General features: G+C 40.3%; 2 long non-coding RNA genes across 2 annotated transcripts in view; both read left to right on the top strand.

Annotated features, from left to right (window-relative positions):
- The first annotated feature begins 1,682 nt into the window (after nucleotides 1-1,682).
- On the top strand, nucleotides 1,683-58,655 carry LOC125106026 (uncharacterized). Its single transcript, XR_007129209.1, has 3 exons — nucleotides 1,683-1,822; nucleotides 33,460-33,549; nucleotides 58,601-58,655. It is a non-coding gene; the product is annotated as an uncharacterized LOC125106026 (long non-coding RNA).
- A 61,624-nt stretch (nucleotides 58,656-120,279) lies between these two features.
- Nucleotides 120,280-121,896, top strand: part of LOC125107446 (uncharacterized) — a 5,249-nt gene continuing 3,632 nt past the window's right edge. Inside the window, exon 1 of the long non-coding RNA XR_007129559.1 lies at nucleotides 120,280-120,386. This is a non-coding gene — a long non-coding RNA (uncharacterized LOC125107446). The remainder of the gene's footprint in view (nucleotides 120,387-121,896) is intronic.

The following is a 121,896-nucleotide window of genomic DNA, read 5'->3' as shown; positions in this document are numbered from 1 at the left end:
GGGAGAAGCAGGCCTCCCGCTCAGCTGGGAGCCAGATGCTGGTTCATCAGAGTACCCTGAGATCATGACCTGAGCTGAAGGCAGAGGCTTAATGACCAAGCCACCCAGGCGCCCCAACCATTGCACTTCCTAAAGCCCAAGCCAGGGAAGGTCTGAGACTAGCAGACCTTGCCAGGAGCCAGGAACAACTCTGCAGGCAGGGCTCGTGCAGGAACCGAAGGCACAGGGTTCTGAGGGTGGTCTGCAGCCAGGGGGGGTCTCCGAAAGGGGCCAGATGTCTGGGGGGGTTACCCTGCCCAAGATCCGCCCTTGGCTGCCCCGCAGAGCCCGGTGTTCTCACGCGGAGGCATTGCCTCCGGGATTCTGTGCAAAAGCAGGGAGGTGCAGATGTAAGAGAGGGTCGCCTGGTACCGGCAGGCGCGACATCCAATGGGCTCAGGGCACCACCCTTCCCGACCAATGAGCACGTGGGGGTGGAGCTATGTCCTCTGTGGGCGGACCCAGAGCTAGCTCAGCTTGCAGAGGCGGAGCCCGCACAGGGGAGCTGGGAGAGATCCTGGGCTGGTGTCCTGTTTTGGTAAGTGCGGGCTCTGCGCTGGCGTGAGGATCCCCGGGGTAGAGTCCTCGAAGGGCACATGAAGCGAGTTCATTGTGGGGACTCAGATGGGTTTTCTTTTTCCCTTGAAAGTCTCTTCTGCCCGATGTCCATCAACTGGCCCTCTCCCCCAGACCCCTGGATTCCAGGGCGCCCGCTCACCCACGCTTTTGTGGGATGGTTGTATACATTTCAGGATTTCCCATGTTCCCCAGGAAGACTGCATGTAAAGACAGCCCACAGTCCCCAACTTCAGTGGGGTGCCTCCCATCCCCTGGCACAGTGCAGGTAACGGACCTTGAGCAGCACCCCGAGTTCAGCAGAGTTTTCCCTGTTCCCCACCCCCACACGTGTGGCGCTAACAAGCCCCAGAACAGTTCCCCAGCTTCAACGTTTTGCGACCTTTCTGCGGGGTTGGTGGTAATGGGCTGTCAGAATCGCGCTTTAGGGTCCTCCAGGTTCCTGTCCCTGCCTCAACCCCCAGACACATGTGTGGCGGTAACAGCCCCAGGGCCATCCCCCAATTTTAGCATTGTGCCCCGTGTCCCAGGGGATGTTGGTAATGGGCTGTCAGGATCCTGCAGGAGCGTCCTCCAGGTGGGGGCCTGGAAGCTGGAGGAAATCAGACCCCACTCAAGTTGCATGAGGAACAGGTGAGTTGAAGTGTTCCTTTGGAAGGATAATTTCTCTTTTCCAAAAAAGACAAAGTCTTGGTCTACTTTAGAATGTTGATAATTACTACTTAAGAAACAAGTATGTGTTTCTAAGAAGGAAAAAAAAAGAAAGAAAAGAAGAAAACAAGTCTATGTTTTCCCTTCTTCCAGGAACAGAAGCAGGTGTGCCGGCCTTAGGTCAGAGGGGCCTTCTCATCCCCAGCTGACAACTCTTCTCTGATCGGGCTCCACAAGACCCAATTTTTTTTTTTTTTTAAAGATTTTATTTATTTGACAGAGAGAAATCACAAGTAAGCAGAGAGGCAGGCAGAGAGAGGAGGAAGCAGGCTCCCTGCTGAGCAGAAAGCCCGATGTGGGGCTCGAACCCAGGACCTGGGATCATGACCTGAGCCGAAGGCAGCGGTTTAACCCACTGAGCCACCCAGGCGCCCCAAGACCCAATGTTTTGAACAACAGTGTCTGAGTCAGTCGTGCAGCTTGTCACAGGACGTTAGTGTTCCGAGAAAGCAGCAGGTACATTGGGCGCAATGTCACTTACGTGTCAGGACTGGAGGTAAGACTTCTTTTTAACTAAAACCTCCTAGGCTTTTCTCTTTTCTCTGGTTGAGCCATGAAGTAAAACTGAAGTAGCTGTCAGCATTCTGGCTTTGGTGCAAGAGTTACTTAGTGTCCCTGCAGGTAGAACATTGCAGGGAATGCCATGGTCTCTGTTCATTTACTGCTTACAAAATGTAACCTACACATCTGTTTCCTAGGAAGTCACTTGTATCAGAGAAGGAAGATGAGATTTACTCTTTGTGTGTTTTTAATGTATAATTTGATCCTTACTCTAACGGTGTTTATTCACTTGGGCCTGGGTTATGGTCCTAGGCCAACATCTAGACTTAGGTGGCTTTTTGTGGCCAGATAGAGACATGGATGATGTCTTGTCATTTGTCAGAGGTGATGTTTCATAACTGATTAGTGTTTTCATCACCAGAGTTCCAATTAAGGTAGAGGGAAAATTCAAAATTATTCAAAGTAGGCTTTTACCATTTAAAGCTTGACTTTCTAGTTTGACTAAATGTATCATCTAGATATTTTGACGTGCTGCACTTTCTCTGTAGTTTCTTTGGTGGTGGAGTCAGAGGAGAGTCTTTGGGAGTTCTCCTGGATAGAGGCACACTGGTAGCTTCAAGGGGCTTGGCGGATTTCAGGAGCCCTGGGGTGAATTCTGGAACTGCTTGTCTGATGCTGGGTTATTCAGGTGATCACACAGAGTTTGTTTCTCCTCGTGAAACTGCTGGAAGGTAATATCTATGGAAAGGCTTTTTACACAGAAACTTTCGGGCTATTGAAGAGCAACTAACAATGAGGTGATTTGGGCTGTATTATTCTGTAAATAATAGCTTTATAACCCCTGTAATAGGCTATGGTATTTTATCACACAAGGAGTCCTTAGAAGTCTACAATGAAAGACTCAGATCTCAGAGCACGTTCATGTTCCATTGATATGTGACTTACAGTTTGCCCAGGTAGGAAGGTGACTTGAGAGAAATATGACACATTTATGAAAGCCTTGGGCCAGTGTCATTTTGGCAAGAGGTGGGAATGCTGGAGTGTTGCAGCAGACAGGGGAGCACCAGGTCTGGGGAGAGCTGCCCGGGGTCCCAGAGGAGAGTGGAGTGCATTTTGCAGGAGGGTGTGGGCAGGGCTGGCTCTAGGGGTGGCCATGTGTCTCCTGTGTGACAGTTGTGACAGGTCAGGGCTGTGAGCAGGTTCCTGGCTGAGGACAGGTGAGGCCCAGGTGGTGAGCTGGCAGAACCCCTTCTTCTGTGCCACTGGCCTCAGCCAACACACAGGAGCTCTTTGTCCCTGTCCCTCCAGTTCAGACTTCTCTGTGTTGCCAGCCCAGGACGTTGGTTTGGGCTTCTTTCTCTGGGTGTGTGTGGAGTTTCACAACCTAGATGATGGAAGTGATGGGTCATCAGAACATCTCTTCCACTTGTATTTCCTGCTCTCCTCTAAGTCACAGCATTGAGTCGTACCTGCTGGTGGAAGGGGCTATCTGTGCATTTTTTATTTCCTGTTTTAATTAAACAATGGGAAACAAATCTCCTGAAATATTTAAAGAATTCTTTGTGGGTGTTCATGTTTTTCTCTTCCATGAACCACATTCCAATATTAGAAAATATTTTTTAAAGGAAAGCACAGGCGTGGGGCTCTAACAGGATCCAGTGGTTTTTGTGAGAAGGACAAATGGAGAAGGAGTGTAAGTTGTTGAGTAGCTCAGGGAGGGGCTCATTGTGCTCCCAGAGAACATCTACTCTTCCCGGGGTGGGGGGTGGTGGGGGTGGTGGTGTGCTTACTTTGTGGCCCATCCTGAGCCCTGAAACCTGACCCAGCAAGTCCCTTGTGACTTGAACTGGGGAACTGATGAAGAAAACAGAATGAACCTTGGAGGGGGCCTGCATCCTTTGCACTCGGACACTCCACGGAGCAAACGAGCTCATCATCCGTGAGGCATGTCAGGATCTCTGAGAGTGTGGGCTTTGCTTCCTGGGAAGAGGTTGTGTCTTCATCTTTATCTGAACGAGAGCCATGTTGTCTGGTTTTGGAGACCCAGAACTTTACGTGATCACGTCATTATGACTCTTGTTATTTTACAGACATTGACTTTGAAATCCAAATATCAAAAGGAAAAACAAAAGCTCAACTATATCTATGAGGACTGAACTTTTGGTGCCTCTCATTAATATGGGTGATGTCAGGCTGCCTGTATGAGAAAGAACATGGAATTCTATTTGGATAGAAGTGTGCTGTGCCCACGTAGTGTTTTATTCTATCCGTTTCTTGACTTCTCTGAAGGGAAAACAGGGTGATGACTAGAGCTTGGATTCTGATTTGAAGGAATGGTAGACAAGAGATTTGAAAGAGCAGTGTTCATGCTGATGTGGTGCTCCGTGCCCAGTGAGTGAGGGATTGAAGCGTGGACTTGGAAGCTTTGGTGTTCAGGGAGGATGTTGTCTGACTTTTCCACACACACAGTTGCTCGGCTGATCTGCCTAAATGGACCCGTTCCTGCCTTTTGAATGCTGAACACATTTCTGAGACTGGAGTTTGCTTCTCTGTGAGCAGCATTGCGCTGGGGAGGAAAGCAGTCTCTGTGTCTTAGGAGTCACTGTGTCAGCAGGTGTGAGCCTGGCAGGGGAGTCAGATCAGACAGCTGGGAGACCATGAGGCTGTGGTGGTGGGCCTTCGCTCTTGATGCACAGGCCAGCTTGCTCCAGGGACAGGGCTCTGCTCCCCAACCAGCTCTCCTGCTGCAGATGTGGTGGGAAACTTGCCCTCATCTCAGCAGGAGGCTTGGTGGGAAGCAGCCCACAGGCAGCATTATGGATTCTTGCCCAGTGTGCCCCTTGCTTCCTCCCATGAGGCACTGCAGGTGTCCTCTGCCTTGTGCCTGTGATTTCTGCCAGCAGAAGCACTTCTTCCAGAGCCACACCCCTGAAAAATCCTGTCCTGTGCTGTGTGCAAGAGGCCCGTATTCATTTGGAACTGAAATCTCAGCTCCTGCCATGAGGTTCCAAGACCACATGGCACACCAGTCTCCTTGAAGCTCTAGTTCCACATAGGGCTTGACATGTGAGACAGAGACTGAACCTGGGTGGCCTGCTGCTGCTGCTGCTGGTTTCTTCCTGAAAAGTGTGCAGCAAAACCTGGTTTGTGATGACGTTCCAGGAGAGAGGGACAGGTGCAGCATTCTGCCCCAGCATGGGAGGATGCTGGACATCAGTCTCAGGTGGCTGGTGCAGGGAGGAGAGATGTCTGTTTCCCAGGACCTTGGCCAGAAGGAGATTTGGACCCTGGGATGCTTCTCTGCTCAGCTTTCTCAGATGAGCACACTAGGCAAGGGGAGGATGTGTGTGTGCTCACCTGGAATCGAGGAAGGTGTCTGGTTTCAGGTTTCATGTGTAAGTGGATTCCTCTTTTCCTGATGGTCAGAGTGCCATAGGGGGACCCATTGTTTTGGGCAATCTGGCTGTGCAAGAGCTCTGTTCACCTTTTCCCCCAGGGCTCTGGATTAGGAAATTGGAGGGAGTCTGTGGTGAAACCATCCGAGTAGGGCTCTGTTTCCCCCTTGCCAAGATGGCCTGGTGACTGGGATAACTGCTCTGGAAATAGAAAGCAGGAGACAGGGCTGGGGTGCTGAAGGGGGGATGGCAGTGGTGCTTGATATTCACATAGGGGCCAGGTGGGACTTTGCTAGGAAGGTGGTGCTTGAGTCAAATTCTAAAGAAGGTGAGTGATATCACACCAAGAGCCTTATAAATGGAAGGGAACACATATGCAAAGGCCCTAGGGCAGGAGCATAGCAGATATGTCCAGGAGCAGCAAACCCTGTGGCCGCAGGAGTCAGCTTAGGACATGACCTTAGAGAGGTGACAGTAGGATGACAGAAAGCCATTGCAGGGCTATGACCCCATGGAACCCTGTTTTACTGGGCCATCCTGGCTACAGTGTTGAGAACAGATGACACAGGGTTGAGGATAGCGAATGGAGGTCAATGATGAAGCATTTCCAGGAATTCAGGCAAGAGATGGGCTCCAGTGTGGACAAGGCAGGCAGCCTTGAAAGGAGGGGTTAGTGCTATTCTGGGTACCTATTGAAGCTGGAGCTCACAGGACTTGCTGATGGGTTTGATCTTGGAAATGGGAGAAAAGAGGAATTGAGGTAACTCTGAGCTCTTGTGGGTTGTCCCGAGTGAGGCAAAGGAGGTTTCTGGGGGTAGGAGGTAGTCCATGTTCCACCTGCTGAGGAAGGTGCCTTTCACAGTGGACCTGCTGATGTTTGTGTCCAGGAGAACTCTGAACTTCTACTGCCTCAGCAACTTTCAAGTACAAGTCTTCCCCACTTTTCTCAAAGTTCATGGTAAGACACTTGGCTTTTTTGGAAAGATCTACGTTATTACCGAGCTCCAGTAGCAAGAAGAAACCTGAAGAGCATTTCTCTCTTGTGAAAAAAGTAAAAAAGTGGGCATTGCGTTCAGCATCTGTTTTGTGGGAAACCACTGCAGAGGTGGCGTGCACCCCAACCAGCTCCTTCCTGGGCACTGCTCTCCGTGTCCAGCCACCAGCGCTTTGAATTGTGTCTGTGAGCATCTGCTGTGCTTTGTCTCCATTTATTTGGGGCATCCGTTAGGATGTTGTGTCCTGAGGCCTAAGAAGAGCCAAAGAGAAGGAGCTTTTGGTGTCCAAGCATGCTCACTCATTTTTTCTGTAGCAATGAATGGTCATTCCTTTTTTTTTGTTTACAGCTTTTCTGCTGTGAAAGATTTCCTAGGAAAACTGTCATTTGGAGTAGCAGGGGAGCCTGTACACCCCATCCTGCAGTGTTAGCTTTTGTCTCCATGCTACACAGAACTTTCCAAGACTTGTGGATTTTATCACTCAAACATGGCACCTTTGACTACCTTCACCTGTTGCCCCCCACCATCCCTGAATCTGAAACCACCCATCTATTCTCATTACCTATGTGGTCAGTATATTTTTTTCTCTCATGTGGAATGTCCAGGAGTCTCTGGTGTTTGTCTTTCTGTGTCTGAGTTACTTAGCATAAGTCTCCCAAGGTCAGTGTTTCCATGTATGGTTATTATGAATAATGCTGCCGTGAACATGGCAGTGCATCTCTCTTTTGGAGGGAGTGTTTTTGTGTTTGCCTAAGAAATACTCAGTAGAGCAATTACCAGGTCATGTGGTAGTTCTATTAATTTTTTCTGGAAACTCCACAGCGTTTGTCATAGTGGCTGCACCAATTTCCGTTCCTACCAACAGTGCACAGGTTCCCCTGGTATACACACCCTTGACTACACCTGATGTTTGTCCTGGGGCAATTACTGTTCCCACACTTGTAAGGTGATAGCTGATTTCGGTTTTGACTTCTGTTTCCCTGACTAAAATTAGTAATGTCGAACAGCTCTCTCTGTGTCTGTTGGCCACCTGTATGCCATCTTTGGAAAGTATCTATTCACATATTCTCCCCAGTTTTTATTCAGTTTTTGTTTTGATTCGAAGGAGCATTTTGTGTATTTTGGATATTTGCCTCTTCTCACACATAGGATGTGCAGATAATTTTTCTCATTGGGGAGGTTTCCTTTAAGGGTTTGATGATTTGTCATGCAGAAATTTCAGTTCGATGTTCTTCCACTTGTTTATTTTTGCTTTTGGTGTCTGATGTAAAAGTCTCTTCCCCAAAACTAGTATCCAGAAACTACTACCTGTGTTTTCTTTTTGGAGGTTTATGGATTCAGTTCTTATGTTCAAGTCAAACATCCATTCATAATTTGTATGTGTGGCGTAAGAAAGTGATCCAGTCACATTCTCCCGCCTTTAGTGTCCAGATTTCCCAGTACCATTCACTGAAGAGACAGTCCTTTCCCCATTGTATATTTTCTTCTGCTGTGTCATAAGTTAAGACCATACATGTGTGGGTTAGTTTCTCTCTTCCTTTCTTCTTTCTTTCTTTCATCTACAGTTTATTTGTTGGGAAAATATTTTTCCTATCGGAATGTATGCATCGTGGACTTCACTGATGATGCCTTCAAACTCTTTGGTGGGACTTTTCTCTGACATCTGTGTTTTTGTACATGAGTAGCTGGATCTATAGCTTCAACAGGTTGAACATTTGGTCAGAGCTACTTGTAGTATTCTACTCTTCCATCAGACATCAGATTGTCTGTATTCTTTTGTGATGTTCTCAGTTGTGATGATGGATATCTATATTTCCTTTTCCCTGGTAGGTTTATTAAAGTGAATTTAATTTTTCTTAAAAGTGTGGATTCTAAATCATCCTTATTTTATAATAGTTATGTCTATAAAACAGCACGTTTTAAAATGAATTCATTTATTGGAAGCAACTGTTGGAACAGGACATCATTATTATAAATTCCCATTCAGAGTTAATCATTCTGTCAGAGCTAAGTTTAAATATACCTTTAATATACGAATAAATAAACTTTGCCAAAAGTACTATGATTATCAGTTTCCAAGCTTTCTGTTGTGTTCCATTGACCTGTGTGTCTGTTTTTATACTGGTGCCATACTGTTTTGATGACAACAGCTTTGTAATCTAACCTGAAATTGGAGTGTGGTGACTCCAGGTGGCTTAGTCGCTTGTTTGCTTGTTTGCTTGCTTGCTTTCTATCAGTGAGATTATTTATTTATTTATTTGTAGTTTACGTTTGTATTCTAAATGTTTTTCTTTCACTTCTTTGTCATTATGATCATACAATGTGTTATTTGTTTCAGGGGTACAGGTTTGAGATCCTTCGTTTTAAACACCACACGTTTTATACACCACACCTTCGTTTTACACACCACACTGTGCTCACCACAGCACATACCCTCCCCATCCCCAGCACCCAGCCACCCCATTCCGCCATCTCCCTTCCCTTCAGAAACCCTCAGTTTGTTTCCTGAGATTAAGTGTCTCTTTTCCTTTGACTCCCTCTTGGGTTTCATCTTTCTTCCCTTTTTCCTCATTTTCCCTATGATACTCTGTCTTGTTTCTTAAATTCCATATATCAGTGAGATCATATGATAATTGTCCTTCTCTGATTGCCTTATTTCACTTAGCATAATACCCTCTAGTTCCATCCATGTCGTTGCAAATGGCAAGATTTCATTTTTTTAAAAACAATTTTATTTATTTATTTGACAGAGATCACAAGTAGGCAGAGAGGCAGGCAGAGAGAGGGGGGGAGAAGTAGGCTCCCCGCTGAGCAGAGAGCCCTATGCGGGGCTCGATCCCAGGACCCTGGGATCATGACCCGAGCTGAAGGCAGAGGCTTAACCCACTGAGCCACCCAGGTGCCCCAAGATTTCATTTTTATTTATTATTTATTTATTATTTTTTAAAGATTTTTTTTTTAAAGATTTTTATTTATTTATTTGACAGAGAGAGATCACAAGTAGAGAGGCAGGCAGAGAGAGAGAGAGGAGGAAGCAGGCTCCCTGCTGAGCAGAAAGCCCGATGCGGGGCTCGAACCCAGGACCTGGGATCACGACCTGAGCCGAAGGCAGCGGCTTAACCCACTGAGCCACCCAGGCGCTCCAGATTTTATTTATTTTTTTTTATAGAGATCACAAGTAGGCAGAGAGGAAGGCAGAGAGGGAGGGGGGAAGCCGGCTCCCCGCCATGCAAAGAGCCCGATGCGGGGATCCCAAGGACCCTGGGACCATGACCTGAGCAGAAGGCAGAGGCTTTAATCCACTGAGCCACCCAGGTGCCCCAAGATTTCATTTTTTAATGGCTGCATAATGCTCAATGGTATATATACCCATATATATCCATTCTTCTGTCGATGGGCATCTGGGCTCTTTGCATACTCTGGCTCTTGTGGGCATTGCTGCTATAGACATTGGGGTGCAGGTGACCCTCTAGAGCACTACATTTATATCTTTGGATTAAATACCCAGTTGTGCAGTTGCAGGGTTGTAGGGTAGCTCTATTTTCAACTTCTTGAAGAACCTCCACATTGTTTTCCAGGGTGGCTTCACCAGCTTGCATTCCTACCAACAGTATAAAACACTTCCCCTTTCTTCACCTCCTCACCAACACCTGTCTTATCCTGACTTGTTCATTTTAGCCATTCTGACTGGTGTAAGGTAGTATCTCATTATGGATTTGATTTGTATTTTCCTAATATCAAGGGATATTGAGCACTTTTTTAATTGTCTGTTGGCCATTTGGATGTCTTCTTTGGAGAAGTGTCTGTTCATGTCTTTGCCCCATTTCTTTTTTTTTTTTTTTTTAAAGATTTTATTTATTTGACAGAGATCACAAGTAGGCAGAGAGGTAAGCAGAGAGAGAGAGGAAGGGAAGCAGGCTCCCCGCCGAGCAGAGAGCCTGATGCGGGGCTCGATCCCAGGACCCTGAGATCTTGACCTGAGCCAAAAGCAGAGGCTTAACCCACTGAGCCACCCAGGCGCCCCCTTTGCCCCATTTCTTGATTGGATTATTTGTTCTGTGGGTGTTAGGTTTGGTAAGTTCTTTCTAGATTTTGGATATGAGCCCTTTATCTGATATGTCAGTTGAAAATATCTTCTCTCATTCTTTTTGTTGTCTTTTAGTTTTGTTGACTGTTTCCTTTGCTGTGTAAAAGCTTGCTATCTTGATGAAATCCCAAATATTCATTTTTGCTTTTGTTTCCCTTGCCTTTGGAGACATGTCTAGCAAGAAATTGCTGTGGTTGAGGTCAAAGAGGCTACTGCCTCTGTTCTCCTCAAGGATTTGGATGAATTCCTGTCTCACATTGAGGTCTTTCATCCACTTGGAGTCTATTTTTTGTGTATGGTATAAGGAAATGGTCCAGCTTCGTTATTCTGCGTGTGGCTCTCCCTTGTTCCCAACACCATTTATTGAAGACACTTTTTTTTTTCCCCATTGGATATTCTTTCCTGCTTTGAGGAACATTAGTTGACCCTAGAGTTGAGGGTCCATTTCTGGTTTCTCTATTGTGTTCTATTGATCTGTGTGTCTGTTTTTGTGCCAGGATCATACTGTCTTGATATTACAGCTTTGTAGTAGACCTTGAAGTCTGCAATTGCGTTGCCATCAGTGATGGTTTTCTTTTTCAACATCCCTTTGGCCATTCAGGCTCTTTTCTGCTTCTATACAAATTTGGGGATTATTCATTCCAGTTCTATGAAAAATGTGGATGGTATTTTGATAGGGATTGGATTGAATCTGTGGATTGTTCTGGGTAGCATAGATATTTTCACAATATTAGTTCTTCCAATCCATGACCAAGGAATGTTTTTCCATTTCTTTGTGTCTTCCTCCATTTCGTTAATGACTATGGTATGGTTTTCTGAGTACAGATCTTTTGCCATTTTGGTTAGAGTCCTAATCTTATGGTTTGGGTGTGATTATACATGGGATGGACTCCTTAATTTTTGTTTCTTCTGTTGCATTGTTGCTGCAGACAAATGCAAGTGATTTCTGTGTATTGATTTCATATCCTGCCACTTTATGGAATTCGTGGGTGAGTTCTAGCAATTTTGGGGTGGAGTCTTTGGGTTTTCCACAGAAGGTATCCTATTGTCTGCATAGGGTGAGAGTTTAACTTCTTCTTTGCTGATTCGGACACCTTTTATTTCTTTTTCTTGTCTGATGGCTAAGGCTAAGAATTCTAGTACTATGTTGAACAATAGTGATGAGAATGGTTATCCCTGTTGTGTTCCTGACCTGAAGGGAAAAGCTCTCAGTTTTCCCCCATTGGGAGTGATATTCTCTGTGGTTTTCCCATAGATGGCCTTTATGATGTAGAGGTACCCTCTATCTTTCTACGGTGAAGAGTTTTGATCAAGAAGGGATGCATTAATTTGTTGAATGCTTTTTCTGCATTTATTGAGAGGATTCTATGGTTCTTGTTCTTTCTTCTATTAAGGTAGTGGATTCCATTGATTGATTTGCAGTTGTTGAATCACCCTTGTAGCCCAGGAATAAATTTGATTTGGTCGTGGTCAATCATCCTTTTTTTTTTTTTTTAGTTTTTTTAAAACTTACATATATATAGAGAGAGTGTGTGTGTGTGCGCGCGCGCATGCGTGCACACATACAAGCAGGGGACAGGGCAGAGGGAGAAGGAGAAGCAGGCTCCCCACTGAGCAGGGAGCCTGATGAGGGGCCCGATCCTAGGACCCCAGGATCACGACCTAAGCCAAAGGCAGACGCCCAACCAATTGAGCCACACAGGCACCCTGTGAATCATCCTTTTAATGGATTGTTGGATCCTATTGGCTAGTATGTTGGTGAGAATTTTTTATCCATATTTATCAGGAATAGTGGTAGTAATTCCTCTTTTGGGTGGGGTCTTTGTCTCGTTTTGGGATCAAGGCAACGCTGGCCTTATCAAAAGGGTTTGGAAGAGATTATGTTGAGTGAAATAAGTCAAGGAGAGAGCCAATTATCATATAGTTTTGCTTATTTGTGGAACATAAGGAATAACACGAAGGACATGGGGAGATGGAGAGAAGGGAGTTGGGGGAAATTGGAGGGGGAGATGAACCATGAGAGACTGTGGACTCTGAGGAACTAACTGAGGGTTTTGGAGGGGAGGGGCATGGGAGGTTGGGTGAGCCTGGTGGAGGGTATTGTGGAGGGCACGTATTGCATGGAGCACTGGGTGTGGTGCATAAAAAATGAATTCTGGAACACTGAAAAGAAATTAAAAAAAATAAAAATTACAAAAAAATGGGTTTGGACATTTTCCTTCCAGTTTATTTTTTTTGAGAAGTTTCAGAAGAAGAGGTAGTAAGTCTTCTTTAAATGTTTGGTAGAATTCCCCTGGGAAGTCATCTGGTGCTGGGCTCTTGCTTTCTGGAGGATTTTTTTTTTTTTTTTAAAGCGAGAGAGATCACAAGTAGGCAGAGAGGCAGGCAGAGAGAGGAGGAAGCAGGCTCACCGCTGAGCAGAGAGCCCGATGCGGGGCTCGATCCCAGACCCTGAGATCATGACCTGAGCCGAAGGCAGAGGCTTAACCCACTGAGCCACCTAGGCGCCCCATTCTGGAGGATTTTTGATGACTGCTTTAATTTCATTGCTGATTATGAGTCTCTTCAGGTTTCTTTTTCTTCCTGGTTCAGTTTTGGTTGTTTCTATGTTTCTGAGAACTCATCCATTTTTTCAAGACTGCCTGATTGGTTGAAATAGGGTTGGCATCCTATGTTCTTTTTTTTTTTTTTTTTAAAGATTTATTTATTTGACAGAGATCACAAGTAGGCAGAGAGGCAGGCAGAGAGAGAGGAGGAAGCAGGCTCTGCTGAGCAGAGAGCCCGATGCAGGGCTTGATCCCAGGACCCCAGGATCATGACCTGAGCCGAAGGCAGAGGCTCTAACCCACTGAGCCACCCAGGCGCCCCGGCATCCTATGTTCTTAAACTTGTTTGTATTTCCTTGGTTTTGGGTGTGATCTCTCCTTCTTGATTCATGATTTTATTTATTTGGGTCCTTTCTGTGTTCTTTTTGAGAAATCTGGCCAGGGGTGTATCAATCTTATTAATTCTTTCAAAGAAGCAGCTCCTAATTTTGTTGATTTGTTCTACTATTCTTTTGGTTTCTACTTCATTGATCTCTGCTCTAATATTTATTATTTCTCTTCTCCTTCTGGATTTAGGCTTTCTATGCTCCTCTTTCTCTAGCTCCTTTAGATGTAGGGTTAGGTTGTGTATTTGAGACCTTTCTTGATTCTTGAGAAACATTTGTAGTGATATATACTTCCCTCCTAGGACCGCCTTTGCTACATCCAAAGATATTGAACGGTTGTGTTTTCATTCTCCTGTGTTTCCATGAATTTTTAAAATTCATCTTGAATTGACTGGTTGATCCATACATTCTTTAGTAGGATGCTCTCTAGCCTCCATGTATTTGAGTTCTTTCTACCTTTCCTCTTGTGATTGAGTTTCATTTTCAAAGCATTGTGGTCTGAATATATGCAGGGAATGATCCCAATCTTTTGGGATGAGAATGAACATGGAGGCCTCCCTATCTCTGGCCCCAGAGCTGAGAGCTCAGAGGCCCCCTCCTCAGTGCGCCCTCATGGAAAAGTGGTCAATCCTTCATGTCTCCCTGGTCTCTGTCCGCACTCTGTGCTCACCGGACCTGTGACCAGGCATTTTTGTCTCTGGCACACGACCCTGTTTGGAGTCTCCAAACCCAGCAGACTGCTGCAGCATGCTCATGTACCACTCCTCCTGGGGGAGGAAGGGGGCTCTCCCCAGGTGTGCTGTTCTTGGGCCACTTCTCAAAGAGCAGTGGGCAGACTGTGCTGTGGATCACAGTTTATGGCAACCCCCAACTTTGAGTCCACTCCTGGGAGCACTCTTTGCAGCCAGCTTCCCTCCTCCAATACCTGGGAGCTCTGCTGCCCTCAAGCACTCCTGGTCTCCCTGGGACCCTGAGGATCTGGAGACCACACTGTCCCATCGAGGGTTCCACCCCCTGCCCAGCCTCCAGAGTGACATCCCTCACCAGAGCAGACTTCTTAAAGTTCTAATTTTGTGCTCTGCTGCCCCCAGCACTTGGCAGTAGCTGGCTGACAGAGGCTCCCTACCCCCAGGGTTTATCTTCCTAGACTCACTTTTCTCTACTTCCTACCTTGTAGAAAGTGGTTGCTTTTCTGTTTGTAGCATTGCTGCTATTCTTTTCTTGGATCTCTGCTTGAATTGCAGGTGTTCAGAATGGTTTGATAGCTATCTAGCTAAGTTCCTTGTGCCAGATGAAATGAAGGTGTCCTCCTCCTCTGCCATCTTGGACTCTCTCTCTCTTCTCCTTTCTCCAGATTGCTTTGGGTACAGTGGACATGTTAAGATTATTAACTCTTTCAGTTAATGAGCATGGTGTATGCTTTCATCTATATGTGTCATCTTCCAAATCTTTGGCCCATACATTCACCCACCAACACGCACATATTTTTCCTTCCCTTTCCTCCATGTGTTCAGTATACCAGGTCTTCCTCATTCTTGGTTACTTTTATTCCTAGATTTTTTTTTTTTTCTTTTGCTTGATACAATTGTCAATGGCATTGCTTTCTTAATCTCTTTGTGAAAGTTGGTCATCGGTATATAGAAATACAAGTCGGGGCACTTGGTTGGCTCAGTCGGTTAAGTGTCTGCCTTCAGGTCAGGTCATGATCCTGGGGTTCTGGGAATGAGTCTGGCATTGGGCTTCCTGCTCAGCAAGGAATCTGCTTTTCCCTGACTCTCTGCTGCTCCCCCTGCTTATGCTCTCTCTCTCTCTGTGTCAAATACATACATTCTTTAAAAAAAAGAAATGCAACATGTCTCTGTATAATTGACTTTGTGTCCTGCAGCTTTACTGAATTTATTTATTCTAATTTCTTCAAATTTATTTGTTAATAAAAATTTTAATTTTTTTGGACTCCTTAGGGATTTCTACATGTAGTATCATGTCATCTGCAAATAGTGACCTTTTTTTTTTTCCTATTTAGATTTCATATCTTTTTTTTTTTTTTTTTTTGGTCTAAATGGTTTTGCAAGGGTTTTCAATATGATGATGAATGAAAGTGATAAAAGTGGGCATCTTTATCTTGTTCTTTCTGGTAGTGGGAACGTTTTCAGCATTTCACCCTCAAGTGTAATGTCAGCTGTGGGCTTTTCATACAGGGCCTTTGTTTGGTTGAGGTATGTTCTCTAAGTACCCAGATGGTTTAGAGTCTTTATCATAAATGCATATTGAATCTTGTCAAGGGTTCTTTCTGCATCTATTGTAACAATCCTAGGATTTTTATCTTTTATTTTGGTAAGGTGGTGTGTGCTATTGGTGGATGTGCAGATGTGGAATCATCCTTGCATCCCTGGAATAAATCCCACTGGATCATGTTGTGTGACTCTCCTGTTGGATTGTTGAATTGATGTTGCCGATAATTTGTTGAGGGTTTTTGCATCTCTATTTACAAGGGATATTGGCCTTTCCTTTTCTTGTAGCATCTTTGTCTTGTTTTGGTAGCAGGGTACTGCTGCCTTCATGAAATGAGTTTGGACGTATGCCCTTCTCTTCCTTTTCAAAAACAGTTTGGGAAGGATTGGTATTAATTCTTCTACTGTCTGGTTAGAACTTCTCAGTGAAACTGTCTGGTCTTGGGCATTTGTTTACTGGGAGGATTTGATTATCAAATCAATCTTTTTACTAGTGATCAGTCTGTTCAGATTTTTTTTCCCCCTTCACAGTTGATTCTAGTTTGTTGCTAGGAACTTACCCATTTCTTCTCGGTTGTCAAAGGTGTTGTCCTCTATTCCCTCATGGTACTCTGTAACGATCCTTTGTATTTTTGTGATATTCCTTGTAATAGCTCCAGTTTCTTTCTTTCTTTTTTTTTTTTAAGTTTTTCTCATTTTTAATTTAAATTCAGTTAGCCAAGGTATAATTTTTGATGTGATGGTCAATGATTCATTAGTTGCACATAACACCCAGGGCTCATCACCACATGTCCCCTCCTTAATACCCATCACCCAACTACCCCGCCCCCCCAACCTACCTCTCGTCTAGTTTGTTTCCTGTGATTAAGAATCTCTCATGGTTTGTCTCCCTCTCTGATTTCTTCCCATTCAGTTTTCCCTCCTTTTCCCTGTGGTCCTCCACACTATTCTTTGTGTTCCACATATGAGTGACACCATATGATTATTGTCATTCTCTGCTTGATTGATTTCATTTAGTATAACCCCCTCCAGTTCCATCCATGTCGATGCAAATGGTGGGTATTCATCCCTTCTGATGGCTGAGTCAAATTCTATGGTATGTATGTACCATATCTTCTTTATGCATTCCTCCGTTGAAGGACATCTGGGCTCCTTCCACAGTTTGGCTCTTGTGGACATTGCTGCCATGAACATTGGGGAGCATGTACTCCTTTGTTTCACTGCTTTGTATCTTTGGGGTAAATACCCAGGAGTGCAATTGCTGGGCTGTAGGGCAGCTCTACTTTTAACTTTTTGAGGAACCTCCATGCTGTTTTCCAGAGTGACAGCACCAGCTTACATTCCCACCAACAGTGTAAGATTGGGTTCCCCTTTCTCCACATCCTTGCCAAGAGTTGTTTTTTCCTGTCCTATTAATTTTAGCCATCCTAACTGCTGGTGGGTGGTATCTCATTATGGTTTTGAATTCCCTGATGATAACTGACGTGGAGCATTTTTTCATGGACTGTTGGTCATTTGTGTGTTGTCTTTGGAGAAGTGTCTCTTCGTCTCCTGCCCATTTCTTGAGTGGTTTCATTGGATTTATTTCCACTTTCCTATTTGTTATTTCCTTGTATCTGATTTTGGGCTTTGCTTATTTTTTTTTTTTTTCCAATTCTTTCCCGTGTATATTAGGTTGGTTATTGGAGAGCCTTCAGATGGATTGATGAGGACCTGAATTTTTATGAACTTCCCCCTTAGAGCTACTTTGGCTGCATGCCATAACTTTTCATAGGTTCTCTTTTTCATTTTCTCAAGGTACTTAAAAATTTTCCTTTGATTCCTTATTTGACTATTGGTTGTTTACTAGCATGTTGCTGAATTTTCACATATTTGTGACTGTCCCATTTTCTTCTTGTGACTGATTTCTACTTTCATACTGTTGTGGTTGGACAAGATTTGAACCAGAGCGTGAAGGGAGCATTCAGTTTAAAGGTTAGTTTCCTGCGGTATTTTCTGAGGGCACACCATGACTTCTCTGGGGACAGAGGACAGTTTTATGAGACTGGGGGCGGGGGGAGGTGGTCAACTCTTGTTAGAATTACTGATTACTACCATGCCAGCTGTGTACCACTGTTCACACTGTAGCCCTGATGGACATGTACTTAGAAACATTTTCCAGGAGGTGCAGGGTGGTCCTCTCTAACAGAAATGTGCCATGTGGGTACATAACATGGCCCCAACTCATACACCAGGATGTATGGTAAATTGGGGGATCAGAACCTGACTTTTTGTTGGAAGTGACAGAAATAGGGCATGGTGAGTTTCATGACAATAGCCGAGGTCCCGAGTGATCCACTGGGTGTTGGTGGTGGGTGGGGAAGTGGGGCCTGTGGTCTGTCTCATCAGAACCTGTGGAATTCAGGTATACCCTCCTGTCTGTTGAGTTGTAAGGAGACAGGTAGACAGCAGTCTCTGGCCGGGCACGAGGGTCACACTAGACCACCACCAGAGGGGCAGTGTGTGGTGGGAGCCAGTGCTCATTTCCATGAAAACTGATAGGGATCTGGTGACTGTGATTCCTAGCAGCAGCATGGGGAGAGGAGGGCGGTGGTGGTGCACACTTCCTAGGGTTGTAGTCGGCACTAAACTGGAGTCCAATGAACTGAACCATGCCTGGCACAGAAGGCGCCCAGTCACTATAGCTGTGGGCACTGTGCCCATGGCACTTTCATGCCAGGGGCTCTCTGGCTGCCACCTCCTATTTTTTCATCATCTTCATGGTCATGAGCCTCTGCTCTTGCCCCATGGCCCCCCGGGGTATTGCTCTCCCTCCATCTGGCCCTCGTTCTCTGCCTTGTGCCAACTGATGCCAGGGTAACCTTCTCAAGAGGCAGCTCTGTCAGTCCCCTGATGGAACACTTCCATCGGTCCCCATGAGGTGAGGACGATGCCCTGCCCTGAGAGGAGGCTGCAGGTTCCTCTGAAAAACACGTTCCCAATCAGGAGAACCATGTCTTCCTTTTCAGCCTGGCCTGCTCTCCCCTCAGTTCTCCTCAGGGCAGCTGTCCCCACTTCCTCAGGTGACAGCTATGACCTTAAAAACTAGTATTGTTTTGTGTTTCTCCATGCCTTAGTTCATCCATGGCATGTCTTTCAAACCTCTCATTGGGTTTTCACTAGTCCTGCAGGGCTCTCTGCTCAAAGAGGGGATGACCTTCCCTGCCACCACCCTCTGCATGTCCCTGAGCCCTGGAGCCAGGTGCCCCACTGAGTGCTGAGGGACCTGAGCCAGCCCATCCTGAGCCCAGGCTGTGTCAGCAGTGTAGACTGATGTGTGCCAGGAGCGGTGGGCTGGTGGTATGGGCCAGGGGCATACAGTTTCTCCCTCTCTCTCTCTTTTTAAAAGATTTTATTTACTTATTTGACAGAGATCACAGGTAGGCAGAGAGGCAGGCAGAGAGAGAGGAGGAAGCAGGCTCCCGGCTGAGCAGAGAGCCCGATGCAGGGCTCGATCCCAGGACCATGGGATCATGACCTGAGCGGAAGGCAGAGGCTTTAACCCACTGAGCCACCCAGGCGCCCCGCAGTTTCTCCTTATTCCTTCCTCCCTCTCCCTCCTAGAGGTAGCTCAGAGCAGCCTCCACACTCCACATCACGAGATCCCTTGACCTGTGCCTCCAGCATTCAGCTGGTGAGCTTGGTGGCTTCCCATTGCTTTTGTGTCCTATACCTGCACCCATGGCAGTTCCTGGATCAGGGGAGGGATCTTACCCTTGTCTGTACTTGACCCTCTTCCTATCCCACACTGAGCCCATACACCTCTGTGTCTTCCATGGATGTGCTTGGAAGCAAGCTCGTCCACAGGAAATCTAGTAACCAAATGGATCCAAGCCATGACCACTGAATTAGTGATCCAGGACAGAGAACAAACCAGCTCTGAAACCTGTCCCACACTCTGTGACCATCTTGTACTAAAACAGACAACAGTAATTGCTTTCTGGATTATTACAAGGCATCTTTCTCTACTTACACTCTCTGGAATGCATAGGTGCTGATCCTGGATGAAAAGGGACTATGGCTCCCCTGGGCTAGGATTAACAGGTAAAATATAAGAATTTAGTGAAATTTGAATTCGAGGCATAGAATGAATAAATATTGATGAGGAAGTACTCCCAAGTAGGGCATATGAACATTGTGTATCAAAGCTTTTTCAGATAGGTTACTGAAAGAAAACTCCTTTTTTTTTTTTTATAAAGAAAACTCCTTTTTATTGTTTATTTTAATTCCAGTCGAGTTAGCATACGGTCTTATATTAGTTTCAGGTGTGTACTAGCGTGAGTCAGTAATTCTGTATTTTACTCACTGCTCACCAAGAAAAGTGGACTCTGAGTCCCCTTCATCTGTTTCTCTCATCCCTCCACCCACCTCCACTGTGGTAACCATCAGTTTGTTCTCTATTGTTAAGAATCTGTATTTTGGTTTGTCTCTTTTTTCTCCTTATTTATGTGTATTTGTTTCTTAAATTCTACATAAAAGTGACATTATATGGTATTGTCTTTCTCTGACTGACTGATTTCACTTAGGATAATCCTCGCTAGATCCATCTGTGTGGCTGCAAATGGCAAGATTTCATTCTTTTTATGGCTAAGTAATATTCCTGTGTGTGTGTGTGTGTTTACACATCTCTCATCTCATTTAGCACTTTATCAGTGGTCACTTGAGTGCCTCCATATTGTGATCTTGTAAATGATGCTTCAAGAAACATAGGGGTGCATATGTCCTTTTGAGTTATTGTTTTTGTATGCTTTGGGTACATACCCAGTAGTGTGGTTGCTGCATCCTAGGGTAGCTCTATTTGTAACATCTGGAGGACCCTCCATACTGATTTCCAGAGTGGCTGCAGCAGATTGCTTTTCCACTGACAGTGCATGAGGGTCCCCTTTTCCCATATCCTCCCAGCACCTGCTGTTCCTTGTGCTGTCGATGGGAGCCATTCTGACAGTATGTGCTAATGTCTCATTATACTTTTGATTTGCATTTTCTTGAGCTTGGGTGACGGCAAACATCTTTTCATGGGACTGTTGGCCATCTGTATTTCTTCTTTGGAGAAATGTCTATTTATGTCTTCGGACTACTTTTTAACTGGAGTGTTTGGTTTTTGGTGTTGAGTTGTATCCACTCCACATATTTTGGACACTATCCCTTTACTACATAGGATATTTGCAAATATCTTCTCCCTTTTTGTAGGTTGTCTTATTATTATTACTTCTTCCTAGTTCTTCTGCTGTGCAGAAACCTTTTATTTTGATATAGTCCCAGTTGTTTATTTTTGCTTTTATTTATTTATTTATTTATTTATTTATTAAAGATTTTTATTTATTTATTTGACAGACAGAGATCACAAGTAGGCAGAGAAGCAGGCAGAGAGAGAGGAGGAAGCAGGCTCCCTGCTGAGCAGAGAGCCCGATGCGGGGCTCAATCCCAGGACCCTGGGATCATGACCTGAGCCGAAAGCAGAGGCTTTAACCCACTGAGCCACCCAGGCGCCCCTATTTTTGCTTTTATATCCTTTCCCTCAGGAGACAGTCTAGAAAAATGTTGCTTTGGTCCATGTCAAGAAGTTACTGTCTGTGCCCTCTTATAGGATTTTTTATGGTTTCAGGTCTTCCACTGAGGTCTTGAAACTATTTTGAGTTTATGTGTCTGTATGGTGTAAAGAAGCAGAGTAATTGCATTCTTCTGTGAGTAGATGTCCAGTTTTTTCAACACGGTTTGTTGTAGAGACTGTCCTTTTCCTTTTTGATATTCTTGCCTGCTTTGGGGAACACTAATTGGCCACACAATCATAGGTTTATATCTGAGCTTCTGTCCTGTTCCCTAGGTCGCTGTGTTTTTTTGTGCCAGTGCCATACTGTTAGGATGACTATAGCTTTGTAGTATAATTTGAAATCTGGAATTGTGGCTCCTCCAGCCTTGTTTTTCTTTCTCAACATTACGTTGGCTGTTCAGTATCTTTGGTGGTTCCATACAGATTTTTAGGAGTGTTTGCTTGAGCTCTTTTTGTTTAACTGAATGTCAATGAGACAACCTATAGTACATCATTAGTTTCAGATGTAGTGTTCAGTAATAGATCAGGTGTGTATAACCCCCAGTGCTCATTGCTTCACATGTGCTCCTTAATGCCCATCACCCAGTTACCCCATCCCCCATCCAACTCCCCTCCAGCAACCCTCAGTTTGTTTCTGTAATGAAGAGTCTCTCGTGTTTTTTCCCCCTCTCTGATGACTTCCCATTCAGTTTTCCCTCCCTTACCCTCTGATCCTCTGTGGTGTTTCTCCTATTTCATATATGAGTGAACCCATGTGCCAACTGTCTTTCTCTGACAGACTTATTTCGCTCAGCATCCAGTTCCAGCCAGGTGGATGTGATGGTAAGTCTTCATCCTCTCTGATGGCTGAATAATATTCCATTGTAGATATGAACCACATCTTCTTTATCCATTCATCTGTCCATGGACATCTGGGCTCTTTCCATAGTTTCTCTAGAGCGAACAATGCTGCAATGAACATTGGGGGGCAGGTGCCACTATTTTCACTCAACCTGTATCTTTGGGGTAAATACCTAGTAGTGCGATTGCTGGGTCATAGGGTAGCTCTATTTATAGGTTCTTGAAGAAACTGGATAACATTTGGCAGAGTGGCTGTATAAGCTGGCATTCCCACCAGCAGTGTAAGACTTTCTCCCTTTCCCCACATCCTCGCCAACATTTGTTGTTCCCTGCCTTAATGATTTTAGCTATGCCAGCTGTTGTAAGGTGGTATCTCATTGTGGTTTTGATTTGTATTTCCCTGATGGCTATTGATGTGAAGCACTTTTTCGTGTGTCTCTTGGTCTCTTGTATGTTCTTTTGGGAGAAAAGTGTGTTCATGTTTTCACTAGCTGGACATCGTCCCCCAACAGCCATACCCAGCTGAGCCCATCATCTGCTCTGTTCAAGGGCAGCAAATGGACAGACCAGGTGCAGATGGGTCTCCCTCCTGTCAGGCATGGCTTGCTTCCAAGAGGTAGAGAAGTGGGCCAGCTCGCATGCACATGATGTGTTTCTTTGGTTCCTTGCTATCGGCCTCCCCTTTCTGTAACCCTGGTCCTAAACCTTTAGCTTCTGTGAGAACTTGGGTTTGCAGATTTCTGTTGACATTTCAAAGTGCAGATCTGCTTTGGCTTTGTTCCCTGTACTTGGGTTGGAGATGAAGGTGGGAAAAGTCATCCTACTCTGAAAGCAGCCAAAAGAAAGATCAAGTGTGCTCTGCCCCTGGCACCTCAGGTTTGAAAGCCATGGCCAACTACATACTTTATGTCCTACATGATCAGCTTTAGGGACACACGGATGCGTGTGACATGAAATCATACAGAAAGAAATTTTGTTACTGAACTTTTGCCTTGCAGAAGACAGTTTAGGTACACCGTCCCTTGCCTGCCCTATCATTTCTGGTCTGGCTAATGCCCGGTCACATGGACAAGTGTAGCCACACAAGGGCATAACTGTGACTTCCTCCTAGAAAATTCCTGGGTCTGGCCAACCCTTCACACCCCCAGTTCTCCTTAGTATCCCCTGTCGTGGTGTTTGTCACAGAAGGCTGTCATTTGCTGTCTCTTGGTCTGTCCTTTCTGCTTGGAGTAGATCTCTCTCAGATGCCTGGCTGGATGACAGGTGGATGAATGGTTTCAGGATCTTTGGTCCTGGAAAAGTAGGCATCCTTCAAAACCTTGATGGGCAGGGGCAGTCTCTGGCCGTCTGTATGCCCCCAGCCTCGGTGGAACCTACTGTCCAGGACAAGGTACTTGGGAGTCCTTCCAGATGAAGTTTGTTCTATGAAGGTGGCTTCCTTCTGAGATCACAATGCAACCACATTGCGTGGCCATTCCTGTGGGACAGAAGGCATGCTACTGTATTGTATTCTTCTTGCACACTGCCTATCAAAGAGGAAACACACGCTCACCCTCACAAGTTCAGACTTACACCTCCATTTCTGAGCATCACTACCCTGTAAACAACAGTGAATTCCCATTGGGCTGCAGACCTGTATACGTGCCATTCCAGGTGTCAGTAGAGGAGGATGGAGGTGGTGTTCTGGCTAAAAGGATGGAAGCCCTTGCCTCTGGGGGTGAAGAAATTAGATTTTACCCAGAAGGTGCTACGTTCTACTCAAAGAAGGGACGTGATCCTGGGATCTTTGAGACCAGGGATTGGCAGAGACGTTTCTGGGAAGTCTTCTGTAAAGATTTTCTGTTAGGTGCTGCAGTCCATGTGGTGTCTCCAGCAATGACTCCATTCTTGCACTGTGGCTTGAAAGCAGCCACAGACCATCCATAACTCATGTTCCAGACACACTTGATTGCGAGAATATTGGGCAAGGTCCCATTTGGCCAATGGGTGTTAGTTTCCCACACCCCAGATCTGGAACACAATGGATGATGGAGCAGAGGGCTCTTCTTTTTCAGTGGCAGAGTGGGAAGACACTGGGATCTATCCTGGCTGACCCTGGCCCCTGCACTTGAAAGAAAAAAAAGAGGATAGTGAAATGGGCCAACAATGAAGGCCACAGGAATTCCTCCCCATTTCTTTGTAGGCATTGAGCTTCCCACAACACGTTTGTCTGTGGTTGAATCCCATGTAGGTATTGTTTGGCTGAATAAGTCCACATTGCCTGACGGGTATATCGAACAGATGCTTATATTTTTCAGGCCAAGACCATGAGCATGTTTAGGGTTCCCCTGAGTTAAAAGAGGATCTCGTATGTGTGGGCTTCAGGACTTGTCTGATTTATCCCTCAGCAATGTTATGGAGCACTGGCTTCCTGGGTCCTTTGTGGCACTGGCACAGGCCTGGCCTAGACCACTTCTGCAGTCATGATGGAAAAGCCTGGGTGGTCCACTCCATGCTTGGCTCTGCAGGCTGAGACCTGAGGTTCCTCCCACCTCATTGGTTGGGACGAGGTCATATGCCCATGAATGAGCCAATCCCTGGAGCCAGGGAGTAGAGACGTGGAGATTGGTCCAGGTTGTTAGGACCTCTGTTATAATAACTTTTAATGGCTGTGGTGGCAAGATCTTCTGGGATGGTCTGTTAATAAAATGAATATTAATTGTTGATAGTAAATGGGTCTAAGGTGCTGCCTTAGCACCTAGCACCTCAGTACTACTGTACTACTCTGCAGAGACAATGGCTGAGAATGAATAAGGTGGATGGAAACAAGTCTGGAGTGCACAAGGGAAGCGGGGTGGTGGTGGGGGGGTGCCTGTGCGTGTGCATAGGGGGTTGGGGGTTGGGGATAATAGCTCTGGCCAAGCTGTAGCTCCAGTTTATCTAGGTTCAAAAAGGTGAGTGGAATCCTCGTGTTTCAGCATCCATCATTTTGTAGATGAAGAATATGCCTTTTGCATGGAGTACAGCAAGACTTGTTCCAAGTATTCTCTAGTTGGTATGGAAGTCGGAGAGACCTCACCCTCCATCTGCTAGGATAGGCGTAAGAGGCTGAGTGCTCTCAAGAAGGTGTGTGGCTGGGGCGCCTGGGTGGCTCAGTGGGTTAAAGCCTCTGCCTTCAGCTCAGGTCATGATCCCAGGGTCCTGGGATCGAGCCCCACATCCGGCTCTCTGCTCAGCGGAAAGCCTGCTCCCCCCTCTCTCTCTGCCTGCTTCTCTGCCTACTTGTGATCCCTCTTTCTGTCAAATAAAATCTTTAAAAAAAAAAAAAAAAGGTGTGTGGCTTTCGCAGGGTTCAGTGTGAGCCTGCACACAGGACTGATGAGGACAGTTCACGGTTTTGTTCTGAGGATGGAGTATTGAAGAATGCGGTGCCCTGTGTAATCCCGGGCATGGGACAGACCTGGAATCCACTGTAGAGTTACTTCTAGGAGTGGTGGTGATCTGCAGCGTCCGCTTCATGAGATGTCTGTCCTTTATCGAGTTCTGGGTGTGGTTTCTGTGACTGTGTCCTAATGGCTGGGATTTCCAAGGGGTGGGATTTTTTTGGCTTCCCCTTAAGAGTTGGTCCCCTGGGAGTGGGCAAGTCCCTTTCTGCTGCTGAGAAGTGTGTCTCTAGCGGTTGGAGTGTGTATTACAAGCCTAGAGGTCAATGGTGAGGTGGTTACAGTGGTCAGCAGGCTATTGTTATTGATGATTTTTATGGGTGAATTCCATAGGATGAGATGTTAGATCTTATGGTTAGGGATCCTCATTAAGTGTTCATCAAGGGTGCTTTTTCTGAGTTTCATATTCGATATCTTTTTATTGCTTCTGATAGCCCTCCTTGTACTTGGTATTCCAATGAGCAGTGCATTACAATATTGCCTGCATTTTACCCTCGTGTTGATGAGGATTCCAGAAAGGAAAATGTCAGTGCTTCCACAAATTGTACACTGGAACAGCCAAATAATAAAATTTTATTTTTGACACAATGCAGGATGTATCCTGCTGTGATTCTTAGTTTAAAGCAGGGGAGGGGGCCCTCTTTCAGTACTGGTAATGAGTACCATAGGCCTTCCTAGGGAACATTATCAGATTCTATTGGAGACTGGGTTTTGTTATTGTGGAAGAATCAGGAATTGACCATTTACTTGTCTCCTGTTTCATTTTCCATGACCATTTCCCCGATATTTTGTTTCACAGCTATACTATTGTAAAGTCATCCCAACTTTGGCACCAGCTCAGCCTTCTCTGCCCAGGGTATGTTTGGGCCAAGACAAAAGCTGCTTCTGGGTGACTGGGAGACTCTAGTGCAAGAATGCTGTCAGTAGGGAGTTACTGGGATCCTAAATTACAAACCAGCTCTTGATACCCAGATGAAATGCATTTCAGATTTAGGAAGTTCAGATAGAAATTTTGTGTCCATGATGACAAGTGAAGAAAATGTGTCATCCCTAAACCTAACCTTAACCCCTAACTTTAACACTGAAACCTAATCTGACCTTAAAGCCCCAACTGGAACCCTGAATCCCAAACCTGAAGTTGAACCTGAAGCCTGGACTCGGAACCTGAGCCCTGGATCCAAGCCTTGAACTATGAACCCAAACCCTAAACCAGAACTCTGAGCCATGAACCCTGACCCAAAATCCCAGCATGAACCCAGTCCCCAAATTTGACCTTGAACTTTATCCCAGAAGCCCTGAGTTTTAAACCCTAAATCATAAACCTAAAGCCCTAAACTCTGTTTCCTTGCCCTTCACTCTAAATCCTCACCCTGACCCTAAGCCTAAACCCTGATCTAGAACTCTGACCGAAACCTGAGCCTGAACCCAAATTCAAACCCTTCAGCACGCTTTGTTTATGCATTCACCATTGTTGGATATTTGCAGTTTCTATCTTTTGATTCTTGTGAACATTGTTTCTTTTGGGGGCTAGGGTTAGGGTCTTGGATTGGGGTCAGGGCCAGGCTTGAGCGCTAGCTGAGGTCCAAGTGTGGGTCTACATCAGGGTCATGTTCAGTGCCAGGTCATGTTCAGTGCCACATGGACACTGAATGGTAGGCTCTCCCTTCCAGTCTCCCCTTCTACTGGCATCCCCAGTCTACTTTACTGAGGCTTCCCTTCACAGTTCTAACCAGATTGTGGTGGAGTATTGTAGAGAATTGGAATTCCAAATCCAACTTCCAAATCCCACTGCTTGTACTGCAGTGAAGACATGGGGCCCCCCAATTTAATCCTCCCACAAGTCTCTTGCTAACATGTGGCCTCCTGCAAGGGCGAGTGGATTCTCCATGGTGGGCGAACTGGATCTGGCAGGACTTGGCCTCCACCTCAATGTCTTATATCCTCTCTGCTTCTGTGACGTGGTGCTAACATGGATGTTTGGAAGAGTCATTTCCTCTGTGGTGATTTCATTGTGCAGTCAACTTGTTATAGCAGCACAAATGTGCTTTATCTCCACACTCAGGTTCTCAAGCTGTCATTTCTTTCTTTCTTTTTTTTTTTTTTTTAAGATTTTATTTATTTATTTCACAGACAGAGATCACAAGTAGGCAGAGAGGCAGGCAGGGAGGGAGGAAGGGAAGCAGGCTCCCTGTTGAGCAGAGAGCCCAATGTGGGGCTTGATCCCAAGACCCAGGGATCATGACCTGAGCCAAAGGCAGAGGCTTTAATCCACTGAGCCACCCAGGCACCCCCCTAGCTATCATTTCTTAACCACATTTGCCACCTCAGATGGGATGCTTCAGTGTGTTTTACCCCAAATGGGGACAGTGTCCTGCAGACCACCACATAACCTGAAATGAGGAGATCAATACAGGTTCCACCTTATAAAATAGACCACAGACTCACTTCAGCTGTGTCCACCTGCCCAACTTGTCTTTTAGCATTCTCCAGGTTTCTTCTTCTGCTTAGGGTGAGGCATTAGAGGAGATAAGGTTACTGTTTAGGATTTAGGATTTGGGTTCATTTAGGGATAAGGGGAGGGCCAGGCTCAGAGTTAGTTTGCAGGGGATCAATAAAAGTGGGGGATTGCTGGGGTGGGCCCAGCTTTACCTTCAGATTTCTCCTTCAGATTTCTTTCCCGTGTTCCAAATGGCAGTGTTCTTCTGTGTTGCAGGCTTAGTCCTTAGGCATTGCTCAGCTGTCCACACTCCCTGGGATATCAGAGGCAGACCTTTGGGGATGGACCTCTCAGAACACAACCTAGTGTAAGTGTTAGGGGCTAGGGCATGGCAGAACCAAAGTGAAGGTGCATCGGCGAGCTTCCCAAGGCAGCAGAGATGAGGGCATGTGTCAGGATGACTGTCAGGATCTGGATTTGTGTCCAGTGGTCCAGTAAATGTGGGCCTGGCCTCAGGTGGACATGCAGATTTCTCCTACTCTGAATCCTTATCAGATTTCCAATTGGCATGGGTTCCTTCTGGGTGGCAGGAGGAGTCCCTCTGGTACTGTTCAGGTGTCCACAAAATGCATGCCAGGACTCTGGGGACAGAAGCCTGAAGTCCCAGCCTCCGTTTAAGCTTAGGACCTAGGGGCATGTGAGGCATGCCCAGGGTGTTTCAATCTCTACTGGGGGATGAGTTAATAGAGAACTTCAAGGTTCAGCTTTGTGTCCAGGGACCCAGTGAATGTGGGGATGGTCTCAGATGGGCATGCAGATTTGTCCAGCACTGAATCTTTTCTAGAGCTCCAAAGGGCAAAATTTCCTTCAAGAAGGCCGGCTGAGTCCTCTGCTATTGCCCAAGTGTCCCAAACTCCTGCCCTAAGGAGCGCGGCCACTAGGGATGGACCCCTCAGAACCCAACCAAGGGTTAGGGTTAGGACCTAGAGGCATGGAAGGACTGATCTAAAGGTGCTTTTTGGGAGTGTTCCCAGGGCTGAGTTGAGAGCATGGGTCAGGGTGAATGCTGTCTCTGGGTTTTTATCCTGAGGTCCACTAAATATGGGCATGGCCTGAGGTGGGCATGCACATTTCTCCTGCTCTGAAACCTTTCTGAAGATCTAAATGGCATAGTGTCCTTCTGGCTGACAGGCTGTGTCATCTGGTACTGCTCCTGTGTCCCCAGTCCCTGGGGATTTGAAGCAAGGCCCTTGGGGAATCCATCTCAGAATCCATCCAAGGGTTAGCATTAGGGACTAAGGGCACGGCAGGACTGATCTGAAGACCCCAAGGAGAGCTGTCAGGAGTTAGGGGGCTGAGTTGAGGGCGTGGATGAGGCTGAGTGTCTGGCTCTGGCTTTGTGCTCCCAGCTCAGTGGGGAGTCTGCTTCTCCCTCTCCTTCTGCATCTCCCTCTGCTTATGCTCTCTAATGAAGAAATAAAATCTTAAAAAAAAAAAAAATGCATAACCTCCTTCTCTTTCCTACATGTGGTTGATCCTGATTTATCAGTTCAAATATAATTCACAGGTTAACTTCTCAGTTTTATTTACTCATGTAGGTATCCACAGTACACTGTGCAGATTTTTATCATTTCAATTTCCATAAAATGATTATCAGTGTGTGATTATGTGTTACTCTTTATCACTAGGCCTATAAGAATGAATGATAAACATATATTTATTAAATGATAAATATACTGAGATACAGATGCCTTTATGACAGAAAATAGTGTTCACACTACACAGAGTATACTTTTGAAAGGAAAAATCCAAAGAGGAGTTTGATAACATTCTTCTAGACTTTTATTCATAGTACTTGTTTCTGCATTGCGTAACAATAAGCTTTTCAAAAAGAGTTTCAAAGGAACAGAAAGGTTGCAAAAATAATTATTTCTATGTACTCCACACACCTACTTTCCCCTGCTAAGTACACTTGATACAGCTAATGAACATGATCTGCGTGAACACTGTCATCAGTAACTGAATCCATTTCTTGCGTTGATTTCCTTGGTTTTGACCTACTGTGCTAGTCTGTAGTATTCCTGGTCAGGTATTTCACAGTTTCCCTCAACTGGGAATTTTCGAGATTTTTTTAATGCTTAGACTGGGATGAAGGGTTTTTGGGAGGAAGAGCATAGACATAAAATGTAGTTCTTATCATATCATATGGAAGAATGTACGTTATCAACACAATAGGTCATTATGGGTGTTAAGTTTGGTCATAGTTGAAGGAGTGTTTTTCAGGTTATGACATAGTAATATTATTTTCCCCTCTCCTTCCATACTGTCCTATTTCAAAAAAGGTCACTATGTACACACCAGTTTTAAGGGCTTGGGAGTTCTGCTACAGTTGCTTGAGGTAGCAGAATCTACATGCATTAATTGGAATTCTCTTGCTCAGGATACTTGTCTGTTTTTACCAATTTATAATCTATTCTCTTAATTTCAGTACAGGCTAAGAGATACTCATTTTCTAACTTGAACTGTAATCAAATATTTTGTATTACAGAACTTTCATTTTTGACCACTGAAAGTTCTGTCAGTTGGCTCTTATGCCCCCTTTGACATGTATCAGTTGGTTTTGTTTTTAAGCACTTTATTAGTTTCTGACATGAAATCGTCTTGAATATTCCCTGCATTAGCTCTAGTCATTTTTCTAAGGAGCCTTAGTTCCTTTTGTTATAAATGGTATTAAAAATCTAAATTAGAACACAGTGCATGCTTGTTGTTAAGGGGTACTGTTGCTTCTAGAGGCTAGTAGTTTATAGAGTCAAGAAATGTGTGTGTGTATGGTAAAAAGTGTATGAAACTTAATGATCATTCTTTTTTCCAAGTTTATTAATATATAATTTGCATATAAAATTGCATTAATTAAAGTTGTACAATGTGATGATTCGATACATGTATATATTGCAAAATGATTACCACAATAGGGTTCATTAGCAGTTCTGTTATCTCACATAATTACCATTTTCTTTTTGTGGTGATAATATTTAAGCTCTATTCTTAGCAACATTCAAACATATAATAAAGTATTGTTCACTATAGACTCCACATTATACATTCAATCCAAGAAATTTACTCATAAATGGAAGTTTAGACCTTTGATGAATTTGTCCTCATTTTCTCCAACTTCCAGCCCCTGGCAGCCACAATTCCAATCTCTGTCTGACTTACTTCACTTAGCATATGTCTGCATATTCTATCCATGTTGCCACAAATGGCAGAATTTCTATTGCTGAATAAAATTGCATTATATAGATAGATACACAGGTAAGATCAATAGATATAGTATGTGTATGTATATATCTATATATTTTCTTTATTCATCAATGGATATCCATTAGTGGACACTTAGGTCTTTTCCATGTCTTGACTCTTGTGAATAATGTTTTCATGAATGTGGGATATAGATATTCTTTTTAAGATACCGATTTCATTTCCTTATCATATATACCCATAAGTGGGATTGCTAGATTATATAGTGGTTCTATTTTTAATGTTTTTGATGAACCTCCATACTAGTTTCCATAGTGGTTGAAAAGTTCCCTTTTCTCCACATGCTTATCAGCACTTAACTAATGTCTTCTTGGTAAGAGCCATTCTAACAGGAGTGATGTGATTTTTGTTTTTACTAACATATAATGTATTATTTGTTTTGGGGGTACAAGTTTGTGATTCATTGGTCTTATACAATTCACAGAGCTCAATGTCCAGCACCGTATTCCTCTTGGCACCCTCCCCTCCAGCAACCCTCAGTTTCTTTCCTGAGATTAAGAGTCTTTTATGGTTTCTCTCCCTTTCTGGTTTTGTTTTGTTTCATTTTTCCCTCCCTTCCCCTATTATCCTGTCTTGGTTTCTCAAATCCCACATATCAGTGAGATCATAGGATAATTGTTTTTCTCTGTATAAAACTCTCTAGTTCCATCCATGTCATTACAAGTGGCAAGATTTCGGGGGGGGGGGTGTTTGATGGCTGCATAATACTCCATTATATATATACACATCATCTTCTTTATCCATTTATCTGTTGATGGACATCTAGGCTCTTTCCATAGTTTGGCTATTGTGGACATTGCTGCTACAGACATTCGGGTGCACATGCCCCTTTGGAGCACCACATCTGTATCTTCGGGGTAAATGCCCAATAGTGCAATACCTGGGTCATAGGGTAGCTCTATTTTCAGCTTTTTGAGGAACCTCCATACTGTTTTCCAGAGTGGCTGCACCAGCTTGCATTCCTACCAGCAGTGTAGGAGGGTTCCCCTTTCTCTGCATCCTCACCAGCATCTGCCGTTTCCTGACTGGTTAATTTTCGCCATTCTGACTGGTGTGAGGTGGTATCTCATTGTGGTTTTGATTTGTATTTCCCTGTTTCTGAGTGATGCTGAGCACTTTTTCATGTGTCTGTTGGCCATTTGGATGTCTTCTTTGCCAATATGTCTGTTCATGTCTTCTGCCCATTTCTTGATTGGATTATTTGTTCTCTGGGTGTTGAATTTGAGCAGTTCTGTGTAGATCTTGGATACTAGCCCCTCATCTGATAGGTCATTTGAAAATATCTTCTCCCATTCTGTCAACAGTCTTTTGGTTTTGTTGACTGTTTCCTTCACTGTGCAAAAGCTTTTGATCTTGATGAAGTCCCACCAGTTCATTTCCCCGCCCCCCACCAGTTTATTTTTGCCCTTGCTTCCCTTGCCTTTGGCGATGTATCTAAGAAGAAAAAGAAGTGGCTGAAGTTGAAGACGTTGCTGCCTGTGTTCCCCTTAAGGATTTTGATGAATTCCTGTCTCACATTGAGGTCTTTCATCCATTTTGAGTCTATTTTTGTGTATGGTGTAAGGAAATTGTCCAGTTTCATTCTTCTGCATGTGGTTGTCCAATTTTCTGAACACCATTTGTTGAAGAGACTGTCTTTTTTCTATTGGACATTCGTCCCTGCTTTGTCAAAGATTAGCTGACCACAGAGTTGAGGGTCTATTTCTGAGCTCTCTATTCTCTTCCACTGATCTGTGTGTCTGTTTTTGTGCCAGTACCATACTGTCTTGATGATTACAGCTTTGTAATAGAGCCTGAAGTCTGGAATTGTGGTGCCACCAGCTTTGCTTTTCTTTTTCAACATTCTTCTGGCTATTTGGGGTCTTTTCTGGTTCCATACAAATTTTAGGATTATTGGTTCCGTTTCCTTGAGAAAAGTTGATGGTCTTTTGATAGGAATTGCATTAAATATGTAGACTGCTCTAGATAGTATAGACATTTTCACAGTATTTGTTCTTCCAACCCCTGAGCATGGAATGTTTCTTCCATTTCTTTGTGTTTTCTTCAGTTTCTTTCAAGAGTATGTCTTTCATCAAAGTTTTTTCCTCAGTATACAGCGCTTTCATCCCCTTAGTGAAATACAACACTGTGTAATTTTTTTTCTCTTCTAGATGGCATTGTGAATGAGACTGTTTTCTTTTTCAAATATTTTGTTTTAAGTGTATAGAAATGCAACTGATTTCTCTGTTTTGTATTCTTTGACTTCATTGAAAATACATTTATTAGTTCTAACAATTTTCAGTGGTGTGTTTAGAATTTCCCACATATAAGATCATGTTATCTGCAACTAAACAATTTTACTTCTCCCTTTTGAATTTCTTTTTCTTGTCTGAATGTTCTTGCTAGGACTTTCAGGACTACGTTGGAATAGGAGTAATGAGAATGGGTCTCCGTGTCTCATTCATGATTTTAGAAGACTGGATTTCCTATTTTTAAGTGAGTATATGTTACCTGTGGACTTGTCTGTTACAGTGTTTATTATGATATGTTCCTTCTATACCCAATTTGTCTAGGATTTTCTTTTTAAAGATTTTATTTGACAGAGAGAGAGATCACAAGTAGGCAGAGAGGGAGTAAGAGAGAGAGAGAGAGGAGGAAGCAGGCTCCCTGCCAAGCAGAGAGCCCGATGCGGGACTTGATCCCAGGGCCCTGGGAACATGACCTGAGCCGAAGGCAGAGGCTTTAACCCACTGAGCCACCCAGGTGCCTCTTGTCTAGCATTTTTATTATGAATGGATGTTGAATTTTTGTCAAATGGTTTATCACATTTATTGGTTTGCATATGCTGAATCATATTTGTATCCCAGGGATAAGTCCCACTCTATTGTGGAGTATAATCCTTTTAATATGCTGTTAAATTTTATTTGATAGCATTTGCTAACATTTTTGCATTTATAATTAGCAGGGATATTGGTCTATAGTTCTTTTAGCTTATTTGGCTTTGGTATCAGGGTAATGCTGGCCCCCAAAATTTGAGGAGTAGGGAACATTCCCAAACTCATTTTATGGTTGTGGCACTTCTGAAACTGTTAGAAGAATTCACCAAAGAAACGATCTGGTCCTTGGCTTTCATTTGTTGAGAGCTTTTTTTTGGTTTGTTTTTGTTTTAAGATTTTATTTATTTATTTATTTGACACAGAGAGATCACAAGTAGGCAGAGAGGCAGGCAGAGAGAGAGGAGGAAGCAGGCTCCCCACTGAGCAGAGAGTGAGCAGAGAGCCTGATGTGGGGCTTGATCCCAGGACCCTGAGATCATGACCTGAGCCGAAGGCAGAGGCTTTAACCCACTGAGCCACCCAGGCGCCCCTGTTGAGAGGTTTTTAATTACTGCTTTAGTCTTCTCATCCTTTTTTTTTTTTTTTTAAAGATTTTATTTATTTGACAGACAGAGATCACAAGTAGGCAGAGAGGCAGGCAGAGAGAGAGGAGGAAGCAGGCTCCCTGCCGAGCAGAGAGCCCGATGCGGGGCTCGATCCCAGGACCCTGAGATCATGACCTGAGCCGAAGGCAGAGGCTTTAACCCACTGAGCCACCCAGGCGCCCCTGTTGAGAGGTTTTTAATTACTGCTTTAGTCTTCTCATCCTTACAGGTCTGTTTGGATTTTTTTTCCTTAATGATTGACTCTTAATATGTTCTAATTTGTTAGCCTATAATTGCTTATGGAAATCTATTACGATCTTTTCTATCAACTGTAATATCACCACTTTTATTTCTCAATTTGATTTTTCCTTCTTTTTTTTTTAGTCTACCTAAATGTGTGTCAGTTTCATCTTTCGTAAAACCAGCTCTGTGTTGTTGTTCTGGTTCTTATTTACTTGTGCTCTGATCTTATTTTCCTTTTACTAACTTTGGGCTTACTTTGTTCTTTTTCTAGCTCCTTGAAATGTACAGTTGGGTTGTCTATTTGCGATCTTTATAAACTTCCCCCATAGAACTGCTTTTTCTACCTCCCATAAGTTATGGTTTGTTATGTTTCTACTTTTTGTCTCAAGATAGTTTTTAACTAGTCTTTTCATTTTTTTCCTTTGACACACTGGTTCTTCATGAGCGTGTTTCATTTCTACACACTTGTAAATTTTTCAGCTTTCCTCCAGCTATTGATTTCTAGTGTCTTGTCACTGTGGCCAGAAAACATAGTTTGTATCCATTGACTTGAATAATATTCCCTTTTCACTTGAGAATCTGTATTCTGCTGCTGTTGGTAGAAATGTCCTCTATATATCTGTTAGCGTCATTTATTCTAAACCAAAGTGCTGACAAATTTCCTTATGAATTTTTTAGGATAATCTGTGTACTATTGAAGTATCATGTTTTTATTGTTGTCTATTTCTCTTTTAATATCTATTAGTATTTTCTTAATATATTTAGGTACTCTGATGTTGTGTTCATGTATATTTAGAATTGGTAGATATTCTTGATGAATGACCCATTTATCTGTAATATGGTCTTCCTTATCTCATTAGCTTTTTTTCTTGTTACTGGTTTTGACTTAAAGTCTTTTTTTTTTTTAGATTTTATTTATTTATTTGACAGAGATCACAAGTAGGTAGAGAGGTAGGCAGAGAGAGGGGGAAGCAGGCTCTCCATGGAGCAGAGAGCCCGATGTGGGGCTCGATCCCAGCACTCTGGGATCCTGACCCAAGCCGAAGGCAGAGGCTTTAACCCACTGAGCCACCCAGGCGCCCCGGTTTTTTTTTATTTTCTTTCTTAAGTAAGTACAGCTATTCCTGCTCTCTTTAGGTTTCCATGTGCATGGAATATCTTTCTCCATAACTTTACTTTGAGCCTCTATGTCTCCTAAAGCTGAAATGACTTTCTTTTAGGTAACACATAGTTTGCTCCTCTTCTGATTAGAGAATTTAATCCTTTTCTATTTAAAGAGTTAATGATAGGTAAAGGCTTGTAGGTAAGGTTGTGTGATTCTGTTGTTCCTTTCTTCCATTCTTGTCCTCCTATGTGAATTTAGGATTTTCCATAGTGGTATGCTTTGATTCACTTCTCTTAATTTTTTTTTTTTTAAACCTACTCCAAACTTTAGGTTTGTGGTAAACATAAATCATGGTTATAATGGCCTATGTTAGGCTAACAACTTCAGTTACATTTAAAAACTCTAGCCATAGGGTGCCTGGGTGGCTCAGTGGGTTAGGCCACTGCCTTCGGCTCAGGTCATGATCTCAGGGTCCTGGAATCGAGTCCCACATCGGGCTCTCTGCTCAGCAGGGAGCCTGCTTCCCTTCCTCTCTCTCTGCCTGCCTCTCTGCCTACTTGTGATCTCTGTCAAATAAATAAATAAAATCTTTAAAAAAAAAAAAACTCTAGCCATTTACTCTTCCTTTATGTTTTTAATGTTGCAACTTATATATTTTTATTGCATAACCATTAAAATTACTGTAGTTTAGACATTTGCAGTACTTTTTCCTTTAACCCTTACACTAGGGTTAACTGACATACCACAAATTAACACACTGCATTATTAGAGTATTCTGAGTTGAATGTATACTTAACTTTACCAGTGTGTTTTTATACCTTCACATATTTTCATATTTCTAATTAATGTCCTTTCATTTCAGCTCGGCAAATTCCTTTCTGCCTTTTTCATAAGGCAGGTAACATGGTGATTATCTCCCTGAGCTTTTAGTTTGGGAATGTCTTTAGCTTACCACTAGTTCTGAAGGACAACTTTGCAGGATAAAGTATTTTGGTGGCAAGGTCCCCTCCCTGCCTTCCTCCTACCCGCAGCCCCAGTCCTTTGACTATATCATTCCACTCTTAATCTGCAAAGTTTCTTCCAAGAAATCTAGTTAAAGAATCCCTTTAAGGGGATTCCCTTCTATGAGAATTTCCTCTCACTGCTCTTGCTGCTTAAAATACTCTCTTTGTCTTTAATTTCACACAAAAATGTACAATAGTATTTTTTGGAGACAATCATTTTAGTTTGAAATTTGAGGATGACATATTATCTTAATGAATTTGGGTGTCCAGATGCCTCCCCATATTTGAGAAGTCCTCGGCCATTTTATCCTCAAGGTTTCTATTCCTTTCTCCCTCTATTTTCTTTTTTTTTTTTTTTTAAAGATTTTATTTATTTATTTGACAGAGAGAGATCACAAGCAGACAGAGAGGCAGGCAGAGAGAGAGAGAGAGGGAAGCAGGCTTCTTGCTGAGCAGAGAGCCCGATGTGGGACTCGATCCCAGGACCCTGAGATCATGACCTGAGCTGAAGGCAGCGGCTTAACCCACTGAGCCACCCAGGCGCCCCTCTCCCTCTATTTTCGTTCTGAGATTCCAACTTATCTTTCATGATATTCCATGGTTCATGCTGGCTTTCTTCAATCTTTTTTGTTTGTTCTCCATTGAAGAATTACAAAGATCTTGTCTGCTACTTCACAGAATCTTTTTTTTTTTTTTCCTGCTCGAGAAGCATGCTCTTGATGCTTTTTATTACATTTTCATTTCACTCACTGTATTCTTCAGCTCCAGAATTTGTTTGGTTCTTCAAAAATTATTTCTGTTTGGGGCACCTGAGTGGCTCAGTGGGTTAAAGCCTCTGCCTTTGGCTCAGGTCAGGATCTCAGGATCCTGAGATCAAGCCCCGCATCGGGCTCTCTGCTCGGCAGGGAGCCTGCTTCCCCCTCTCTCTCTGCCTGCCTCTCTGCCTACTTGTGATCTCTCTCTCTGTCAAATAAATAAATAAAATCTTTAAAAAATTATTTCTGTTCAACTTTGCAGTTTGATTTCATTGTGTTATCTTTATTATTTTGGGGGGTCAAAATTCAAATTTATTGACATTTTCAAACAAGGGACTCTTTGTTGCTTCATTCCATTGTACAATAATGTGGAAAATATCTGTACGAAGTTTTTTTGAAGCTGAATGTGCTAAAAAATATCATGGATAGAGTTGTTAACATCTCTTGTAGTATATATGTGCATATTCTCTGACTCTTCCCTAAGTTTAGAAGATAGCAAATTTAGTGATCCTGTGTTCTTTGCTAATGCTCCTTGGCTCAGCGGTAGAGGAGTTTTACAAAGATTTGCCGTATGTTTAACTTCAAATGAAAATTTTCTTAAAACAGAAGGAATGCTTGCCTAATATCCAGTAAGAGACAAAAGAACAAAACAAAACCAATTATGATCATACGGCACATGAATGAGCTACAATTAAAGCTCCAGGAAAAGGGAAACCTCATTTGTGAAGCTGAACAAGTATGTATACTGACGATGATTTTACACAATTTTCTACCATAAATCGATATGTAGGTTTTAATTATGGGTAGTTATATAAATTAGTAACAAAACCTAAGAAAAATTCTTGTAGCTCATTGATATTCCTTAAAACAACTATTTTGAATTCTTTATCAGGTACATCATTGATCTTCATTTCTTTGTGGTTGATTCCTGGAAAATTATTGTGTTCTTTTGGTGCTGTCGTATTTTTGTTGATTTTTCTGCATGTTCCTTGAAGTCTTGCATTGCTGACTTCACAGTTGAGGAAGCAGTTACCCCAAGTAGTCCTCACTAACTAGCTGAGAGAAACACCTTGCCAGCCCTGCTAGATTCTGAGGCTTTCCCAGGCTTTTCTTATAGATACACCTGCTGAATACTTTTTGCCACCTTGTATGTCAGAATTCTTAAAGGTCATGTGTCTGCCCTCAATCCTCTAATAAAGCTGTTTCTCAATACCATAAAGCCAGACCTGTTGTGGACGGTCTTCATTTTGCTTACCTTAGAATGGTAGCCATGCTCAAGATTGTGGTACGCTTCCAGGCCCACAGATTTGGTCTAGTTTCGTGAACACACTCACCAGTCCTCCATGAAACTCTTGCTGCTGCTAGGAGTGCCAGTGAGCCCTCTGGGATCTGCATTCTAGATGTCCCCTGTGACTCACTGGGGGCTTTCTGATGGTGTCTGTGACACATTTAGGAGAATCTGCTTCCATCTAGTACATCCACTATGCCCTAGCTGTCCTTTTCTTAACCCCTCACTGCTTCCAAGTCATGAAGTTCAGTACTCAGTATTCTGGATAGGGCAAAAGAGAAATGAGACTCTTAGGCCATGTTTTGCCCTGATGGAGAAGCTGTGTACTATTCGCACATTCTTAGTTTTCCCCATGGAAGAAATCATGGACTGAAAGTTTCTCTTAACACTGAGCTGTGCTGATTTAGGAAATCGGTGACGTGGGTAAAATGAACCATTACCGGTTTCCATGTCTCCATCTTGTATTTTTTTGGCTGCTACCAACGTGCTGAAACTTTCCCAGTGGATCCCAGGATTTCCAGAAAGTCTTCCTTGTCCATAGGTGGTTGTCTCAATTGTTCTGTAGGGAAAAGGTAGTATAAAACACTTACTCCACCATTATGAGGATGCCACTCCTTTAAGTATCCATTGGTGTCTTTTCTAAGCTAAGCACAAGTCCACCCTCACACCTCCAACTCCAATGCACATATTTCATTCTAGCCCTTTTCCCCTTTGCTTATCCCCCATTCCAACAGTGAGAATCTGAGTGCCACCATCTTTCATGCATTTACAAAATAGTTCAATTCTAGTCTATAAGTATACCAGTTTCATAATTGTTAATCAGTACTCAATAAGAAACAGTTTTACTGGGCACCTGGATGGCTCAGTGGGTTAAAGCCTCTGCCTTTGGCTCAGGTCATGATCCCAGGGTCCTGGAATCGAGCCCCACATCAGGCTCTCTGCTCAGCAGGGAGCCTGCTTCCTCCTCTCTCTCTGTCTGCTTCTCTGCCTACTTGTGATCTTTGTCAAATAAATAAATAAAATCTAAAAAAAAAAAAAAAGCTTTACTGACTAATGCAGAGTTTTTATACAGCTTTTCTTATATATAGGCTTAGACTCTTTATTCATTTCCAAAGTTCTTTAGAGGACTACCTTATATTTCTGCCTTTTAGTGAGATTATGTCCTACATTTTGATACAATTAGATTCTTTTCTTCTAGTTTGCTTTACACCTTTGGAACCCCGAACCATCTAATGGATTTTAAAACTTTTTTTTTTTACATTAAGTTTCACTCTTTGTGTAATGAAGTTGTAATGGTTTTGACAAGTTCAGGGTCTAATGTATTCATCAGTACTCTTATCACACAGAATTGGTTTATCGTCCACCCCCAAATCGTGTCTCAACTTTTAAACTTTCCTCTCCCTTAGAATCTAAGGTCATGACTTTTTTGCTTTCTGTCCTATAGTTTTTACTTTTTCTGAAGGTCATGTAAATTTAATAATTCAATATGTAGCCTGTTCAGGCTGACAACTTTCAGTTAGCAATATGCAGTTCATATTCACTGATATTAACAGCTCATGACCCGTTATCCCTGAATACTAAGTAGTAGGTATATCTCAGTGTTCATCCTCACACATATTGAAGGACATATCGAGTTCTTCCAGCTTTGGACAATATAAATAGTGCTGTTGTAAACTTTCCCATGGATGTGTGGACATTAGTTTTCAAAAGAGGTGAACAAATACTAAGAATGTGATTGCTAGATCAAATATAAACCTATGTGTAGCTTTTTTTTTTTTTAAAGATTTTATTTATTTATTTGACAGACAGAGATCACAAGTAGGCAGAGAAGCAGGCAGAGAGAGAGGAGGAAGCAGGCTCCCCGCCGAGCAGAGAGCCCGATGCGGGGCTCGATCCCAGGACCCTGGGATCATGACCTGAGCCGAAAGCAGAGGCTTTAACCCACTGAGCCACCCAGGCGCCCCCTCTGTGTAGCTTTTTAAGAAACTGTCCAGGAGTCTTCCAGAGTGGATGCACCATTTTCATTCCTTCCAGTGAAGGAACTTACTTCCTGTTTCTCCACGTCCTTGATAAAATTGTTATTCTTAGGATTTAATTTTTTAAATTTTTAAGAACAACTCTGAAAGGCATGAAGTATTATGTTGTTTAATTTTCTTTTCCCTAATGGCAAGTGGTTGTTGATGATCTTTGAAATTCCTGAATCTATGATTTGTCTCTAAATAATTTTGAAAGTTTTCTATTACTATTTGAATATTCTGCTGCATTCTCTTTTCCCACTTTTCCAATTATGCCTACATTGAAATTTTTTGTACTGTTCATCAGTTCTTAGATGTTCTGATGTTGTTTTCATTTTCTTTTCATGTTCTCATTTCTTTTTTTTTTTTAAGATTTTATTTATTTATTTGACAGACAGAGATCACAAGTAGGCAGAGAGGCAGGCAGAGAGAGAGGAAGGGAAGCAGGCTCCCTGCTGAGCAGAGAGCCCGATGCGGGACTCGATCCCAGGACCCTGAGATCATGACCTGAGCCGAAGGCAGAGGCTTTAACCCACTGAGCCACTCAGGTGCCCCAAAGTATAGGATTTTAAAAAATAACAAATACTCCTATACTAAAGTTATATATTGCACACTCTTCTAAATTAAATACTTCATACAGTTGAAATAAATAGTAGGCTATAATAAATTTGCTGTGAGAGCTCAGAAATACAAATGAGATGATCTGTAAACTGAGAAGTTGAAATCCAAATGTTTCAAATCATTTTGACTCTTCTGTTTTCAAGCATGGATAAAATATTTGGAAATACATGCTCCTACAAGTTTAACACTTCAATAACAATAATCTATTCAGTGATTTTATCTTACGCAATATAATGCTGCTTGTCATAAATTGATCCTTGATATAATTTTAAAATTAATTTAACTTTAATTTAAAAACCAGCTAGTCTTTTGGTTTCGGGTCCAAGTTGTAAAAGTGTCATAATTTGGCATTCTTTGTCCACAATAAGAAAAGCTGGACAATCTGAAAATGAAGAACTTTCTTAGAACTATCTGAAAACTCAGAGCAGAGGACAAACAGTTATCCCCAGTCGTGGAGAGGCAGGAGCAGCAGCAGCAGCTAGAAGCCATGAATGATAGTAAGACTTAGTTTATTGGAAAATCAGAAATTGCAGCCAGCAGAGTGTAGAGTGTAGACTGCAGTAAGAAACTTCTGAGGGTCACAATTCCTTCCAGAGACTGCACTAGGCTTTCACACACACACACACACACACACACACACACACACACACACACACACACACAAAAGAAAGAAAGGAAGAAAGAAAAAAAAATCCGAGAAAAACAACCTCTTGACTCCGAGGAATAAATGAAGAGACACCACTAGGATACCCTCCAAAACGCTCATCATGAAGCCCAGGTCTCAGGGAATCCTTCAGGCAGACCTTATTTCCCATGGTAGAAAGAAATTACATAACACTGTACCTTTTCCAGCTTTCTACATGAAAAAGAGAAGGAAAAACTAATTCACAACAGGACAGGGCTTCAAAAAAAGATTGCAAATGCTGAAAGTAAAACAGATGAGGGGACAAAAAGATGAAAGTTGTATGCCTGGCAAAGAACCAGACAAATGAGAAAGGCAAACCCCAAAAGAGAGGGGAGAACTGTAAGTCTGAGATTTATTCCAAAGTATGTGGCTTGCTTTCCTTCTGTCACATCCAGTCATCATCCCAATAAACCTCAGGTGTATTAACAGTGAGCTGCAGTTAAAAGAGGTCACAAGATGTATACTCTTTCTGAGGAACAGGGCAAAGAGAAACCCTAAATCCAAGAGAGGTATAAATACAAACAGTAGAGGTATTTGAAACCTATCACTAAAGAAACCTGAAATCCTAGGCAAATTAGTGTAACTTCTCACATGACAACATAGATAATACCTTTGCACATTGCACAATGTCCTAATTTCAATAAAATTACACAACCTGAAGAATCAAAACCATCCTCAGAAACAAATTCAGATGTGACACAAATGTAGGAGTTATCAGACAAGTGTTTTTATAATACTGTCACCAGAGAGAGAACAACCATGCAAGAGAATCAAAAGCACATGCAAGAAATCAAGAAGCAAGTAACCAAAATGAAGAATACCTTTGATCTGCTCACCAAGTTTAACATTCCAAGGAAAGAGTCAGTGAATGTCAAGAGAATCAATGGAAACTTTTCAAACAGAAATGAGAACATGTGGGTGCCTGGGTGGCTCAGTGGGTTAAGCCGCTGCCTTCGGCTTAGGATCCCAGGATCCTGGGATTGAGTCCTGCATCAGGCTCTCTGCTCAGCAGGCAGCCTGCTTCCTCCTCTCTCTCTGCCTACTTCTGATCTCTGTTAAATAAATAATGGGATTTAAAAAAAATTTTTTTTTTAATTTCTACCCTTGTTTCTGCTTTATTCTTACTCTATAGGAACTCCATGGACCTCACTGTCTTCTATTGAGGCACCAGTCCTATTCTTTACTCATCTACCATGATACATGGTACCATGATACATGATACATGGATACCATGATACATACATACAATATCCTATGAGGTGCTATATGATATTTGTTTAATTCTTAATTCTCTTTAGGCAAATCGAGTTCCTTGGGGTTGTTTGGCACTCAAACTAAAATCTTGTTTCTGTACTGTGTCAATCACATAATGTCTTGGGTACTTCCCACTTAAGTGGTTGTTATTTTTCTTGATTTATATATTAATATAGTTATCAACCCATCTGTGCCTCAGTTTCTGCTACGTACTTCTCTTAAATCTTTTAGTAGACATGTGATTCCTTCTTCCTTCACTCACTAGTTCCTAAACCCCTAAATTTCTCCTCTACCTTTAGAATCAGGTAAATGCATGTAACATATGAACATTTTATAAAATTACACTGTATGAATAAAGAAATGTACATGAGATGGGAAAGAAATGTCCATAAATTACACTCTTTCTGGAAAAGTTAACATATACACATATTTATCTATTTTTCCCCTTTCATACATAATAACTTGGGATAAGGATTTTTCTTCTCTACATTCTATGAAAACTAGTAAGATGAGTTAGCAATTGGCTAGTTTATTATGTTTTAGAATAATAAGAAAATGGTACTGAAATATAGTAGAAAGTTTCTATTTAGTTAAAAGTAGGTTTTTTTGGCAGGGGGGCGCCTGGGCAGCTCAGTCATTGTGTCAGCCTTCGGCTTAGGTCCTGATCCCAGGGTTCTGGGATTGAGTCCTGCACTGGGCTCCCTGCTCAGCAGGAAACCTGCTCCTCCCTCTCCCACTCCCCCTGCTTCTGTTCCCTCTCTTGCTGTGTCTTTCTGTCAAAGAAATAAAATCTTTAAAAAAAAGAGTAGAGTAGGGTTTTTGTTGTTGTTTTTTTTAAATCACCAGCAACTATAGTGAAAAGAAAGGTGATGAACATTCTGTTAATGTGTAAGGATTAAAAAAAGAAGGGACTTCTTCTCATAATGGAGTAACTGGGAATAGACTTATGTTTCTACTCAAAACAATGGCTTTCAAGAAACTGGAAATCCTCTAAAAAAGGAAAATAATCCTTGAGAAATGAGAAACCAAGTGAGCCCTGCAATCACCCAGTTTAGTGTAATGAGAGTTTCCAGGCCTTAAAGCCAAAAGGGTAACCCAGGCAGAGGGGGGGCTCCCAGAGGAGAGCAGATGTTGCAGAAAGTCTACATAGTTCTAGAGAGTTTGGAGTCCAATTACTCCACATTCTGGTACTTCTATTTTTAGTTTTTTCAGGAACTGTCATACTGTTTCCACAGCGGCTGAGCCGTTTACATCCCCACCCACAGTGAGTGTTGGTTTGTCTTCACATCTTCACCAGCACTTGTTTCTTGTGTTTTTTGATTCTAGCCATACTGACAGGTGCGGGCTGGTATCTCCATGGAGGTCTGATTTGCCTTTCCTTGATGTGCAGCATCTTTTCATGTGTCTGTTGGCCATCTGTACATTTTCTTTGGAGACATGTCTGTTTGAGCCTATGTCCATTTTTTTAACTGGATGGTTAATTTGGAGGGGTGGGTGTTGAGTTGTGTAAGTACTTTTATATGACCCTTTAACAGATATGTCGTTGAAAATAACTTCTCCCATTCCCTAGGTTGCCTTTTAGTTTTGCTGATTGTTTCCTTTGTGGTACAGAAGCTTTTCATTTTGTTGTAGTTCCAGTACTTTATTTTGGCTTGTATTTCCCTTGTCCAGCAGACATATCTAGCAAAATGTTGCTACAAAGGATATCAGAGACATTAAAGCCTGTGCGCTCTTCTCGGGTTTTTATGGTTTCAGGTCTCACATTTAGGTTCATAATCCACTTTGAGTTTATTTTTATGTATGGTCTAAATGTCCCAGCTCATTCTCTTGCAATCTAGTTTTCTCTAGCACCATTTATTGAAGAGACTGTTTTTTCCCCCCACTGTATGTTCTTGCCTCCTTTGTTAAAAGTTAATTGACCACATATTTGTGGGGTGATTTCTGGGTGTTCTATTCTGTTCCCTTAATTTTTGGGGTCATTTTTGGTGCCAGTACCATACTTTTTTGATTACTGCAGTTTTGTAAATTAACTTTAACTCCAGACTTGTAATACCTCTAGCTTTCTTCTTCTGTTTCAAGATTGCTTTGGCTATTCAGGTTTCTTTTTTGGTTCCATACAAATTTTAGTATCACTTGTTCTGGTTTGGTGAAAAATGCTGCTGGTATTGATATGGATTGCATTAAATCTATAGATTGTTTTGGGTAGTAGGTGCATTTTAACAATGTTTATTTTCTAGTCCATTAGCATAAAATATCTTTCTTTACCCAAAGAATACAAACACTACTTTGAAAAGATTTATGTACCCCTCTGTTTATTGCAGCATTAATACAATAGCCAAATTATGGTAGCAGCCCAAGTGTCCACTGATAGATTAAGGGGTGTGTGTGTGTATTGTACACACACACACGAATATTAACCAGCCATAAAAAAAAAAGAACGAAATCTTACCATGTGCGACAACATGGATGGATCTAGAGAGTATATGCTACGTGAAGTAAGTTATTCATAGAAAGGTACATACATATAATTACACTCATCTGTGGAATCAAGGAACAAAACAATAAACAAAGAAAAACAAGACAAATCAAAAAAGTAGACTCGTTAAGAGTTAATGTCAAGAATACACAGATGGTGCCTGAAGGGGAAGTGGGTGGGGGTAACTAAAATAGGTAAAGGGGATTACAAGCATACTTATTACAAAGAGCACTGAATAATGTATATGATTGTTGAATCACGACATTGTACACCTGCAAGTTATACGACACCATTTGTTAACTACACTGGAATTAAAATTAAAAAAAAATAATAATAATAATGAAAGAAACGATACTTTGTAGAGCAAAGAGAGAAGAGACATCTGCAGAGACTTGCCCTAGAATAGTGGTGGTATATGAACAGGCCCACACACAGGGGAAGAGACTACCTGACAGCTGGAAAAGGACCAATGAAAGGGGTTAGAACAACAGTGTCCAGTGCTCTCATGGGGGCTCTGCTATTGCTTGTCTGCAAGCCAGAGTGGAAAATCTAATAATTCACAAGCGAATGGCAGAGAACTTGAAAAGGACTTCCCTTAGTAGTTGGTATAATTAGCCTTAGAATAAACATCATTCTGTTGTTGCTTTAAAAAATCTTAAAACAGGGGCGCCTGGGTGGCTCAGTAGATTAAATCCTCTGCCTTCAGCTCAGGTCATGATCCCAGGGTCCTGGGATCAAGCCCCACATCGGGCTCTCTGCTCAGTGGCGAGCCTGCTTCCCCCCCTCACTCTGCCTACTTGTGATCTCTGTCAAATAAATAAATAAAATCTCTAAAAAAAAAAATCTTAAAACACAGATTCAAATGATCAACTACACTGTCTTCAAGTAACTTAGATATGTCCTAGCATACTCAAAAAACTTAATTTTTTATCCCTTGAGCTTTCTAACCTCTAAAAAATTAAAGTCACATTATCTTTTTGGCATTCAAAAATTACCAAGAGTGCAAAGAAACAGAAAAACATACCTAGAATGAGGAAGAGAAATGAAACAAACCTGACATAGCAGTGACACAGATAGTAAAGATAGCACAGAAGTAGTTAAAGCTTTAGTTTATATATTCAACAAGCTAAACGACAGGTTCCACATTTTAAGGAGAAAGATAGGAAAAGAATGAATTTGACCCTCTTGTAGCAAAAATTGTGTTTAGGATAAAATAAATACATTGGGGGTGCCTGGGTGGCTCAGTGGGTTAATGCCTCTGCCTTTGGCTCCAGTCATGATCCCAGGGTCCTGGGATTGAACCCCATATCAGGCTCTCTGCTCAGCAGTGAGCCTGCTTCCTCCTTTCTCTCTCTCTCTCTCTGCCTACTTGTGATCTCTATCTGTCAAATAAATAAATAAAATCTTAAAAAAGTCATCAAGGACAAATTTGATGAATAGAGAAACTCTTCTAAAATTGAAGGTCAAAGAATTTTTTTTCCACTACAACCTGAGAGAATGGATATACCAGATATATACTATAAAAGCTGGTAAAGGTAGTGTTTTAGAATTCTGGTCCCATCTAGCAAAGAAGACCCTGAACTCACCTCCCTAGACACCCCAAATTTACACTATTTATATGTAGATCAGTTCCTCCTGAAGAAAAGCAGAGGGCAGAGCTGAACAACCACTGCACAACAAAAGACAGGCCACACAGAAAACAGTAAGAGAGAGAGACTTGGCAACGAAGGGAACCCTCGACCCCAATGCAGATTGCAACAGGGAAGAATAGTACTAAGGGACTAGGAGCAGATTTGTCTGTCCTGGGGCAGAGGGAAAAATGCTGCCATTTTGTTTTTATTTTTTAGAGAGTGGGGAGTGAGAGGGAGAGAGAGAAAATCTTAAGCAGATTCCCCACTGAATGCGGAACCGTCCAGAGGCAGGGCCCATCTCATGCCTCTGAGATCATGACCTGAGCTGAAACCCAAAGTAGGATGCTTAACCAACTGAGCCACCCAGGTACCCCAGAAGCTGCCATTATAAAGAGCAAATATTATATGAAAGATCCAGTTACCTTCCAAGTGCTGAGGACTCAGGTCTCTGGTTTGAAGGGGCTGAAGAAAACCACTGTTTACCTTCTCCCTCCATCCTGGTAGAATAGCTAGGGACAGGCATCCTTCCACATGCCATAGACAGCCTGCCCCTTCAGTGAGTCTCCCAGGTCCTAGCCCACATGAGCCATGAATATCCTGGCTATAAAAAGTTGTAATTTAAAAAGGACAACTAGGGGCGCCTGGGTGGCTCAGTGGGTTAAGCCGCTGCCTTCGGCTCAGGTCATGATCTCAGGGTCCTGGGATCGAGTCCCACATCGGGCTCTCTGCTCAGCAAGAAGCCTGCTTTCCTCTCTCTCTCTCTCTCTGCCTGCCTCTCCGTCTACTTGTGATCTCTCTCTGTCAAATAAATAAATAAAATCTTAAAAAAAATAAAAATAAAAAAATAAAAAGGACAACTAGAAAATAAAGGACCTAGCCCTGGGACTGCCAAATGGCAAGGGAGCTTTGGAGAACTCTCTGTGAGCCTGAGGGTCTGGAAAGTGCCACTGCTTACATTCCTTATCTACCTCGACAGTGCAGACAGGAGCAAGGACAGCCTCAGAGAGTCCTGGGTCCCTAAACCATACCCACCCCAGCCAACCCATTAAGGCAGCCCCACTGTGGGGTTCACCAAGACACTCCTGAGCAACACTCACTACAGCTCCAGCCACTGGGCCAACCACCACCAACTGAGCACCACAGAAAACTCCAGGCCCGTGTCACTTTGGCTCCAAACAGCTTGGTAGGGTAGACAGAGATGTAGACTTGTAGAGTCTTGTAGAGATGTCTTGATGTAGACAGAGAACTCTGTGACCTTCTGGCTCGTACGTTCTGCTATAGCCAAAACTCTCTGAGTACCCCCTGCAGAGAGTGCCCTGGGAACTGCTAGTCTGTGCCTACCTTGACTCCAGCTTTCCTGCCAGAAGAACCCCTGTGCTGCACACCCCACCCGACCCTAGTGTACTTCACTTGAGCTTCAGCTGTTCTGCCAGGGCACCCTTTCTGCGGAGAGGCCTAGGCCTACCCCAGCCTATGCCCACTTCAGCTACAGCTGTCTTGCCATAGCAGGCTTTGTTGGGAGTGCCCCAGGATGCTGGCTTGTACCCCCCTTTGGCTCCAGCCGCCCTGCTAAGGTGTCTCCTGCAGAGAATACCCCAGGCCCCCCCTGTCCACATCCTGGCACAGCTCCATTAACCTCACTAGGGTACTCTCTGCACAGAGAGCCCCAGCACACACAGATTTCTACTGTATCTTCAAGGGTCCTGCCACAGGGCCCTCTGTACAGAGAGTCCTGGGACAACTACAGCCCATGAACCCTTGAGCTCTGCCACCCTATCAAGGCACCTGCACAAGTGTCCTCAGATCCCCAGCCCATAAAACACCAGTCCAACTAGCCAGCCAAAGTTATCAGGCACACAGAGTCTACACAGGGAATGACCACACACAAGATTATGACTTCAAATTTAGGGGAAGTAGCTGTGCCATCTAATTCATAGAAACAAATGCAGAAAGTGAAGCAAAATGAGGGGAGAGAAGAATATATGCCAATGAAAGAACCGGAAAAAATCTCAGAAAAAGAACTATATGCAATCTGCCTGATAAAAAGTTGAAATATTTCCCAGGAGAGGTCACATCTTAGACCCCCAAACAGTCTCAATAAACTTAAAAAGATTAAAATTATATCACCCAACTTTTGCAATAAGAGTAGCACAGAACTAGAAAATAATTACAAGGAAAAAATGGGAGAGGGGGAGAAAAGCCTGTGGACCCTAAACAACATGTTACTAAGCAACCGATGGGTGAAAAAAGAAATCAAAGAGGAAATGGAAAAAAATGCATGGATACAAATGAAAAATGAAAAAACAACAGTCCAAAATCTGGACTCAGTGAAAGAAGTTCTAAGAGGGAAATTTACAGAGATATAGGCCTGCCTCAAGAAATAAGAGAAATCTAAAAAAAATTTAAAAATCTAACATTATGCATAAAGGAACTAGGAAATGGAAAACAAAGCCTTAGTAAAAAGAAGGAGATAATAAAGTTCAGAGAAAAAAGGAAAAGATCAAGGAAACCAACAACTGGTTCTTTGAAAAGATGAATTTACAAATGTCAAGAGACAGGACACAGGGTGCCTGGGTGGCTCAGTGTGTTAAGCTGCTGCCTTCGGCTCGGGTCATGATCTCAGGGTCCTGGGATCGAGTCCCGTATCGGGCTCTCTGCTCAGCAGGGAACCTGTTTCCCTCTCTCTTCCTGCCTCTCTGCCTACTTGTGATCTCTCTGTCAAATGAATAAATAAAATCTTAAAAAAAAAAAAGGACACAAATAAAATGAGAACTGAAAGGAAGTAACAACCAATACCACAGAATGACAAAGGATTATGAGACTACAATGAAAAATTATATGTCAGCAAATTAGACAACCTAGAAGAACTGGATAAACACCTAGAAATAATCTTCCAAAACTAAATCAGAAAGAAGGAGAATATCTGAACATACTAATTACTAGTAACAGAATTCAATCAGTAATCAAAAACTCCCATCATTACAAAGTTCAGAACCATATGGATTCATAGGTTAATTCTACAAAACATTTAAAGAACAGCTAATACTTACTCTCTTTGAACCATTCCAAAAAATCTAAGAGGAAGGAAAATTCCCGAATTCATTCCATATGATCAATGTTACCTAATACCAAAATAAAAAATGCTACAAAAGGAACACTACAGGCCAATATCCATGATGAATATAAATGCAAAAATCCTCAGCATACTAGTAAAAAAAATTGCAAAAATACTTTAAAAAGGTCTTTCACCATAATCAAGTGGGATGTATTCTGGGGATGCAAGGGTGGTTCGAAATTTCCAAGTCCATCATGTGATAAACCACATTAACAAAATGGAAGATGAAAGTAATTTGATTATTTGGGCACCTGGGTGGCTCAGTCTGCTAAGATCTGCTTTTGGCTCAGGTCAGGATCCCAGGGTCCAGGGATTCTCCTCTCCCTCTGCTCCTCCCCTTGTTTGTCCCCCCGCCCCCCTCAGATATGTAAATAAAATCTTTAAAAAATTACTTGATTATTTCAATAGATGCAGGGGCACCTGGGTGGCTCAGTCAATTCAACATCCAAGTCATGATCTCAGGGTCATGGGATCAAGCCCCACCTCAGGTTCTGCATCTCTCTCTCTCTCCCTTTGTCCTCCCCCCACTTGCATTCTCTCTTTCTAAAATAAGACCTTCAATAGCTGCAGATAAAGCAAGCATCTGATGAAGTACTATACCCATTTATAAAAACTATCAGCTCAACAGGTTTAGAGGGAATATACCTCAACACAATAAAGACCACGGATGAAAACCCACAGTGAACATCATACTCAGTGGTGAAAAACAGAATTCTTCCTCTAAAAATCAGGAACAAGGGGCGCCTGGGTGGCTCAGTGCATTAAAGCCTCTGCCTTTGGCTCAGGTCATGATCCCAGGGTCCTGGGATCGAGCCCCATATCAGGCTCTCTGCTCAGCAGGGAGCCTGCTTCCTCTTCTCTCTCTGCCTGCTTCTCTGCCTACTTGTGATCTTGGTCTGTCAAATAAATTAAATCTTAAAATAAAAATAAATAAAAATCAGGAACAAGACAGAGATGTTCACTTTCACCACTTACATTTAATATAATACTGTAATTCCTAGCTGTAGCAATCAAAGAAAGAACTAATAGGCATCCAAATTGGTAAAGAAGAAATGAAACTGTCACTGTTTGCAGGTAACATGATATTATACATAAAAACTCCAAAGACTATATAAAAAATATTAGAAGTAATTAACAAATTCAGTAAAGTTGCAGGACATAAATTAATACACAGAAATTGAGTTTGAGTTTCTTAACACAAAGTAACAGAAAGAGAAATTAAGAAAACAATTCCAGGGGCACCTGGGTGTCTCAGTGGGTTAAAGCCTCTGCCTTCGGCTCAGGTCACGATCCCAGGGTCCTGGGATCGAGCCCCACACTGGGCTCTCTGCTCAGCGGGGAGCCTGCTTCCTCCTCTCTCTCTGCCTGCCTCTCTGCCTACTTGTAATCTCTGTCTGTCAAATAAATAAATAAAATCTTAAAAAAAAAAAAAAGAAAATTCCATTTACAATTGTAACAAAAGGAATAAAATATTAAAGAGGATACAAATGTAAAATTATTTCAGGTTTGTGGACTGGATGAATCAATATTGTTAACATGTCTGTAATGCCCAGGAAACCTACAGATTCAATGTAACCCCTATCACAATACCAATAGGGGTGCCTGGGTGGCTCAATCTGCCTGCGACTCAGGTCATGATCCTAGGGTCTTAGGATCGAGTCCCACATCAGGCTCCCTGCTCAGTGCGGGGTCTGCTACTCCCTCTCTCTCCCCTCTACTCATGCTCTTTCTCTCCCTTGCTCTCTCAAATAAATAAATAATAAATAATAAATAATAATAAAATAAATAATAAAAACAATTTTTCACAGAAGTAGAACAATGGTAAAAAAAAAAAAAAATTGTATGGAACTCCAAAACAAACAAACAAAAACTCCAATAGTCAAAGCAATCCTGAGAAAGAAGAACAAAGTTAGTATCTCACATTCCCTGATTTAAAAATATACTAGGAAGCTGTAGTGATTAAATCAGTATGGTACTGGGGCGCCTGGGTGGCTCAGTGGGTTAAGCCGCTGCCTTCGGCTCAGGTCATGATCTCAGAGTCCTGGGATCAAGCCCCGCATCGGGCTCTCTGCTCGGCAGGGAGCCTGCTTCCTCCTCTCTCTCTGCCTGCCTCTCTGCCTGCTTGTGATCTCTCTCTGTCAAATAAATAAATAAAATCTTTAAAAAAAAAAATCAGTATGGTACTGACACAAAGATAGACACGCAGAGTAATGGAAGAGACTAGAGAACCCAGAAAAACAAACCAACATGTTGTATAGTCAATTAATCTATGACAAAGGAGGTAAGAACAGACAATGAGGAAGAGATAATCTCTTCAAAAACTATGTTGGAAAAACTGGACAGTTACATGCAAAATGATGAAACTAGGTCTCTTCCTCATACCACATTAAAAAGGGAACTCTAATTGGATTAAAGACCTGCATGTGAAACCTGAAACCTTAAAACTCCTAGAAGAAAACATAGTAATTTATTTGACATATATCTAAGAAATACATTTCTATATATGTCTCCTCAGACAAGGGAAACAAAAGTAAAAATCAACTACTGGGGCTACCCAAAATAAAAAGTTACAGTGAAAAAACCAGCAGCCAAATGAAAAGGCAAGCCTATTCATGGGAGATAACATCCGCAAATAATCTGATCAGGAGTTAATATCTAAAATACAGAAAGCACTGATGTCAAAAAGCACTGAAAAAAGAGAAATAATCCAATATTAAAATGGACAGAAGACCTAGTAAACATTTATCCAGAGAAGACATACAGATGGCAAACAGACACATGAAAAGATGGGTGGCCACGTCATCAGGGAAATGTAAGTCAAAACCACAATGAGATAGTACCTTATACCAACAGAATATCTAGAATTAAAAAGATAAGAAAAAACTAGTGTTTGGTGAGAATGTGGACAAAAAGGAAAGATGCACTGTTGGTAGGAATGCAGCCTGGTTCAGCCATTATGGAAAATAGTATGGAGAGTCCTTAAAAAATTAAAAATTGGAGTAATTTATCATCCGGTTATTCCACTACTGGTATTTACTCAAAGAAAATGAAAACACCAATTTGAAAAAAATAAATCTATCCCTAGGTTTATTACAGGATTGTTTACAATAGCCAAGATATGGAAGTAATCCAAGTATGCATCAACAGATGAATAAAGAAGATGTAGAATACACACGGCAATGTTACTCTGCCATAAAACAGAAAGAGATCTTGGCATTTAGTGACCACATGGATGGGTCTACAGGATAATATGTTAAATTAAGGACGTTAGATCGACAAAGACAAATGCCATATGATCTCACTTTTATGTAGGATCTAAAAAGGAAAACAAAGGGGCACTTGGGTGGCTCAGTTGTTTAAGCAACTGCCTTCAGCTCAGGTCATGATCCTGGAGTCCCAGGATGGAGTCCCGCATCGGGCTCCCTGCTTGGCAGGGAGTCTGCTTCTCCTGCTGACCTCTCTCCTCTCATGCTCTCTCTCATTCTCTCTCTCTCTCAAATACATAAATAAAATCTTTTAAAAAAAAATTAAAAAAATAAAAAAATAAAAAGGAAAACAAAGGAATACATGAATAAACAAACCAAAAGCAGAAACAGACCCGTAAAGACAAAGAACAAACGAGTACTTGCCAAAAGGAGTGAGGCTGCGGGATGGGCAAAGTGGGTGAAGGGGAGTGAAGAGTACAGCCTTCCAGTTATGGAATGAAGAAGTCATGGGGATGAAAGATACAGCATAGGAAAAATAATCACTCATGTATTTTAATGGCATTGAATGATGAGAGATGGTAGCTGCACTTAGGTGAACACAGCATAAGCTATAGAATTGTCAAAACATGTTGTATACCTGAAACGAATGTGAAATTGTGTGTTAGCTATACTTCAATAAAAAAGTAGTTTTGTTTTTTTGTTTTTAAAGATTTTATTTATTTGACACACAGAGAGAGATCACAAGTAGGCAGAGTGGCAGGCGGGGTTGGGGGGAGCAGGCTTCCCACTCAGCAGAGAGCCTGATGCGGGACTCAATTCCAGGACCCTGAGATCATGACCTGAGCTGAAGGCAGAGGCTCAACCCACTGAGCCACCCAGATGCTCCAAAATGTAGTTTTTAATATAGAAGAAAAATGATAACGGATATAAATATGAATCCACACAAAGGAATGAAGAATACTAGACAGGGTAAGTACATGGGTTAATAGGACACTTTCTGGTACCATTTAAAATTTGTTAAAACATTGATTTTTAAAAAACAAGAGTGATATAATCTGGTATTTATGATATGTGGCAATTATATAACAAAAATAAAATTTGGGAAGGGAGTCACCTAAATATATTTTATACTATTTTTAAACCATTTGTAAATGGAATTTATTTCACTTAAGTTAGATTATGTTATGTTAGGGCCAACCTTCAGCTCCCGTCATGATCTCAGGGTCCTGGGATTGAGTCCCTTGCCAGGCTCCCCACTCAGCTAAGTCTGCTTCTCCCTCTCCCTTGGTGCTCCCTCTCACTCTCAAGTAAATCAATGAAATACTGTTTTAAAAAAGGTTATGCCATTAAATATTTTTACTCTAAGCCTTAAAGTAACCTTAAAATTTTGACAACAAAATGGATAAAGTAGATCATTAAAAAATATGTACTAGGGGCGCCTGGGTGGCTCAGTGGGTTAAGCCACTGCCTTCGGCTCAGGTCATGATCTCAGGGTCCTGGGATCGAGGCCCACATCGGGCTCTCTGCTCAGCAGGGAGCCTGCTTCCCTCTCTCTCTCTCTGCCTGCCTCTCCATCTACTTGTGATCTCTCTCTGTCAAATAAATAAATAAAATCTTTAAAAAAAAAAATATGTACTAGATTTGAATAAAGGGAAAAAGAAAGGTAGCAAAGAACAGATGGCATCAGTAGAAAATTGTATGTTACACTTAACCTTAATAACCACCACTAAAGGGAGTAAATGACTGGATTGGGTATAAAGTGAGAATAGTACACTGCCAGCAAGAAACATACTGCAAACATAGAGAAACAAAATGGGAAAACTAAAAGGGTAGTAAAATATACTATGTTAACAATAGTCAAACCAAAGCTGGTAACAGAAAAAGTAGGTTTCAGAGCAAAACATGCTGACAGGGCTAAATAAGGTGATTTGACAACTATACATTGGCTAATTAAAAAAAAAATCTTAAATATTTTTTCACTTGTTGCAAAAAGCTTAACTAGTAATTCAAAACCTAGTTCTTTGAGAAGATTAATAAAATTTGATAAAACTCCAGACCAGTTGTTCAGGATAAAAAGAGAAGTCACAAATTAACCAATATCACAATTGGAGTGATGTCACACTACAGAATCTGTATTTCAAGGAAAATCAGACTATTATGAACAACTTTATGCCAATTTGTCAAGAAGTTAGCTGACAGACATAATTCATGAGAGACAGTATCAAAATATATTCGTGAAGAAATGAATAAACTGAAAGGAACAAAATCTTTGAAAAATACAAACTCTCAAATTCCTCTAAAAAAATCTATCTGTATATAGATATCTCTCTCTATATATATATATATAAAAGAAATAACGTGAAAAGCCTTACTCCTACTTAAAAAATAAATTTGTAGTTTTAAAACTGTCAACAAATTAAACTCTGGAACCAAATGGCTTCACTGAGTAATTGTACTGAGCATTAAAATAAGAAATAATGCCATACAAATGAAAGTCTTCAGAAAAATGAAAAAGAATGAATGTTTCCAAATTCATGTTGTGAGATTAGCATTATAGTACTACCAATACTAAGGAATGACAGTATAAGAATATAAAATATCAGGACAATATCCTTCAAAGCTATAGATGCAAAATTTCTAAATGGAAATTAGCACAGCTAATTCAACAATATGTTAAAAAGATAATACATCATGATGACCTGGGGTTTAACCCAAGTTTGCAAAGTTGGTTTAACTTTTAATATCAAGGAATGTAATTCACAATATTAATAAACTAAAAAGAAAATCCTGTTACCTCACAAATAACAAATGTGTGACAAAATCCAAAAATACATTTTTATCATAAAACTAGAAACAGAAGGGAACTTCCTTAACATGATTAAGAACATCTAAAAAAAACCAAGAGCTAATAACATTTCTTCTAAGATAGTAACATTCTTAATGACAAAGAAATGTATGCTCTCCCTTAAAAAAATCAGGAAAAAGAAGGTGTCTGCTCTCATTACTTTTATTCAACATTACATAGAAGGTCTAGGCACTGAAGTAAAAAGATAAGAATTAAAAGGCATCCACACGGACAAGGAAGAAAAAAAATGTCTTTATTCACAGACGAGAGGATCTGGTTGAAAATCTCATGAAACTATAAAATCACTGCTAGATGTTAATAACTTCTAACACTGCATATTACAAATTATGATACAAAATCATTGTATTTCTTCCTAAAAGCACTGGAAATGAAATTTTAAAATACCTTTTAAAATTGTATAAAATTATGAAATATACTGGGGTATACCCAACAAAAATTGTAAGACCTATACACTGAACACTTCAAAGTGGCTAAGGAAATTAAGATAATAAATGTCGAAAATTAGGGGCGCCTGGGTGGCTCAGTGGGTTGAGCCGCTGCCTTCGGCTCAGGTCATGATCTCGGGGTCCTGGGATCGAGCCCCGCATTGGGCTCTCTGCTCAGCAGGGAGCCTGCTTCCTCCTCTCTCTCTGCCTGCCTCTCTGCCTGCTTGTGATCTCTGTCTGTCAAATAAATGAATAAAAAAATCTTTAAAAAAAAAAAAGTATAAAGGACAGAAATTCCACTTGTACATAGAAGAGATTGGCAGTCATAAAAAAAAATAAATAAATAAATGTCGAAAATTAAATTGTTTATGATTTAGAAGACTCAATCTTGTTAAGATACCCATTCTCCAAAAATTTATCAAAAGATTCAATAAAATTCCAATGGAAATCTGAGCCAGTTCATAGAAAATAGCATACATTTGTTGAAGGAATTTTATATCCCTAGTGCACCCCCCCAAAAATCTTATGTCTCACATCATATAGACATATAAACTCATGAAGGATAACAGACTTGATATAAAACTGAAATTATAAAACTTCTAGAAGAAAGCCTTTTCTAATTATGTCAAAGGCATAATTCATAAATGAAAATAATCCATACATTGGATATCATAAAAAAAAACTTCAAAGACAATCATATGCTTGCACACACACACACACACACATTCTCATATGTTCTTATGTCTGCTTATGCGTAAGTGAAATGAATGACAGCAGTAATACAAGGAATGTTCGGGAGGCATTGTGATTGCTTGTAATTGTAAGAATCTTTTATTAACTGTCAAATGTTACAGTATTAGTTAAAAGTGGATCTGGATTAGGCACAGACCTATATTGCAAACTCTAAGCAACCACTAAAAATTTTTAAACAATGCAAATGCTTTTGACAATATGCTAAAAAAAAGGCAGAGAACATGGAATCATAAATTGCTCAATTAAGAGAAGAAACTTACAGGCCAATAACCCTGATGAACATGGATGCAAAGATGAACATGGGTCCTCAACAAAATATTTTCAAGAAGACATACAATATGAACAAGTAGGATTTATTCCATGGATGCAAAAATGTTTCAACATCTGCAAATCAATGTGAAATACCACATTAACAAAATGAAAGGCTAAAATCTTATATTTATGTCACCAAATGCACTAAAACTACTTCAAAAGTTCAACATCCATTTATGATAAAAACTCCCAAACTACTAGAACTCATACAGCAATTCAGTAATGTGGCAGTATACAAAATCAATGTACAAAAATCAGTTGCTTTCTTATACACTAACAATGAAAATACAGAAAGGGAAATTAAAGAATTGATTCTTTATTTTATCTTTACTTTATCTTTATTATTTTATCTTTATTTTATCTTTACTATAGCACCAAGAACCATAAGATACCTGGGAATGAACCTAACCAAAGAGATAAAGGATCTGTACTTGAGGAACTACAGAACACTCATGAAAGAAAATGAAGAAGACACAAAAAATGGAAGACCATTCCATGTTCATGGATTGGAAGAATGAACATTGTTAAAATGTCTATACTGCCCAGAGCAATCTATACTTTCAATGCCACTCCAATCAAAACTCCACCGGCATTTTTTAAAGAGCTGGAGCAAACAATCCTAAAATTTGTATATGTGCTGCCGAAGCGAGCACAAACAATCCTAAAATTTGTATGGAATCAGAAGAGACCCCGAATTGCTAAGGAAATGTTGAAAAAGAAAAACAAAACTGGGGGCATCACATTGCCTGATTTCAAGCTTTACTACAAAGCTGTGATCACTAAGACAGCATGGTACTGGCACAAAAACAGACACATAGACCAGTGGAACAGGGTAGAGAGCACAGATATGGACCCTCAACTTTATGGTCAACTAATCCTCGACAAAGCAGGAAAAAATATACAGTGGAAAAAAGACAGTCTCTTCAATAAATGGTGCTGGGAAAATTGGACAGCTATGTGTAGAAGAGTGAAACTCGACCATTCTCTTACACCATACACAAAGATAAACTCAAACTGGATTAAAGACCTCAATGTGAGGCAGGAATCCATCAGAATCCTAGAGGAGAACATAGGCAGTAACCTCTTTGACATGGGCCACATCAACTTCTTTCAAGGTATGTCTCCAAAGACAAAGGAAACAAAAGTGAAAAGGAACTTTGGGGACTTCATCAAGTTCAAAAGCTTCTGCACAGCAAAGGAAACAGTCAACAAAACAAAGAGGCAACCCACACAATGGGAGAAGATATTCGCAAATGACACTACAGACAAAAGGCTGATATCCAAGATGTATAAAGAACTCCTCTAACTCAACACACACAAAACAGATAATCATGTCGAAACATGGGCAGAAGACATGAACAGACACTTCTCCAATGAAGACATACAAATGGCTAACAGACACATGAAAAAATGTTCATCATCACTAGCCATCAGGGAGATTCAAATCAAAACCACATTGAGATACCAGTTAGAATGGCCAAAATTAACACAGCAGTAAACAGTAAGTGGAGAGGATGTGGAGAAAGGGGAACCTTCTTACACCGTTGGTGGGAATGCAAGTTGGTGCAGCCACTTTGGAAAACAGTGTGGAGATTCCTTAAGAAATTAAAAATAGAGCTATAAAAATATGACCCTGCAATTGCACTACTGGGTATTTACCCCAAAGATAGAGACGTAGTGAAAAGAAGGGCCATCTGTATCCCCAATGTACATAGCAGCAATGGCCACAGTCGTCAAACTGTGGATAGAACCAAGATGGCCTTCAACAGACAAATGAACAAAGAAGATATGGTCCATATATATTATGGAGTACTATGCCTCCATCAGAAAGGATAAATACCCAAAGTTTTGTATTAACATGGATGGGACTCGAAGAGATTATGCTAAGTGAAATAAGTCAGCAGAGAGAGTCAGTTATCATATGGTTTTGCTTATTTGTGGAGCATAAGGAATATCACAAAGGACATGGGAAGATGGAGAGGAGAAGGGAGTTGGGGGAAATTGGAGGGGGAGATGAACCACAAGAGACTGTGCACTCTGAGAAACAAACTGAGGGTTTTGGAGGGGAGGGGGGTAGGGAGGTTGGGTAAGCCTGGTGGGTATTGTGGAGGGCACATATTGCATGGAGCACTGGGTGTGGTAAACAATGAATTCTGGAACACTGAAAAGGAATTTTAAAAATAAATTAAAAAAATTTTTAAAAACTCTCAACAAAGTGAATTTAGACGGAATCTACCTCAACATAATAAATACAGTGTATCACAAACCCACAGTGAATATTATACTTGATGTTCAAAATCTGAAAGAATTTCCTCCAAAGTTAGGAAGAAGACAGGATGCCCGCTCTCCTCACTTTCTTTCAGCATAGTATTGGCCACCCTAGCTGGAGTAACTAGCAAATCAGAAAGGAAGAAATACAAAGCTTGTCTATCTGGAGAGAACATATATAAAAAACCCTAAAGGCACCACCAAAAAAACTTTGAGAGCTAATATATGAATTCGGTAAAGTTGTAGGATAAAGAATATACAAAAATCTGTTGGATTTCTATATACCCATAATGAACTATTAGAAAAATTAAGAAAATAATCCCATTTGGAGTCGCAGCAAAAAGAAGAAAATATCTAGAAATAAATTTAACCAAGGAGGTAAAAGAACTGAACACTGAAAATTGGAAGATAGTAGTGAAAGAAATTGAAGAAGACACAAAACACAAAACTATAAAGCTCCTAGAAGGCAACAAAGAAGAAAACCTGGATGGCCTTGGGGACTGTGATGACTTTTTGGAGACACCACCAAAGGCTCTAGCCATGAAAGAATAATGGATACACCGGACTTCATTAAAGTTAAAAAACGCCTATTCCATGAAAGAGAGTATGAAAAGAATGACAAGACATGCCAAAGAATGAGAAAAATTCTTGCAAAAGACACATCTGATACAGGACTGTTATCCAGTTATAACATTTAACATACAAGAAGTCTTAAAACTCAAGAGTAAGAAAACCTTATCAGAAAATGAGCCAAAAACCCTAACACATGCTTGACCAAAGAAAATACACAGATGGCAAATAAGCACATCAAAAGATGCTTCACATCTTATATCACTGGGGAAATGCAAATTCAAAGAACATTGAGATACTACCTGACACCTGTTAGGGTGGCCAAAATCTAGAGCACTGACAACACCAAGTGCAAGGCTGTTGTGAAGCAACAGAAACTTTCTTTTGTTGCTGATGAAAATGCATAATGATGCAGCCACTCTAGAAGAAATTTGGGTAATTTATTACAATACAAAATACCAGAATGTCATCTGGCAATCATGCTGCTTATTTATCGAAAGACTTCAAACATTTATGTCTACACAGTAACCCGGAGAGGGATGTTTTTAGCAGCTTTATTCCAAAGTGCCCAAACCTGGAAGCATCCCAGATGTCTTTCAGTAAATCAATTTATTAATAAACTGTGGTACATCCTGACAATAGAGTATTATTCAGTTCTAAAAAAAAAAAAAATGAGCTAGTGAGAGATGGAAAGACATCGAGGAAACTTAAATACAAATGACTAAGTGAAAAGCCAATCCAAAAATGCTATATACCATTATGACTATCAGTACATGACATTTTGTAAAAGGCAAAACTTCACAGAAAAAAAACAAATCATAGTTGCCTCGTATTGGGGCGAAGGAAGGATGACTAGGTCAAGCATGAAGCAATTTTAAGGCAGTGAAACCACTCTGTCAGTTGCTATAATGGTGAATACTTGTCATTAATACATTTGTCCAAATACACAGAAGGTTTAACACCAAGAGTGAATTCTATGATAAACTATGGACCTTGGATACAATGATGTGTCCGTGTACGTTCATCAGTTCTATCAAAGCACTTTGGCATAGGATTTTGATAATAGGAGAGGCTTTGTAAAAGTGAGTTCAACAAGTATACAGAAAATGTCTGTACCTTCAGTTCCATTTGGCTGTCAATGTAAAATTGCTCTAAAAATAGTCTATTGAAAAAATAAATGAGAACACCTGAAAGGATGGATTTGTCACTTATATTAAGAAAACAAAGCAGATAATGGTGTGGAAATCAAGCATTCTACTTATTGGGATTTTTAGGTATGGAAAAGGCTGTTGTCACCGAAATAAAGTTGATAAAAGACACAAATATAATGATTGCCAAGTTACAACTGAAAGTCTTTAAGATTAAGGACCAAGTTCATTTACATGATAAATATTATAGAATATTTGTCTTATATTTTCATAAACTATAAATATAATGAAACAGGGGCACCTGGGTGTCTCAGGTCATGATCCTGGAGTCCCAGGATAGCCCAATATCAGACTCCCCGATCAGCAGGGAGTGTGCTTCTCCCTCCGACCCCCCCAACCCTCATGCTCTCTTTCTCATTCTCTCTTAAATAAAGTCTTAAAAAATAATGGAACAGATAAAACTTCATGAGCATATAATAGCAGATATTATTACAGTCTATAATTATCCTAATGTGTGTTACAATTTAAATACATATTGAATTGAAAGTAGTAGAATAACTTAATCAAATATGGACTTAGTCTTATAATTTCTTTTAAAAAATAAAAGTATCCAGAAAACACACACATATAGTCCAAGAAAACAAAAGAGATCCCTAAGTGGTATATAGATTTTTTTCCCGAAATACTATCCATGCATTCATGAGAATTTAAAATGTGGTCATTTGTTAGACAACTTAGACTATTCACTGAGTTGGTTTTGTGTGTTGAGTCACTGATTTTACTGCTATTCACCAACATTTTCAGTTCCCTTCAAGTTCTTCCTATCTGCTATATCAGTATCTGTCTTCTAACATGTGTACCAATTCAATGACCTTGGAGTAGAAGATTATAGGTGTGGGGAGAATTAGTATTTGTTTTCAGTCTAAATTGCATTCCTACCCCAGCAGTATTTATTATATGACTGATAATCAGCTCTAAAAACAGATAATCTCACAGTTTTGAAGCTATTCTATTGGATAACTGAATTTCTCATAAAAAGTCCCACAAAGGTTTACAAGGTGCAATCACAAAAGCATAATTTAATAATTGTCAATTAGGCTTAAAAATGTGTTTAAGAAAACTACCATGATACATGGTTACTTTTTTTTTTTTTTTTTAGGATTTTATTTATTTGTCAGAGAGAGAGGGAGAGAGAGCAAGCACAGGCAGACAGAATGGCAGGCAGAGGCAGAGGGAGAAGCAGGCTCCTGCTGAGCAAGGAGCCCGATGCGGGACTCGATCCCAGGACGCTGGAATCATGACCTGAGCCGAAGGCAGCTGCTTAACCAACTGAGCCACCCAGGCGTCCCGATACATGGTTACTTTTAATGGAAAATGTTTAGAAACCATTAAAATATGTTTTTGGATTTAGTTAGACAAACTCACTATTGACTATTATTATATTTATGTGCATTATAAATATAGTTGCATTTCTTATTCACTGGAAATCCGGAAGACCATCTTGTGTATATAACAGTATCTTTAAAGAATGGATGCATATTCAATTCATTCATATAACATCACTCATGGACACCTACAAAGTGAATTACATTTTGGTTTAATTACTACTGTTACCAACTGGGAAAACTATCAATTGGAATTATAGTAATTAAATACATGAAAAAACAGTATTTGCAATTACTTAAGTAGTTGACTTTGAACAACCCATATTGATACCAATTCTTAGAACTCGTAACCAAATTACAGGTATTGTATTTCATCAGATGGTTTGGAATAAAAAACAATTCTTTAAAATTGAGTCAGTTCTCAGAATTTCACTCAAAAGTTAAAAAAATTAGCCTATATAAACTTAAATAAATGCATGGATGGAGTAGTGACTTAAATGTGAGTACCGGGAACCAAATAACTCATTCATACAGTTCCATAAGAAGTTAAAATGTATATTTTTTAAAGGACTTATTTATTTTAGAGAGAGCAAGAGTGGGGGGAGGGGCAGAAGGAGAGGGAGACAGAGAATCCCAAGTAAACCCTCCCTTCCCACATAAGGCTCAATCTCAGGACCCTGAGATCATGATGTGAGCTGAAATCAAGAGTTGGTTGCTTAACCAACGGAGCCACCCAGGTGCCCCAAGTGAATACTGTTTAATATGGTCCAACATGACATTAAAGATGATTATTTGACTATGGAACATGTACAATTTACGGTAAACTTAAAATGAACCACTAGACAAAATGGTGGTATAGCAATCTGCTTCCACACCACCACACACACATGCATTGATCTGAATAATTCTTTGGCACACAGAACCAAAGATTCAGGTCAGGGATTATAGCATACAGGTAGAACACAGAAATTTAAAAAGATGCACTGAGGGAGACACTATTGCAGCACTCCCATTGGTCTTAAGGGGTGAGTTGCTTTACGACAATGCACTCCTTACCTGCTGCATTAAGACCCTTGATCTGTAACAGAACAAATTTACTTTGGTATCTTCAGACTACTGCCCTTGAAGAGTGAAGGATCAGATTTTTATCTCACCCACAGAGGCCAACAAGTCTGTTTGAAGCTACCTCGGCTTTCTGATGAGCCCAGCATGTCTTTAGGAAAATGTTTTTCTTTGTTCAGGTCACATAAATGATCTTACTAGTCTTCCTTTGTGGATCTGGTGACCTTGCTCTCCTTTACAGAAAGAGAGTACCCCTGAACATCACAAGAACAAGAGCCCCTTGTAACAACCCCTCCCACTGAGATCATGTTTGGAGCTGGCATCATCAAGTCTCCACATAATCAAGAAAAGCTGCAGGCCACTACACTCCAGTCTCTGATTTACTGCCCTAAACCCCTTTAAAAACACTTGGGCGAGGTAGAAACCTTAGAGTTGGCTTTTAGACAAGAGTCCACCTTGTCTCCCCAAGTTGCCAGCCTCCTGAATAAAACTCACATTCCTTCCAATCAAAAATCATCTCTTGAATACTGGCCTCTTGAGCAAGGGGCAGTCAAATTTGGGATTGGTAGGAAGGACAGATTCACATATCCCCCATTACACACCCACCATGTCTTGACAGCCTATCAAAGACAGAAAGAGTGAGAGAGATGTTCTCCCATGGGAAAAGGGTGGTAAAGTCAGTGTCTGATTTCAGGGCAGACACCAGAGCCAACCAACCTGTCCCAACACCAGGCTTATGCCCATTATCCTAGGTCACTCTCTGTAGGCTCTAGGGGACCCAGGGACATACCATGGTCCCAAAGTGGCTTCCACTGGCAAGACTCCAGCCAGAAAAGAATTAAGATGGCATTAGTGGGTCTTTACCTATTAAAAGTTACCTTAAATGTAAATGGACTAGGGGCACAAGAGTGGCTCAGTTGATTAAGTGAGCATTGGTCTCCCTGTCAGTGGGGAGTCTGCTTGAGTCTTCTCCCTTTACCTCCACCCATCCTCCCTGCTCATACAAATGCTTGTTCAAATCAGTGTTTTTTAAAAAGGTAGACAGACTAGGAGCACCTGGGTGGCTCAGTGGGTTAATGCCTCTGCCTTCGGCTCAGGTCATGATCCCAGTATCCTGGGATCGAGCCCCACATCGGGCTCTCTGCTCAGCGGGGAGCCTGCTTCTTCCTCTCTCTCTCTGCTTGCCTCTCTGCCTACTTGTGATCTCTGTCAAATAAATAAAAATCTTTAAAAAAAAGTAAACAGACTAAACTCTCCAATCAAAAGACACAGTGGCTAAATGGATTAAAAAATGAAAGTATATATGCTGCCTCCAAGTGACTTACCTCAGCTTTGAGGACACAAATAGACTCAAAGTGAAGACAGGGAGAAAGACATTCCATGCAAATGGAAACCAAAAGAAAGCAGGGTAGATTTACATAAGGAAAAAAATATTTCCATATTTACATAAGGAAAAAAAATAGACATTAAGACAAAAATTGTAACAAAAAAGTCATTTTACAATAAACAGGTCAGTTTATCAATAGACTGTGATAGCCATAAATAAATATTCATCCAATCCTGCAGCATATAAATGTACTAAGCAAATATTAATATATAATTATAGAGAAATGTGATATGATAATAGTAAGGGACTTGAAAACTCCACTTTAAACAATGGATATATCACCCAAGCAGAAAATCAATAAGGAAACACTGGACTTGAACTACACCAAATGGACCTAAACACATATTCAGATAATTTCAACCAACAGCAACAAGATATACATTTTTTTCACGCATGCATAGACCTTTTTCCAGGATATGCCTTTTCTTAAGTCACAAAACACATGGTGCCAAATATAAGAGAACTGAAATTATACCAAGTATCTTTTCTGACCACAATATTATGAAAAGTGAAATCAGTAATAGAAAAAAATTCACAAATATGTAGGAATTCAACATGGTCCCAAACTGACAATGCATCAAAAAAAATAAAAACAGGGGCGCCTGGGGACGCCTGGGTGGCTCAGTTGGTTAAGCGGCTGCCTTCGGCTCAGGTCATGGTCCCAGCGTCCTGGGATCGAGTCCTATATCGGGTTCCTTGCTCGGCAGGGAACCTGCTTCTCCCTCTGTCTCTGCCTGCCTCTCTGCCTACTTGTGATCTCTCTCTCTCTGACAAATAAATAAATAAAATCTTTAAAAAAAAAAAAAAAAACAGGGGCGCCTGGATGGCTCAGTGGGTTGAGCCTCTGCCTTCGGCTCAGGTCATGATCTCAGGCCCTTGCCAGGCTCTCTGCTCAGCGGGAAGCCTGCTTCCCCCCCCCCCCTCTCTGCCTGCCTCTCTGCCTGCTTGTGATCTCTGTCAAATAAATAAATAAAATCTTTTAAAAAAATAAATAAAATAAGGGCGCCTGGGTGGCTCAGTGGGTTAAAGCCTCTGCCTTCGGCTCAGGTCATGATCCCAGGGTCCTGGGATCGAGCCCCACATTGGGCTCTCTGCTCAGCAGGGAACCTGATTCCTCCTCTCCCTCTGCCTGCCTCTCTGCCTACTTGTGATCTGTGTGTGTCAAATAAATAAATAAAATCTTTTAAAAAAAGAAGAAGAAAACACTCAAGAAACTGGGTATAAAGGGAATGCATCTCAACATAACAAAATCTATATAAAACCCTCAATGGTATAGAACTGAAAACTTTCCTGCTAGGATTAGGAATAAGATCAAGGTGCCCACTCTCAGCTCCTATTCAGCACAGATGTAAGTCCCACTAGAGCAATTAGGCAAAAAAAAAAAAAAAAAAAAAAAAAAAGAAACAAAAGGCATCCAGATTGGAAAGGGAGAAGTAAAACTATTTCAGTTCGCAGAAAATATGTTACATAGAAAATCCCTGAAGACCCTACCAAAAAATCTATTAGAACTAATCACCAAATTAAATTGCAGGATATGAAATTAATATAAAAAGATTAGTTGTGGGGATGCCTGGGTTAAGTGTGTGCCTTCGGCTCAGGTCATGATCCCTGGGTCCTGGGTTCAAGTCCCACACTGGGTTCCCTGCTCAGTGGGGAGACTGCTTCTCCCTCTGCCTGCTCTGCCTGCAGCTCTCCCTGCTGTGCTTTCTCTCTCTCTCTCTGACAAATACATAAATAAAATCTTAAAAAAATATATTAGTTGTGTTTCCATACACTAAGAAAAAACTATCTGGAAAAAAACCCTCACAATTCCATTTACAAGAGCATCAAAATACGTAGGGATATCTTTAACCTAGGAATGAACATCCTGCCATTTGGCAAAACATAAATGGACTTTGAGGACTTTATTCTATGTGAGGTAAGTCAGAGAAGAACAAACTATATGTTATCAGTCACATGCAGAATCTAAAAAAGCCAAGCTTGGAGAAACAATAAAATGGAGGGTACCAGAGGCTAGGGGATAGATGGAAAGGACAAATACTGACCAAGGTTACAAACATACAATGAATAGGAAATAAACTCTGGAGATCTAGTGCACAGGATAGTAAATACAACAGTGGTATTATAACCACCGAATTTGCCAAGAGATTAAAACATAATTATTCTAATCACTAAAAAGAAATATAATGTAACATGATAGAGGTGCTAATTATTGCTACAATGGCAATTGTATTGCAATATATAAATGTATCAAGTTAACATTTGATACAACTTAAATTTTACAGTATTCTATATCTAGTTCATAAAAAATTTTAGACACTGATGAAATAACTGAATTCACTGATGAATAAATGAACATTGTTAAAATGTTCACACTACTCAGAGCTATCTACAGACTCAATGCAAGCCCTATCAAAATTCCAATGATAATTTTCATAGTAAGAGAAAAACAATCCTAAAATTTTATGTAACAACAAAAGACTCTGGATCACCAAAAGAATCTTGAGGAAAAACAAAGCTGGTAGTCATTATTCTTTCTGATTTCAGACTTTAATACAAATCTGTAGTAATCAAAACAGAATAGTACTGGCATAAATACAGACACACAGAACAGAATCTAGAGAGCACAGAAATGAGCCCTGACATATATGGTGAACTCCTATTTCACGAGGAAATCAAGAAGATTCAACAGAGGAAGGACAGTTTCTTCAGTTAAGTGTGTTGGGGAAACTGGACAATAACATGCAGAAGAATGAACCTGGACTCCTATCTTACACCACTCCCCCAAATTAACTTGGAATGGCTTAAATTCTTATATGTAAGATCCCAAACTGTCAAACTACTAAAAGAAAACACAGTATGTTCCTCGATATGGGTCTTGGTAATGATTTTTTTGGATATGACAACAAAAGCATAAACAATCATGGCAAAAAAAAGCAGAACTAGGGGCGCCTGGGTGGCTCAGTGGGTTAAGCTGCTGCCTTCGGCTCAGGTCATGATCTCAGGGTCCTGGGATCGAGTCCCACATCGGGTTCTCTGCTCAGCCGAGATCCTGCTTCCCTCTCTCTCTCTCTGCCTGCCTCTCCATCTACTTGTGATCTCTCTCTGTCAAATAAATAAATAAATAATCTTTAAAAAAAAAAAAAAAAGCAGAACTATACTGAATTATAAAACTTCTGCAAAGCAAAAGAACTAGGAAAACAAAAAGGTAATCTACAAACAGCAGAAAATATTTTTAAAACTATCAGATAAGAAGTTAATATAAAATCTATATAAATTATTCACACAACTCAGGGGCGCCTGGGTGGCTCAGTGGGTTAAGCCACTGCCTTCGGCTCAGGTCATGATCTCAGGGTCCTGGGATCGAGCCCCACATCGGGCTCTCTGCTCGGCGGGGAGCCTGCTTCCTCCCCTCTCTCTGCCTGCCTCTCTGCCTGCTTGTGATCTCTCTCTGTCAAATAAATAAATAAAATCTTTAAAAAAAAAATTATTCACACAACTCAATAGCAAAATTAAATTTTAAAATGGGGGGAGGACCTGAGAGACATTTTTCCAGAAAAGACATACAGGTGGATAACAGGTACATGAAAGGTACCTAACATCATTTCAGACAAATGCCAATCAAAACCACCCTGAAATAATATTTCACACTGTTAGAACAGCTATATTGAACAGACAAGAGACCTGTGTTGGCAATGCCATGGGAAAAGGGGAGCACTATTTTGGGAATATAAAATGGTAAGCCACCATGGAGAAAGGTATGGAGTTTCCAAAAAAAACATGAAAAATACAACTCCCATATGATTGAGCAAATGCACTGCTATGTAGTATATATAAAGAAATGAAAACAGAGCCTTGAAGAGATATTTGTTGCTTCATGGTCATTGCAGCATTATGCACAATAACCAATACGTGGAATCTACCTACATGTATATCGAAAGATAAATGGATAAGGAAAAGGTAGTGTATATATCCACAAAAATGGAATATTTTTTAAAAAATTTTATTTGAGAGAGAACAAGCAGGGTGAGGGTGGCAGAGGGAGAGGGAGAAGCAGGTTCCCCGCTGAGCAGGGAGCCCAAGGTAGGGTTTGATCCGAGGACCCAGGGATCGTGACCTCACCTGAAGGCAGATGCTTAACTGACTGAGATGCCCAGGTGCCCCTGTCCACACAATGGAATATTATTTAGCCCCACGAAAGGAGGAAATTCTGACTTTGCAACAACACGGATGGAGCTTGAGGACATTAAACTAAGGGGAGAAAGTCAGAGAATGGCAGGTATTTATTTATTTGACAGAGAGAGATCACAAGTAGGCAGAGAGGCAGACCGAGGGAGAGGGGGAAGCAGTCTCCCTGCTCAGCAGAGAGCCAGACCCCGGGCTGGATCCCAGGACCCTGAGATCATGACTGAGCCGATGGCAGAGGCTTAACCCACTGAGCCACCCAGGTGCCCCAACTTGTTTTGTTTTGTTTTTAAATCAAGTATTACTGACTGTTTAGTTTCAGGTGTACAGTGTAATAATTCAACAATTCTATATATTTCTCAGTACTCTTCAAGAGAAGTGCCACTCTTAATCCCCTTTATCAATTTCCCTTATCACCCTACCTACCTCCCCTCTTGCAACCACCACTTGTCTATTTTTAAGAGCCTTTTGGGATGTTATTTACATCTTTTGTTAGTTTTGTTTCTTAAATTCCATATATGAGTGAAATCATATGGTATTTGTTTTACTCTGAACTTTCAGTTAGTATTGTACTCTCTAGGTTCTTAAGTTGTCATTTATGTGCAGACTCTTAAAAAAAAAAAATCAACCTTATAGACACAGAGAGCAAAATGGTGGTTGCTAGGGGCTGTGGGTGGCAGAAATGAGAATTTGGTCAAAGTGTACAAACTCGCAGCTATAATATCACTAAGTTCTGGGAATCTAGTGTGTAACATCATGACAATAATTAACGATACTGTATTATATACCTGAAAGTTGTTGAGAGTAAATCTTAAATATTACCACTCTTCCCCCAAATTAAAAGTGAAAAGACAGAGGTAGTAACTAAGATCACTGTGGTAAGCATTTGCAATGCATGCCTGTATCTGATCAGACTGGACACCTTAAACTTCACATGTTATATGCTAATATTTCAATAAGGGCAAGGAAAAATGAACATAAAAATTTAAGAAGAAAAGTAGAATATAATTAAATCTAAAAGAAGTTAATTCAATTAAGGGCAGGCTAAAGTTGAATTTTATACAATGGAATATATTCACCAATTAATGCTTATGTCCTGCTGACTACATTGTCAGTTGCATGAGAAAAATTCCCTAACCTTAATCATGTCTTAATTCTTAATTCTTTTTTTTTTTTAAAGATTTTATTTATTTATTTGACAGAGAGATCACAAGCAGGCAGAGAGGCAGGCAGAGAGAGAGGAGGAAGCAGGCTCCCTGCTGAGCAGAGAGCCCGATGCGGGACTCGATCCCAGGACCCTGAGATCATGACCTGAGTCGAAGGCAGCGGCTTAACCCACTGAGCCACCCAGGCGCCCCTTAATTCTTAATTCTTAGGAAACATTGAGAATGAACACATCCATCTTTCTAAGGAAACTGCAGATTATTTTCTTAAGCATATTTCTGATTTGAACAAAACTGAGGTTCATTATGCAAGAAAACCAAAGTAATTAGTGACAGCTTTAGAAACAGTTCCTCTCTTATTCTTGTAACAGTTGGGAAATTTTAACTTTTATTAAAAGAGACTGTAATTTAATGATATTATTAATTTTACCTTCCTCAATGAAACATTTTCTACAATTGTTCACTTATATCAAAGAACTATAAAAACCAACTAGTAACTTTCAAATGATTAAACATATCATTCCTTATTTAAGTTTTAATTGACTCTACAAAGTCTCTCACATTTCAAGTAACTTTATAAGCCAAAATTCAGCTAGCAAAGTAGTATCATTGTTACTATACCTTGTTCTGTATTCTCTTTGATGACAGTTGAGCACAATAATAGTGTAATTATATTTACGTGGTGACACAGAATACCCTTATTTTTTCCTGAAAATCACCCTGGGATTAATCATTTCAAAAGCCCATAAAAGCTTGGTCAGTATAATATTACAAGTGTTGAATAATTTGATTTGCATGGATTTGTAGATTATGTCACTTAGAAAAACTATTGATACCTATACAGTTCACTCAAAAATGGTTCTGGTCGGGGCGCCTGGGTGGCTCAGTGGGTTAAGCCGCTGCCTTCTGCTCAGGTCATGATCTCAGGGTCCTGGGATGGAGCCCCACATCGGGCTCTCTGCTCAGCGGGGAGCCTGCTTCCCCCCCCTCTCTCTCTGCCTGCCCCTCTGCCTGCTTGTGATCTCTGTCTGTCAAATAAATAAATAAAATCTTAAAAAAAATGGTTCTGGTAAAATTTAGACAAGAATTGTTCTTGAAAACTATTTTTGAAAATTTTAAGGAGGCAAGAATTGTTTTGAAAATTGTAGGCAAGAATTATTTTAGTATTTTTAAGACTTACATTTCAGTATGATTTTTTTTAAGATTTTTTATTTATTTATTTGACAGAGAGAGAGAGATCACAAGTAGGCAGAGAGACAGGCAGAGAGAGAGGAAGGGAAGCAGGCTCCCTGCTGAGCAGAGAGCCTGATGCGGGACTCGATCCCAGGACCCTGAGATCATAACCCGAGCTGAAGGCAGAGGCCTTAACCCACTGAGCCACCCTGGCGCCCCTTCAGTATGATTTTTAGAATAACAAATATTTAAGTTACTAGCTCTCTAGGAGAGAAAAAAGATAGTTGTGATTTAGTCACAGATCACTGATTAACTTAATGGTATTTTATAAAGAATCATGTCAAGAAAATTATATTCGATTATTATTTCATTTTATAAGGATGTTAGAAATATAATGGCATATGAGGCATGTAAAGATAGTTGATATTTTGTAATAAAGATACTTTCTGAAAGAATTTTAGTGGATTTTCTTGTAATGTTTTTCTCATTCAGAAAATGATTTAACTGGAGTGCCTGGGTGCCTCCGTCATTAAGCATCTGCCTTCGGCTAAGGTCATGATCCTGGGATATAGCCCTGCACTGGGCTCTCTGTTGAACTTCTTTGTAAGTAAACTATTACCCGAGGTTCTTTCTTAAGTCAGAATTCTACAATGAGAACTACTATGCCAAAGATTATGTGTTTTTTAGTATCTTGACAATTATTTTTAAATTGTTCTTTGTGTTCACTTATACCTCTAATAGCAAAGTGGAAAGAGCTCAACTCAGTAAATCTGGAAGCATTTCATGGTGTTTGATGGCTTTCTTAAGCAGGTAACAAAACTGAGCCAGAATTTACTACTTCATGGTCATTAAATCCACAACATGGTAAGGACATCATAAATGACATAGATGTAATTATGTGTATTACCAAGAGAAATAACATATGCTTATGAAGGATTTGCTGAATCAATGGAAAATATTTTTTTAAAGAGTAAAGGGGAAATGAAATCCCCATTATTTATTTTTGCTTTTAAAAAGATCCTACACAGTGAAGGAAACAACCAACAAAACCAAAGCAAATTATGCAATGGGAAAAGATATTTACAAGTGACAAATGTGATAAAGGGTTAGTATTCAAAATACATAAAGAGCTTATAAAACTCAACACACAAAAAACCACAAGTAATCCAATTAAAACATCGGTAGGAAACATGAACAGGCATTTCTCCAAAGAAGACATCCAGATGGCTAACAGACATCTGAAAAGATGCTCAATATCATTATCAGGGAAATGCGAATCAAAACTACCAGAGATAACCTCCTAAGTGTCAGAATAGTTAAAATAAAAAACACAGGAACACGTGTTGATAAGAATATGGAGGAAAAACCTTTGTACACTGCTGGTAGGAATGCATACTGGTGCACCTACTGTGGAAAACAGTGTGGACTTTCCTAAAGAAGTTAAAAATAGGGGCGCCTGCATGGCTCAGTCTTTAAGCATCTGCCTTCCGCTCAGGTCATGATCCTAGGGTCCTGGGATCGAGCCCCACATCAGGCTCCCTGCTTGGCGGGAAGCCTGCTTCTCCCTCTCCCACTCCCCCTGCTTGTGTTCCCTCTCTTGCTGTGTCTCTCTGTCAAATGAATACATAAAATCTTTAAAAAAAAAAGGAAGTTAAAAATAAAAATGGCCTACAATCTAGCAATTGCACTACTAGGTATTTATGCAAAGAATACAAAAGTACTGATTCAGAGGGATACATGCGCCCTGATGTTTACAGCAGCAATATCTACAATAGCTAAATTATGGGGGCACCTGGGTGGCTCAGTGGGTTAAGCCGCTGCCTTCAGCTCAGGTCATGATCCCAGGTCCTGGGTTCAAGCCCCGCATCGGGCTTTCTGCTCAGCAGGGAGCCTGCTTCCTCCTCTCTCTCTGCCTGCCTCTCTGCCTACTTGTGATTTCTCTCTGTCAAATAAATAAATAAAATCTTTAAAAAAAATAGCTAAATTATGGAAACAGCCCAAGTGCCCACTGCCTGACACAGAGATAAAGAAGAAGTGGTGTATATATACAGTGGAACAGTACTCAGCTATGAAAGGATGAAATCTTGTCATTGGCAATGACATGGATGGAGCTAGCATGTATTGTGCTAAGCAAAATATGTCAGTCGTGGGGCGCCTGGGTGGCTCAGTGGGTTAAGCCGCTGCCTTCGGCTCAGGTCATGATCCCAGGTCCTGGGTTCGAGCCCCGCATCGGGCTTTCTGCTCAGCAGGGAGCCTGCTTCCTCCCCTCTCTCTGCCTGCCTCTCTGCTTACTTGTGATTTCTCTCTTGTCAAATAAATAAATAAAATCTTAAAAAAAAAAATATGTCAGTCGCAGAAAGACAAATACCCTGTGATTTCATTCATATGAAGAATTTAAGAAACAAAAAAATAAACTAAGGGCTGAAGAAAGAGAGGAGGAGGTAAACCAAAACACAGATTTATAACTATGGAAGACAAGCTGACCGTTATCAGAGGGGAAGCGGGGAGAGCCTGGTGAAACAGGTGATGGGTGTTCAGAAGAGACGTGCTGAGATGAGCATGGATGACGTGTGGGTGTGGAATCACTACATGGTGCACTCGACACTAATATTCAGTGTATTAACTAACTAGAATTTATCATTTTTTTAACTAACTAGAAATTAAATAAAAATTTTTAGATGGGGCACCTGGGTGGCTCAGTGGGTTAAACCTCTGCCTTCAGCTCAGGTCATGATCCCAGGGTCCTGGGATCGAGCCCCATATCGGGCTTTCTGCTCAGCAGGGAGCCTGCTTCCCCCTCGCTCTCTCTGTGCTGCTCTGCCTACTTGTGATCTCTCTCTCTCTCTGTGTCAAAGAAATAAATAAAATCTTTAAAAAAAAAATTTTTAGAAAAGGAAGGTGGGAGAACAGTAAGTTTAGGGCTCAAACAGTACTCATTTCCCTATAACTTAATTTTTGAATTATGTGTGAGACACTCAGAAATTCTAAAAGGATTAACTCTCAGCTATTTTACTCAGACCTGTAAATATTCCTATCCTGATATCAGTAAAGGCAAAAAAAAAATTAATTTCTCCCTATGCACTTTATAATTAATAATATATAAACTGCTTTTCACATAGTGTTGATTTATTTTTATATACTTAAGGTATTGAGCATTATTCATCAATTTGTAAATACTACATTCTCTGATTTTTAAGATCCCCTTTTGACCCTGATAAACAGAAATCACAAAAATGTTTGGCTTTGAGCAGGTGGTATGTGCCAATCGGAAGTATGCCCTGTGCAGAGGAAAATTCACAGAAAGCTTTTGGTTGCTTTGTATAAAAATATTTCAGAAAAAAACATTTAGAATTTAGAAGAAAATTTAGAATTCCATGGGCACATCTGTGGTTGTCACAGGGGAGCATTCTGCAATTGTGTTATGTGGGGGGAAAAATTCCTTTCAAAATTAAAATATTGACAAATGCATGAATATAGATAATGACAATTCTGTCACTGAGTTTATTTTTAATGAATTAAGAGAGAAAACAAATAATAGCTGTCAGGTGGAAATTATTTATCACTTTTCTTTCAGGTATCAGAAGCAGAGGAAAATAAATGATAGTTTAAAAATTTGAGTTTGGGATGCCTGGGTGGCTCAGTTCGTTAAGCGGCTGCCTTCAGCTCTGCTCGTGATCCCGGGATCCTGGGATCGAGTCCCTCATCCGGCTCCTGGCTCAGCAGAGAGCTTGCTTCTCCTTCTCACTCTGCCTGCTGCTCTCCCTGCTTATACTCTCCCTGCCTGCCTCGCTGCCTACTTGTGATCTCTCAAATAAATAAATAAATAAATCTTAAAAAAGAATTTAACAATCTAACATTATAAAAACATCAATCCACACTACGTAAAATATAAATCTACTGTGTTCCCACTAAAACTGCCAAGACTTGGGGTAATTATGAAGGTCATATAAAAAAAATGACTAGACAAAGAAACAAAAAAAAGATCAGTAAGGCAGTGTAGAATTGGTACTACCAGATATTAAAATAAAGAAAAACGCCTTTCTTATAAAACAATGTGCTATTTATACATGAACAATCAGAAAGATACTGGCACCAAAAAGTAAAATTGATAATATATGTAAAGTATAATATATAGTAGATTATAATATATAGTAGATTATACTAAGTACCTATGAAAGTATAATATGTAGTAGATTAAGTCTTGGGGAAAAAGGGAGTTTTTGATCAACATTTTAAAGGCAATTCAAGGGGTGTCTGGGTGGCTCAGTGGGTTAAGCCTCTGCCTTTGCCTCAGATCATGGTCTCAGGGTCCTGGGATCAAGCCCTACATCAGGCTCTCTGCTCAGCAGGGAGCCTGCTTCCCCCATCTCTCTGCCTGCCACTCTGCCTACTTGTGATCTCTCTGTCAAATAAATAAATAAATAATCTTTAAAAAAATAAAGGCAATTCAATAGTTGTTTTAAAAAAACAGTAAAACTGAAAATGTATATCCTTTTGTTCACTAGGATAAACTCCAAATGAATCAGAAATCTGAATGTTTGAAAAATAAATCATGCAAGTACTATAAGAAAACATTAATTATCTAAGTTGGAGTTGGAAAGCCTGGGTATTAGTTCTCAAAATTCAGAAGCATTAAAAGATGAACAAATTTCACTATTTAAAAAAAAAGAACCAAACCTGGAACACAGACTACACACACACTTCAAACTAAAACCAGAATATATGTGCAGATTTTTATCATAGATGTTTAATTGCTGTGTTCATTCTTTCTCTTCCTCCCTCTCTCCCTCCCATCCAGTCCTTCCTATTATATTTCTGTATCTATTTAATAAAAGCAAATTCTCTAAAAAATGGACAAATAACATAAAAATATGTTTGACAGAAAACATAGTGTAAATGTTTAAATTTAGGAAAAATGCTAAGACTCACTTATAATAAAACAATTTCAAATGAGGAAACATTTTAAATATTTCTTAATTTTTAGTACATCATAATCTACAAAAATTGACAAAACACTCTGTTGCCCTTGCTGGGTGAGGGGGAACTATTCTCACAGTTCACTGGTGTATATGGGTAAAATGATACAAAATATATTGTGGGAAATCTGACACCACCATGAAACACTGGATGGCAAACCCACTGCTTAGGCATCCAACCTACATGTAGCCCTTCGCAAATAAGGTGGAAAAAATTGATGCCAGTGTTATCCACTCTACCACTGCTTACAGCAAAAATTTAAAACAGTGCAAATGCTCAAGTTAAGGTACTCTTTAAAATTTTTTTTTAAATGGTACATCAACACAAATGAGTATCATATAACTGTACAAGACAATGAAGGAGGGGCGCCTGGGTGGCTCAGTGGGTTGGGCCGCTGCCTTCGGCTCGGGTCATGATCTCAGAGTCCTGGGATCGAGCCCCGCATCGGGCTCTCTGCTCAGCGGGGAGCCTGCTTCCTCCTCTCTCTCTGCCTGCCTCTCTGCCTGCTTGTGATCTCTCTGTCAAATAAATAAAATCTTTAAAAAAAAAAAAAAAGACAATGAAGGAGCTGTTGAGTCTCCTTTATCTGAGTAGTGGTCAAAGTGAGTGTAGAATCAAAAGCAAAAGTCTTCTGGGGCACCTGGTTCAGTCAGTTAAACATCAGTCTTCAGCTCAGGTCGTGATCTGGGGATCCTAGGATCCAGACCAGAATTGGGCTCTCTGCTCAGCAGGGAGTCTGCTTCTCTCTCTCTCTTCCTCTGTACTGTCTTGCAGGTAAATAAATACAAAGCTTTTTTGAAAAAGTAAAAATTTTGTGAGTATATTCTTATGCAATTTTTAATTTTTAAGACTAAGGGAGTATTTTACACATTCAGAACATTTGGAAAGAATTTTCTAACATCTAAATTGAGTACCACTGAGAAAACTAATCCTGACTCCATGTCAAATTATTAACAACCAAATAAACTGAAGAACAGAGGCTCTTCAGGCTCCCATTCTTTTTTTTTTTTTTTAAAGATTTTATTTATTTATTTGACACAGAGAGATCACAAGTAGATGGAGAGGCAGGCAGAGAGAGAGAGAGGGAAGCAGGATCTCCGCTGAGCAGAGAACCCGATGCGGGACTCGATCCCAGGACCCTGAGATCATGACCTGAGCCGAAGGCAGCGGCTTAACCCACTGAGCCACCCAGGCGCCCCAGGCTCCCATTCTTAATGGGACTTACTCTAAAGCAAGAACTGTAGAAAAATCTTATAGATTTTAATGCAAAAATATATTTCTGCATTATTGAAACATATTACACACATCTTTTAACTTAAAGTAAGTACATGGCTTTATGCACTAAAAATGCCAGAAAGGAATGATATCCTTTGTACCAACTTGATAATATGGAATATGTACTATAAAGACTGACCAAAGATAGATTTTTGAAAACAAGTAAATGGAAGGTTATCCTGAATCTAACCAAGCCTTCATATATAAATTCTATTTTAATGTCATTAGAAAAAATTTAAAAAAAAATAGTACACATAGGAAAGCAGTAAAATAAATCTAGATTGTGGTACACTCTGTAAGTTATCTGGCATGGGGGTGCCTGGGTGGCTCAGTGGGTTAAGCCTTTGCCTTCAGCTCAGGTCATGATCTCAGGGTCCTGGGATCGAGCCCTGCATCGGGCTCTCTGCTCAGCAGGGAGCCTGCTTCTCCCTCCCTCTCTGCCTGCTGCTCTGCCTACTTGTGATCTCTGTCTGTCAAATGAATAAATAAAATCTTAAAAAAAGATCTCTGGCATGGTGTCAACCAAACGTCAATATTTTAAAATAAGGAATTAGGAATCTTGGAACACTGAAAAAATAAATAAAATAGGAAATTAGAAAAAAAAAACAAGAAGTTAGGGAGCTCTTCTAGATTAATAGACTGAAAAAACATATTGACAAAACATTAATTATTGATAAAAAAGATTAATGGGATATGTTCTTTTTTTTTTTTTAAAGATTTATTTATTTATTTGACAGAGAGAGAAATCACAAGTAGGCAGAAGTAGGCAGAGAGGCAGGCAGAGAGGGAGAAGCAGGCTCCCTGCTGGGCAGAGAGCCCGATGTGGGGCTCGATCCCAGGACCCTGGGATCATGACCTGAGCCGAAGGCAGAGGCTTAACCCACTGAGCCACCCAGGCGCCCCAATGGGATATGTTCTTATTTTCACTGAATACGCTCTATAGTATTTATGATGAAAACTGTCATAGTGTCTTCAGCTTATTGTGAAATTATATATATACATGAATATAAATACATGTGTGAATACCAACACACATAATTACATCCATATGCACGTGTGCAGGCAGACAGGGAGAAGAAGCAAATACAGCAAAATAATGATTATCTGTGTGGGTTGTGGTGTTTACTGTGTTACTCATTCATGCTGCCTGACTGCAAATTTGTATAAGAACTAGTTTAAAAAAACAAAGTGTACTCACATCTATTTCTTTGAAGCAGAGACTATGTGTTCCCAAAATGTTCTGTAATTCAATTCAACTCAGTTTGACTTACTACTTTTATGTAAAGAATTTTAGTAAGTGAAAGGTGCTACTCAATTTGAAAAGCTAAACGATTGCTTACAACATAGATTTTGGTGCTAAAATAAATTAAAAGTGCTTCAGAAATGCTTCTTTTGGAAATTATCTCCATTTTCATACCTTTTTTTTTTTTTTTGAGGTAATCAGTTGGTCATGCATTTCATTTGAGGATTCTAAACTAGGAAAACCTGGGTACCGAGAATAATAAAGACTTTTCCTATAGATCATCTGCTAACTTAAGGCTTAAGAAATATCTCTACTAGAAACATTGTAGGACAGGGAGAGAAGTACCCGTATTTTCAGTTTGCATTCAGTATCTCCCCTATTATTTAGATAATACACTGCTAATAGTTTCAAGTTCCCGGAACATGAGCATGAGTTGATTAGAAACAAAAAAAGTGGGAAGATAGGGATTCCTGGGATTACAAGTGATAAATATACATTCATTGACAATAGTGAGATTCTGGCAGGAATAACAGAAAATAACAAGTAAGTAACTAAATGAACATCAGTTTAAGGTTATATAACATATAATATTATATAGTATAAAATATATATTATAGTATATAATATACAGTAACATATAATATCAGTTTAAGGTCATATAATATATATTTAAAAGGCTCCCAAGAGTATGTTTACTTAATAAGCAGTAAACAAATATAATGAATGCTGAAAATACATATTCTGATGGATGAACATTAAGGACAGGATAATGGATAGAAATCATTTAAAAAATAGTAGCTGTCATGAGGTGCAACCTGTGAAATTATAATTAAATCAAATAAATCTAGGAGAGTAAAAAAACAAAGAAATGTCCAAATAAGTTAGTTTCTCTATTACCCTTAAATATTTTATGGATTTAATTCCGTATCATTGTACTAAGGGAATGGTATCAGATAACTTTTTATTTACTTTTAAGTTCATTCCTAGATTGCCTATATCACCAGGAACTATGCCAAGCTGCCTTTGTGTTTGCATAGACTGATAACTCCTGTAGCTAGAAAATGCCAGAATGGGGGCGCCTGGGTGGCTTAGTGGGTTAAGCCTCTGCCTTAGGCTCAGGTCATGATCTCAGGGTCTAAGGATGGAGCCCTGCTTAGGGCTCTCTGCCCAGCAAGGTGCCTGCTTCCCCTGTCCATCTCCTGTCTCTCTGCCTACTTGTGATCTCTCTCTCTGTCAAATAAATAAACAAAATCTTTAAAAAAAGAAGAAATTGCAGAATATTCATTTATTCGGCTTCTTGACAAAAACACTTAACTCCTTCCTATTTTAAAAAACGCTACGTAACATATGCATCTAATACTTAATATTTACATCAGGAATATTCACCTCTATTTCCAATTAAATAAGTAAATTTTAAAACTTGTGTCTCCTCGCCTGGGTGGCTCAGTGGGTTGAGGCCTCTGCCTTCGGCTCAGGTCATGATCCCAGGGTCCTGGGATCGAGCCCCACATCGGGGTCTCTGCTCGGTGGGGAGCCTGCTTCCTCCTCTCTATCTCTGCCTCTGCCTACTTGTGATCTCTGTCAAATAAATAAATAAAATCTTTAAAAAAAAAACAAAAAAAAACTTGTGTCTCCTGCCATCACCTGATGCAGTCTCTCTCATTTTTCCTTATTTAGAAATTTAAGTAAAAACATCCAAAACTTGGACAACTAAGACTTCAAGGTAACCTATTAGTTGACACAACAAGAAAACCATGAGAGGTGAAATCCAACTAGCTAATGTATACTGAAATATGTTTTCTTCAAATCATGAAAGAAATACAAATTAATGTATCTTCTTATATTTTTGCTAATAAGAGTAAAAAGATTTGAAAGGAAACAGTTTATTCTGACATGGATACAGTGAAATAGTGCTTTCTATAGGTAAAGAAGAATATGATGCACCATTTCTAGAGAGGGATATGTAAGATGGGGATTATTAATGTTCACATTTCCTGAGAAAGTAATTCTACTTCTAGGAGTCTAGTCTAAGGCAGATTAATTAAGGCTATTATCTATTTCCATTTTTTTACAAATGGAAGTTGAATGCAGGTTTACATATGGTAGTAAAATGTAGAAATTGGGAAAAGTCCAGAAATAAGAAGCTGGATATATTTTGGCTGTGAGAACTAATTAATGAATTCAGTAGTTTCAGGATATAAAATCATGAAAACTCAGTTGTGTTTCAAGATGCTAACAATGAAATATGTAAAACAGAAGGAAAGCATTCCCATTTAGAACAGCATCAAACACAATAAAATATTTATGAATAAATTTTACTAAGGAGGTAAAAAATCTGTACCCCATAAACTATAAGACTCTGATGAGCGAAATTAAAAAGACACAAACAAATGGAAATTCTATGTTCAAGGGTCAGAACAATTAGTATCACTAAAATATCCATGCCATACAAAAACTGTAAAGAGAGACAAAGAAGGGCATTACTTAATAATAAAGGGGAAAATTCAACAAGAAGATGTAACAATTATAAATATTTATGCATCCCACATGGGAGCATCCAGATATATAAAACAATTAATAATAAACATAGAGGAACTAATTGATAATAACAATAATAGTAGGGGACTTTAACACCCCACTTACATCGATACATAGTTCATCTAAACAGAAAATAAACAAATGAACAATGCCTTTGAATGATCCACTGGACCAAGTGGACTTAACAGATATATTCAAGACATTCCATCAGAAACCGCAGAATCCACATTCTTTTCAAGTACACATGGAACATTCTCCACAACAGATCATATATTATGCCACAAGACAAATCTTAAAAAATTCAAAAAGATCAAAGTCATACCATACTTCTTTTCTGACCACAACACTGCAACACTATGTAACCAGAAATCAAACACAAGAAAAAATCTGGAAAGATGACAAATGCATGTTGGTTAAATAATATGCTATTAAACAATGAATGGGCCAACCAAAAACTCAAAGAAAGAAAAAAATCACATGAAGACAAAGGAAAATGAGAACACAGTGGTACACAATCTTTAGGATGCAGCAAAAGTAATTCTAGCATGGAAGTTTATGGCAATACAAGCCAACCTGAAGAAGAAAAAAAAAAGTCTCAAACAACCTGACCTTACACCTAAAGGAGGCTGAAGAAGAATAATAAACAGAGCCCAAAGCCAGGAGAAGGAAGGAATTAATAAAGATTAGGAAAGAAATAAATGATACAGAAACAACAACAACAACAAAATCAGATCAATTAAACTAGGAGCTGGTTCTTTGAAAACAATAAAATTGATAAAATTTCAGCTAGACTTGGGCTCCTGGATGGCTTGGCAGGTAAAAGCCTCTGCCTTCAGCTCAGGTCATGATCCCAGGGTCCTGGGATCGAACCCCACATCGGGCTCTCTGCTCAGCAGGAAGCCTGCTTCCTCCTCTCTCTCTGCCTGCCTCTCTGCCTGCCTCTCTGCCTACTTGTGATCTCTGTCAAATAAATAAATAAAATCTTAAAAAAAAAAAAAAACCTTCAGCTAGACTTATCAAAAAGAAAAAAGAAAACACCTATTAGTACTATTATAGTTGGGGACTTTAACACTACACTCCTATCAAGGGACAGATCATCCAAACAGAAAAATCAGCAAGTAAACAATGACTTTGAATGACCCACTGGACCAGATGATTTAAGAGATAAATTCAGAAAATTCCATCCTAAAACAGCAGAATACATGTTCTTTTCAAGTACACATGGAAAATTCTCCAGAATAAATCATGTATTAGGCCACAAATCACTCTTGATGAATTTGAAAACATCAAAGTCATACCATGCATTTTTTCTGACCACAATACTGTAACACTAGATATCAACTACAAGAAAAAATCTGGAAAGACTACAAATACATGTAGGTTAAAAACATGCTACTAAACAAAGAATGGGCCAACCAAAAAAATGAAAGAAGTCATCAAAAAATTACATGAAGACAGGGCACCTGGGTGGCTCAGTGGGTTAAGCCGCTGCCTTCAGCTCAGGTCATGATCTCGGGGTCCTGGGATCGAGTCCCGCATCGGGTTCTCTGCTCAGCAGGGAGCCTGCTTCCCTCTCTCTCTCTCTGCCTGCCTCTCTGCCTCCTTGTGATCTCTGCCTTTCAAATAAATAAATAAATAAAATCTTTAAAAAAAAATTACATGAAGACAAATGAAAAGGAAAACACAATGGTCCAAATCAAGATGCAGCAAAGCAATTCTAACAGTCAAGTTTATCACAATACAAGCCAACCTCAAGAAGCAAAAAATAAAAAATAAACAAGTAAATAAATAAATGATCTCAAATAACCTAAACTTACAACCAAAGGAGCTGGAAAAAGAACAAAACCCAAAACCAGTAGAAGGATAGAAATAATGAGTATTAAAGCAGAAATGAATAATATAAAAACTTTAAAAAAAAAAAAAAGAAAGAAACCAGGACCTAGTTTTCTAAAAGAGCAACAAAATTGATAAACTTTTAGCTAGACTCATTAAAAAAAAAACTCAAAGTCACAAGTGAACAAAGAGAAATAGTAACACACCAAAGAAATACTAACAATTGTATGAGAATATTAGGAAAAGTTATATGCCAACAAATTGAACAACCTAGAAGAAATGGATACATTCATAGAAACATAGAAACTACTAAAACTGATGCAGAAAGAAATAGAAAATTTGAATAGACTGATTATCAGTAAGGATATTGAATCAGTAATCTAAAAAGTCCCCAACAAACTGAAGTCCTGGACCAGACACAGTCACAGGATAATTCTACCAAACATTTATTTATTTATTTATTTATTTTAAGATTTTTATTTATTTATTTGACAGAAAGAGATAGGGAGAGAGGGAACACAAGCAGGAGGAGCTGGAGAGAGAGAAGCAGGCTCCCCACTGATCAGGGAGCCCGATATGGGGCTTGATCCCAGAACCCCAGGATCCTGACCCGAGCCGAAGGCAGACACCTAACGACTGAGCCACCCAGGCACCCCTATCTACCAAACATTTAAGGAAGAGAATACCTATTCTCCAACTACTCAAAAAACTAGAAGAAGAAGGAATATTTCCAAGTTCATTCTATAAGGCCAGCATTATTCTCATCAAAACCAGATAAAGACACCACCAAATAAATAAATAAATAAATAAATAATAGAACTACAGGCCAGTATCTCTGATGAACATAGATGTAAAAACTGTGAACAAAATAATAGCAAATAAAATCTGACAATACAGTTAAAAAAAAAAAATCATTCACTAAACCAGGATTTACTCCTGGGATGCAAGTGCAGTTCAATTATTTGCAAATCAGTCCATGTGATTTGTCACATCAGTAAGGTAAGGATAAAAACCATAGGATCATTTCAATAGACGTAGAAAAAACATCTGACAACGTGCGACATTCATTCATGATGAAAGCCTCCAAAAAATACATTTAGAAAGAACATACCTCAACATAATAAAAGCCTTATATGAAAACCCCACAGCTAACATCATACTCAAGGGGAAAAAAAAGACAATAAGAGATTCCCCTTAAGATCAAAACAAAACAAAGATGTTCACTCTTACCATCTTTATTCAAAATAGCACTGGAAGTCCTAGCCACAGTAATGAGACAGCAAAAAGGAAAAAAGCCATCCAAATTCGTAAGGAAGAAGTAAAATTTTCATTATTTGCAGACGACGTGATACTATATATAATAAACCCAAAAGTCTCCACCAAAAAAACCTACTAGAACTGATAAATGAATTCAGTAAAGTCACAGGGAACAAAATCAATGTACAGGAATCCATTGCATTTCTCTACACTAATAATGGTGCAGTAGCAGGAGAAATTTAGAAAATAACCCCATTTAAAATTGCACAAAAAGTAGTAAAGTACCTAGGGGGAAAAAACTTAACAAAAGAGATGAAAGAACTGTACTCTGAAAACTATAAAATACTCATGAAAAAAATTAAAGACACAAAGAAATGGAAAGACATTTCATGTTCCTGGACTGGAAGAACAAATATTGTTTAAAATGTCTATACAAACCCAAAGCAATCCAAAGGTTTAATGGAATCCCTATCAAAATAGGGATAGTATTTTCCACATGACAACAATCCTGAAATTTGGAACTACAAAAGATGTTGAATAGTCAAAGCACTCTTGAAAAAGAAAAAGCTGGAGGTATCACAATTCCAAACTTCAAGTTTTATTACAAGGCTATAATAATCGAAACAGTATTGTACTGGCACAAACACTAGGTATTTACCCAAAGGATACAAAAGCAATGATTTGAAGGGATACATGCAACCTGGTATTTACAGAAGCATTAATCAACAATAGCCAAATTATGGAAAGAGCCCAAATGCCCACGGACTAATGAATGATGAAGATGTGGTATATTCACACATACATACAATACTTACTCAGGCATCAAAAAGACTGAAATCTTGCCATCTCCAAAAACATGGATGGAGCTAGAGAGTATCTTACCAAATAAAATAGCTCAGAGAAAGACAAACACCATACGATCACTCGTATGTGGAATTTAACATACAAAACAGATGACTATAGGAGAAGGGGTGGGAGGAGAGAAGGAAACAACCCAGGAGACTCTTAACTAAGAGAACAAACTGAGGGTTGGTGGATAGGAGATGGGTGGGGGATGGGCTAGGTGGGTGAGGCTATTAAGGAAGGCACTTGTGATAAGCACTGGGAGATGTATACATGCGATGAATCAATAAATTCTATTTCTGAAACCAATATTATACTATATGTTAACTAACTAGAATTTAAATACAAATTTGAATGAAAATTAAAAAAGATATGGAAGCAACCCAAGTGTCTATCAATTGATGAATGCATAAAGAAGATGGAGGTGGAATATTATTCAGCCATAAAAAAGAATGGCATCTTGATATTTGCAATGACATGGACAGAGTTAGACAGTACAATGCTAAGAGAAGTCAATCCATGAAAGACAAATACCATATGATGTCACTCACATGTAGAATTTAAGAAACAAAATAAACAAGCAAAGGGGAAAAAAAAAGACACTGAGAGACAAGAGAGTGAGAGAGACAAAGCAAGAAACTGATTCTTCATTATAGTGCACAATCTGATGGTTACCAGAGGGGAAGGGGGTGTGGGGAATTTGTTAAACAGATGATGGGGATTAAGGAGTACCCTTGCCATGATGCGCACAGGGTGGTGTTTTGAGCTGTTGAATCACTCTATTTTATGCCTGAAGCTAATATAACACTGTATATTAACCATCTGGAATTAAATTAAAATCTTAAAAAAAAGAATTTACACCACTTAACACCAAAAGACAAATAATCTAATTAAAAAATGAACAGAAGGGGCGCCTGGGTGGCTCAGTGGGTTAAGCCGCTGCCTTCGGCTCAGGTCATGATCCCAGGTCCTGGGTTCGAGCCCCACATCGGGCTTTCTGCTCAGCAGGGAGCCTGCTTCCTCCTCTCTCTCTGCCTGCCTCTCTGCTTACTTGTGATTTCTCTCTGTCAAATAAATAAATAAAATCTTTAAAAAAAAAAATGAACAGAAGACAGGAACAGATGTTTCTCCAAAGACATACAGATGTCCAACAGACACATTAGAAGGTGCTCAACAGGGGCGCCTGGGTGGCTCAGTGGGTTAAAGCCTCTGCCTTTGGCTCAGGTCATGATCTCAGTGTCCTGGGATCGAGCCCCGCATCGGGCTCTCTTCTCGGCAGGGAGCCTGCTTCCTCCTCTCTCTCTGCCTGCCTCTCTGCCTACTTGTGATCTGTCTCTGCCAAAGAAATAAATAAAATCTTAAAAAAAAAAAAGGTGCTCAACATCACTCATCAGGGAAATGCAAATCGAAACCACAGGGATGTATCAACTCATATGTATCAGAATGGCTAAGATCAGAAACTCAAGAACAGGTGCTGGAGAGGATGTAGGTAAAAAACAAACCCTTCTACTAGGTTGGAGGGAATGAAAAGCAGTATAGCCATGGTTAAAAACAATATGGAGGTTCCTCAAAAAGTTAAAAGTAAAAATACTCCATGATCCAGTAAGCACACTACCAGCTGTTTACCCAAAGAATGTGAAAACACAAATCTGAAAGGATATATACACCCTGAAGTTTACTGAATTATTTACAATAGCCAAACAGGGGAAGCGGCCCAAATGCCCAGGGATAGAGGAATGGATAAAGAAGGTGTGATATACATACACAATGAAGTATTAGCTATAAAAAGAATCAAATCCTCCCATTTGTAACGGCATGGAAGGATCTAGAGAGTATAATGCTAAGCAAAATAGCCAGTCAGAAAAAGACAAATATCATATAATTTCATTCACATGTGCGATTTAAGAAATAAAACAAATGAGCAAAGAAGAGAAAAGAGAGAGAGAGATGAGAGAAGGAAACAAACCGAGAAACAGACTCTTAACTCTAGAGAACAAACAGAGGGCAGGTGGGTGGGGGGATGGGTGAAATAGGGACAGGGATTAAGAGCAGACTTTTCATGATGAGCACAGATGTAATGCACAGACGTGGTGAGTCACTATACTGCACATCTGAAATTAATATAACACTGTGTGTTATATTGCTGGAATTTTTTAAAACATGGCTAAAACTTTGAAAGACAAATTAAGACATCTTCAGACAAGCAAAATGTGAGGAAATTCTTTTCAAGCAGTCCTTCCCTGCAGAAGAAAAAAAAAATTTACGGCAGTTTTTTCTCAGGTTAAAGGAAAAGTATATAGTTCAGAAACGTGGCTCTCTCTAAAGAAGGACAGAAATACCATGCTAACACTAATCAAAAGAAAAGGGAGTAGCTGTATTAACTTCAGATGAAGCCAACTTCGGGGCAAGGAAAAAAAATTATCAAGAATAAAGTTAAAAGAGTAACGTGGGGGACTATATAATGATGTGTACATCTCACAAAATTGTGGACTTTTTTTTCTTTAGCAAAATCCCATTATCAGATCTAAAAATGTGTCAATTCTTTTGTATCTAATATCATTTCATGTGGTAGTTTATCATTTGTCTCAAAATACCTATTTTAAAGTAGTCTGTTCAAATTACATACATCGAATTGGTTGCTCTGTTTCTGAGGTCTTTGTTAACCTAGAATTTCTTCTGTTCAAATCCTTTCTCTTGTTTCACATGCTGTCAAATTGCAAAAGCCATGTAAATTGTCCAAGGGTATGAACTACATTCTTGATTTATCTGTCTCCTTTCTTTGATGTTATTTAAATTGTTGGAATTATTTTTCCTTAAAAGTTGGAACTATTATCTAGAAGTCTGCATAAATTCATGCTTAACATTAGGAATAATGAGGTATAAAATATCTGGCTGTCTCACTTTCAATAATCATAAGATTGATCATTGATGTTCTGGTGATAACAGCCTAATTCCTCCTTTATAAAGTTCCCCATCATTTTTCTTTTTCCATTTAATTGTTTACCCCTCTGCCTAAAGCAATGATTTTATTAAAAAGTACAAAATAGCAATGTTCTAATTCTGGTATTTTCTCCTCATTTATTAAATTCTTCTCTTAAAAAACTTTTTCATCATTAGCTAAGAGTATTTGATTACACTAAAAGAGTTAATAGGACATCAGCAGGGAAAATATTAAATTTTCCTTTCATTGCCAACTCCAGAGTAAGGAAGTGGTGTTCTAAATACCCAGGTGGTGGGCGCCTGGGTGGCTCAGTGGGTTAAGCTGCTGCCTTCGGCTCAGGTCATGATCTCAGGGTCCTGGGATCGAGTCCCGCATCGGGCTCTCTGCTCAGCAGGGAGCCTGCTTCCCTCTCTCTCTCTCTCTCTCTCTGCCTGCCTCTCTGTCTACTTGTGATCTCTCTCTGTCAAATAAATAAATAAAATCTTTTAAAAATAAATAAATAAATAAATACCCAGGTGGTAATCAATAAAGTTTTTGCCTGTGTTCTATTTTGTTATTGTTGTTGGACTGTATCTTCTAAGTATCCTTATTAACTCATTTTTTAAAATATATGCTCCATTTATATTAATGAACAGAATCTAATTTTATTTTTGTTGTATGAGTTTTCCCATCTTGTTCAGTGGGAGTTCCATTGTTTTGTTCTCAAAGTCCTTTGGATATAAAACAATCAAGATTTTACTATTTCTTTGCTTTCTTGTACAAATATCACAGACTCACCCTGAACATTTCTTACACCAGTCTTGGAATCAGCCAGGTACAATTTCAAATGTAGCAGGTGTTGTAGCATTTCAGAAGTCACAGTTTTGGGGTGCCTGGGTGGCTCAGTGGGTTAAACCTCTGCCTTTGGCTCGGGTCATGGTCTCAGGGTCCTGGGATCGAGCCCTGCATCAAGCCCTGCATCGGGCTCTCTGCTCGGTGGGGAGTCTGCTTCTTCCTCTTTCTCTTTTTGCCTGCCTCTCTGCCTACTTGTGATCTCTGTCTGTCAAATAAATAAATAAATAAATAAATAAATAAATAAATAAAATCTTTTTAAAAATTAAAAAAGTCACAGTTTTAGGAACAGGAACTGGACTGTCATTATTTTTTTATTTCTGAACAGAATAAGGATGGATGGATGGTGGAGAGGCAGACAGATACCTGGTAAACAAATGTAACAGTTTTTCAGATATAGAAAGACTCATCAACAGGTTACAGTCTTTATAGCTTAATGAATTAACATAACTAGAAAGTAACTTTTGTTAAAGTTATGAAACATACACTGTGGCCTTCACAGAAAAGACAGGGAAGAGAAACACCAATAGAGAAGACAACTTTGGAGATGATCTTGAGTTTGGTGTTCACAGGAAAGGAAGTCTTACCTAATCTGCCAGTACTGATGACAAATGTAAATCCCAAGTGGAGATGGCTGTAGGCTATTTTAGGCAAGAGACTGGGATGATCCCAGAACTTGCAGCAAAATTATACCATAATCTATTGCCATTAACATTTGATTTACAGAAGTACTTTTGTTGTGAGTCAGTCTCCTTTTTAGTGACCTTCTGATGCCTATGCATGCAGGTTTTAGGACAGACTTTAGCTTCTGGCACTTACTTTATTTCTGTGAATACAATTTTTCACTTAAAAAAAATGTCACCTTTTAAGATATGCAGCTTCTCTATAGCTTGACTAAGAGAAAGAATATGCTGATCATGCCAATATGGTATTCATAGTCCCTTCCACAAATTGTTGTTGTTGTTGTTTAAAATCAATGACTTAGGGGCGCCTGGGTGGCTCAGTGGGTTAGGGCCTCTGCCTTCAGCTCGGGTCATGATCCCAGGGTCCTGGGATCAAGCCCCGAGTCGGGGCTCTCAGCTCAGCGGGGAGCCTGCTTCCCTTCCTCTCTCTCTGCCTGCCTCTCTGCCTGCTTGTGATCTCTGTCAAATGAATAAATAAAATCTTAAAAAAAAATTAAATAAAATCAATGACTTAGCATTCTGGTACCTTAGTCTAAAGCATATTTTAGTTAGCATTAGTTATTTTCTCAGCTGCGGTCAGGCCTGGGTCTTTACAGCAGCAAGTCTTCAAAGAAAGTTTGCTAGATCATAGCAAACACAAATGACAGCAAGATTTCAAAGAAAGGACTAGTTAATAGCAATGTCTTAAAGAAAAAAAAAAAAAAAACCAGACATTCTTTCCTCAGATCAGAGCTTCCTAAACCTTTCAAGAAGTCTGAATACAGGCGGAGCGGACAGAAACACAGTCTGAAAAGACTAGCTTCAAATAAAACATTTCAGGAAAATCTCTTGTTTTGTAACAGAAATTCAAGTTTATTTGATGTGCTTTTTCATTATAAGGCTTTTATTTATTGGGTGCTCAGTAAGCGCCAGGTGCTGTGTTTAAGTGCTTCAGGCCCATGTTCCTATCTGGTTTTCTGAATTCAGCAAACTGAGACTCCAAGAGGCTAAGTAACACACACTCTCCATGACAGGTCAGGACTTGAACCCAGCCTATTGGACATCATAAGCTCTTAAACATCCCTCTTCAGAATAATGTGCCAAGTTTATACTAGAGTTTTCCAGACTCTTGAGGTCACTGCCATCAAAGACATATATAATTACCTCATTTTTAGAAGCTTGCCATAAATCTCTAAATTATCGATCCCTCCGCCCCATCCAGAGGAATCTGGAATAGCTGATCCAGTGTGATCTCAATAAATATTTTTAGCAAAGAACCCTGGTGATTATAATGCACGGAGTGAGGGGCTCACGTGAAGAAACCATATGCTTGTAGATTTTCTTCCATTTATTTCTGTATCAGTTCACCTCCCTATCTTGACTTTTCCTTGTCAGGAAAAATTCAAGCTGCTCTGCTCTATCCTGAGACAAGTCCTATCTGACACCAGAGGTGGTGGGAGTGGTAAGAAGGGAACAGAATGAAAGGCATCAAGGCTCAGCTCTGTGGGTCTCCCTTGCTCCTCAGGCAAGACCAGTGACAAGTGTTTGGTGGCAAATTTATTTTAAAACTTTCCCTGTCGTGGCAGGCACAATGCCTTCTGCTTACCATGAACATGTCTGTGTAACAAAAAAAGTATTTGCTGTGTTGGGAAAGTAGTATTGGTGTCTAGAGGAGAGCAGGGAAATTGAAGATCCATGATATATTGCAGTAAATTGATTTTTCTCCATATTTTTTGGCTAAGTAGTATGCATACATTTTTTTTTTACATGGATTTTAAAAAGGTACTGTTGTTTTTGAAAACGTGTAGGGAATTGGCATCTAAACTGATCCTAAAAGACTCCTTGGTTTGCACATTTTAACTGACACTTTTAACCATAATATAATTACATTAAAATGACTTACCTTTCAGTAGACAGGCTGGCAGTCAGTCAGGAAGTTATGCTTATTTGGTAGGATTTAAGTAGTCAAGAAAAAAAAAGTGAACTTCTATTTGGGAAATTTAACAATATCTTTATAAATCTGGTTTCAAACCTTATCTAATAGTGTTGACCATTAAGCTACAGTAGCTTTGGTAGAAATACGTTCCTCTGAGAGCTAAGAATTGAAATCTAGCTGTTACAGTGAAATTTACTTGAAAAATTTCTCACCTGCAACATTTATAGAATATTTAGATTTGGAAGAATGGTAGAAGAAAGCATACTTTACACATTGGGTTGAACAACCGAAAAAGGTTGCCAGACTTTGTATTCTTCTCTTTCCTCCTGAATGAATTAAAGGGATTAAGGGAATTCTGGTCCACAAGGTGGAAGGTTGCCCTGGGGACTGTTTTGTTCCCCAAGTGTAGAAGAATATTTGGATACTGAGGTTTGAGGTTCCAGGCCTGGAGAACCCATGGCTCATTTGAACGCTCTTGTGCAAGCATTGAGATCCGTGTATGAACACAGAGCCACAAAAGGTGGCCACGTAAGAGCAGAAAACATCATTGGCCCCAGCGCTAAGGACTGCCTTTCTGCACTGACACAGGGTGACAGCAAGAAGAAAATGCTGCGCAGTTTAGTAAGACAATTTCTCTAGATGTGAAGCTAGGTTTCTCTCTTTCAGCAGATTATTTGGGAATGGGACAGATAACTACATATCAGGCTAATAGGACAAATGGGTCTCTTGATTTACCAAGTAATAATAGTGCATTTGGAATACAAGTATATGAAACAGCTCATATTCTTTGCAAATGTAGCCCAAGGAAAGAGACTGTGAAGATATCAATAGAAAAAGGAAAGTTTGGTTCTTACCAGAGTAGCTTAATCCTGCCCTAAAAAGCAAGAGACATGAAACTGTTGAAAAGATTACCTGTAAGACATCTCTGGTGCCTCACAACATGGTTCAACACTGGCTCGCAGCACCTCTGGCTGCTTCACATTCAGGATACTTAACATCGCTGGGACCCAATGTCCTTATCTGTAAAATAAGAATAATTTAATTATTTATCTCACAGGATTTTTACAAGACTACATGAGTTACTGTATGGAAAGAGTTCTGAATAATTCCCAACACTAGAAAAATATCATTCTTGATATGTATTGTTTGGTTGATTGGTTCATTATCATTTTGCTTATGAGTGTGCCTTTAAGACATGCATATTACCATATTTGGAAAGATTAATTTATCATAGAAGTTAATAAGCTCTTGAGTAAAGCCACCAGATTTAGCAAAAAAAAATTATAGAATATCCAATTAAATTCTAATTTCACATAACTAATGATTTTTTTCAGTATAAGCACATCCCAAGAACTTCCTGAATACTTATGCAATAGTCTAACAGCTTTCAAACCCGTCAGTAAGTACTGAATTTCTTCTCCTATAGCTCCAGTAAGATGGAGTCATGGAACGAGGTTACCTTCCAAACCAGGTCAAAAAGCAACAACCTTTGCTGAAACTACTAACAACAGAAGCCATCTTTCCTAAGTGCTTGAAAGCTGTTAGAATATAACCTAGCAGCGGCCAAAATAGAGACTATGCAATAAAGAATAAGCAAAAACAACACAGAAGGAAGCAGAGCAAAGAGACAAGAAAGATTCGGTGATCAAAAATGCTCTCAGTCCCAGGGTACCTGGGTGGTTCAGTGGGTTAAGCCTCTGCCTTCGGCTCAGGTCATGATCTCGGGGTTCTGGGACGGAGCCCTGCATCAGGCTCTCTGTTCAGCAGGGAGCCTGCTTCCTTCCCCTCTCTCTCTGCCTGCCTCTCTGCCTACTTGTGATCTCTGTCAAATAAATAAATGAAATCTTTGAAAAAAAAAAATGCTCTCAGTCCCTTGAACCGGCAGACCAGATGTGATTAACCAAGGGCCTTTTCATTTCTAGGAACCATGAAATTTTCTATTTACCTAACATCGACTTGTATTAGATCCTCACACTTACAGGTGAAAAATTTGTAGCTAATCAAACAAGGAAAGGTCATCTATGAGACTTGTGAATCAGCAAATATTCTGAGTCAGGGGCTTCAGAATCTTACAATTCATCTTAATATGCATCCATGATCAGCATTCAATAAATAATGGTTATTGTTAATAGCACCATTTTTACTTAGTAAATGTCTAAAGAATGAAACATAACTAATTTGAGATGCAAGACCGAGTTGCAAAGATAGAGATTTTCTATAAAAGGGCATTTAAACCAACTTATGTCATTCTAGTTCTTCTTATAGTCAACACGGTTTTTTTTCTCTCAAAGAATCATCATAAGTATTCTACAACAGCACAGAGCCGTTAGAACATTTTGACAAGTTGAATTAGACAAGTGGAAATTTTAATTCCCTAGAAATACATATACTTTGCACAACAAATGGATAAAAATTGCTGGGGCAATTTGACAAAACCCAAACCCAGAGTTTGGGTTTTGTCAAATTTTCCCTGTTTGCAAAATTGTTCAAGGAATCAGATGACCTAGAACACAGATCTTTCCCCCCATCCCTTGCTTGATGCCACAGGAGTATCCGAATACAGCTGCAGCATCATTCTGTAATCCTCTCCTGTGTTTAATTTCTTTTAGTGATGCAAAAAGGTGGTCTTTGTTGTTGCTATCATTTTGGTCAAAATCACAATTCCTGTGACCTTATGCAATTAAAAAATAATGGGCAGTTGCATAGATCTTTGTGATGTATATATTAATTTCTGCAGTTCTGAAGCCAGATGAACACAGGCCTGAAAGTCAACTCTGCTAATGATCTCAGGCAAGTTATTTTCTCTTTCCAGAACACAATTTTCTTTATCTGAAAACTGGACCTGTTCATATGGTTGTTGCAAGGATTAAGTCAGTGAACACGTGTAGAACACTCCTAAGAGTCTGAGGCTCATGGGAGCAGTATGTTAAGTGTTAGCTGTTATGATTATTAATCCATTGGTCCTAATCTGCATGTTCTCAAAGAGTTAGCACATTTTATTATTTATTAACATACCTTACTCCCATAACTGGGTGAAATCAGGTTCAGAGAAATCAAGTAACCAGTCAAGATCACAGAGCCTGAGTGGCAAACATGTGTCCCAGCCTCAGATATAAATGGTGTAAAGAAATAGAGACTGTCTCTTATGGAGATGTTAATTATTTTTTTGGTGTTCTAGGAATCCATGGTCAGTGTTCCCAGGGATGTAGTAAGACATGAAGTGCTTGGTTTTAAATTCAAGACATCCATCTGCCTGTATCATTTTTCTTTCACTGAAAGTATAATTAGCCAAACCACTTGTTTTAATAATGTGCCATTTCTTGGTGTGCCTGAGTTAGGGAAGTTTTCTAAGGAAAAAAATTCTTCTCTGAAATTGAATTTTAAGATGTAAGCTGTCTTTGTTATTTCTCCATTCTACTTTTTTGATTTCTTTTCTTTTTTTTGTTTTCTGTTGGTGGTTTTCGCATTGTAGTTTTGTTTTGTTTTGTTTTGTTTTCAAAAGAAAGATGAGGTAGGGGCACCTGGGTGGATCAGTGGGTTAAAGCCTCTGCCTTCAGCTCAGTTCATGATCCCGGGATCCTGGGATGGAGCCCCACATCTGGCTCTCTGCTCCATGGGGAACCTGCTTCCTCCTCTCTCTCTGGCTGCCTCTCTGCCTACTTGTGATTTCTGTCTGTCAAATAAATTTATAAAATCTTAAAAAAAAAAAAGAAAGATGGGGTAACGATTCTCATATCAGATAAATTAGATTTGAAGCTAAAGACTGTAGTCAGAGATAACAGAAGGACACTGCATCATGCTTAAAGGGTCTATCCACCAAGATCAACAAATGTAAATATCTATGCCCCCATTATGGGAGCAGCCAACTACATAAGCCAATTGTTGATCAAAATAAAGAGTCACACTAATATGCATACATTAACTGTAGGGGATCTTAACACACCACTCTCAGTAATAGATCATCCAAGGAGAAAATCAATAAAGAAACAAGGGCTTTGAATGACACATTGCAACAGACGGACCTCAAAGATATATATAGAACATTCCACCCTAAGACAACAGAACACTCACTCTTCTCAAGCGCATATGGAACTCTCTCCAGAACAGACCACATGCTGGTCACAAATCAGGGCTCAACCGATACCAAAGGACTGAGGTTATTCCCTGCATATTCTCAGACCACAAAGCTTTGAAACTGGAGCTCAAACACAAGAAAAACTTTGGAAGGAAATCAAACACTTGGAAGCTAAAGACCAACCTGCTCAAGAATGTTTGGATCAACTAGGAAATCAAATAACTTAAACAATTCATGGAGGGCAATGAGAATGAAGACACATCGGTCCAAAACCTATGGGATATAGCAAAGGCGGTCCCAAGGGGGAAATACATAGCCATCCAAGCCTCACTCAAAAAAATTGAAAAATCCTGAATACACCAGCTCTCTTTTACACCGTAAGGAACTGTAAAATCAACAACAAATTCAGCCAACCCCACGCACAAGAAGGGAAATAATCAAGTTAAAGCAGAGACCAATGAGTTAGAAACTAGAAATATAGTAGAACACATCAACAAAACTAGAAGCTGCTTATTCGAAAGAATCATAAGATCAAAAAACCACTGGCCAAACTAATCCAAAAGAAAAGAGAGAGGAACCAAATTAATAAAATTTTGAATAAAAGGGGAGAGATCATGACTTACACCAAGGAAATAGAAACAATCATCAGAAATTATTATCAACAGCTATATGCCAATAAGTTAAGCAACCTAGAAGAAATGGATGCATTCCTGGAAACCTATAAACTTCCAAGACTGAAACAGGAAGAAATAGACAACCTGAATAGATCAGTATCTAGTAAGAGACTGAAGCAGTGATCAAAAACCACCCAAAAAACAAGAGCCCAGGACCTGACAGATTCCCTGGGGAATTCTACCAAACATTCAAAGAATAAATAATACCTATTTTCCTGAAGTGGTTTCAAAAAATAGAAACAGAAGGAAAACTTCCAGACTCTGTGAAGCCAGTATTACCCTGATCCCCAAACCAGACAAAGATCCCATCAAAAAGGAGAATTTCTGGCCAATATCCCTGATGAATATGGATGCCAAGATTCTGAACAAGATCCTAACTAATAGGATTCAATAGTACATTAAAAAGATTATCCACCATGACCAGGGGGGATTTATCCCTGAGATGCAAGGGTGGTTCAACATTTACAAATCAATCAATGTGCTAGAACAAATCAATGAGAGAAGAAAGAAGAACCATGTGGTCCTCTCAATTGATGCAGAAAAAGCATCTGACAAGATACAGCATCCATTCTTGATTAAAACTCTTCAAAGTATAGGGATAGAGGGAACATTCCTCAACTTCATAAAATCTATGAAAACCCCACAGCCAATATCATCCTAAGTGGGGAAAAGCTGACATCCTTCCCTTTGAGATCAGGAACACGACAAGGATGCCCAATCTCACCACTGTTGTTCAACATGGCACTAGAAGTCCTAGCAACAGCGATCAGAAAATTAAAAGAAATAAAAGGTATTCAAACTGGTAAAGAAGTCAAACTCTGTCTTCGCAGATGACATAATGCCTTATATGGAAAACCCAAAAGACTTCACCCTGAAATTACTAGAACTAAATTGCAACAGCAATTTAGTAATGTGGCAGGATATAAAATCAATGCACAGAAATCAGTTGCTTTCTTATACACTAGCAATGAAAATATAGAAAGGGAAATTAGAGAATCAATTCCATTTATTCTAGCACCAAGAACCATCAGATACCTGGGAATAAACCTAAACAAAGAGGTAAATGATCTGTACTCAAGGAACTATAGAATACTCATGAAAGAAATTGAAGAAGACACAAAAAGATGGAAAACCATTCCATGCTCATAGATCAGAAGAATGAACATTGTTAAAATGTTCATACTGCCCTGGGATGCCTGGGTGGCTCAGTCAGTTAAACCACTGCCTTCGGCTCAGGTCATGATCCCAGGGTCATGGGATCAAGTCCCGCACTGGGCTCCTTGCTTGGTAGGGAGCCTGCTTCTCTGCCTCTGCCTGCCACTCTGCCTGCTTGTGCTGGCTCTCTCTCTCTCTCTCTGACAAATAAGCAAATAAAATCTTTAAAAGAAAAATGTCCATTCTGCCCAGAGCAATCTGTACTTTCAATGCCATCCTGATCAAAACTCCACCAGCATTTAGCAAAGTGCTGGAACAAACAATTCTAAAATTTGTATGGAACCAGAAAAGACCCCGAATCGCTAAGGAAATGCTGAAAAAGAAAAACAAAGCTGGGGGCTTCACGCTGCCTGATTTCAAGCTTTATTACAAAACTGCAATCACCAAGACAGCATGGCACAAAACACATACAGACCAGTGGAACAGAGTAGAAAGCCCAGATATGGACCCACAACTCTATGGTCAAAAAATTATCGACACAGCAGAAAAAAAATATCCAGTGGAAAAAAGACAGTCTTCTCAATGAATGGTGCTGGGAAAATTGGGACAGCTATGTATAGAAGAAGGAAACTTGACCATTCTCTCACACCATACACAAAGATAAACTCAAAATGGATAAAAGACCTCAACATGAGGCAGGAATCTATCAAAATCCTAGAGGAGAACATAGGCAGTAACCTCGACATTGGCCACTGCAACTTCCTTCAAGACACGTCTCCAGAGGCAAAGAAAACAAAATCAAAAAGGAACTTTTGGGACTTCACCAAGATCAAAAGTTTCTGCACAGCAAAGGAAACAGTCAACAAAACAAAAAGGCAACCCACGGAATAGGAGGAGGTATTCACAAATGACACTACAGACAAAGGGCTGATATCCAAGATGTACAAAGAACTCCTTAAACTCAACACACACAAAACAGATAATCATGTCAAAAAATGGGCAGAAGACATGAACAGACAATTCTCCAATGAAGACATACAAATGGCTAACAAACACATGAAAAAATGTTCATCATCACTAGCCATCAGGGAGATTCAAATCAAAACCACATTGAGGTATCACCTTACACCAGTTAGAATGGCCAAAATTAACAAGACAGTAAACAATAAGTGTTGGAGAGGATGTGGAGAAAGGGGAACCCTCTTACACTGTTGGTGGCAATGCAAGTTGGTGCAGCCACTTTGGAAAATAGTGTGGACATTCCTCAAAAAATGCAAAATAGAGCTACCCTATGACCCTGCAACAGCACACTGGGTATTTACCCTGAAGATACAGATGGAGTGAAAAGAAGGGCCATCTGTACCCCAATGTTCATAGCAGCAATAGCCAGAGTCACCAAACTATGGAAAGAGCCAAGACGCCCTTCAACAGAAAAATGGATAAAGAAGATGTGGTCCATACATGCAATGGAATATTATGCCTCCATCAGAAAGGATAAATACCCAACTTTTGTATCAATATGGTCGGGACTGGAAGAGATTATGCTGAGTGAAATAAGTCAAGCAGAGAGAGTCAATTATCATATGGTTTCATTTATTTGCAGAACATAAGGAATAACATGGAGGACATTAGGAGAAGGAAAGGAAAATGAATTGGGGGAAATTGGAGGGGGAGATGAACCAGGAGAGACTGTGGACTCTGAGAGGGGAGGGGGGTGGGGGATGGGTGACCCTGGTGGAGGGTATTGTGGAGGGCACGTATTGCATGGAACACTGGATGTGGTGCATAAACAATGAATCTTGGAACAATGAAAAAATAAAATTAAAAAAAGATTATAAAAAGAAATATATATTTAGGATATTAACCCCTCATTAGACACATAGTTTGCAAGTATTTTTTTCCCTTTCCATAGGTTGTCTTTTCACTATGTTGATGTTCTCTTTTGCTGTGCAGAAGCTTTTTAGTTTGGTGTAACCCCACTTGTTTATTCTCAACTTTGTTGCTTGTGTTTTTGGTATTGAATCTAAAAAATCATTATCAAGACCCATGTCAAGGAGTTTTATTCCTATGTTTTCTTCTAAGAGTTTCATGGTTTCAGCTCATACTTTAAGTCTTTAGTCCATTTTAAGATAATTTTTGTGAGTGGTGGAGGTTCTGAGTCCAGTTTCACTGTTTTACATGTGATGATTCAATGTTCCAGCACCATTTACTGAAGAGATGCCTTTTCCCCACTGAATATTCATGGTTTCCCTGTCAAATATTACTTCATCATATGTGCTTGGCTTTATTTCTGGGCTTTTGATACTGTTCCTTTGGCCCATTTGTTTGGTTTTTTTTTTGCCAGTACCACACTGTTTTTGAGGATAAGAGCTTTGCAGTATAGCCTGAAATTAGGAAGTACGATTATTCCTGCTTTGTACTTCTTCCTCAAAATTTCATTGGATATTAGGAGTCTTTTGTGGTTCCATTTAAGTTTTAGGAGTCTTTTTTCACTACTGTAAAAAATGTCATTCAAATCCTGATAGAATTTGTATTGAACCTATAGCTGGCTTTTGGTAGTAGTAACATTTTAACAACATTAATTCTTCCAACCCATGAACAGGGGATAACTTTCCATTTATTTGAGTCTCCTTCAATTTTTATAAAAACTTTGTTTTATAGTTTTTTGAGTAAAGATCTTTTATCTCCTTAATTAAATTGATTCCTAAGTACTTTATCATTTTTGATGCCATTGTAAATGGGATTGTTTTTTTCATTTTTCAGAAAATCCATTGTTAGTGTATTGAAAAGCTACTGATATTTTATGCTAATTTTGTATCCTGAAAATTACTAAATTCATTAATGGTTTTTGGTTCAATCTTGAGATTCTATATATAAAATCATATCATTTGCAAATAGAGACAATTTTACTTCTTCCTTTCAAATTCTAACACCTTTGGGGCACCTGGGTGGCTCAGTGGGTTAAACCCTCTGCCTTCGGCTCAGGTCATGATCCCAGGATCCTGGGATCAAGCCCCACATTGGGCTCTCTGCTCAGCGGGGAGCCTGCTTCCTCCCCGCTCTCTCTCTCCCTGTTTCTCTGCCTACTTATGATCTCTGTCTAAAAATAAATTTTTAAAAAATCTCCAAATTCTAACACCTTTTACTCTTTTCCTTGCTGGACTGCTATAGCAAGGACTTCCAGCAGCATATTGAATATAAGAGCCAGAGTAGACACCCTTGTTTTTGTCCATATTATCGAAATTTTATCCAGCATTTCTGTGCTCATAATGCTACTATTTTGTTTCACAGAATATAGGTTCTTGATATTGTAACTTAACCTTTATATTCCTTATGTGGGGAATCTTTTCATTTTTTTTTGAGCAACTTTTAAAACTTACTAAGTAGGGGTGCCTGGGTACCTCAGTGGGTTAAGCCTCTGCCTTCAGCTCAGGTCATAATCTCAAGGTCCTGGATCAGGCTCTCTGCTCAGTGCAGAGCTTGCTTCCCCCTCCCCCTCTGCCTGCCTCTCTTCCTACTCGTGATCTCTGTCAAATAAATAAAATCTTTTTTAAAAAACTTAATATGTAGTAAAAACATGCTTTAACTCTTCATTATTGTAATGCCATATCTTGGACAATGCTGAGCACACTACACTCTTAATAAAAATCTATTCTAGGGCACCTGGGTGGCTCAGTGGGTTAAAGCCTCTGCCTTCGGCTCAGGTCATGGTCCCAGGGTCCTGGGATGGAGCCCCACATCGGGCTCTCTGCTCAGCAGGGAGCCTGCTTCCCTTCCTCTCTCTCTGCCTGCCTCTCTGCCTACCTGTGATCTCTGTCAAATAAATAAATAAAATATTTTTTTAAAAAGATTAAAAAAAATCTATCTGCTGACCAGTAGTGTTAGTTTCTCCTTTATTCTTACATAAAACACAGACACTCAAACTCTTGGCAGGTGGAACACTCATAGTAAGTTTTTTCCTTTAAAAATAATTGATTCCTAGCTACGTGTGGGGAGGTCTTACTTATCTCTGCATTCAGATTTATTTTGAGTTAAAGTTTACCTTTTTCATACAAATATCTGCCTGAGTGAGTGGCATTTACTGAAAAAAATTATTCTTCCCTGAATGAAGAGCAGTGTCATTTGTCATTTAAAAACATTACTCATGTTAAAACTCTAAATGTAAGGGGACTTGCAATTATGGGTGGCTGTGTTTCCAGATTGTCCTTTCATTGTGGTATTTTTCTGTCCTTGCAATAGTTATATTTACTTCATTCAATAAGTATTAGTATGTGGTAGGGTAAGTCTCCAAGGCATGTGTTCCTCTAACTTTGCTCTTTTGCTTCTTTTCCCAATTAAAAAAAAAAAAAAATGTTAGCGTAAGATTGTTCTTTTCCATCAAATATGAACTTCTGGAATTTTGAGTGCAATTCAACGCAATCTGTAGATCAAAATGAGCTGGAGCTGTATCTTTACCATAGTGAGTTTTCTACTCTGTCATATGGTCTTAGATTTTCTCTAATTTAGCTTAATACTACCCTGGAATATAGCACATTTTGTATGATACATTTTTGAACTCTGTAGGATGATCTTTACATTCAGAGACTATTTTATTGCTTGTTGGGCAGATAGGATTGACTAATTCCACTTTTGGGGAGGCTCAGTCTGACTCTGTTCTCCCCAGGTTGTTGGGTACAGCCCTTGAAAAGTCTCCCGGAAAGCTCCTCCTTCAGGTCCAGACCTGAAATCTGTGTTTTGTTTTGTTTTTTTTCCCAGCATGGCTGGTGTCCCAGCACCGGCCCTATGCATCCATGAGATGTTTCAGGTACAAACTGCTATACCTCACTTTACCCTGGCATCATGATTTCCTCAAATTCGGCTGCCTTGACAGCTCCAGACTTTTTTTGTTTCTAAAACCCTGTGATATTGTCAAAAGTTCTGCTGGTTTCCTTATGTCCTCCCAGATCCTTTATTCAGAATCTCAAATGCTTACTCTCAGAAGGTATACAAAACAGATACTTTTGTCTTTTATTCTTATACATAACTACCCCGATATTTTACATCTATTAAATCCATTTCTTTTTAAGATTTTATTTATTTATTTGACAGAGAGAGAGAGATCACAAGTAGGCAGAGAGGCAGACAGAGAGACGACAGTGGGGGGGGGGGTGGAAGCAGGCTCCCCACTGAACAGAGTCCAATGCGGGGCTTGATCCCAGAACTCTGAGATCATAACCTGAGCCAAAGGCAAAGGCTTAACCCACTGAGCCACCCAGGCGCCCCTGTTAAATCCATTTCTAATATAACATTATAAGTCAACTATAATAATATATATTTTTTAAATCACCTGTAATTTTTGTCAGGTTTTGATATCTATGTTGTATTCACGCCAAATAAATTTTTAAAAAGTTCTTTTTCATGTATTCTACAATATTTCATGCAGGTTAGGGTTATTTGTTTTTTTTTTTTTTTTCCAAGAATTTGTGTGCTTCCCCTGTGCATCTCCCTGGTGTCTTTCCCCTGTGAAAATCCCTGGTGGGATTTTCTTCAACTATTATTTTCCTAGTTTTTCTTTGGCACTGGTCTCTTTGAATTTTCTGTCTCTATGGGGATAGATTTTGAGGAGAATTATTTTAGGAAAAATTATATATATAAACTTATTTAGAAAAAAGACTTTAAAATAATTTGTTATGTATTTCATCTAGGTTTTCAAATGTATCTGCATAAAACTGTGCAAATTATGATTTGGTATGGGCTCATTAATCTCCCTCATGCAGTTTTATAGACCTGAATGAATCAGATTTTGTCTGTGTCTTATCAGTTATTCAAATAGGTAAGACAGGCTGTGAGGCCAAGAACACAGGTTCTTCTCACCCTCAACCCCTGAGCAAGTCTTACTAAATACCACAGTCTCCTCTCAGTCCCACACTAGTAGTTCAAGAAGAAGAGTATTGTTTTACTCAGGATAAAATGGGACTATCAGGAGTGGCCTGAAGTGGAAGACATCTATGGCCGGCTGTTTGGCTACCTCACTGAGGTAGATTGGCAGCGAAGACAATACTATGGTAGAAACAGGCGATATTGTTCCAAATGAATTATCAATGAACTGATATTTGCTTGAAGAAGACCAGGAAGGAGAGAAACAGGACAAAACCAAAATAAAGTTTATTTGTATTTTGTTTCCTTGAGTAAGGAATAGAGGACAGTAAAAAATACTGCTAGACATCAAGGTTTGAGAAGGGCAATCTGTAATATTCCACATTTCAACAAAGAAACTATATTGACATAATACTTGTAAGAAACAGAGGTTCTTGAATTTGTCTACAAATAGCATATTGTGAGTTAAAGGCTAGCAGAATATTTTTACTTTGTTTAGAAATCTGTGACTAGGTTACTTGGGTGACATCAGTGTTAAAATGAATGTCAAATATTAAGATGATAGGTCAGGAGGATGGCTGTTTACTTGGGTGTTAATGGAATAAAGCTTTATAGCAGTGATGAGGGAACAGAAGGCTAACTGAGGAGTAAGGAGAAGCAGGCAACCTACAGCACCTCCCCCGCAACCACCCTTTGTGACTTGTGTGACATTCTTCAGGCACTCCTGGCTGCCCTCAAGGAAAAACAAATAGTTAACTTGTAGAGATCACAATCCTGCAAGACCTGAGTCTCCCTCACTTTACAAACATCCTAGTGATTTACAAGGAAGAGGCTTTCCTACCAACAGCCTAACTTCCAAAGACCCATAACTCAGTTCCTGAAGCTCTAACATCATCTTCAGCTCCCTACAATTGAGGGGACCTGAGGCAGAGGAAAATGTAAATAAAGTTAAATTTCTTCTAAACCTAAAGCTCATTGATAAGGTCAGGTGGTGGCAGGAGTGTGACATTCCTCCAGGAAGCTCTCAACTATCTTATTGTTAATGCCTTACTGAAAGGAAAAACCACCTTAACTTGGCAAATAGCAAAGCCTCTGGTATCCTGTGTGTCTTCTTTCAAACCCTCCCTTTTCTTTACCTCCCCTAACCTTAGCTTATAATCACCACTCCTCACAACTCCTCTGCCCATGGGTCCTGTCTGTCCTGTGCTGTAATAAGCCACCATTTTGCACCAAAAAGTTCTCAAGAATTCTTTCTTGGTCATCCGCTCTGGGCTTCACCCCACTGAACCTCACTCGAATTCTAAAACTTCACCAGCATGACAGGGATAGAGGGGACTGTGGCGGTCACTTGGATTAGTATTTCTCAAAACCTTTTTCTTTTTTTTTTTTTTCTAGATTTTATTTATTTGATAGAGATCACAAGTAGGCAGAGGCAGGTGGAGGGGGGGGCGGGGAGGGAGAGAAACAGGCTTCCCATGGAGTAGAGAGCCCGATGTGCAGCTCGATCCCAGGACCCCAGGATCAAGACCCGAGCCAAAGGCAGACGCCCTAATCCACTGAGCCACCCATGCACCCCAAAACTTTTTCTTTTTAATTCAAATCGTAATAAAATCCAAATATATAAAAAAAAAAGTTGTGTTGGGCGCCTCGGTGGCTCGGTGGGTTGGGCTGCTGCCTTCGGCTCAGGTCATGATCTCGGGGTCCTGGGATCGAGTCCCGCATCGGGCTCTCTGCTCGGCGGGAAGCCTGCTTCCCTCTCTCTCTCTCTCTGCCTGCCTCTCCGTCTACTTGAGATCTCTCTCTGTCAAATAAATAAATAAAAAATCTTTAAAAAAAAAAAAAAGTTGTGTTGTCTTATGGAATTCTGATCTCTTCTCATGTGTGGTCCAGGACTGGGGATTTATGAGCAGATCAACCACAAGTGGCTATAAAGTAATTTTTATGCTGAATTTATGAGTACCTCTTATATAAAGGTAATGCTAGCTTCACGGAAAGCCAAAAAAAAGTTGAAAGAGTGCAGGAAAATACAACCTTGGGTGAGGGCAAATATCACCTCATCAAAAATGACCCATAACTCATAGATACTGGATATGAGAAGAGAGAACATTAAATGAATTTTTACAGCTTTAGTACATAAACTCAAACACTTTGTGTCAATCACCAAGTTTTCCAGTATCACTGAGGAGAGCAGGCCCTACTCCTAGTTCCGTGTAAACATCACTCTGTTCCTTCTAATTCTTCTAGCTGCTTTTTTCCTGGTGGTCATTAGTTTCCTCACATGCATGCCTGGTAATACTCAGCCGAATATTCAAGGGAACCTTCAACCAATCTCTGAAATTCTCTCTCCGGGACTCTTTCCTCACAGGATTCCCTGCTGTGAACCCCTTCTGCTACTGGATCCCTTCCTCTCAGGAATATTGAGTTTACTCCATGATGTGCCAAAATCAGACTATTTGAAGTTACTCATGACAAGTCCTTGTTATTGCTTGTGCTTTATCTATTTATCTTGAATTAAAAAGCTTACTAGTGATGTATTATCCTCAGTTCAGTCTGCTAGCTTTCCAGATTCCCAGCTACTGCTAACACAGAGACCTATAGAACTACATGTGGGTCTGTCCTCTGGAATGCCCCAGACTGAAAAGTCTTAATGGGTCTTTCTAGGGCTCATGTTCCTCCCCACCCCATTTCTAAGGGATTCTTTTTCTTCATTTTGTGATGCCCAGTGTCTTGAAAACCACTTTTTCATAACCTTGTTTGCTTTTTAGATAGCTTCACTTGGAAGCACAGATCTGTTTCCTGTTATTTCATCCTGGCCAGAAGCTGAATTTCTATACAGACTGTCTTGCTTCTTATTGATAACTCATTTCTTTTTTTTTTTTTTTTAAAGATTTTATTTATTTATTTGACAGAGAGATCACAAGTAGATGGAGAGGCAGGCAGAGAGAGAGAGAGAGGGAAGCAGGCTCCCTGCTGAGCAGAGAGCCCGATGCGGGACTCGATCCCAGGACCCTGAGATCATGACCTGAGCCGAAGGCAGCTGCTTAACCCACTGAGCCACCCAGGCGCCCATGATAACTCATTTCTTATTGAAGACATTTTCATTCTGTGAATGTCAGATTATTAGTAATATTGTGTCTTACTCCTGAAAAATGGCTTCATTTTGCTCTGTTTGATGTTTTCCCAAAGAAAATATAGAAAACTACGTATTTTATTTTATTTTTTTACTGTTTACAAATCAGAGAGGTATTCACTTGGACTTTTGACCTCTTATGTATTGCCATATTGCATCTAAGTGTCATTCTTTTTTATTTTAACTATTATATCTCTGGGTGTTTTCTCTGCTTCATTTGTGATTCTTCAATTATGCATTCAGGTCTTTATTTTCGTTCGTCAAACCCATAAATTTCCAGTCCATTCCCTACAGCTGTAATCTGTCCCATATTCTGTGTATTCCTCCATCTGGAAACTACCATTACAAATGTGCTAGAACCCTCTCTTTTCTTCCTATTTCTCATGTGTGTGTATTCCCATGTCAAACAGTTCTTTAATGTTTTTCATTTGACAATTTTTAGGCTATTTATTATATTAAAAATCACTCTGTATTTTCATTTCTAGATATTGATTTGGCTCTCTTATGTCATATTTTAAAGTTGTGTTGTCTTATGGAATTCTGATCTCTTCTCATGTGTGGTCCAGGACTGGGAATTCAAGTTTTCAAAGACCTTTTTATTTTTCCCATTCATAGCATAAAGGAAAGAAAAATTACATTCTATAGCTTCTCTCCTTCATTTTTAGAGATAATCTGTCACTTCAAGTGCCCCAGCTTTGTGAGTGGTCTTCTTTATAGCCAGCTTCAACCTTGTCTTCAAGTAAGGTCATGTCACTGTTTTCCACAGTCCACATGGACACCAAGTCCTCAGGCCCAGGCAAGGATCACCTATATCAACTTGATTTTTCTCTGAGATTCTCTTCTTTTTCTTTCTAATTTGAGACAGAGCTTCCTTTTTACCGTTTTTTGAAAAAATATTTTACATATAATGATGTTTTGGTGATGGTTTATCAATAGTTTTCAGGAAGTTTTGCCTGGATAGTGATCCACACTAGATCCATTTGCTAAGATTTTCCAAAAACTTTATGTAACTTTTAATATACATTATTTAATTTATTCCTCATAATGACCCAAAGAATACAGGTGGATGGAGACCAAAAAAAAAAAAAAAAAAAAGCTAAGGCTTAGGCATTTTAAAAGACTTGACCAGATTACTTGATTAGTAAACATCTGACTATGATTCAAACCCAGGTCATGACATCTCATGGTTATGCACTTAGCCATTCACCTCTATAACCTATCTTTAAAGAGAGGACATTTTGACGTCTTACAGATGTCTTTTTCTAAAAGGATAAAGGACCTCAATTATTTGATCTGTACCTGACAGTTGAATATGAGTATATCCTATGTTCTTTGCTATTTAAGTATGTTGTGAATCTGTTCATGTTATTGGAATTGGAGAAAAATGCAAGAAAATAAGGAAAAATAACATGAGACACTGGAAGGTGGATCAAGCTTATGTCTCTTCCTTTGCTGAAAAGTTATACTATTTCAAATTCCACAGATGGCTACTAGATCCCTTCCTCTCACGAAAATTCTGAGTTTACTTTGTGATGTGCTAAAATCAGACTATTTGAAGTTACTCATGATCAGTCCTTGTTATTGCTTATGCTTTACCTATTTATCTTGAATTAAAAAACTTACTTAGTGATGTATTGTCCTCAATTCAGTTTGCTATTTCAGCACTACTATCATTTGCATTTAAAAAGGCGAACACTTAAAGCTCTGATGAATTTCTCCTTTCAACAGCAAAAGCACTTACTCCATGAATGAGGTTAAGCAGATAGATACATGCCATTGGTATTTTATTATCATCATCATCATCACATCCCTATACCAAAAAGCAAAGTTCAAATTATTTTCTCTAAATGTTGATATTGTCTCTATAATGTTTTTCTTCTACCTGCAGAATTTCCAAAGAGTTTCTCCAAATCACATAAATTTTGGAAACTCCCAGTGAATTATACAGACATAAGCATTTGTCTCTGGTACACACAGATTACTGCTCATCTGAAGTTCTAAGATTGAATCTTACTCTTTTTCATCCAGTCCCAATTAATTTTTAAAATAACACTATTTTAGGGGCGCCTGGGTGGCTCAGTGGGTTAAGCCGCTGCCTTCGGCTCAGGTCATGATCCCAAGTCCTGGGTTCGAGCCCCGCATCGGGCTTTCTGCTCGGCAGGGAGCCTGCTTCCTCCTCTCTCTCTGCCTGCCTCTCTGCTTACTTGTGATTTCTCTCTGTCAAATAAATAAATAAAATCTTTAAAAAAAAATAACACTATTTTATGAGCACAATGTCATAGTAAGATAGAAGCTTCTATCCTTGGGGTGCCTGGTTGGCTCAGTGGGTTAAAGCCTCTGCCTTTGGTTCAGGTCATGATCTCAGGGTCCTGGGATCAAGCCCTGCATTGGGGTCTCTGCTTGGCGGGGAGCCTGCTTCCCCCTCTCTCTCTGCCTGCCTCTCTGCCTATTTGTGATCTCTGTCAAATAAATAAATAAATTCTTTAAAAAAAAAAAAAGAAGTTTCTATCCTTAAATGTTTGTCCTAAGTATTTTACAATTTTCTTAAAATTGTGAGACTTGCACAGTACACCGCCCACATGATTATTGGCACGGATAACTGTATCAGTGATAGAAAAACACTGAAGGACACAGGATGGGACTTTTTCAACGTAACAAGTTATGTAAGCTTATGGGAATGACTGAACAAAAGAGGAATTTGTCCAGGGGTCAATGTCTAAACCCCAAAATAGCTCACTTCAGGTATGTGAGGTATAAGTGGTTTGTGAGGTATAAGGATTCATTCCACTTATGCACGGTGAGAATGTGGACGGATTTTAAAAGCTTACCTTCCCTGTTTTGTACTCCTGTGTTCTGCCACCCATCCCCAAAACCCCTGCCTAACTCTGTCTCAGCTGCTCTGGAGACCTGAATATCTTTCTGTCTATTGCACTAGGTTCTAAGCACAAACCAACTCTTATGAACTCTCTTTGAGATTCAATAAAGTTAAATTTAGTCACCCCAAAACAAAGGTCAGTGGGTCCTAGCTTCAGACCTTTGTGAGATCCATTCCTGTGTGGTCATACAAAATTTGAGAACTTTAATTAATCAATTCCAGTGGGAAGCTTAGCCACCATGCTAATTACCAACATCACCTCAACAACTTCTTCAGAAATTCGTCTCAATCCTGTTTAGTCTAATCAAATCCTGTAATAGCATAATTCTTGCCAGTTTAATTGTAGACAGGCACCATAGGCCAATATGAGAAACGAATCCAACTTCTTTTTTTTTTTTTTAAGATTTTATTTATTTATTTGACAGAGAGAAATCACAAGTAGGCAGAGAGGCAGACAGAGAGAGAGGAGGAAGCAGGCTCCCTGCCGAGCAGAAAGCCCGATGCGGGGCTCGAACCCAGGACCCGGGATCATGACCTGAGCCGAAGGCAGCGGCTTAACCCACTGAGCCACCCAGGCGCCCCCGAATCCAACTTCTTTAATGATATGTATAAGCCACTGAATTAACTGATGCCAAATCTACCCATTTTAATATTTTAATTTGAAATAAGTCACTCTATTAATTCAGGAACTTTTCACTGGTTACTTGCACCTAAGTGTAACTTAACTGATATATTTTCTCAGTCTTGGCCATGAGTTATCCTATTCTTGAATACATTTCTATGGTATTTTTACAATTTTTTAGTTATACATTTTTAGAGGTAGACTCTGTATGTATGAGCGGTTAGGTCATAGTCATGCTGTTAAAGCTTCGGTCTCTACTAAGCAAGCGCCCTCCAGGAAGGTTATATTAATTTATATCCCCAACAGCATTACATCATCACCAGTAGTGGGATGAGGAGGAAGAGGAGGAAGTAGGGGAGGTGGAGAGGAAGGGCAGAGACTACTACTACTACTTCTTAATTTTGGTTATGGGTAAGGTTCTGTGTCCCCAGAAAAAAGGGTTTTGCTTCTAAAATTCAACAGTTCAAAGACCTACAGAGATTTCTTTTCTTGAATGTACTGGATCATGTTTTTAAACATGATTGACAAAATTATTTTTAAAAATTCAAACAGGGGCGCCTGGGTGGCTGAGTGGGTTAAAGCCTCTGCCTTCCACTGGGGTCATGATCCCAGGGTCCTAGGATAGAGCCCCACGTCGGACTGTCTGCTCAGCAGGGAGCCTGCTTCCTCCTCTCTCTCTCTCTACCTGCCTCTCTGCCTACTTGTGATCTCTGTCTGTCAAATAACTAAATAAAACCTTTAAAAAATTTAAAAATAAAAAATTCAGGGGCGCCTGGGTGGCTCAGTGGGTTAAGCCGCTGCCTTCGGCTCAGGTCATGATCTCGGGGTCCTGGGATCGAGTCTCGCGTCGGGCTCTCTGCTCAGCGGGGAGCCTGCTTCCCTCTCTCTCTCTCTCTCTCTGCCTGCCTCTCTGTCTACTTGTGATCTCTCTCTGTCAAATAAATAAATAAAATCTTTAAAAAAAATTTCAAACAAATATAAGGTTGAACAGTTTACTAAATATTTTGGAATATAGATATAGAAGAGAGAGTGACAACAAAAAGAAAAAGGCTCAATAGAGAATCTAACACTTTCGAAAGAGACTCATACACAGACACATCATCATGAAATTTCAGAAGGACTGAAATAAAACAAAGAAGGTAAAAGTGGAAATAATAAAAGACATTTTCAATATAATATAAATAATATTCAAAAAGTACTATCAATTACCAAGAAACCAATAAGAGAAGATTCAACATGCACTTTCATCAGCTACCAAACTGTTAACCATACTGGTATGGAATAAAACCATTTTCAAACAGAAAAACAGAAAATTTACCTCTTTTACATTCCTTTCTTAAGGAGGTTGCTTCAAGAAGTAATAAGCAAACATCAGATCCAACCTACGAAATGAAAGAAAAGACATTCCAAGAACTAGAAGTATAAATGTATTATTTTTAGACATGATGATGACTGTCAAGAAAAGTTAAAAGTCCTCTAGGAGAGTTACAAGTTGACTTTGTAGACAGTATCTGTGTTTACTAGGTACCTTACTTTTTACGGATTATAAAATAAATTTTGGAAATAAAAACTCTTATTACAATTTATATTTATTAATAAAAATGTGTTAACAGAAGAAAACCTCCAGATCCACAAAGTTCTGTGGAATCCATGAATCTTGTCATTCATTGACAACTCTGTGGACTTCTAGCTTGATGAATCCTAATACACTTGAACACTTTTTAGAGAATAACTTATTGGTAAAAAATTCAGGAAAACTTGTATCTTTTCAAGTAAGTGTTTTTGTTTTCTTTGGGTAAATACTAACTAGTGGAAGATATGATATTTCAATTTTCAATTTTTCTCAGGAACCTCCATACTGTTTTTCCTAGTAGCTGCCCCAGTTTGCATTACCACATGGTGCACACAACTTCTTTTCCTCCACATCCTAGCAACACTCGCTATGTCTTGTGTTTTCTATATTATCCATTCTGACAGGTGTAAGGTGACAGTTCTCCATGGTTTTTATTTGCCTTCCCTGATGGTGAGCAATGTTAAGCATCTTTTCATGTCTCTGTTGGCCATATATGTATGTTGCCTTTGGAAAAATTGTCTATTCAGCTCCTCTGTCCATTTGTAATTGGATTTTTTGAGCTGAGTTGTATCAGTTCTTTACACGTTTTGGATATTTGTTGCAGAAAAGTGAAAATCAGACCAGCAAGAGCTCAAGGGACACTTGGAGAAGTAGGAGTACTCGGATTTATTTCATGCCAGGGGACCCGGATGAGCTCATGCTTCAAACTCTGGGCCCCAGGCAAGGGGGTCACAAGGCTTTCACAGGGGACTGCAGGCAGTCAGGTACCTAGAGCTATGCTGACTGCTGGGAGGTGGGTTTAAACCAGGGGAGCAGGGGCTGCTTTGGGCTGGAACAGGAGTGCAGGGAGCCTGTGGCAGGAAGCCTGTTCACAGAAGCAGAAAGGGCTGGTGAGCTCTTGCTGCCAGTAAGACTATTGCTTATCTCTAGTTTATTGTTAGTAACTTGCCATTTTCTGGGGCCTCCTGGCCTGGGCCTGCTCTGGGTCATTTTCCTCTTCATATTAACCCCTTATCGGATAGATCATTTGCAAATCTCTTTTCCCAATGAGGAGGGTTGCCTTTTTGTTTTGTTGCTGAGCAACCCAAGTGTCCACTGCTAGATGAATGAATCAAGAAGATGGGACATATATGTACAATGTAATATTCATTAGCCATAAAACAGAAGGAGATCTTCCCATCTGCAAAAAAAAAAAAAAAAGATGGACCCAGAGGGAATAAGGCTAGGTGAAATAAGGTAGAGATAGACAAATATGATTTTATTCACATGTAGAATTTAAGAAGCAAACAAAGAAAAATAGACAAAAAAGATTCTTAAATAGAAAAGGCTGATGGTTCCCAGAGGGAAGTGAGGGGGTTGGTTGCTTAAATAGATAAAAGAGAGGAAGAGTTCACCAATCTTCATGAGCACCGAGCTAGGTACAGAATTGATGAACCATTATATTGTATCCCTGAAACTAATATAAGACTGCATATTAATTATACTTCAAAAAATTCATGAGAACACATGATTTCAGAAAAGTAGTACCTTGCCAGGAATGGGCAGCAATCCCTGTGCCGATGGATGAAAGATTACTCCAGACTTTGCTGCTGCAGAGAGGCAAGGCAAGGGGATCAAGGCCTGGAGACCCTTTGCCCTTCTTTGCTCCCGATTTAGGGGTCCTTCAGGATAATCGCAAATCCTTACCACGGTTTCTCAACAAGAGGTCTCACTGACACTAGGAAGAGCTGTTTCCGGGAAAGATACAATATGCTCATCTTCCTGTTCTACCTGTTCTGCCAAACATAGCCCAGGGCCCAAAGCCTCCATCTCTCAGAAGTCACCAGGCAGCTGTCAGAACTAACAGAGCTCTGGGGAAGGCCCCTCCCTGCGGCATTCCCACAGCAGAGTGGGGAGCAGGCCAGGGCATTCCAAAGGCATCGCCCTCCTCCCAAACCTTCCATCGCCCCCAGCGCCCTCTGTGTTAGATTTTAGCAAGCAGGGTACTCCTGCTGATTTCCAGCTCCCCATTAACCCCAACAGTACCTGGCCCTGCTCTATGGTGGATCCTTACTGTGGCACCAAGGAAGGTAAGAATTGTGTTCATAAGACTCAGACCACCACTCTCTACTTCTTTGTCAACATTCCCCCACTCTTGTTGATTTGTCTTTTTATTCGCCTTTCAGAGAGCAGGCAAAAACATCAGAAATGCCCTTTTAATGAGGCAGAGATGGTGGCTACATTCGTATTGTGATCTAAATTATGGCACAAAGTCTAAGTGCTTTGAAAGTATCTGGCTCTAACTAGTCCTATCCAAGGTCACATTCTAAGACAAAAAATGGTATTAAAGTGAACATGCATTTTAAGAAGGCACACAGTTACCTTGGGCATTTCACATCCTCTCAAATTCAAAGAAGTGCTTTCCTAGGTTAGATTATATGGACAGTATAATTTGAATTTGATCTGGGATATTTAATAGGGGGACAATCACTAAGTTTTCCTGCTACTCATAAAGGAAGTTGTGGAGAGTGTTCCATCCATGCTGGGAGTACTGGGACATAGGTAGGACCGGGGTATGCAGAAGGCATTATAAATGTCAATCTTTTTTTTTTTTTTAATATTTTATTTATTTATTTGACAGACAGAGATCACAAGTAGGCAGAGAGGCAGGCAGAGAGAGAGAGGAGGAAGCAGGCTCCCTGCTGAGGAGAGCCCGACGCGGGGCTTGATCCCAGGACCCTGGGATCATGACCTGAGCCAAGGGCAGAGGCTTTAATCCACTGAGCCACCCAGGCGCCCCTATAAATGTCAATCTTAAAAAAAAAAATCCTAGGACAAGAGGAAAGGGATCTGAACAGTAGTAGTGATTAATTTCAAGCTTGCCTGGGGCTCTAGCATTTGCCCAGGGGCCTGAAGTGGAAAATTTAAAAGATCCATGAAAGGACTAGCAACAACTGGAGTTCTCTAGAAACACTTTGAGAAAAGTAGTCCAGAGTTTGGTTTTTGGGAGGGGTGCATTGGTTTGAGTTTAAAAACGGGAATCTTGGTTAGTTGGTACAGTATTTCTATGAAAGGGAGATAAATATAAGTAAATAAAATATGAAATTACAAGCCCTTCCCAAATGTGACTATAGATTAAAGTTTCATTTTGCTTTGATTAAACAACCCCCACTGGAGATCAGCTTGCAGGGCATTAGGTGCTAAAAAGGGGCTATCTAGGGAGCTCTTTATCACTGAACCAGAAAATGAAACTAGATGGAAATGTTAAAAAAAAACAAAACAACAACAACAACAACAAAAAAAACCTGTTAGTGGGAGAAAAGCACTCAATGTCATTAAGCTTATGAAAAGAACATTCTTAACAAACATTTCCTACCCAAAAACCCCCTAATATATTTTTTAAAGATTTTATTTGAGGGACGCCTGGGTGGCTCAGTTGGTTAAGCAGCTGCCTTTGGCTCAGGTCACGATCCCAGCGTCCTGGGATTGAGTCACACATCGGGCTCCTTGCTTGGCGGGGAGCCTGCTTCTCCCTCTGCCTCTGCCTGCCATTCTGTCTGCCTGTGCTTGCTCTCTCTCTCTCTGACAAATAAATAAAATCTTAAAAAAAAAGAAAAAGATTTTATTTGACAGACAGAGATCACAGGTATACAGAGAGGCAGGCAGGGAAAGAGGAGGAAGCAGTTTCCCCACAAAGCAGAGAGCCCAATGCGGGGCTCAATTCCAGGACCCTGGGATCATGACCTGAGCCGAAAGGCAGAGGCTTTAACCCACTGAGCCACCCAGGTGCCCCCCAAAACCCCTAATATTTAAACAGAATAAGCTGCATTAGCATTTTGCAAAAGTTCCCTGTGGGATCTTCTATCTGCACGCTCCCATACACAGTGTTATATGTACCTCCGTTCTTGCCAAAGGTATTATATCACCTTCGCTGATGAAGTCTTAGACTAAGTGAGGCTCCGTGGTAGCCAACAACCAAGAAAGAATTCTCGAGATGTCTTTGGTGCAAAATTTGAACAGAGAGAAAGCAGACTTTCAATCTTATGTCAGTTTACTTTAAAATCTGTTTATGTTCATCTTAGTCTGCCCTGACCACACCTAAAATTCCGTTCCAAAATTTTTCTTCCACAAACCTTCTACAACTTTCCTTTGCATTCAGATTTTGTCCCAAGCCATCTTTCCAAACAACCATCTTATTTAGGACAAAATTACCATTTACCTTCCACAAAAATGCATTCTCATTAGTCACTTCTAATTTTGCATTCTTTAGAAACCTTAATCTCCAGTGAAGACTAAGGAATGACCAATGGTGAACGGTTACATCAGCATTCATTAGATGGCAAATTTGTGACTCCATTAACCACAAAACATGTTTACCAACAGATTTAAATATCCTTCATTTCTTTGCAATAAGAAGTCAAAAGCACCAACCTATGTCCAGTAATTAATGACTTAGCACTTTATGCTCTTTGGAAAAGACCTAGATGTCCAATGAATTTAATTCCATTTATCATCCAAGTCCAACGACTTTGAAAACTATCTGAACAACTACCCATGAAAACTTCGAGACAGACATTGAATCATCAGTTTAGTCATCTTTTTGCTAACAAATTGCAACAGAGATATTAGCTTATTTGACTTTCAGCAAACCTCAACAGAGTAAGTTTCACATTCAGTGCTGGTAACTTTAAAGACACGTCTCTTAATTAACCAACAGACTTAGTTCAAGTACTGATGGAATTCCACCTGGGCCCACCCCACTTCCAGAGTTTACCTGAGACACGGGTGGGATATCTGGAGTGGAGGTAGGAGGTCCAGGGGGTGCTCTTCTCGCTCCCTGACTGTGAAGAGAGGAGGAGCCGTGGAGGCACCAAGAAGGGTCTAGAGGTTGGTCACGCAGGTGGTATCCACACTGGTGCAGAAACAGGGGAAGGGGAGACAGAAGAGACAAAGTGCTGTCGGGAGGCAGAGGAGGGGTTCTCTGTGTCAGAGCTCATCAGCTCCAACGGAGGAGCAGACGCCATGTTTTCCTGCCAGCAGGGGGGGGAGGGGTTAGGCAGTCCAGATCAGGCCAGAGAAGAGGGAATTTCCCTGAAACAAAGGGAGTTTGGGTAGCTGCTTGGGAATAGTCCTTAATGTCTCTATCCAAAGGGAGATGAACCCCAGTTGGCTCTAGTTATAGCCGTCAACCCAGGAAGTTAGTGAAGGAGAAGCCCCCACATCTGTTAGGAGGAACAGAGAGAGAGAAAGTCAGTGTCCCCTTTGCTAAGGATGGCCTGCATACCTGCCAGCAACCTGGGTTTACCAGGAGGTGGCTCAGTTACGTAATTATCATCCAATATGTCAGGAGGGGGTGACTAGCCAGACATACTTGGGCAAACACATTCTGCAGGAGGTCCTTAGGTCAGGGTCCCAGTGTAAAGCAGTGGAGGCCCAGGTATAGCAATGAAGGTTCCCTAGGTCCGTTCGCCCTATTTCCTGCTGAGGAGATCTGACTGATAGATCCCACGGAGGCCATGCAGTGTTCCAGAAACTCAGTCCTTTCCTAAGTTTTGCAATGCAGTTTCCTTCCAGTGGGTTAAGAGGCACCCCAAGGTAGACTCCTTGGGAACGGAAGAAGCCTACTGGGGCCATGCTCCCAGAAAAGTAAAGAAGGTCTATTATCAAATCCCCCTGACTCCTGGCTGGCATCCCATGTGAGATACGTCAGATGTTCCCCTGTGTAAAAAGCGAATGGAGGCATCCCTCAAACAAGACATCGCTATTTACCACGATCCTGCCTTCCCCGTGAAGGCATTCCTACCATCAAAGGCCCTGGAGGGGTGCTGGCATCCTTCCCCTCCCCCATCGCATCCTAGACTACAGATGGGTGCCTGGTGAATGTACTGAAATGCCATGCCATGCCGCGCCACCGTCTGTCCTGAAGGTTTCATACTGCCCTGTCATTTTAACCCATGGAAAATACTAGAAAACTTTTACAAGGGAAAATTACCGAATTTTGAGGCTTTAAGTACTTCGTAGTGGACACTGACAAGAAACAGTAAAAATTGAAATCCATCATGGTCTAAGCAACATTCCCACACACAGTGGTCCTGACAGCCAACTTCCCTAAGAAATGTCCCGGTTGGATTTTAATTCAGTCGGGTACTGGTTTCAGCCAGCTCCCTGGGATGAGAGAACAGAAGCCTGGCTGAGGACAAAGCAAAAGGCTGACACCCTGCAAAGTCTCCCCACCCCCACTTCTGGGTGGGACATATGTGACATTCTTTAGCAATCTCCCAACTATCTTAATGTTAATACCCTGTTTAGAAGGGAAAAACAACCTTGACAATGGCACGGCCTCTGGTATCTGGTATCTTATAGGTCATCTTTAGCATATGAAAGTTCTATTGAAACCTCCCTTTTTCCTTACCTTCCTGAACCCCATAGTACTTAACCTGCCACCCCTCACAACTTCAGGGAAGCAGCTCTTTCTGCCCACGGGTCCTGTCCCCATGCTTAAATAAATTTTGCACCAAAGACGTCTCAATTCTTTCTTGGTTGTCGGCTCCAGACTCCACCCCACTGAACCTCACCTGTATTCTAAACCTTCATCCCCAGTGGAGGTCCTGCAACCAGAAGCGGCCAGACCAGGATGTTGAGAGGATCACGTTAGATCAATCAGCTGGAAACCACACACAGGAGTTAAGATTGACAGCGGTCCTGATGACTTAGGTGGCTGTCCCATGCCCAAGAACAGGAATAAAGGGGCGCCTGGGTGGCTCAGTCATTAAATGTCTGCCTTCGGCTCAGGTCATGATTCCAGGGTCCTGGGATTGAGCCCTGCTTCTTCCTACTCTCCCTGCTTGTGTTCCCTCTCTCCCTGTGTCTCTCTCTGCCAAAAAGAAAGGAAGGAAGGAAGAACAGATGCAACTGCTCCTCGGAACAATGTGTTACTTAAACTATAACCCGGGGAGGATTTTACTAATTACCAAGCACATTTAGATATGGCCTTAAGAAAAACACATACTGGCAACACGTCTTTGGGGAGAAGGACGACATACGACCGCGAAGCTGGGCAGCCAGGAACGCCTCGCACGCCCAGGGCGGAATGCCACCTGCTTCCGGGAAGCCCGGGACCCGGGAACGCCTGGTCAGCTCAGGGTGGAACGAAATACCGCCTGCTTCCCTTTTCCGTTATCTCTTCCCAGGAGCGCCTGTTGTTAGTTAGATGAGTCCTTTGAATGTGCTTGGTTAACTACAAACTTTATCCTCCTCCTTGTTTGTCCACAAGACCTGTGACTAATGTTTGACCTTCATCGGTTCCTCTGTTGGCTATTGTTTCTATCTAATAAAAGTGAGACTGTGGAGTAGCTCGAGGTAGTAGGCTTTTTGACTGCTGTCGTTTGCTCCCCTTTTCTTGCAGCTGATTTGTTTGTTCCTAATTCTTCTCCCATTCACCGACTGGAAGGCAAGTGGTCCCCGAATAGGGATCAGACCAGAAACAAAACAGGAGAAGAAGCCCCGACGTGAGTTTTGCACGGCCGTGTCTTTTTCCCGCTGGTGCGTTGTGGGTACTTAAGGTGTGGGTAATCAAGAGAGCACAACCGATTACTGCCCTTAACGTTTATTGAGAAGGCTCAACATTGCTCCTGGTTCCCTATATTAGAGACTTTAGATTTACAAACATAGGAAAAAGTAGGTCATGAGTTAAAACTTTTGCATACTAAAGGAAAGCCAATTCCAATTCCCTTATGGCCTACTTGGACCCTCATTCGCTCGGGTTTGGAACCTTTACAGACCCCTGATTCGGAGAGCGATAATGAATGTTCAGGAGAAACTAAAAAAGAGAAATTTGAACATGCCATCCAGGAGGAGAATGAAATTATTAAAGCCACCAGAAAGGAATATATAGAGGAGGAATCTCCCCCCTCTTCCTCCTCCAGTAACAGAACAAAAGGTGCCCATGCACTGTTGCCATCGGCTCTGCTGCTTTATAAGAAGGCACCATTTAATGAAAAACATGAAAAGTACATGCTCTCAGCCATTCAAAAAGGCCTCCTTGAAGCACAGCGAGCAGGAGACCGAGGTGCCTTACATTTTAATTCCCGGTTATTACAGAACATGTCCCTCCAGGACATGATCCTAACAACCCTAATGGTGTCTATGAGGCCAAACATGGGTCATTTCCCTTCAAATTATTGAAGGAACTAAAACAGTACAAAACTATGGAGCTAATTCTCCATTTACAATGGGAATCATTCAAGGCATCGCAGAAGGCAATCGACTTATTCCGACTGATTGGTTATTGCTAGCAAAAACAGTTCTATCTCCAAGTGAGTTCTTAAAATTTAAAACACGGCGGCAAGATCACGCAGAAACAGCTGCCCATAACAGAGCTTGTAATAGTCCTATTTCTATGGAACAGCTCATGGGTCTTGGGCCATGGGCCCGGGTGCAAGATCAGGTACTAATGAGTGATGAAGCTATTGAGTGGCTCTGGCGTTGCTCTTTGAGAGTCTGGGAGAGAACAGAATCTCAGGAAGAGAAGGGCTCTTCCTTTCAAAAAGTGGTACAAGGTCCAAAAGAACCCTATACCGATTTTATTGCAAGATTACAAGAGGTTGTCAAAAGACAGATCAATAATCTTGAGGCTGCGGATACCATTCTTTAGCTGAGAATGCTAATGCTGATTGAAAAATTGATAGCCGCCTTTAAAGGCAAGGGAACATTGACAGATTATATTAAGCTATGCCAAGGAGTAGGAACAGAGACCTATAAAGCTGATTTGTAAGCTCAAGCAATGGCTGCTCTGACCACAGGAAAATTTAAAGGACAATATTTCAACTGTGGGCAAGTAGGGCATACTAAAGCTCAATGTAGGCAAAGAGGAAAATTCCTCTGCAAAATGTAAAGAATAAAACACCTGGTCTCTGTCCCAAATGCAAAAAGGGAAATCACTGGGCAAGTCAATGTCATTCCAAATTTAGCAAGGATGGATTGCCCCTTCAGGGAAACTAATTTCGGGGCAAGCCCTCAGCCCCGAAAAACAAGAGGGCCAGTTCTCCCATAA

Source organism: Lutra lutra, chromosome 8 (genome assembly GCF_902655055.1).
Source record: "Lutra lutra chromosome 8, mLutLut1.2, whole genome shotgun sequence".
Taxonomy (NCBI): Eukaryota; Metazoa; Chordata; class Mammalia; order Carnivora; family Mustelidae; genus Lutra; species Lutra lutra.
This window is presented reverse-complemented; position numbering and strand designations above follow the sequence as displayed.